Consider the following 144,179-nt stretch of genomic DNA (forward strand, 5'->3'; position numbering starts at 1 on the left):
ACACTGGACAGTCTGTAAACTCTGGACACAATGTAATTACTGGACAGAATGTACACACTGGGCAGAATGAATACACTGGACAGAATGTACACACTGTACAGAATGTACACACTGGACCCTCTGTAAACACACTGGACAGAATGTACACAATAGTCAGAATTTACACAGTGGAAAGACTATACAGAGTGTACAGTCTGTACACACACTGGACAGAATGTTCATAATGGAAGTCTGTACATACTGGACAGTCTGTACTAACGGACACAATGTACAAACTTGATACAATATACAAACTGGACAGAATGAACAAACTTGACAGGGTGTACACACTGTACAGAATGTACACACTGGACAGTCTGTGCACACACTGGACACAATGTACACACTTGACAGTCTGTATGACAATGGAAAGAATGTACACAAAGAACAGAATGTACACACTGAACAGTCTGTACACACTGGACACAATGTAACCACTGGACAGAATGTAAACACTGGAAGTCTGTACAAACATTGGACACTCTGGACTCACTGGAAACAATGTACACCTTGGAAATAATATACACACTGAAGAGAATGTACACATTGGACATTTGGTACACACACTGGATAGAATGTACACACTGGACAGTCTGTACAAAATGGACAGTCTGTACACACTGGACAGAATGTTCACACTGGACAGAATGTACACACTGAACAGTCTGTACACACTGGATTGTCTGTACACACTGGGAATTCTGAACACACTAGAGAGTCTGTACAAACTGGAGAGAATGTACACACTGGACAGAATGTACACACTGGACAGAAAGTATACACTGGGCAGTCTATACACACTGGACAGAATGTACACACTTGACAGTCTGTACACACACTGGACACTCTGTACTCACTGGACAGCATGTACACATTGGACAGTCTGTATACACTGGACAGTCTGTACACGCTGGATACAACTTACACACTGGAGAGGCTCTACACTGTGTACATTCTGTACAAACACTGGACAGTATGTACACAATGGACAGTCTGGTCACACACTGGAGAGAATGTAAACACTTGACAGAATGTACACACTGGACACTCTGTACACAATGGACGCAATGTACACACTGGAAGGTAGTACACAATGGGCAGTCTGTACACACTAGACAAAATGAACACAATGGACAGAATGTACACACTGGACAATCTGTACACACTAGACAGAATGTACACAATGGACAGAATTTACACAGTGGACAGTCTGTATACACTGGACAGTCTGTACCCACTGAACACAATGCACCCACTGGACAAAACATACACAGTGTAGAGAATGTACACAATTGACAGGATGTAAACACAAAGAGTCTTAAACACAATGGACAAAATGTACATACTGGAAAGAATGTACACACTGGACATTCTGTATACACTGGACAAAATGTACACACTGAACAGTCTGTACACACTGGACAGTGTACACACTGGAGAGATTGTACACACTGGACAGTCTGTACACACTGGACAGTCTGTACTCAAGGGACACAATGTACACACTGGACACAATATAAATACTATACAGAATGTACACACTGGACAGTCTGTACACACACTGGACATAATGTACACACAGGGCAGAATGTACACAGTGGATAATCTGTACTCACTGGTCACAATGTGCGAAACGGACACAATATATACAGTGGAAAGGATGTACACACTGACAGACAGTACACACTGCACAGAATGTACACACTGAGCAGTCTGTACACACTGGACAGTATGTATACACTGGACAGTCAGTAAACAATGGACAGAATGTACACACTGGAAAGAATGTACACACTGGACATTCTATATACACTGGACAAAATGTACAGACTGAACAGTCTGTACACACTGGACAGTCTGTACACACTGGAGAGAATGTACACACTGGACAGTCTGTACTCAAAGGACACAATGTACATACTGGACACAATATACACACTGTACAGAATGTACACACTTGACAGTCTGTACACACACTGGACATAATATACACAAAGGACAGAATGTACACAGTGAATAATCTGGACTCACTGGTCACAATGTGTGAACTGGACACATTATATACAGTGGAATGAATGTACACACTGACAGATAGTACACACTGCACAGAATGTACACACTGAGCAGTCTATAAACACTGGACAGTCTGTAAACTCTGGACAGTCTGTACCCACTGAACACATTGTAAACATTGGACAGAATGTACACACTGGAGAGTCTGTACACACTGAACAGTCCACACTGGTCACTCTGTATACACTGACAGTCTGTACACACTGGAGTGAAAGTACACAATGGACACTTTGTTTACATTGGAAAGAATCTTCATACTGGCACTCTGTGCACACTGGACAGTCTGTAAACTCTGGACACAATGTAATTACTGGACAGAATGTACACACTGGGCAGAATGAATACACTGGACAGAATGTACACACTGTACAGAATGTACACACTAGACCCTCTGTAAACACACTGGACAGAATGTGCACAATAGTCAGAGTGTACACACTGGAAAGACTGTACAGAGTGTACAGTCTGTACACACCCTGGACAAAATGTACACACTGGACCGTCTATACACACTGGACCGAATGTACACACTTTACAGAATGTACACTCTGGACACTCTGTACACATTGAACACAATGTACACACTGGGCAGTCTGTACACAATAGACAGTCTCTACTCACTGGACACAATGTACAAACTGGACAAAATATACACACTGTATATAATTTACACACTGGACAGGCTGTACACACTGGACACTCTGTACACACTGGACACTCTGTAAACACTGGACAGTATGTACACACTGGACAGAATGTACACACTTTAAAGAATGTACACACTGGACACTCTGCACAAACTGGACACAATGTACACACTGGACAATCTGTACACACTGGACAGAACGTACACACTGGACAGAATGTACACACTGGACCATCTGTACTCACACTAGACAGAATGTAAACACTTGACAGGATGTACACTGTGTACAGTCCGTACACACACTGGAGAGAATGTACACATTGCACAGAATGTACACACTGGACAGTCTACGCACACTGGACAAAACTTACATGCTGTACAGTCAGTACACAGTGTACATTCTGTACACACACTGGACAGAATGTTCAAAATGGAAGTCTGTACATACTGGACAGTCTGTACTAACGGACACAATGTACAACTTGATACAATATACAAACTGGACAGAATGAACAAACTTAACAGGGTGTGCACACTGTACAGAATGTACACACTGGACAGTCTGTGCACACACTGGACACAATGTACACACTTGACAGTCTGTATGACAATGGAAAGAATGTACACAAAGAACAGTATGTACACACTGAACAGTCTGTACACACTGGACACAATGTAACCACTGGACAGAATGTAAACACTGGAAGTCTGTACAAACATTGGACACTCTGGACTCACTGGAAACAAAGTACACCTTGGAAATAATATACACACTGAACAGAATGTACACATTGGACATTCGGTACACACACTGGATAGAATGTACACACTGGACAGTCTGTACACACTGGACAGTCTGTACACACTGGACAGAATGTTCACACTGGACAGAATGTACATATGGGACACAATGTACACACTGGACAGAATGTACACACTACACAGCCTGTATACAGTTGACAGTCTGTACACACTGGACAGTCTGTATACACTGGACCGTCTGTACACACTGGACCGAATGGACACACTCGAAAGAATGTACACACTGGACAGTTTGTACACCCTGGACAGTCTGTACAAACTGGACAATCTGTACACACTGGACAGAATGTACACACTGGACTGTCTCGACACACTGGACAGTCTGTACACGCTGGACAGGCTGTATACACTGGAGAGTCTGTACAAACCGGGCAGAGGTTACACACTGGACAGAATGCACACACTGGAAAATCAGTACACCCTGAACAGTCTGTAAACACTAAACAGTCTGCACCCACTGGACAGTTTGTACGCATTGGACAATCTATACACACTGGAGAGTCTGTACACACTGGACAGTCTGAATACACTGGACAGAATATACACAGTGGAGAGAATGTACACACTGGTCAGAATGTACGCACTGTACAGTATGTACACACTATACACTCTGTACACCTGAATAGTATGTACTCACTGGACAGTCTGTACTCACTGGACAGTCTGTACACACTTGACAGAATGTACACACTGGATAGTCTCTAAACACTGGGCAGAATATATACACTGGACAGAATATACACACTTGACAGTCTGTTCACACTTTGCAGTCTGTACATACTGGACAGAATGTACACACTGAAATGTCATTACACACTGGATAGTCTGTACACACTGGACAGAATGACACACTGGAAAATATGTACACACAGGACAGTCTGAAAACACTGAACAGTCTGTACACACTGGACATTCTGTACACACTGGGCAGTCTGTTCACACTAGACAGTCTGTACACACTGGATAGTTTGAACACACTGGACAGTCCGTACACACTAGATAGATTGTACACATGGGAGACAATGTACACACTGGAGAGAATGTACACACTGGACAGTCTGTATACCTTTGACAGTCTGTACTTCTGGAAAATCTGTATACAGTGGACAGGCTGTATACACTGGTCAGAATGTACACACTCAAAATTATATACACACTGGACACTCTGTATACACTGGACAGTCTGTAGAAACTGGACAATCTGTACACACTGGACAGAATGTACACACTGGACAGAATGTCCACACTGGAGAGTCTCTATGCACTGGACAGTCTGCATGCACTGGACAGTCTGTACACACTCGACAGTCTGTAGACAGTGGACATTCTGAACACACTGGACAGTCTCTACACACTGGAAAGAATGTACTACTGGACAGTCTGTACACACTGGAGAGTATGTACACATCGGACAGTGTGTATTCATTGGACAGTCTGTATACACTGGACAGTCTCTACACACTGGACAATCTGTACACACTGGACAGTCTGTACATGCTGGTCAGACTGTACAAACTGGACAGAATGTACATTCTGTACAGAATGTATACACTGGACAGTGTCTACATGCTGGACAGTCTGTACACACTAGACACAATGTACACACTGGACATTCTGTACACAATGGACAGTCTGTATGCACTGGACGGTCTCTACACACTGTACTGAATGTACACACTGGACTGAATGTACATTCTGCACAGAATGTGTACACTGGAGAGTGTCTACATACTGGACAGTCTTTACACACTGGACAGAATGTACACACTGGAGGTCTGTACAAACTGTACAGTCTGTACACACTGGACAGTCTGTACACACTGAACAGTCTGTTCACACTAGACAGTCTCTACCCACTGTATAGTCTGAACACAATGGACAGTCCGTACACATTGGACAGAATGTACACATGGAACAGAATGTACACACTGGACAGAATGTACACACTGGACAGACTGTATACCCTTGACAGTCTGAACATCTGGACAATCTGTATACACTGGAGAGGCTGTATACACTGGACAGAATGTACACACTCGAAAGAATATACACTCTGGACACTCTGTACACACTGGACAGTCTGTACAAACTGGACAATCTGTACACACTGGACAGAATGTACACACTGGACAGAATGTACACACTGGTCAGTCTTCAAGCACTGGACAGTCTGTACACACTCGACAGTCTGTATACACTGGACAATTGAACACACTGGACAGTCTCTACACACTGGACACTCTGTACTCACTGGACAGTCTGTACACACTGGAGATTATGTACCCACTGGAAAGTCTGTATTCACTGGACAGTCTGTACACACTGGACAGAATGGACACACTGGACAGCCTGTACACAGTGGACAGTCTGTACACACTGGACAGTCTGTACACACTGGATGGAATGTACACACTGGACAATCTGTATATGTTAGACCCCGCCTTCCTGTGGATACCCACACCCGATCCAGGCACGCGCCTTCCCGAACTCAGGCCCACGAGAATGGACGACTGTCCTGAGGGTTTAAAGCAGACATACACAAAAAAGAGACCTTTGCTCATTTACCAAGAGTAAATGACAACTTTATTAAACTCAAGTCGGGTATTTATAGAAGTGGGCAAGTGGGATCAGAAGGGCAAGGCCTCCTCCCAACAGAAGCAGGAAGGAGAATAAAGGCCCCGGCACCTCAGGGAGAATGAGCTGGGGGAGGCCAGGCTATGGGCCCACTGCTATAACCTTGAATACAGGTGGAATCACCATAACAAAGAGAGCCAGGTTCTTGCTAAGCTAACTCCTCAAGCCAGTGCTAGTGCAGAATCTCCAGGGAGCCGGAGGTCACACGGCCCTGTGAATCGCCAGGAGAAGGGAAAAAGACCTTGGTAGCTACAAGTCTCCCTTAAAATATATATAAAATATGATGGCAAAACCTGCCTTAGGCGTCACCAGGAAATTAGCCAGGACAAATCCGGATCTGCCTTCAGGATGACGCCTCAGGTTCAGACGCTCTCTGTCTTAGATTGGAAAAGCCTGCCCAGTGATCTAGACCTGTCTCTGGTTAATGCCATCCTCCAACATGTTCAGCCGGTTTTATGCTGAAAGATACTCCAAGGCGAATGCCTACTAGGGCCAGGCCCTGGCGGACCTGAAGCCACTGGCCAGGTGAAGACGCTCCAGTGTATGTTCACATAAGCATACTTGGAAGAGACAGTGCTTGCACAATATCTGAAACGTTGGCTCAGAATAGAACCCTTGAGTAGGGCTACAGCTCTGGCAAATGGGACCCCTGGTATGACTAGTCAAACTAAATTAAAGCCAATTAGCAATTTTGTATTCCAGGGTCCGAGAAACAGCAGCAAAATCTTAACCTGCGACCATCAGAGGTCAAAATCCACACCCAGTTGTAAGATTAACTACAGTGTCCAATTGTGAATTTAGATAATTTGAATAGTATGGTAATTCTGTGTATCTGGTAAGGTTTTAGCCTTGAGCACCCAACATTGCAAACAATGCATGGGAAGTAGCTGTTTTCCCCTCAGGGGGTCAAGCAGCCTTGGCTGAAATGGACAGATCAGGCAGAGCAAGACAGAAAGCTGGGAAAGGGGTAAAATCAGGCGCTGGATCATCTCTCAGGAATCTGCCAACTCCACTGCCACCTCCGCGGCCATGTCTGTGGGATCTCTTGATCTCGCCTCGTCCTCAGGTCTCTGAGTAGAGGAATCCATGGTCCGCACCAATTGCTTGGGGATGGGGTGCTTTGCATCCTGTGGAAACACACAAACCGCTCCTCTTCCCCAAATCAAAACCCAATCTGGACCATGTATATTAGTGCATGACCTGGACCATGCCAGACGCTAGCTGAGGCAAATCCTGCCTGCGTGCGCCATTGAAATTGGCTCCCCTCGTCAGTCTCTGGGAGCAATGTGCTTAGCTGTTTAGGATCTAAACTACAACCAAGCAAGTCTTGGACATATAGAGATCTGTAGGTCTCTGTCTCCAAGGAGTAAATTCTATTGGCCTGTGCCACTGCAACTGGCCTAAATATAGGGCAGAATTAGCCAACCTCAAAACATCATTTTTTATTGGCCCGCACCATCATAGCAGGTCTTGAACTGGGCTGAATGGTCAGCTCCAAAACATCTTTTAGAATCAGTTCCGAATGGAACTTTATCAGGGGCAGAAAATAATTATCTGATCCAGTACGTGAGCATTTACACAACTGGACAGAATTATAAAAATTGTTACCTTTATGGGGGCACATTTCCTCCCGCCAACATTAGAGAAATAATTAATAGGATCGACATATCTGGCTATAGATATGGAAATCTTGTCAGTCATCAATCCATATAAAAAATATAAGGACTCTATAAATTAGTCCTCCAAAGAACTTTTAATCAAATAAAAATATATGCAACAAATCTAAACTGAAAACTCTCAATAGACAAACTTAAAATGACTGAAAGACATTTTAAAAAATCCTCAATTATAACATCTTTAATCATAGGAGAAGTGTGAATCAAAATAACTCTTGACTCTATCTTATCCCTAAAACATGATCAAGATCAAACACTGCTCATAACTTTTACTTAAGAGAAACTCCTCCACCACTGGTGGAAATGCAAACTGGCATAGTTTGGATTTTTAGAAAATTAGGCAACAAACCATCCCAAGATTTAGGTAACCTCTTTTGGGTCTGTAAAACCTTTGAATCTATCACAGTCTCCACTTAAAACTGCTAAAGCTGCGCTGCACAGCGGGGGGCGGGACACAGACCTGCTCTGCTCCGCTCTGGATGCAAACTGTCACATGAGTTTAGGCGGGTGGATTGTAACTATTCTTTGTACCACAAAGTCCTGGCTATTGTCGCTTTTTGTGGGCTGCGTCTGTTGTCCAGGCAAGCCCTCTAAGCCAGCCCAAGTGCCAGAACAGCGCTGCGCCCTGTGTTGCCCTGCGCCTTCCTCCTGTAGCCCCCGCACATGAGGCGCTGGAGATCGCCAGGTGCCTAGCATGCCCGCCACATCCCTGTTGCAGTCAGTCGCTGCCATGGTCACCCTCTGTCAGGCATCGCCGCTTTTCCCGGCCGCCTAGCACTCTCTTTTTTATCTGTCTGCTCAGGCGCCGCCACAACCGGCATAGCGCCCTGCCCCAGGTTCCTGCGGCCTGCGGCTCACCGAGCCAGCATACATGCCACTGCCTTTTGCAACTGCCTTTCTGCATCTGGTCAGCACGGCCCTGCCTCCGAACGAGTTTGCACCCGAGGCTGAGTGTACTGGCACACCGCTGCGTTTTACCCTCCTTGGCCTGTCTGTAATGGCCCCGCCACTCACAAGCATGGCCTGGCGGGTGCCTGTGCTCCTCCCTGCGCCAACCAGCAGCCTGTTTCTCTGCTCCTAAGTGCACCTTGTAGAACCTGAGCCACAGTGAGTGACCAAGTGTGGTCCTGTGACCCGCATTCAAACATGCATGGGAGCTTTCTAGTCTCCCTGAAAGACAAGCTCTGTGAAGCTGTTCTTTTGTTACTCAAAAACTCTTAATAGAACTTACAAATATATTTTTAATCCACTCTCAGCCCGAGACCCTCACCTGTATGGGCCCTCGGCTATTTACTTTGCTAGTCGCCAGTTACATTGGCCCTGTTGCCTTGGGAACGGATTCCCACTGGGAGCTAACTGTGCCCAACCTGTGCTCTAGGCAAAAATTAAAGTTCCCTGCATGTGAGAGCCAGGGACTGAGTTTTAAATTTGTCTAAGCGGTCTTTAGTGCAGTGTCATCTAATCCTGGTGCCTAGTCTCTTTATGAAATTTAGCAGCTGATTTGCCCACTGGCCTTCAGCTCTGGATCAGACCTTTTGGCACCCATACTTCACACATCAAGCTATTCGCCCCCTATCACATGTGCACAATTGCACACTACAAAACTGGCCAGATTCCGGATCGTGGGGTGACCTCTATTGGGGTTCTCGTGGTGGATCCACTGACGGCAGGACGCAGTTCTTCAGTTCTTCAAAGCCGACCCGAGGGACACCATCTGTTAGACCCCGCCTTCCAGTGGATACCCACACCCGATCCAGGCACGCGCCTTCCCGAACTCGGGCTCATGAGAATGGATGATTGTCCTGAGGGTTTAAAGCAGACATACACAAAAAAGAGACCTTTGCTCATTTACCAAGAGTAAATGACAACTTTATTAAACTCAAGTCGGGTATTTATAGAAGTGGGCAAGTGGGATCAGAAGGGCAAGGCCTCCTCCCAACAGAAGCAGGAAGGAGAATAAAGGCCCCGGCACCTCAGGGAGAATGAGCTGGGGGAGGCCAGGCTATGGACAAACTGCTAGAACCTTGAATACAGGTGGAATCACCATAACAAAGAGAGCCAGGTTCTTGCTAAGCTAACGACTCAAGCCAGTGCTAGTGCAGAATCTCAAGGGAGCCGGAGATCACACGGCCCTGTGAATTGCCAGGAGAAAAGAAAAAGACCTTGGTAGCTACCTGTACACACTGGAAAGAATGTACAAACTGGACAAAATGTACATTCTGGACAGAATGTATACACTGGACAGTGTCTACATACTGGACAGTCTGTACACACAGGACACAATGTACACACTGGACATTCTGTACACAATGGACAGTCTGTACACACTGGACAGTCTTTACACACTGGACTGAATGTACACACTGGACAGAATGTACATTCTGGACAGAATGTATACACTAGACAGTGTATACATACTGGACAGTCTGTACACACTGGACAGTCTGTACACACTGGACAGTCTGTACACACTGGACAGAATGTACACACTGGACAGTCTGTACACACTGGACAGAATGTACACATGGGACAGAATGTACACACTGGACAGAATGTACACACTAGACAGTCTGTATACACTTGACAGTCTGTACACACTGGACAGTCTGTATACACTCGACAGTCTGTACACACTGGACCGAATGGACACACTCGAAAGTATGTACACACTGGACAGTTTGTACACACTGAACAGTCTGTACAAACTGGACAATCTGTACACACTATACAGAAAGTACACACTGGACAGTCTGTACACACTGGACAGAAAGTACACAGTGGACAGTATGTACACACTGTACAGTCTGTATACACGGGAAAGTCTGCATACACTGGAAAGAATGTACACCCTGGACAGAATGTACACACTGGACAATATCTACACACGGGACAGTCTGTACACACTGAACACTCTGTACACACAGGACAATTTGTACACTCGTGACGGAAGGTACACACTGACAGAAAGTACACAGTGGACAGTCTGTACACACTGGATAGTCTGAACACAATGGAGAGTCCACAGACACTGGGCAGATTGCAGACACTGGACAGTCTGTATAAACTGGACAGTCCGTACGCACTGCACAGTCTGTACACACTGGACAGAATGTACACACTGTACATAATGTACATACTGCACAGTATGTTCACATTGGACAGTCTGTACAAACTGAAAAGAAATTACCCATTGGCCAGCATGTACACACTGGACAGTCTGTACACACAATGGACACAATGTCCACACTAGACAGAATGTAGACACTAGTCATTCTGTACACACTGGACATTCTGAACATACTGGACAGAATGTCCTCACTGGAAAGTCCGTACACACTGGACACTCTGTACATCCTGGTCAGTCTGTACACACTGGACACAATGTACCCACTAGACAGTCTGTACACACAGGACACAATGTACACAGTTGCAACTCTTTATACACTGGACAGTCTGAACACACTGGAAAAATGTACACACTGTACAAAACATACACACTGGACAGAATGTACAACAGAATGTACACACTGGAGACAATATATACACTGGCCAGATTGTACACACTTGACAGTATGTACTCACTGGACAGTCTGTACTCACACTGGACAGTCTGGACACTCTGGAGAGAATGTAAATCCTGGACACTCTGTGCACACTGGAAAGTCTGTACACACTGCAGAGAATATACATTCTGGACACTCTGTACAAAAACTGGACACAATGTACACAATGGACAGAATGTACACTCTGGTCAATCTGTACACTCTGGTCACTCTGTACACACTGGACACAATATACACATTGGACAGAATGTACACACTGCACAGAAAAAACATACTGGACAGAATGTAAACACTGGACAGTCTGTACACACTGGACAAAATATACACACTACACAGTCTGTACAAACTGGAATCTCTGTACACCTTGCACAGAATGTACACACTGGCCAGTCTGTACACACAATGAACACAATGTCCACACTGGACACAATGTACACACTGATCATTGTGTACACACTGAATACTCTACATACAGAAAAGTCTGTACTCACTAGTCACAATGTCCACACTGGACAGTCTGTACACATTGGACACAATGTACGCACTGGCCACTCTGTATACACTGGACAGAATTTACACACTGGACAGAATGTACACACTGCACAGTCTGTACAAACTGGAAACTCTGTACACATTGGACAGAATGTACACACTATACAGTCTATACACAAGCACAGAATGTACTCACTGGACAGTCTGTAAACACACTGTACAGCATGTACACACTGGACAGAAGGTACACACGGGACAGACTGAACTCACTGGACAGTATGAACACACACTGGAAAGTCTGTACACTCTAGACATAATGTACACACAGGACAGTCTGTACACAGTGGACATTCTGTACATATTGAACAAAATGTACACACTAACTCTCTGTACACACTGAACAAAATGTACACACTGGATATTCTGTAAACATTGGACAGCATGTACACACTGGACAGTATGTACACACTGGACAATATGCACACACTAGACAATCTGTACACAAAGGACAGAATGTACACATTAGAGAGTTTGTACACACTGGACACTCTAAACACACTATACACTCTATACTCACTGGACACAATGTACACACTGACAAAATATACACACAGGACAGAATGTAAACAATGGACAGTATGAACACGCCTGACAGAATGGACACACTGGGCAGTTTGTACACAATGGACAGAATGTACACACTGGACAGTCAGTACACAGTGGACAGAACGTACACAATGGACAGTCTGTACACACTGGACACAATGTATACAGTAGGAAGAATGTACACACTTGATGATCTGTACACACACAAGACAGACTACACAAACTGGTGAGTCTGTACACACTGGAGACTCTGAACACACTGGACAGTCAGTACACACTCGACACAATGTACACACTGGACCGAATGTACACACTGGACAGTCTGTTCACACAATGGACACAATGTCCACACTGGACAGAATGTACACACTGTTCAGTCTGTATACACTGGAAAGACGGTACACGCTGGACAGCCTGTACACAATGGACAGTCTGTAAAGACTGAACACAGTGTACACACTGGACAGAATGTAAACATGGAAAATCTGTACACACACTGGACAGACTCTACACACTTGCAAATCTGTAAACACTGGACAATCTGTAAACACTGGACAGAATGTACACACTGGACAGAATGTACACACTGGACAGTTTGTACACAATGGACAGAATGTACACAATGGACAGTCTGTACACAAAATGGACACAATGTCCATACTGGACAGAATGTACACATGGACAAACTGTACGCAAACTGGACAGAGTCTACACACTGGCGAGTCTGTACACACTGCACACTCTGTACACACTGGACAGTCTGTACACACTGGACACAATGTCCACACTGGACAGAATGTACACATTGGTCAGTCTGTGCACACTAACACTATGTACACACTAGACAGTTTGTAAACACTGTACAGAATGTAAACACTGGATAGAATGTACACACTGGACAGTCTGTACACACTGGACAGAATGTACACACTGGACAGACTGTACACATTGGACACTGTACAGACTGAACAGTCTATACACAAGGACAGAATGTACTCACTGGATAATCAGTACACACACTGTGCAGAATGAACACACTGGACAGAATGTACACACTGGACATAATATACACATTGGACAGAATGTACACACTGGACACTCTGTTCACACTCGAAAGACTGTACACACTAGACCAAATATACATTCTGGACACTCTGGTCAGTCTGTACATACTGGTCACTCTGTACAAACTGGGCACAATATACACACTGGACAGAATGTACAGACAAGACACTATATACACAATGGACAGAATGTGGACACTGGACAGTCTGTACACACTGGACACAATGTACACACTGGACAAAATATACACACTGGTCAGTCTGTACACACTGGACACTCTGTACATATTGGACAGTCTGTACACACTGGACACAATGTACACACTGGACAGAATGTACACACTGGACAGTATGAACACAATGCACAGAATGTACATACTTTACAGTCTCTACAAACAATGGACAAAATGTCCACACTGGACAGAATGTACACACTGGTCAGTCTGTATACACTGGACACTCTCTACACACTGGACACTGAATAAACAATGTAAATAATGTACACATGCAATCAGGACAAATTATGTACACTGGACAGAATGTACACCCTAGACAGTCTGTAAAAACTGGACACAATATACGCATTGGACATAATGTACACTCTGGACAGAATTTAAACAGTGGACAGACTGAGCACACTGGACACTCTGTCCAAACTGTAAAGTCTGTAGTCAAGGACAGAATTTACATACTGACAGTCTGTACACATCGGACAGAATGTACACACTGCACAGTCTGTAAACTTCGGACAGAATGTTCACAGTGCACAGTCTATACAAATTGGAAACTCTGTACACACTGGACAGAATGTACACACTGGTCAGTCTGTACACACTGGACACTCTGTACATACTGAAAAGTCTGTACACACTAGACAAAATGTACACATGGACAGTCTTTACAAATTGGACACAATGTACACACTCTCCACTCTGTATACACTGGACAGTCTGTACACACACTGGACACTCTGCACACTGTGGAAACAATGTACATATTGGACACTCTGTACACACTTTAAGTCTGTACACACTGGACAGAATATACATTCTGGACAATCTGTACAGACACTGGACACAATGTACACACTGGTCAGAATGTATACACTGGACAGTCTATGCACACTGGACAGAATGTACACACAGGACAGTCTGTACACACAATGGACACAATGTCCACACTGGACAGAATGTACACACTGGAGAGAATGTACATACTTGACAGACTGTACACACTGGACAGAGTGTACACACTGAACAGAATGTACATACTGGACAGACTGTACAATCCGGACTGCATGTACACACTGGACATTCTGTATACACTAGAGAGTCTGGAGACACTGGAGAGAATGTACCCACTGGACAATCTGTCCACACAGGACAGTTGTACATACTGGACAGAATGTGCATACTGGACAGTCTCTACACACTGGACACTCTGTACACACTGGACAGTCTGTATACATTGGATAGAATGTTCACACTGTTCAGTCTGTCCACACTGGACCGCCTGTACACACTGGACCGTATGTACACACTGGAGATTCTGTACACAGAGGATAGTCTATATACACTGGACATTCTGTACACCCTGGACAGTCTATACACACAGGAAAGAGTGTACACACTGGATAGTTTGTACACACTGGACAGAGTGTACACACTGGACAGTCTGTACACACTGGACAGTCTATACACACTGGACAGTCTAGTCTGTACACTCTGGACAGTCTGTATACCCTGGACATTCTGTACACACTGGACAGTCTATACACACTGGATAGAGTGCACACACTGGATAGTCTGTACCCACTGGACAGAGTGTACACACTGGACAGTCTGTCCACACTGGACAGAGTGTACACACTGGATAATCTGTACACACTGGACAGTCTGTACACACTGGACAGAGTGTACACACTGGATAATCCGTACACAATGGACAGAATGTACACACTGGACAGAATGTACACACTGGACATTCTGTATACACTAGACATTCTGTACACTGAACAGTCTTTACACACTTTACAGTCTGTTCAAACTCAACAGAACATACACACTGGACAGTCTGTACACTCTGGACAGTTTGAACATTCTGGACAGTCTGTACACACTGGGCAGAATGTACACACTCGACAGTCTGTACACACAGTGGACAGTCCTTGACGAGTGGACAATCTCTACATACTTGACAGTCTATAAACAGGACAGTGTGTAAACACTGGACAGTATGTACACACTGGACTGTCTGTACACACTGGAGATTCTGCACACAATGGAGAGAATGTAGACACCAGACAGTCTGTACACAGTGGACAGTATGTACACCCTGGAACGTCTGTACACACTGGACACAATGGACAGAAATTACGCACATGACAGAATGTACATATTGGACAGTTTGTACAAATGGGTGTGTCTGTGCACAATGGAAAGAATATACACACTGGACAGTCTGTACACACAAGACATTTTGAACACACTGGACAGTCTGTAACACAGAAAAGAATGTACACACTGTACAGTCCTTACCCAGTGGACAGTCATTAACCAGTGGACAGTCCATACATACTAGACAGTCTATACACACTGGACAGTGTGTAGACACTGGACAGTATGTACACACTGAACAGAATGTGTACACTGGAAAAATGTACACACTGGACGTTTTTTACACACTGGATAAAATGTACACTGGACATTCTTTACACACTGGACATAATGTACACACTGGACAGTCTGTACACACTTTACAGAATGTACAGATCAGACATAATGTACACACTGAACCATCTGTACACACTGGACAGTCTGTATACAGTGGACATTTTGTATACACTGGACAGTCTATACACACTGGAGAGAATGTACACACTGGAAAGAATGTACACAATGGACAGTCTGTACAGACTTGACAGTCTGTACACACACGACAGTGTGTACATACTGGACAGAATGTACACACTGGATAGTCTCTACACATGGGACATTCTGTACACCCTGGAGAGGGTGACCACAATGGACAGAAAGTACACACCGGACAATCTGTACACACTGGACAGTGTGTACACATTGGATAGAATGTACACACTGGACATTCTTTACACACTGAACAGTCTATACACACAGGAAAGAGTGTACACACTGGACAGAATGTACACATCGAACAATCTGTACACACTGGACAGTCTATTCACCCTGGACAGTCTGTATAAATTGGACGTTCTGTACACACAGGACAGTCTGTATACACTGGACATTCCGGACACACTAGACAGTCTATACTCACTGGACAGAGTGTACACACTGAGCAGAATGTACATACTGGACAGTTTGCACAATTGGACAGTCTGTGCACACTGGAAAGAATGTACACACTGGACAGTCTCTACATATTGAAAAGTCTGTGCACACGGGACAATCTGTATACAATGGACAGAGTGTACACACTGGACAGAGTGTACTCACTGGACAGTCAGAACACCCTGGACAGTGTATACACTAGAGAGTCTGTACTCACTGGACAGAAGTTACACTCTGAACAGAATGTACACATTTGACAGAATGCACGCACATGACCGAATGTACACAATGGACAGTCTACACAAACTGGTCAGTGTCTAAACAATGAACAGAGTGTACACATTGGACAGTCTGTACACAATGGACAGAATGTACACACTGGACACTCCGTACACACTGGACAGTCTGTAAACATTGGACAGAATATTCACACTGTTCAATCAGTACACACTGGACTATCGGGACACACTGAACAGTCTGAACACACTGGAGAGTCTGTACACACTGGACATAATGTTCACATTGGACAGTCTGTACAGACTTTACAGAATGTACACACAGGAATGACTGTACACACTGGACAGAATGTACATACTGGACAGAATGTACTCACTGGACATTCTGAACACACTGGACAGTATGTATAAATTTGAGGTTCTGTATACACTGGACAGAAGGTACACAGAGGACATAATGTACACATTTGACATAAAGTACGCACATGACGGAATGAACACATCGAACAATATGTACACACTGGACAGTCTGTACACACTGGATAATCCATATACACTGGATATTCTGTATACAATGGACAGTCTATACACACTGGACTGTCTGTACACACTGGACATAATGTCCACACTGGACAAAATGTACTTATAGGACAGTCTGTATACACAAGTGAGTTTGAACACACTGGACAGAATTTACACACTGGACAGAATGTCCACACTGGACAGTCTGTTCAAACTGGTCTGTCTGTTCTCAATGGACAAAAGGTATACCCTGAATAGTCTGTAAATGCTGGACAGTCTGGTCCTACTGGACCGATTGTACACAATGGACAGTCTCTACACACTGGACATTCTGTACACAGTGGACAGTGTGTACACACTGGACAGAATGTACATACCTGACATTCTGTACACCCTACACAGTGTGTACACTCTGGACAGAATGTACACACAGAACAGAATTTACACACCGGACAGTCTGTACACAGTGGACAGTCTGCATACCCTTGACTTTCTCTACACACAGGATAGTCTGTATAAACTGGACATTCTGAACAAAAGGTCCACCCTGGACAGTCTGTGCACACTGGAAAGAATGTACACACTGGACAGTCTATACACACTGGACAGTCTGTATACACTGGACAGTTTGAACACATTGAACAGTCTGTACACAGTGTAAAGTCTGTACACACTGGATAGAATGTACACACTGGAGAGAATGTATACCCTGGACAGAATGCACACAATGGCTATACTGTACACACTGGACAGTCTGTACACAATGTACAGTCTGTAATCACTGGACAGTCTATACACACTGGAGAGAATATACATACTCGACAGACAGTACACACTGGAAAGTCTGTACACTTTGGACAGTCTTATACACTGGACAGAATGTACACACTGGTCAATCTCTACACACTGGATAGTCTGTACTCACTCTACAGTCTGTACACATTGGAGAGAATGTACAGACTGGATAGTCTAAACACACTGGACAGAATGTAATCACTGGACAGAAGGAAAAGACTGGACAGAATGTACACACTGGACAGTCTCTACACACTGGACAGAATTACACACTGGACAGTCTGTATTCACTGGACAGAATGTACATAATGGACAGAATATACACACTGAGAGTCTGTACATGTTGGACAGTCTGTCCATACTGGACAGTCTTACACTCTGGACAGAATTTACACACCGGAAATGATGTACATAGTGGATAATCTGTTAAAAATGGACAGTCTGTACATACGGGAAATTCTGGAAAACTGAACAGAATGTAAACACTGGACAGTCGCTACACACTTCACATTCTGTACAAACTGAACAGTGTGAACACACTGGAGAGAATGTACACACCGGACATTCTGTACACAATGGACAGTCTGTCCACACTGGACAGTCTATACACTGCATGTTCTGTACACACAGGACAGTCTGTATACACTGGACATTCTGTACACACTGGACAGTCTATACTCACTGTACAGAGAGTACACACTGAACAAAATGTACATACTGGACACTCTGTACAAACTGGAGAGTCTGTGCACACTGGAAAGAATGGACACCCTGGACAGTCTATACACACTTGACAGTATATACACACTGGACAGTCGTATACACTGGACAGTTAATACACACTGAACAGTTTATACACACTGGACAGTCTGTACACACTGGATAGAATGTACACACTGGAGAGAATGTAAACACTGGACAGTTTATACACACTGGACAGTCTGTATACAGTGGACATTCTGTATAAACTGGTCAGTCTATACACACTGGAGAGAATGTACACACTGGACAGTCTGTACACACTGGACAGTCTGTACACACTGGACAGAATGTATACATGAAAAAGTCGGTACACATTGGTCAGTCTGTACACACTGGACAGAATGTACACACTGGAAATCTGTACACACTGGACAGTCTTTAAACCCTGGACAGTCTGTACACACTGGACAGAATGTATAGACTCCATAGTCTAAACACACTTGACAGAATGTAATCACTGGACAGAAGGTACAGACTGGACAGAATGTACACACTGGACAGTCTCTATACACTGGACAGAATATACACAGTGGACAGTCTGTATTCACTGGACATAATATACATGCTGGACAGAATATGCACACTGGAGAGTCTGTACATATTGGACAGTCTGTACACACTGGACAGTCTTACACACTGGACAGAATGTACACACTGGAAAGAATATACACAGTGAACAGTCTGTTCACACTGGGGAGTTTTTACATATGGGACAGTCTGGACACACTGGACAGAATGTAAACAGTGGACAGTCTCTTCAAACTAATCAGATTGTACACAGTGGACAGTCGGTATACACTGGTTTGTCAGTACACACTTTACAGTCTCTATGCAATGGACAGTCTGCACACCCTGGACAGAATGTGCACAGTGGACAGATTGTACACCCTGGACAGTCTGTACACACTGGACAGAATGTACACACTGGAGAGTCTAAACACACTGGACAGAAGGTACTCACTGGACAGAATGTACAGACTGGACAGAATGTACAAACTAAAAAGTCTATACACACTGGACAAAATGTACACACTGGACAGTCTCTATTCACTATACAGAATGTACATACTGGACACAATATGCACACTGGAGACTCTGTACATATTGGACAGTCTGTAAACACTGGACAGTCTTAAACACTGGACAGCATGTACACAAAGGACAGTCTGTACACACTGGACAGAATGGACAAACTGGACAGTCTATACACAGTGGGCAGTCTGTAAACACTGGACAGCCTGTGCACACAGGGCAGTCTATACATAATGGACAGAATGTACACACTGGACAGTCTCTACACTCTGGACATTCTGTATACACTGGACTGTCTGTACACACTGGATAGAATATACACACTAGACAGTCTATACACACTGGACAGAATGTAAACACTTGACAGTCTGTACACACTGGAGAGAATGATCATTCTGGACAGAATGTACACACTGTACAGTCTTACTCACTGGACACTCTGTACACCCTGGACGATCTGGACACAAGGACAGAATGAACTCACTGGATAGTCCGTAAACACACTGGACAGAATTTAGACACACTGGACTGTCTGTACTCACTGGACACAATGTACACACTGTACAGTCTTTACACACTGCAAAGTGTGTACACATACTGGACAGAATGTACACACGGGACAGAATTTAGACACACTGAACAGTCAGTGCACACTGAACACAATGTACACACTGGAGAGAATGTTTACACTGGAGAGAATGTACACACTGGACAGAATGTACACACTGGAGAGATTATACACTGGACAGTCTATATAAACGGGACTGAATGTACACAGTGGACAGAATGTACACACAGGAGAGTCTGTATAGACTGGACAGAATGTACACACTTGACATAATGTACGCACTGGACAGTCTGTATACACACTGGACACTCTGTACTAAGTAAACACAATGCACACACTGGACACAATATACTCAGTGGACAGAATGTACACACAGGACAGAATATACACAGTGGACATTCTTTAAACACACTGTATGTTAGGACTTGACAGAATGTACACACTGGACAGAATGTAAACACTGGACCGAATGTGCACACACTGGAAACAATATACACACTGGACACTCTGTACACACACTTGACAGAATGTACACACTGGACAGAATGTACACACTGGACAGAATGTACACACCGGACAGTCTGTACACACTGGACTCAATGTCCACATTGGAGAGAATGTATACACTGGACAGAATGTACACATTGGACAGTCTTTACACACTGCAGAGAATGTACACTAAACAGACTGTACACACTGGAAAGAATGTACACACTGGACAATATGTACACACTAGACAGAATGTACACTGTACAGAATGTATATATTTGACAGAAAGTATGCACATGACAGCATGTACACTCTGGATAGTCTGTTCAAACTGGTCAATCTGTACACAATGGACAGAATGTAAAGACTGGACTGTCTGTACACACTAGAAAGTCTGTAAACACTGGACAGTGTGTAGACAATGGATAGAATGTGTACACTGGACAGAATGTACACATCGGACAATCTGTACATACTGGACTGTCTGTTCACACTGGACAGAATATACACAGTGGACAGTCTGTATTCACTGGACAGAATATACATACTGGATAGAATATACAAACTGGAGATTCTGTACATATTGGACAGTCTGTACACACTGGACAGTCTTACACACTGGACAGAATGTACACACTGGAAAGAATGTACACTGTGAACAGTCTGTACAAACTGGACAGTCTGTACACACTGGACAGTCTGTACATTCGAGACAGTCTGGACACACTGGACAGAATGTAAACCGTGGACCATCTCTGCACACTAATCAGATTGTACACACTGGACAGTCGGTATACACTGGCTAGTCTGTACACACTTTACAGTCTCTATGCAATCGAAAGTCTGTACATACTCTAATGAATGTAGACACTGGACAGAATGTACACCCTGAACAGTCTGTACACACTGGACAGTCTGTACACACAAAAGAGTTTGTACAAACTGGACAGAATGTACACACTGGACAGAATGCAAAACCCTGGACAGTCTGTACACACTTGACAGTGTGTACACCCTGGACAGAATATATGCACTGGATAGTCTGTACACATTGGACAGAATGTGCACACTGGAAAGAATGTACTCACTGGACAGTCTGGTCACACTGGTCTGTCTGTATACACTACAGAGTCTGTACACATTGGACAGAATGTACACACTGAACAGAATGTACAGACTGGGCACAATATACAAACTGGAAATTTTCTACACACTGGACATAATGTACACAGTGGACAGTCTGTACTCACTTTACATAAAGTACATACTGGACAGAATATACACACTGGAGACTCTGTACACATTGGACACTCTGTCCACACTGGACATTCTTAAACATTGGACAAAATGTACACACTGAACAGTCTGCACACACTGAACAGAATGGACAAACTCGACAGTCTATACACAGTGGGCAGTCTGTAAACACTGGACAGCCTGTGGACACAGGACAGTCTGTACATAATGGAAAGAATGTACACACTGGACAGTCTCTACACTCTGGACATTCTGTACACACCGGACTGTCTGTACATACTGGACATTCTGTACACACTGGACAGTCTGTACACAATGGACAGAATGTAAACACTAGACAGTCTGTACACACTGGACAGAATGAACATACTGTGCTATGGAGCGGCTCAAGGGAGCCACTCAGACCGTAAGGGAATCAGGGCGAAGGCACAGGAGAAATCAGGATACGGCGAGGAAAAGTGACACATAGACACTCTCAATGTTTTTGAGACATGCTGTTGCGATTTACTTACTTTAGTGTAGGATTATATATTATTACAAAACAAAGGACTTGGCAAAGGCATACATCATCAGATCATAAAATAGAAAAGAACGGCATAAAACAGTTTTACAAGGAGAATCTTTAAAGATGCTTTAGCATGAGTACAAGGACTTTTGTTTCCTTACATTTGTAAAGTTACTCCTTTTTTTGTTATTAGAGAGACCATTGTTCTTGAGTTAGCCCATCTTTATCAGCTTGTACCAGGTGGCTGACCGGGCTCAGCGAAGTGACCTTGTGTGTCTGGGTGAGAAAGAAGAAGGCTACTATCTTTTTGGAAAAACTTTTTGAGACTCATTTTGTACCATTAATCTTACCTTTTTTTTTCTTTTTGACTTTTAGGGTCAGATGCTATAATTAGCCTAGGTTTTTTGGCCATAAGGAAGGTTGTATAGGCCTCCTGTTAAGTTGTACATAAATGCCTAATGCTGTTTTTTTGTAGAAGGCTTTTAAGGTTTTTTTTGTTAAAATTAACTCTTTTTATTTCACATCATCAAGGAATTGTCCTAATGATGATTTTGGCAATTTTCAGAACTGGCTACTTTTTTAAGGCTTTAATTAATAGTGGAGCAGAATTTAAAAATGTCCTCAGTAGTTTGGTTTATATCCACAACTTCCTGGAATAGTCTGATCTGTTAGCCATATGTAAGGATCACAAAGAACACACATACAAGGGAAAAGACACACATATGGCTCCAAGGACAGCCAGGTCGAGTCAATACTAATGGCGACTCAGGTAGCATTACACCACAACTGGTTGCCAAGGGACCGCCTGGAACACACAGCTCCTAGAAGCACAAATCCCAATCCTGCCAGCAATATTTGCCCATTCAGTCAGCATTTCTGCTACACTGGCGAGACAGCCGTGGATGTAGCAGGTCCCCGTTTTTTTATTTTTAAAATGCAACTCAAACACATCCTGTTTCACTTGGGCCACTGAATTGAAAAGACATTTAAGGAGACAGGGAAACAGGAAAACCAGCAACAGTATTAATAAAATTATTATTTCAATGAGGACAAAATACTGTATCCAATTTAATGGATTTAAAGCCTTAATTTTTGACTCAATTTTATTAGCCAAATCTTGTAGACCTCCTAGTTGTAAATGAGCTTGGCTAATAGCAGAAATATCTTTTTGTAATGTAGTTAAATCATATGTGATGTTATTATCTCGCCAAACACCCTGTAAATGTGTTTTTACCTTGTCCCATGGCTCTGAGCAATTATAAGTCAGTGGTGTGACACAGATTGCTTTAAAGCTTTCATGACAATGTGTGGATAGGGTAGTTTTTAAATTGGCAATGTCCTGTCCAAGAGCAAGGACCACTTTTTCTAATATATTAATTTTTGCTTTTAATTCTTTGTCAATTGTTACCTGTTTCAGTAATGTAGATGTAATGTTTTTATTTAATGTATTTACATAATGAGCAATATGAATCTCTTGAATTAAAGCTGTTGTAGCTACAGCAAAAGTTATACCTAAAATAAGTGTAGCCACAAACCTCCTAGGTTACACCAGATAACAAAAGGTGGGCATCTAACAACAAGCAAAACATTTAAATCTTTTGGTTTAGCTGAAGTAATGCAATTAGTAAGTTTACCATAATGACAAACAACTTGATAGGACTTACTTTGGTAATATTAACAAAAGCAGGCTGAGCTAATAATAATGTATTAGGATAAGAAACACATGTCCTGAGTCCTATGGGCTCAGACATAATATGATTAGGTCTTTTGTCCAGAAACACATATATAGGTCAGAAAGTTTTCTAGTAACATTTTCTTCTTTAGCAAACCATGTAGGCTCCACAAAACCTGAAGAAAACCATCTTTGTAAGGGCTCTCCTACTCCTACGTATTTATAGTGATGAAATTTCTCCTGATGAGTGTTTATATGATTTTTATAAAAATACTGTTGACTTGAAGATATAGAATAATCCCAAATTTTATAAGAGGAATCTTTAGGCTGATATTTAGTGGCTGCATTTGGAAAGCCACAAGTTAGCCATGTAGGGAACTTATTAATAGCTGAATCCCAAAATCGATCCTTTTTTTGATATTTTTGAATATATGGTTTAATAGGCATAGATGAGACCTGCTCAAACCTTTTCTTATAATTGGATTTTTTTTAAGGTCTGTATCTGAATTTCCCAAATCCATCTCTTACCAACATTTTCCTTATCTGGGCTGTCAGTAAGAAAAGTTCCATAGCCTGAACTCAAGCAAATTTTTGGTACCTTTTCAGAGAGTGTAATGCAAATAGGCAAGGAATCAGAATATCCCTCAAAGGTTATTAACGAAGACGAACTAATTCTTGCGTCAGAGTCCTGAGCACCTCCCAGTCTCTTAGTATCATTGGTTAAAATCCTGATGGGCTCTTGGTCTAGCCAACCAACAGGTTGCAAAATCGGGGGATTAGGAACATAGGCCCAATAAGCCATTTCCTGTACTGTCGGGGGTGCAGACATCAAAGCTAAAAAAGCAAGAAAGTACAGGCTGGGTTTTAGGGGTTATCCCTGCTGAATAAGCAGACTTTCAGCTTCCTTGACAAGGCGTTTGATTTTCGTCCAGGTGATTTCCGGAGCCTGTGATGGAGTTGCTCTCATTTTCCTCATTTGACACGTCAGATATCTCGTCTGTCTCTGTAGCTTCCTCTTTTTTCACTGCCTCTCCTGGCATCGGCTGGACGAGTCCGTCTGGTATCCAGATTGGGGAGTTGGCATCCTGTGAAAATACATAAGCATACCCTCACCCCGATGTTATTAGAACGTCTGGTCCCTTCCATTGACCAGACAGCAGATCTTTCCGTAGAACTTTTGGCAGGACAGAGTTAAACTCACAGGTCCAATGCACCATTTCAGGTGTCAATCCTTTATCATTAGTATTTAAATGATTTAATACAAATAAGGTATGTGATAATAAATGATGAGGAGCAAAATATTTATGTGTTCTCTGAAAGTTTTTAATCTGTAATTTTAATGTTTGATGTGCTCTTTTAATAATTACCTGGCCCTGAGGGCTATATGGGATGCCTGTAGTATGTACAATGTGTCATTGTGCACAAAAAGTCTCAAAAGCTTTAGAAACATAAACAGGACTATTATCTGTATAGGTGGCTATAAAGAAGTTATTATTATAATTAGTTAATAATTGTTAACATTATTATGGAAAACATCCGGCTAAGAAATTTCTTCTGTCCCTTTGAGAATAAGGGGTGAGGGTCCTATATTTCCCCAATCCTCCTGGTCCTAAGGGTCAGCTCAATCATAAGCTAGCTTTGTTAACGTTGGGCAAATTGTTTCTTATAATTACAGATTTTTAACATATCTCTTTTGACTTAGCATTTTAACCAGGGATAATTGGGCGATGTATTCTTTTAACTGCTTCCAGCTGACTTTGGGGCAACGTTGTCGAGGGTTAACAAAGGTGAAATGCAAGTCAAAGAGAGAAAATTTTAGAAACATTTGGTTCGTGGACTGTATTGAAGAGCCAGGGGGCATTCACATCGGCTAGACTGGTCCACATCAGTTTTTAGCAAGTCCATGGTCCACAGTCATTTAGAGCAGGTTGTAGGCAGCAATTAATGCTTATTTGTGTCTGCCAACCAAGGAGAAACCTGTAGAGACAAATTTATACTAGGAACAGAAGTTAATACATTTAAAACTTTTAGGCCCATTATTTGTCTTTATCTGTAAAGGCATTCCCATGATTTGAAAACATAGAGTGAGATATTGAATAACATTCTTATAGCTTCTCCTGTGTGTGCTGAGGCAACTATGGAAAAGTATCAACAGTCATATGTATATAGCATAACCTTCCAAAGGAGAGTACATGTGTTACATCCATTTGTCAGATTTTTAGAGGGAGTAGACCCCGTGGATTTATTCCAGTGCTGGGTGGATGTTGATGAGTAAGATTACCTGTCGAGCAATCTGCTTGAGAGAGATGAAATTTTTGTTATAGTGCTTTAGCATTAACATGAAAAGCTTTATGAAAAGCTCTCGCCTTCTCCAAGGTAGAACTTATGAATATATATATTTCATTTTAGTCCATTGATCAACTATATCATTTCCTTCATTCAGGTCCTGGCAGAGCTGTATGAGCTCTCATATGTTGAACGTAAAAACAATTTTTTTCTGCCAAATTAAATGCTGCAATTGCTGAAATAAAAGGCACATTGGGCTGGAACTTTTAATAGGTCCAGCTACTTCTAAAAAATCTGAGGGTATTAACAACATATGCAGAATCTGATGTAAAAGGGCAAATTTTACATTTTGTAGTCTGTCTTAGATCTGTCTGTAAATACATTTGGGGCCATGGAAATAGGCTGTGATAATGTTATTTTAGGAGATATTACAGGATGCTCCTTAAAATATCCTAACAGTGGATGTCTGGGATAATGATTATCTATGTTGCCATCAAGACCATATTGCAAAATAGCCCAATCATTTATTGTAGCACAAAAGATCTTAACTTGATGGCTGGAATAAGGCACTATAATGGAGGTGGGGGCAGTTCCAAAATATCGTAAACACTGCTGAGTCCCTTTCAGGACTAAAGTTGCCATAGCAGTAGGATAATGCTCAAGAGCTTTGGCTGGAGATATTTTGAGATAAATTCAAAGCAATGGCCTGTTTTCCATAACAATTTTGTAGGTTGGTGATATGAAGGCAGAACGCATAAAACAATGTCTTGCCCTTCTTGAATCCTCTGCAGAAAGGCATCTTGTATTTTATTATCCATCTTTTTAATGCCTCTCGTGCTTTATTAGTCAGTTGCCTTGGAGAATTCAAAGCAGAATCTCCATTTAAAATATTATATAAGGGCTTTAATTCATAATTTGGCAGCTTTAATTAACATCTAAGCCAATTTATATCATTTAACAACTTTTGAAAATCATTTAAGATCTTTAAATTATTTTTTCTCAATTTTACCTTTTGTAGAATAATTTGCTTTTCACAAGTTCATGCTCCTACATAATTTGTGATTTTATCCTTTTTTGTACCTATTTTCTCAGTCTTGCCTTTTAAAATTTGCTTACAATTGCTTGCAGTTGCTTATCTGACTTTTTTAACTCAGAGAGGTCTGAGTATCTCTCTCCCCATTTCTGATGATTCCTTTTACTGCTTGTCTTTACTGACTTTTTTGATCTTTCCTCTTGCAACATTTTAAACGCTGTCTGTCCATTTTTTACTGCTTTACTGTAATGCAGATCCTCCAGACAGCTTCTAATTAACTTTCAAATTGGCTTGACTTCTCCCTTAAGGATCCAAACTGTCCTTGTCCTCGTTTATTTTTTAAAACTTTATTAGATAAATTAACATAAGACAGCAGTAATAGTTGAGCAATTCTTTGTCCCTTGTGGATCGTGGATCTAAATAGTTTTAGACAATGGTTTTTACCATGACCTTAATGTCATTTTCTATGTCTGCATCTATGACACCTGACACAACCTTAAAATTCTTTTGATAGTTGGAACTTCTTCCTATAATAAGTCCCACAGTTTGTGGCAACAATGTTCCTTTTACTGATGTGGGTACTAAGGCAATGCAATCCCATTTAGAAGGAATCATATCCTTTGAGCTAGCCAAATCAAGGCCAGCATTACCTGGTGTTGCTCTAGGCAACTCATGTATGATAAACTCTGGAGCCTCAGGATTTAAAATTCCTCGCTCTGATTTCTTGGCTGGTTTCTCCTTTTTTCTCCCATAATGACATCGAGAGACTCCCTGAAATGACGAGCCAGGGTGCAATGGCATCGCAGTTATTAAAGTTTAAGGTTTTTGTCTTATCTTTAAATTCTTTAAACATAGCAGCTCATTAGGAGCCTAAAAATTGAGTGCAATTGATTATCACCCATATTTAATTTATATTTCTTTTACTTTGGTTTCGTCGACTTGCGAAATTATTTACAGAATGAGCAATAAATCTCCTGCTTTGATAGCGGCTGCTCCCCCTTCATTTCCAAGGAAAAGTAATTAACCCCCACTTTGCCGCGGTTGCCTTCTCTCTATTTACAAAGAGAGCTATTAGTGAATCCTGCTTTAACAGCAGACACTTTTCTTTTATTTATAGGAAAAGCAATTAATCATTCCTACTTTAGTCGTAGGATTCCCATTTACCTGAGAACTATTTTCCCCTGCTTTGGTCACAGGATCCCCAGCTTACCTGAGGACTATTTCCCCCTGCTGCAGTCCATGGTCTGGACCAGGTCCTGACAGCAGGTGTTCTACTGGGGGTCATCTTACCCAGTGGTCAGCATCATTGTTGTCCAGGTGGAGACATCGTGTTGTCCCATAATCTTCTTTGGAGAACTTGGGTCACTGTTAGGATCACTGTTAGGTCACTGTTAGGATCACAGACTCTCCATCTAATCTAATATAATATAATATTATAATAAGTAATAAAGTATGTACACTGGACAGTATATGTAAACTGGACTGAATGTACACAGTGGACAGAATGTACACACTGGAGAGTCTGTACACACTGGACAGAATGTATACACTGGACAATCTGTACGCACTGGACAGACTGTACACATTGAACAATCTGTAAATACTGGACAGAATGTAAACACTGTATAGTTTGTACACCAACGATGGAATGTATATACTGGACAGAAAGTACACACTGGACAGTCTGTAAACACTGGACACTCTGTATACACTCGACACTCTGTACAAACTGGACAGAATGTACACACTGGACAGAATGTACACAATGGTAAATCTGTACACACTTGACAGTCTGTATACATTGGCAGTCTGTACACACTGGACAGAATGTACACACTTGACAGAATGTACACACTGGATAGTCTGTACACACTGGACAGTCTCTACACTCATGACAGAATGTACACACTGGATTGTCTCTACTCACTGGACAGTCTCTACAAACTAGACTGTTTGTATACACTGGACACTCTGTACACACTGGACACTTTCTACACACTGGATAGAATATACATACTGGACAGAATATAAACATTGAAAAGAATGTAAACACTGGACAGTTTCTGAACACTGGACAGTCTGTACACACTGTAGAGTCTGTAGACAATGGACTGTCTATATACACTAGAGACTCTGTACACACTGGACAGAATATACATATTGGACAACATGTACACATTTGATAGAATGCACACACTGGACAGTCTGTACACACTAAAAGCAATGTACTCACTAGAATGTATAGACACACTGGACAGTGTGAAAACACTGGACAGTCTGTATACACTGGACAGTCAGTAGAACTTGGACAGAATTTCAAAACTGTACAGTCTTTACACACTGGGCAGCCTGTACACACTGGGCAGAATGAACACACTGGACAGAATCTACACACCAGAATATCTGTAAACAATGGACATTCTGAACAGAGTTGACAGTCTGTACACACTGTACAGAAAGTACACAGTGGACTGTCAGTACATACTGGACAGAATGTACACACTGGACAGTCTCGACACACTGGACAGTCTGTACACACTTGACAGTCTGTATACACTGGACAGTCTGTACAAACTGGACAGAAGCTGCACACTGGACAGTCTCTACACTCATGCCAGAATGTACACAGTGGATTGTCTCTACTCACTGGACAGTCTCTACACACTAGACCGTTTGTATACACTGGACACTCTATACACACTGGACACTTTCTATATACTGGACAGAATGTACACACTGGACAGTATGTACACAATGGACACTCTGTACACACTGGACAGTCTGTACACACAGGACAGGCTGAACACACTGGACAGTTTGTACAACGTGGATGGAATGTACATACTGGACATAAAGGACACACTGGACAGACTGTACACAGTCTGTATACAGTGGACATTATGTACACACTGGACAGAATGTACACACTGTACATAAAGTACATACTTTACCGTATGTACACATTGGACAGTTTGTACACACGGGCAAGAATGTACTCTCTGGACAGTATGTACACACTGAACAGTCTGTACACACTGGACAATCTATATATATTGGAAAGAATGTAAACATTGGACAGAATTTGCACAGTGGACAGAATGTACACACTGAACAGAATGTACACACTGGACAGTTTGTACACACTGGACAGAATGTACACACTGGAAAGTCAGTAAATGCTGGACAGTCTGTATAGACTGGACAGTCTGTACACACTGGACAGTTTCTACACATGGAGAGTTTGTACACACTGGACAGTCTGCACACACTGTACAGTCTGTATACACTGGACAGTGTGTACACACTGGACAGAATGTACACACTGGACAGAATGTACACACTGGTAAATCTGTACACACTGGACAGTCTGCAAACACTGGGCAGTCTGAACACACTACACAGTGTGTACATACTGGACAGAATATACAGAGTGGACAGAATGTACACACTGGAGAGAATGTTTCTACTGAACAGTCTGTATGCACTGGACAGTCTGTACACACTGGAAAGAATGTACTCACTGGACAGTCTGTACACACTGGAAAGTCTGTACACACTGTGCAGTCTGTATATACTGGACAGTCTGTACACACTGGACATAATGTACACACAGGACAGAATTTATTCTCTGGAAAATCTTTATACACTGAACAGTCTGTAAACACTGAACAGTCTGTACACTCTGGACAGTCTGAATACACTGGACTTACAATATACACTGGAAAGTCTGTAGACACAGGACAGTTTGTTCACCCAGGACAGAATGTATATATTGTACAGAAATTACACACTGGACAGTCTGCATACATGGAACAGTCTGTACACAGTTCACAGAATGTACACACTAGACAGAATGAACACACTGGTAAATCAGTACACACTGGAAAGTCTGTAAATCCTGGACAGTCTGAACAATCTGGACAGTCTGTACACACTGAACAGAATGTACACAGTGGACAGAATGTAGACATTGGAAAGAATGTACATACTGGGTAGTCTGTACACACTGGAAAGAATGTACTCACTGGACTCTCTGTACACACTGGACTGAATGTACACACTTGATTGTCTGGGAACATTGAACAGTCTCTACACACTGAAGATTCTGTAACACTGTACAGTCTGTACACACTGTACAGTCTGTGCACACTCCAAAATTTGTACACCCAGGACAGAATTTGCATACTGGACAGAATGCACACAATGGACAGTCTGTACACACTGAATATTCTGTATACACTGGAATGTCTGTATGCACAGGACAGTCTGTACACACAGGACAAAATGTAAACACTGGACAGAATGTACACGCTTGACAATTTGTACACACTGGACAGTCTGTACATATTGGACAGTCTTTACACCCTGGACAGTTTGTATACACTGGACAGTCTGTACACCCTGAGCAATATGAACACACTGGACAGAATGTACACACTGGACAGTCTGTACACACTGGACAATCTGTACACACATAACAGTCTCTACACACTGGTCAGAATGTACACACACGACAGTCTCTACACACTGGACCGTCTGTCCACACTGGACAGTCTGCACACACTGGACTCTCTGTACACACTGGAAATTCTGTATACACTGGACAATTTGTTCACCAAGTACGTAATGTACATACTGGACAGAAAGTACCCACTAGACAGTTGGTACACACTAGAGAGTCTGTACATTGTGGAAACTGTACACTCCGGATGGATTGTACACACTGGACAGTCTGTACACACTGGACCATTTGTACACACTGGACAGTCAGCACACCCTGAAGAGTTGTACACACTGGACAGTTTCTAAAAACTGGACAGCCTGTACACACTGGAGAGTTTGTACACCCAGGATGGAATGTACATACTGGACAGAAAGAACACATTGGACAGTCTGTACACACTGGACAGTCTGTGTACACTAGACAGTCTCTATACACTGGACAGTCTATACACACTGGACAGTCTGTATACACTGGACAGTCTGTACACTGGACAATCTGTACATACTGGACAGAATATACATAATCGAGAGAATGTACACACTGGACAAAATGTACACACTTTAGAGTCTGTACACCCTGGAGAGTCTGTACACACTAAAAGAATTTCCTGACTGGACAGTTTATACACACTTGACAGTCTATACTTACTGGATAGTCTGTACACACAGGACAGTCTGAACACACTGGACAGTTTGTACACCCTGGATGGAATGTACATACTGGACATAAAGTGCACACTGGACAGTCTGTACGTACTGGACAGTCTGTATACAGTGGACAGTATGTACACACTGGACAGAACGTACACACTGTACCTAAAGTACATAATTTACAGTATGTACACATTGGACAGTCTGTACACACTGGCAAGAATGTATTCACTGGACAATCTGTACACACTGGACAGACTGTACACACTGAACAATCTGTACACACTGAACAATCTGTAAAAACTGGACAGTATGTACACACTGGACAGTCTGCATACACTGAACAGTCTGTACACACTGGACAGTCTGAACACACTGGACTTACTGTACACACTGGAAAGACTGTAGACACAGGACAGTTTTTTCACCCTGGAGAGAATGTACATACTGAACAGAAAGTACCGACTGGGCAGTCTGCATATACTGAACAGTCTGTAAACAGTGGAGAGAATGTACACACTGGACAGAATGTACACCCGGGTAAATCAGTACACACTTGAAAGTCTGTAAAACCTGGACAGTTTGAACAATATGGACAGTCTGTACACACTGGACATAATGTACACACTGGACAGTCTGTACACACTGGAAAGAATGTACTCACTGGACTTTCTGTACACACTGGACAGAATGTACACACTTGAACCTCTGGTAATATTGAACAGTCTGTACACACTGGAGAGTCTGTAACACTGGACACTCTGTTCACATGTACAGTCTGTACACACTCCAGAATTTGTACACCAAGGACGGAATGTACATACTGGAAAGATTGTAAATACTGGACAGTCTCTACACACTGGATATTTTGTATACACTGGACTGTCTCTATGCACAGGACAGTCTGTACACACAGGACAAAATGTAAACACTGGACAGAATGTACACCCTGGACAGTCTGTACACACTGGACAATCTGTACACACATGACAGTCTCTACACACTGGTCAGAATGTACACACTTGACAATCTCTACACAATGGACCGTCTGTCCACACTGGACAGTCTGCACACACTGGACTCTCTGTTCACACTGGAAATTCTGTACACACTGGACAATTTGTTCACAAAATACGCAATGTACATACTGGACAGAAACTACACACAAGACAGTTGGTACAACTGGAGAGTCTGTACACAGTGGAAACTCTGTATACACTTAATAGATTGTACACACTGGACAGTCTGTACACACTGGACCGTTTGTACACACTGGACAGTCAGCACACCCTGAACAGTCTGTACACACTGGACAGTTTCTAAAAACTGGACAGCCTGTACACACTGGACATTTTGTACACAAGGATGGAATGTATATACTGGACAGAAAGTAAACACTGGACAGCCTGTAAATACTGGATAGTCTGTTTACACTGGACAGTCTGTACACACTGAACAGTCTGTACACACTGGACAGAATATACATAACTGGCAGAATGTACACACTGGACAAAATGTACACCCTAGACAGTCTGTAAACACTAAAAGAATGTGCTCACTGAACAGCTTATACACACTTGACAGTCTGTACTTACTTGACAGTCTGTATACACTGGACAGTCTGTAAAAAATGGACAGAATATAAACACTGTACTGAATGTACACACTGAACAGTCTGTACACACTGAAAAGTCTGTACATACTGGACAGTCTGTACACACTGGACAGAATGTACACAATGTACAGTCTCTACACACTGGACAGTCTCTATGCAATGAACAGTCTATATACAAAGGACTGTCTGTACAAACTGGACAGTCTATATGCACTGGAATGTCTGTACAAACTGGACAGAATGTACACACTGGATAGAATGTACACACTGAAAAACCTGTACACACTGGACAGTGGGTATACACTGGTCAAACTGTACACACTGGACAGTCTGTACAGACTGGAAATTTTGTACACCCGAGACTTAATATACACACTGGACAGAAAGTAAACACCGGACAGTCCGTACACACTGGAGAGAATGTACACACTATACACTCCCTACACACTGGACAGTCTGTACACACTGGACAGCCTTTATACACTGGAGAGTCTGTACACACTGTACAGATAGTACACACTGGACTCTCTGTACACACTGGACACAATGTACACACGGGACAGTCTGTACACACTGGGCAGAATGTAGACAGTGGACAGTCTGTATACAATAGACAGTCTGTACACATTGGACAGGCTGTACACACTGGGCAGAATGTACACAGTGGACAGTCTGTACATACTCGACAGTGTATACACTGGACAGTGTGTACACACTGGACAGAAAATACATACTGGACAGAATGTACACACTGGACAAAATGCACACACATTACAGTCTGTACACAGTGAACAGTCTGTACAAACTGAAAAGAATGTACTCACTGGGGAGTTTATAAACACTGGAGAGTCTGTACACAATGGGCAGTCTGTATAAACTGGACAGTCTGTACACAAAGAACAAAATGTAAACACTGAACTGAATGAACACACTAGACAGTCTTTACACACTGGACATTCTGTACACATTGGACAGAATGTACACACAGGACAGTCGCTATACACTGGACAGTCTGTACACACTGCACAGTCTGTATAAAAGGGACAGTCTGTACGCACTGGAGAGTCTGTACACACTGGACAGTCTGTACAGACTGAACAGTCTGTACACAGTGGACAGTTTGGACACCCAGGACAGAATGAACATATTGGACAGAAAGTACACAATGGACAGTCTGTACATACTGGACAGTCTGCATAACTAGACAGTCTGTACACACTTTAGAGAATGTACACACTGGACTAAATATACATTTTACAGACACACTGTAAAATCTATAAACACTGGACAGTTGAACACATTGGACGGTCTGTAAACATTGGACAGAATGTTCACAGTGGACAGATTTTACACACTGGACTGAATGTGCATAATGGACCGTCTCCATACACTGGAGAGTCTGTAGAAAATGGACAGAATGTACACACTGGACAGAATGTACACACTTGTCCATCTGTCCAAACTGGACAGTCTGTATACACTGGGCAATCTGCACACCCTGGACAGAATGTACACACTTGACAGAATGTACACAATGGACAGTTTGTACACACTGGACAATCTGTACACAATGAACAGTCTCTACACTCAGGACAGAATATAAACACTCGACAGTCTATACTCACAGGTAGTCAGTACACACTGGACCGTATGTATACTCTGGATACTCTGTACACACTGGACAGTTTCTACACACTGGACTGGGTGTACACACTTGACAGTCTGTACACACTGAACATTTGTACACACTGGACAGAATATAATTACTGGACAGAATGTACACATTGGACAGAATGTACACACTGAACAGTTTCAGAACACTGGACAGTCTGTACACACTGGAGAGTCTGTACACAATGGACAGTCTGTATACACTGGACAGTCTGTACACACTGGACAGAATATACATACTGGACAGAATGTATATATTGGACACAATGTACACACTGGACTGTCTGTACACATTGGACAGTCTGAACACACTGAAAAGAATGTACTCACTGGTAAGTCTATACACACTGGACAGTGTGTAAACACTGGACAGTCTGTATAAACTGGACAGTCAGTAGACACTGGACAGAATTTAAACATTGGACAGAATGTACACACAGGACAGTCTGTACACACTGGACAGTCTGTACACACTGGACAGTCTGTACACACTGGACAGTCAACACAATGGACAAAAAGTCCACACTGGATAGTCTCTGCACACTGCACAGTCTGTACAGACTGCGCAGTCTGTATTCACTGCACAGTCTGTACACACTGGCAGGAATGTGAAAACAGGACAGAATGTACGCACTGGACAGTCTGTACACACTGGACAATCTGTACACACTGTACAGAATGTACACACCGGAAATTCAGTACACACTGGACAATCTGAACACACTGGACAGTCTGTAAACACTGGATAGTTTCTAGACACTGGAGAGTTTGTACAAACTGGACTGTCTGCACCCACTGGAGAGTCTGTATACACTGGACAGTCTGAGCACTCTGGATAGAATGTACACCCTGGACAGAATGTACACACTGGTAAATCTGTACACACTGGACAGTCTTTAAACACTGGACAGTCATAACACACTGTACAGTGTGTACACACTGGACAGAATGTACACTCTGGACCGAATGTACACACTTATCAGTTTGTACACACTGGACAGTCTTACACACTGGACAATCTGTACACCCTGGACAGAATGTATACATTTGACAGAATGTACACACTTATCAATCTGTACACACTGGACAGTCTGTATACACTGAACATTCTGTACACACTGTGCTGTGTGTACACACTGGACATATTGTATACAGTGGACAGAATGTACACACTGGAGGGAATGTTTATACTGGACAGTCTGTACGCACTGGACATCCTATACACACTGGACAGTCTTTACACCCTGGAGAGAATGTATGCACTCGAGAGTCTCTACACACTGGACAGGCTGTACACACTGGACAGTCTGTACACACAGGACAATCTCTACACACTGGAGAGAATGTATACACTCGACAGAAGCTAAACACTTTACTAAATGAACACACTTGACAGACTGTACATACTGGAAAGTCTCTACACACTGTACAGAAAGTACACAGTGGACAGTCTTTACACACTGGACAGAAAGTACACATAAGACAGTCTGAAAACACTGGACAGTGTGTACACCCTGTATGGAATGTACATACTGGAAATAAAGTGCACACTGGACAATCTGTACGTACTGGACAGTCTGTATACAGTGGACAGTATGTACACAGAGGACAGAGTGTACACACTGTACATAAAGTACATACTTGACAGTATGTACACATTGGACAGTCTGTACACACTGGCAAGAATGTACTCACTGAACAGTCTGTACACACTGGACAGTCTGTACACACTGGACAATCTGTAAATACTGGACAGAATGTAAAAACAGGACAGAATGTTCACAGTGGACAGAATGTACACACTGGACAGAATGTAATAAAGTATTTACAGAATGTAAATACTTGACATTCTATACTCATTGGACAGAATGTACAAACTGGAAAGTCAGTAAACACTGAAAAGTCATTAAATAATGGATAGTCTGTACACACTGAACAATTACTACACAGTGGACAGTTTCTGTACGCTGGACAATCTGCACCCATTGGACAGCCTGTATACACTGGACAGTCTGTACACTGGAGAGAATGGACACACTGGACAGAATGTACACACTGGTAAATCTGTACACACTGGACAGTCTAAAAACACTACAGTTTGTACACACTGGAAAGTCTGTACACAATGGAGAGAATGTTTATACAGGACAGTCTGGACACACTGGACAGATTGTACACACAGTACAGAATGTACACTTTGGAAAATCTTAACACACTGGACAGTCTGTAAACACTGAACAGTCTGTACACACTGGACAGTCTGTAACACCGGACAATCTGTGCACGCTCTACAGTCTGTACACACTGGACAGTCTGTACATACTGGACAGAATGTACACACTGGAAAATATGTACACAGTGGACAGTGTGTAAACAATGGACAGTCTGTATACACTAGACAGTCTGCACACACTAGACAGAATGTACAAAGTGGACAGTCTGTACACAATAAACTGTCTGTACACACTGGACAGTCTGTATACACTGGACAGTATCTACAAACTGGCCAGAATGTAAGGCTGGAAAATCTGTACACACGGGACCGTCTGTGAACATTGAACAGTCTGTACACACGAAAATTCTGTACACACTGGAAGTCTGTGCACACTGTACAGTCTGTACACACTCCAAAATTTGAACAACCAGGACGGAATGTACATACTGGACTGAATGTAAACACTGAACACTTTGTACACTCTGGATAGTCTATATACACTTTAGAGTCTGCATACACTGGACAATCTGTGCACACTGGACACGATGTACACACTGGTAAATCTTTACACACTGGACAGTCTGTAAACACGGGACAGTCTGATCACACTGGACAGTCTGTACACACTGGACAGAATGGACACAGTGGACAGAATGTACACTCTGGAAAGAATGTACATATTGGACAGTCTGTGCGCACTGGACAGTCTGAACACACTGGAAAGAATGCACTCACTCGACAGTCTGTACACATTAGACAGTCTTTACAACCTGAACAGTCTGTATTCACTGGACTGTCTGTACACATTGGATAGGATGTACACACTGGACAGAATGTACACACTGGAGAGTCTGTACACACTGGACAATCTGTACACACAGGAGAGTCTCTACACTCTGGACAGAATGTACACACAGAACAGTTTCTAAACATTGGACAGTCTGTACACACTGGATAGTTTATATACACTGTCTAGTTTGTACAAACTTTACATAATGTACACACAGGATAGAATATACTTTCGGAAAATCTGTACACACTGGACAATCTGGAAACCCTGACCAGTCTGTAAACACTGGACAGTCTGCACACACTGGACTCTCTGTACACATTGGAAAGTCTGTACACACTGGAGAGTTTGTTCACCAAGCTCGAATGCACATACTGGACAGAAAGGACACACTGGACAGTCGGTACACACTGGAGAACATGCATACACTGGACAGTCTATACACACTGGACAGAATATGCACACTGGACAGTCAGTACACATGGACAGTCTGTACACACTGGAAAGTCTGTACACAGTTGACAGATTGTACACAATGCACAGTCTGCACGCACTGGACAGTCTGAACACACTGGACAGAAAGTACACACTGGACACTCAGTACACACTGGACAGTCTGTACACACTGGAAAGTCTGGACACACTTGACAGATTGTACACACTGGACAGTCTGTATGTACTGGACAGTCTGAACACACTGGACAGTTTCTACACACTGGACAGTCTGTACAAACTGAACAGTTTATACGCAATGGACAGTCTGCACACCTTGAACAGTCTGTAAACACTGGACAGTTTCTAAAAACTGGAAAGACTGTACACACTGGAGAGTTTGTACACCCAGGATTGAATGTACACACTGGACAGAAAGTGCACACTGGACAGTCTGTACAAACAGTACGGTCTGTACACACTGGACAGAATATACATAATGGACAGAGTGTACACACTGGACAAAAGGTACACACATTACTGTCCGTACACACTGGACAGTCTGTAGAAACACAAAAGAATGTTCTCACTGGAAAATTCATACACACTGGACAGTCTGTACTTACTGGACATTCTGTATACACTGGAGAGTCTGTACACAAAGGACAGAATGTAAACACTGGACTGAATGTACACACTGGACAGTCTATACACACTGGACAGTCTGTACACACTGGACAGTCTGTATACACTGGACATTCTGTACAAACTGAACAGAATGTACACACTGGACAGAATTTACACACTGGACAGAATGTACACAATGGAGATTCTTTACAAACTGGACAGCCTATAAACACTGGACAGTCTGTACACACTGGAGTGAATGTACACACTGGATAATCTCTACACACAGGAGGGTCAGTACACACTGGGCAGTCTGTATACACTGGACATTCTGTACACAGTATACTGTCTCTACACACTGGACAGTCTGTACACACTGGACAGAAAGTGCACACTGGTCAGTATGTACACGCTGTACAGTCTGTATACACTGGACTGTCTGCACACACTGGTCAGAATGCACACCCTGGACAGAATGCACACACTGGACAATTTCTACAAACTGGACTTTCTGTACACATTGAACAGTCTGTACACACTGGACAATTTGTACACTCGGGACGGAATGTACACACGGGAAAAAAGTACACAGTGACAGTATGTACACACTGAAGAGTCTGAACACACTGGACAGTCCCCATACACTGGACAGTTTGTAGACACTGGACAGTCTGTATACACTGGACATTCTGTACACATTGGAAAATAACTACACACTGGACAGTCTCTAAATATTGAACAGTCTGAATACACTAGACAGTTGTTCACATTGGACAGAATGTACACTGTGGACAGAATGTACACAATGGACAGAATGTACACACTGTACATAATGTACATATTGTACAGTTTGTACACATTGGACAGTCTGTACAAACTGGAAGGAAAGTACTCACTGGAAAGCATGTACACACTGGACAGTCTGTACACACTGGACAGTCTGCACAACCTGTACAGTCTGTGCACACTGGACAGTCTGTGAAAACTGATAAATCGGTAGACACAGGACAGTCTGTAAACATTTCATAGTCTGAACACACTGGAAAGAATGTACTCAATGGACAGTCTGTACACACTGAAAATTAAGCATACATTGGACAGTCTGTGCACACTGGACAGAATGTACACACTGGACAGAAGGTAAACACTGGACAGTCTGAACAACCTGGACAGTCTGAAAACACTGGACTATCTGTACAAACTCCAAAGAATGCACACAGTGGTCAGTCTGTGCACACTAGACAAAATGTACAGACAGAACAGTCTGTATGCACTGGAAAGTCTGTACACAAATGACAGTCTGTACACACTGGAGAGAATGTACACACCGGAAAATCTGTACACACTGGACAGTCTGTATACACAGGGCAGTCAGTACACACTGGAAAGAATGCACACACTAGAGAATGTACACATTTGACAGTCTGTACACACTGGAAAGTCTGTACACACTGGATTGGAAGTCCACACTGGACAGTCTGTGCACACTGGACAGAATGTAGACACTGTACAGAATGTACACATTGGACAGTGTTTACAAACCGGACAGTCTGTAAACACTGGACAGTTTGTACACACTGGAGAGAATGTAAACACTGGATATTCTCTACACACTGGACAGTCTGTATAAACTGTACATTCTGTGCACACTGGACAGTCTGTAAACATTGCACAGTCTGAACACACTGGTAAGAATGTACTCAATGGACAATCTGTACACACTGAAAAGTATGCATACACCGGACAGTCTGTGCAAACTGGACAGAATGTACACACTGGACTGAAGGTAAACACTGGACAGTCTGAACAACCTGGACAGTCTGAAAACACTGGACGACCTGTACAAACTCCAAAGAATGCACACATTGAACAGTCTGTGCACACTGGAGAGAATGTACACAAAACAGAATGTACATATTTGACAGTCTGTACCCACTGGACAGGCTGTACCCACTGGATAGTCTGTCCACACTGGACAGTCTGTGCACACTGGACAGAATGTACAGACTGAACAGAATGTACACAATGGACAGTATGTACAACCTGGACAGTCTGTAAACACTGGACAGTTTGTACACACTGGAGATAATGTACACACTGGACAGTCTGTACACACTGCGCAGTCTGTATACACTGAACATTCTCTACAAACTGGACAGAATGTATACACTGGAAAGAATGTAAACACTGGAAAACCTGTACACACTGGAGAGTCTATAAACATTGAACAGTCTGTACACACTGGACAGTCTATACAGACTGGACAGTCTGTACACACTGGACAGTCTGCAAAACTGGACAGTTGGTACACACTGGACAGAATTTGCACACTGGACAGAATGTACATACTGGACAGTCTGTACAACAAGACAGTCTGTATACACTGGACAGGATATACACACTGGACACAATGTTCTAACTGGTAAATCAGGACACCCAGGACAGAATGTACATACTGAACAGTCTGTACATACTTGAGAGTCTGTACACACTGGAAAGTATGTACTCAACGGACAGTCTGTACACACTAGACAGTCTGTACACACTGGACAGTCTGTACACACTGGACAGAATGAACACACTGGGCACTCTGTATACACTGGACAGTCTGCACACACAGGACAGTCTGTACACACTGGACAGAATGTACACTCGGGAAAGTCTGTACACACTGGAGAGTTTTTATTCACTAGAAATTCTGTACTAAATGGACAGAATGTACACACTGGACAGTGTGTACACCCAGGACGGAATGTACACACTGTGCAGAAAATACACACTGGGAAATCTGTACACACTGGACAATCTGTACACACTGGACAGAATGTACACACTGGACAGTCCATACACACTGGACAGTCTGCATACACTGGACAGAATGCACACACTGGACAGTCCCTATTTACTGGACAGTCTATACACACTGGACAGTCTGTATACACAGGACAGAATATACACACTGGACAGAATGTACAAACTAGTAAATCACTACACACTGGACAGAATATACAAACTGGAGAGTCAGGATACAATGGACAGTCTGTACACACTGGACAGAATGTACACATTGGAAAGTCTGTACACACTGGATAGTCTGTACACACTGGACAGTCTGTATACAGTGGACAGCATGTACAAAGAGGTAAATCAGTACACCCTGGACAAAAGGTAAATACTGGACTGTCTGTACATACATGACAGTCTGTTCACACTGGAAAGAATGTTCTCAGTGGACAGTCTGTACACACAAGACTGTTTGTACACACTGGACAGTCTGTACACCCTGGAGAGAACGTACATTATGGACAGTCTGTACAACTGGATAGTCGGTACATACTGGACAGAATGTACACACTGGACAGTCTGCATACACTCGACAATCTTTACATACTGGACAGAATGTATACACTGGACAGAATGTACACACTGGACAGTTTCTATTCACTAGACATTCTGTACACACTGGACAGAATATACACACTGGACAGTCTGCATATACTCCACAGTCTTTCAAAACTGGACAGAATGTACACACTTGACAGAATGTACAAACTGGACAGTTTGTACACCCACACGGAGTGTACACACTGGACAGAATGTACACACTGAATAGAATATGCACACTGGACAGAATGTACACACTGGACAGTCTGTACACACTGGACAGAATCGACACAATGGACAGTTCTACACACTGGACAGTCTGTACACACTCGACAGAAAGTGCATACTGGTCAGTATGTACACGCTGTACAGTCTGTATACACTGGACTGTCTGCACACATTGGACAGAATGTACACCCTGGACAGAATGTACACACTGGACAATTTCTACAAACTGGGCAGCCTGTACACACTGAACAGTCTATACACACTGGACAATTTGTACACTCGGGATGGAATGTACGCACGGGGAATAATTACACAGTGACTGTCTGTACACACTGGAGAGTCTGAACACACTGGACAGTCCGCACACACTGGACAGTTTGTAGACACTGGACAGTCTGTATACACTGAACAGTCTGTACACATTGGAAAATAACTACACACTGGACAGTCTCTAAATATTGAACAGTCTGAATACACTAGACAGTTGTTCACATTGGACAGAATGTACACTGTGGACAGAATGTACACAATGGACAGAATGTACACACTGTACATAATGTACATATTGTACAGTTTGTACACATTGGACAGTCTGTACAAACTGGAAGGAAAGTACTCACTGGAAAGCATGTACACACTGGACAGTCTGTACACACTGGACAGTCTGCACAACCTGTACAGTCTGTGCACACTGGACAGTCTGTGAAAACTGATAAATCGGTAGACACAGGACAGTCTGTAAACATTTCATAGTCTGAACACACTGGAAAGAATGTACTCAATGGACAGTCTGTACACACTGAAAATTAAGCATACATTGGACAGTCTGTGCACACTGGACAGAATGTACACACTGGACAGAAGGTAAACACTGGACAGTCTGAACAACCTGGACAGTCTGAAAACACTGGACTATCTGTACAAACTCCAAAGAATGCACACAGTGGTCAGTCTGTGCACACTAGACAAAATGTACAGACAGAACAGTCTGTATGCACTGGAAAGTCTGTACACAAATGACAGTCTGTACACACTGGAGAGAATGTACACACCGGAAAATCTGTACACACTGGACAGTCTGTATACACAGGGCAGTCAGTACACACTGGAAAGAATGCACACACTAGAGAATGTACACATTTGACAGTCTGTACACACTGGAAAGTCTGTACACACTGGATTGGAAGTCCACACTGGACAGTCTGTGCACACTGGACAGAATGTAGACATTGTACAGAATGTACACATTGGACAGTGTTTACAAACCGGACAGTCTGTAAACACTGGACAGTTTGTACACACTGGAGAGAATGTAAACACTGGATATTCTCTACACACTGGACAGTCTGTACAAACTGTACATTCTGTGCACACTGGACAGTCTGTAAACATTGCACAGTCTGAACACACTGGTAAGAATGTACTCAATGGACAATCTGTACACACTGAAAAGTATGCATACACCGGACAGTCTGTGCAAACTGGACAGAATGTACACACTGGACTGAAGGTAAACACTGGACAGTCTGAACAACCTGGACAGTCTGAAAACACTGGACGACCTGTACAAACTCCAAAGAATGCACACATTGAACAGTCTGTGCACACTGGAGAGAATGTACACAAAACAGAATGTACATATTTGACAGTCTGTACCCACTGGACAGGCTGTACCCACTGGATAGTCTGTCCACACTGGACAGTCTGTGCACACTGGACAGAATGTACAGACTGAACAGAATGTACACAATGGACAGTATGTACAACCTGGACAGTCTGTAAACACTGGACAGTTTGTACACACTGGAGATAATGTACACACTGGACAGTCTGTACACACTGCGCAGTCTGTATACACTGAACATTCTCTACAAACTGGACAGAATGTATACACTGGAAAGAATGTAAACACTGGAAAACCTGTACACACTGGAGAGTCTATAAACATTGAACAGTCTGTACACACTGGACAGTCTATACAGACTGGACAGTCTGTACACACTGGACAGTCTGCAAAACTGGACAGTTGGTACACACTGGACAGAATTTGCACACTGGACAGAATGTACATACTGGACAGTCTGTACAACAAGACAGTCTGTATACACTGGACAGGATATACACACTGGACACAATGTTCTAACTGGTAAATCAGGACACCCAGGACAGAATGTACATACTGAACAGTCTGTACATACTTGAGAGTCTGTACACACTGGAAAGTATGTACTCAACGGACAGTCTGTACACACTAGACAGTCTGTACACACTGGACAGTCTGTACACACTGGACAGAATGAACACACTGGGCACTCTGTATACACTGGACAGTCTGCACACACAGGACAGTCTGTACACACTGGACAGAATGTACACTCGGGAAAGTCTGTACACACTGGAGAGTTTTTATTCACTAGAAATTCTGTACTAAATGGACAGAATGTACACACTGGACAGTGTGTACACCCAGGACGGAATGTACACACTGTGCAGAAAATACACACTGGGAAATCTGTACACACTGGACAATCTGTACACACTGGACAGAATGTACACACTGGACAGTCCATACACACTGGACAGTCTGCATACACTGGACAGAATGCACACACTGGACAGTCCCTATTTACTGGACAGTCTATACACACTGGACAGTCTGTATACACAGGACAGAATATACACACTGGACAGAATGTACAAACTAGTAAATCACTACACACTGGACAGAATATACAAACTGGAGAGTCAGGATACAATGGACAGTCTGTACACACTGGACAGAATGTACACATTGGAAAGTCTGTACACACTGGATAGTCTGTACACACTGGACAGTCTGTATACAGTGGACAGCATGTACAAAGAGGTAAATCAGTACACCCTGGACAAAAGGTAAATACTGGACTGTCTGTACATACATGACAGTCTGTTCACACTGGAAAGAATGTTCTCAGTGGACAGTCTGTACACACAAGACTGTTTGTACACACTGGACAGTCTGTACACCCTGGAGAGAACGTACATTATGGACAGTCTGTACAACTGGATAGTCGGTACATACTGGACAGAATGTACACACTGGACAGTCTGCATACACTCGACAATCTTTACATACTGGACAGAATGTATACACTGGACAGAATGTACACACTGGACAGTTTCTATTCACTAGACATTCTGTACACACTGGACAGAATATACACACTGGACCGTCTGCATATACTCCACAGTCTTTCAAAACTGGACAGAATGTACACACTTGACAGAATGTACAAACTGGACAGTTTGTACACCCACACGGAGTGTACACACTGGACAGAATGTACACACTGAATAGAATATGCACACTGGACAGAATGTACACACTGGACAGTCTGTACACACTGGACAGAATCGACACAATGGACAGTTCTACACACTGGACAGTCTGTACACACTCGACAGAAAGTGCATACTGGTCAGTATGTACACGCTGTACAGTCTGTATACACTGGACTGTCTGCACACATTGGACAGAATGTACACCCTGGACAGAATGTACACACTGGACAATTTCTACAAACTGGGCAGCCTGTACACACTGAACAGTCTATACACACTGGACAATTTGTACACTCGGGATGGAATGTACGCACGGGGAATAATTACACAGTGACTGTCTGTACACACTGGAGAGTCTGAACACACTGGACAGTCCGCACACACTGGACAGTTTGTAGACACTGGACAGTCTGTATACACTGAACAGTCTGTACACATTGGAAAATAACTACACACTGGACAGTCTCTAAATATTGAACAGTCTGAATACACTAGACAGTTGTTCACATTGGACAGAATGTACACTGTGGACAGAATGTACACAATGGACAGAATGTACACACTGTACATAATGTACATATTGTACAGTTTGTACACATTGGACAGTCTGTACAAACTGGAAGGAAAGTACTCACTGGAAAGCATGTACACACTGGACAGTCTGTACACACTGGACAGTCTGCACAACCTGTACAGTCTGTGCACACTGGACAGTCTGTGAAAACTGATAAATCGGTAGACACAGGACAGTCTGTAAACATTTCATAGTCTGAACACACTGGAAAGAATGTACTCAATGGACAGTCTGTACACACTGAAAATTAAGCATACATTGGACAGTCTGTGCACACTGGACAGAATGTACACACTGGACAGAAGGTAAACACTGGACAGTCTGAACAACCTGGACAGTCTGAAAACACTGGACTATCTGTACAAACTCCAAAGAATGCACACAGTGGTCAGTCTGTGCACACTAGACAAAATGTACAGACAGAACAGTCTGTATGCACTGGAAAGTCTGTACACAAATGACAGTCTGTACACACTGGAGAGAATGTACACACCGGAAAATCTGTACACACTGGACAGTCTGTATACACAGGGCAGTCAGTACACACTGGAAAGAATGCACACACTAGAGAATGTACACATTTGACAGTCTGTACACACTGGAAAGTCTGTACACACTGGATTGGAAGTCCACACTGGACAGTCTGTGCACACTGGACAGAATGTAGACATTGTACAGAATGTACACATTGGACAGTGTTTACAAACCGGACAGTCTGTAAACACTGGACAGTTTGTACACACTGGAGAGAATGTAAACACTGGATATTCTCTACACACTGGACAGTCTGTACAAACTGTACATTCTGTGCACACTGGACAGTCTGTAAACATTGCACAGTCTGAACACACTGGTAAGAATGTACTCAATGGACAATCTGTACACACTGAAAAGTATGCATACACCGGACAGTCTGTGCAAACTGGACAGAATGTACACACTGGACTGAAGGTAAACACTGGACAGTCTGAACAACCTGGACAGTCTGAAAACACTGGACGACCTGTACAAACTCCAAAGAATGCACACATTGAACAGTCTGTGCACACTGGAGAGAATGTACACAAAACAGAATGTACATATTTGACAGTCTGTACCCACTGGACAGGCTGTACCCACTGGATAGTCTGTCCACACTGGACAGTCTGTGCACACTGGACAGAATGTACAGACTGAACAGAATGTACACAATGGACAGTATGTACAACCTGGACAGTCTGTAAACACTGGACAGTTTGTACACACTGGAGATAATGTACACACTGGACAGTCTGTACACACTGCGCAGTCTGTATACACTGAACATTCTCTACAAACTGGACAGAATGTATACACTGGAAAGAATGTAAACACTGGAAAACCTGTACACACTGGAGAGTCTATAAACATTGAACAGTCTGTACACACTGGACAGTCTATACAGACTGGACAGTCTGTACACACTGGACAGTCTGCAAAACTGGACAGTTGGTACACACTGGACAGAATTTGCACACTGGACAGAATGTACATACTGGACAGTCTGTACAACAAGACAGTCTGTATACACTGGACAGGATATACACACTGGACACAATGTTCTAACTGGTAAATCAGGACACCCAGGACAGAATGTACATACTGAACAGTCTGTACATACTTGAGAGTCTGTACACACTGGAAAGTATGTACTCAACGGACAGTCTGTACACACTAGACAGTCTGTACACACTGGACAGTCTGTACACACTGGACAGAATGAACACACTGGGCACTCTGTATACACTGGACAGTCTGCACACACAGGACAGTCTGTACACACTGGACAGAATGTACACTCGGGAAAGTCTGTACACACTGGAGAGTTTTTATTCACTAGAAATTCTGTACTAAATGGACAGAATGTACACACTGGACAGTGTGTACACCCAGGACGGAATGTACACACTGTGCAGAAAATACACACTGGGAAATCTGTACACACTGGACAATCTGTACACACTGGACAGAATGTACACACTGGACAGTCCATACACACTGGACAGTCTGCATACACTGGACAGAATGCACACACTGGACAGTCCCTATTTACTGGACAGTCTATACACACTGGACAGTCTGTATACACAGGACAGAATATACACACTGGACAGAATGTACAAACTAGTAAATCACTACACACTGGACAGAATATACAAACTGGAGAGTCAGGATACAATGGACAGTCTGTACACACTGGACAGAATGTACACATTGGAAAGTCTGTACACACTGGATAGTCTGTACACACTGGACAGTCTGTATACAGTGGACAGCATGTACAAAGAGGTAAATCAGTACACCCTGGACAAAAGGTAAATACTGGACTGTCTGTACATACATGACAGTCTGTTCACACTGGAAAGAATGTTCTCAGTGGACAGTCTGTACACACAAGACTGTTTGTACACACTGGACAGTCTGTACACCCTGGAGAGAACGTACATTATGGACAGTCTGTACAACTGGATAGTCGGTACATACTGGACAGAATGTACACACTGGACAGTCTGCATACACTCGACAATCTTTACATACTGGACAGAATGTATACACTGGACAGAATGTACACACTGGACAGTTTCTATTCACTAGACATTCTGTACACACTGGACAGAATATACACACTGGACAGTCTGCATATACTCCACAGTCTTTCAAAACTGGACAGAATGTACACACTTGACAGAATGTACAAACTGGACAGTTTGTACACCCACACGGAGTGTACACACTGGACAGAATGTACACACTGAATAGAATATGCACACTGGACAGAATGTACACACTGGACAGTCTGTACACACTGGACAGAATCGACACAATGGACAGTTCTACACACTGGACAGTCTGTACACACTCGACAGAAAGTGCATACTGGTCAGTATGTACACGCTGTACAGTCTGTATACACTGGACTGTCTGCACACATTGGACAGAATGTACACCCTGGACAGAATGTACACACTGGACAATTTCTACAAACTGGGCAGCCTGTACACACTGAACAGTCTATACACACTGGACAATTTGTACACTCGGGATGGAATGTACGCACGGGGAATAATTACACAGTGACTGTCTGTACACACTGGAGAGTCTGAACACACTGGACAGTCCGCACACACTGGACAGTTTGTAGACACTGGACAGTCTGTATACACTGAACAGTCTGTACACATTGGAAAATAACTACACACTGGACAGTCTCTAAATATTGAACAGTCTGAATACACTAGACAGTTGTTCACATTGGACAGAATGTACACTGTGGACAGAATGTACACAATGGACAGAATGTACACACTGTACATAATGTACATATTGTACAGTTTGTACACATTGGACAGTCTGTACAAACTGGAAGGAAAGTACTCACTGGAAAGCATGTACACACTGGACAGTCTGTACACACTGGACAGTCTGCACAACCTGTACAGTCTGTGCACACTGGACAGTCTGTGAAAACTGATAAATCGGTAGACACAGGACAGTCTGTAAACATTTCATAGTCTGAACACACTGGAAAGAATGTACTCAATGGACAGTCTGTACACACTGAAAATTAAGCATACATTGGACAGTCTGTGCACACTGGACAGAATGTACACACTGGACAGAAGGTAAACACTGGACAGTCTGAACAACCTGGACAGTCTGAAAACACTGGACTATCTGTACAAACTCCAAAGAATGCACACAGTGGTCAGTCTGTGCACACTAGACAAAATGTACAGACAGAACAGTCTGTATGCACTGGAAAGTCTGTACACAAATGACAGTCTGTACACACTGGAGAGAATGTACACACCGGAAAATCTGTACACACTGGACAGTCTGTATACACAGGGCAGTCAGTACACACTGGAAAGAATGCACACACTAGAGAATGTACACATTTGACAGTCTGTACACACTGGAAAGTCTGTACACACTGGATTGGAAGTCCACACTGGACAGTCTGTGCACACTGGACAGAATGTAGACACTGTACAGAATGTACACATTGGACAGTGTTTACAAACCGGACAGTCTGTAAACACTGGACAGTTTGTACACACTGGAGAGAATGTAAACACTGGATATTCTCTACACACTGGACAGTCTGTACAAACTGTACATTCTGTGCACACTGGACAGTCTGTAAACATTGCACAGTCTGAACACACTGGTAAGAATGTACTCAATGGACAATCTGTACACACTGAAAAGTATGCATACACCGGACAGTCTGTGCAAACTGGACAGAATGTACACACTGGACTGAAGGTAAACACTGGACAGTCTGAACAACCTGGACAGTCTGAAAACACTGGACGACCTGTACAAACTCCAAAGAATGCACACATTGAACAGTCTGTGCACACTGGAGAGAATGTACACAAAACAGAATGTACATATTTGACAGTCTGTACCCACTGGACAGGCTGTACCCACTGGATAGTCTGTCCACACTGGACAGTCTGTGCACACTGGACAGAATGTACAGACTGAACAGAATGTACACAATGGACAGTATGTACAACCTGGACAGTCTGTAAACACTGGACAGTTTGTACACACTGGAGATAATGTACACACTGGACAGTCTGTACACACTGCGCAGTCTGTATACACTGAACATTCTCTACAAACTGGACAGAATGTATACACTGGAAAGAATGTAAACACTGGAAAACCTGTACACACTGGAGAGTCTATAAACATTGAACAGTCTGTACACACTGGACAGTCTATACAGACTGGACAGTCTGTACACACTGGACAGTCTGCAAAACTGGACAGTTGGTACACACTGGACAGAATTTGCACACTGGACAGAATGTACATACTGGACAGTCTGTACAACAAGACAGTCTGTATACACTGGACAGGATATACACACTGGACACAATGTTCTAACTGGTAAATCAGGACACCCAGGACAGAATGTACATACTGAACAGTCTGTACATACTTGAGAGTCTGTACACACTGGAAAGTATGTACTCAACGGACAGTCTGTACACACTAGACAGTCTGTACACACTGGACAGTCTGTACACACTGGACAGAATGAACACACTGGGCACTCTGTATACACTGGACAGTCTGCACACACAGGACAGTCTGTACACACTGGACAGAATGTACACTCGGGAAAGTCTGTACACACTGGAGAGTTTTTATTCACTAGAAATTCTGTACTAAATGGACAGAATGTACACACTGGACAGTGTGTACACCCAGGACGGAATGTACACACTGTGCAGAAAATACACACTGGGAAATCTGTACACACTGGACAATCTGTACACACTGGACAGAATGTACACACTGGACAGTCCATACACACTGGACAGTCTGCATACACTGGACAGAATGCACACACTGGACAGTCCCTATTTACTGGACAGTCTATACACACTGGACAGTCTGTATACACAGGACAGAATATACACACTGGACAGAATGTACAAACTAGTAAATCACTACACACTGGACAGAATATACAAACTGGAGAGTCAGGATACAATGGACAGTCTGTACACACTGGACAGAATGTACACATTGGAAAGTCTGTACACACTGGATAGTCTGTACACACTGGACAGTCTGTATACAGTGGACAGCATGTACAAAGAGGTAAATCAGTACACCCTGGACAAAAGGTAAATACTGGACTGTCTGTACATACATGACAGTCTGTTCACACTGGAAAGAATGTTCTCAGTGGACAGTCTGTACACACAAGACTGTTTGTACACACTGGACAGTCTGTACACCCTGGAGAGAACGTACATTATGGACAGTCTGTACAACTGGATAGTCGGTACATACTGGACAGAATGTACACACTGGACAGTCTGCATACACTCGACAATCTTTACATACTGGACAGAATGTATACACTGGACAGAATGTACACACTGGACAGTTTCTATTCACTAGACATTCTGTACACACTGGACAGAATATACACACTGGACAGTCTGCATATACTCCACAGTCTTTCAAAACTGGACAGAATGTACACACTTGACAGAATGTACAAACTGGACAGTTTGTACACCCACACGGAGTGTACACACTGGACAGAATGTACACACTGAATAGAATATGCACACTGGACAGAATGTACACACTGGACAGTCTGTACACACTGGACAGAATCGACACAATGGACAGTTCTACACACTGGACAGTCTGTACACACTCGACAGAAAGTGCATACTGGTCAGTATGTACACGCTGTACAGTCTGTATACACTGGACTGTCTGCACACATTGGACAGAATGTACACCCTGGACAGAATGTACACACTGGACAATTTCTACAAACTGGGCAGCCTGTACACACTGAACAGTCTATACACACTGGACAATTTGTACACTCGGGATGGAATGTACGCACGGGGAATAATTACACAGTGACTGTCTGTACACACTGGAGAGTCTGAACACACTGGACAGTCCGCACACACTGGACAGTTTGTAGACACTGGACAGTCTGTATACACTGAACAGTCTGTACACATTGGAAAATAACTACACACTGGACAGTCTCTAAATATTGAACAGTCTGAATACACTAGACAGTTGTTCACATTGGACAGAATGTACACTGTGGACAGAATGTACACAATGGACAGAATGTACACACTGTACATAATGTACATATTGTACAGTTTGTACACATTGGACAGTCTGTACAAACTGGAAGGAAAGTACTCACTGGAAAGCATGTACACACTGGACAGTCTGTACACACTGGACAGTCTGCACAACCTGTACAGTCTGTGCACACTGGACAGTCTGTGAAAACTGATAAATCGGTAGACACAGGACAGTCTGTAAACATTTCATAGTCTGAACACACTGGAAAGAATGTACTCAATGGACAGTCTGTACACACTGAAAATTAAGCATACATTGGACAGTCTGTGCACACTGGACAGAATGTACACACTGGACAGAAGGTAAACACTGGACAGTCTGAACAACCTGGACAGTCTGAAAACACTGGACTATCTGTACAAACTCCAAAGAATGCACACAGTGGTCAGTCTGTGCACACTAGACAAAATGTACAGACAGAACAGTCTGTATGCACTGGAAAGTCTGTACACAAATGACAGTCTGTACACACTGGAGAGAATGTACACACCGGAAAATCTGTACACACTGGACAGTCTGTATACACAGGGCAGTCAGTACACACTGGAAAGAATGCACACACTAGAGAATGTACACATTTGACAGTCTGTACACACTGGAAAGTCTGTACACACTGGATTGGAAGTCCACACTGGACAGTCTGTGCACACTGGACAGAATGTAGACACTGTACAGAATGTACACATTGGACAGTGTTTACAAACCGGACAGTCTGTAAACACTGGACAGTTTGTACACACTGGAGAGAATGTAAACACTGGATATTCTCTACACACTGGACAGTCTGTACAAACTGTACATTCTGTGCACACTGGACAGTCTGTAAACATTGCACAGTCTGAACACACTGGTAAGAATGTACTCAATGGACAATCTGTACACACTGAAAAGTATGCATACACCGGACAGTCTGTGCAAACTGGACAGAATGTACACACTGGACTGAAGGTAAACACTGGACAGTCTGAACAACCTGGACAGTCTGAAAACACTGGACGACCTGTACAAACTCCAAAGAATGCACACATTGAACAGTCTGTGCACACTGGAGAGAATGTACACAAAACAGAATGTACATATTTGACAGTCTGTACCCACTGGACAGGCTGTACCCACTGGATAGTCTGTCCACACTGGACAGTCTGTGCACACTGGACAGAATGTACAGACTGAACAGAATGTACACAATGGACAGTATGTACAACCTGGACAGTCTGTAAACACTGGACAGTTTGTACACACTGGAGATAATGTACACACTGGACAGTCTGTACACACTGCGCAGTCTGTATACACTGAACATTCTCTACAAACTGGACAGAATGTATACACTGGAAAGAATGTAAACACTGGAAAACCTGTACACACTGGAGAGTCTATAAACATTGAACAGTCTGTACACACTGGACAGTCTATACAGACTGGACAGTCTGTACACACTGGACAGTCTGCAAAACTGGACAGTTGGTACACACTGGACAGAATTTGCACACTGGACAGAATGTACATACTGGACAGTCTGTACAACAAGACAGTCTGTATACACTGGACAGGATATACACACTGGACACAATGTTCTAACTGGTAAATCAGGACACCCAGGACAGAATGTACATACTGAACAGTCTGTACATACTTGAGAGTCTGTACACACTGGAAAGTATGTACTCAACGGACAGTCTGTACACACTAGACAGTCTGTACACACTGGACAGTCTGTACACACTGGACAGAATGAACACACTGGGCACTCTGTATACACTGGACAGTCTGCACACACAGGACAGTCTGTACACACTGGACAGAATGTACACTCGGGAAAGTCTGTACACACTGGAGAGTTTTTATTCACTAGAAATTCTGTACTAAATGGACAGAATGTACACACTGGACAGTGTGTACACCCAGGACGGAATGTACACACTGTGCAGAAAATACACACTGGGAAATCTGTACACACTGGACAATCTGTACACACTGGACAGAATGTACACACTGGACAGTCCATACACACTGGACAGTCTGCATACACTGGACAGAATGCACACACTGGACAGTCCCTATTTACTGGACAGTCTATACACACTGGACAGTCTGTATACACAGGACAGAATATACACACTGGACAGAATGTACAAACTAGTAAATCACTACACACTGGACAGAATATACAAACTGGAGAGTCAGGATACAATGGACAGTCTGTACACACTGGACAGAATGTACACATTGGAAAGTCTGTACACACTGGATAGTCTGTACACACTGGACAGTCTGTATACAGTGGACAGCATGTACAAAGAGGTAAATCAGTACACCCTGGACAAAAGGTAAATACTGGACTGTCTGTACATACATGACAGTCTGTTCACACTGGAAAGAATGTTCTCAGTGGACAGTCTGTACACACAAGACTGTTTGTACACACTGGACAGTCTGTACACCCTGGAGAGAACGTACATTATGGACAGTCTGTACAACTGGATAGTCGGTACATACTGGACAGAATGTACACACTGGACAGTCTGCATACACTCGACAATCTTTACATACTGGACAGAATGTATACACTGGACAGAATGTACACACTGGACAGTTTCTATTCACTAGACATTCTGTACACACTGGACAGAATATACACACTGGACAGTCTGCATATACTCCACAGTCTTTCAAAACTGGACAGAATGTACACACTTGACAGAATGTACAAACTGGACAGTTTGTACACCCACACGGAGTGTACACACTGGACAGAATGTACACACTGAATAGAATATGCACACTGGACAGAATGTACACACTGGACAGTCTGTACACACTGGACAGAATCGACACAATGGACAGTTCTACACACTGGACAGTCTGTACACACTCGACAGAAAGTGCATACTGGTCAGTATGTACACGCTGTACAGTCTGTATACACTGGACTGTCTGCACACATTGGACAGAATGTACACCCTGGACAGAATGTACACACTGGACAATTTCTACAAACTGGGCAGCCTGTACACACTGAACAGTCTATACACACTGGACAATTTGTACACTCGGGATGGAATGTACGCACGGGGAATAATTACACAGTGACTGTCTGTACACACTGGAGAGTCTGAACACACTGGACAGTCCGCACACACTGGACAGTTTGTAGACACTGGACAGTCTGTATACACTGAACAGTCTGTACACATTGGAAAATAACTACACACTGGACAGTCTCTAAATATTGAACAGTCTGAATACACTAGACAGTTGTTCACATTGGACAGAATGTACACTGTGGACAGAATGTACACAATGGACAGAATGTACACACTGTACATAATGTACATATTGTACAGTTTGTACACATTGGACAGTCTGTACAAACTGGAAGGAAAGTACTCACTGGAAAGCATGTACACACTGGACAGTCTGTACACACTGGACAGTCTGCACAACCTGTACAGTCTGTGCACACTGGACAGTCTGTGAAAACTGATAAATCGGTAGACACAGGACAGTCTGTAAACATTTCATAGTCTGAACACACTGGAAAGAATGTACTCAATGGACAGTCTGTACACACTGAAAATTAAGCATACATTGGACAGTCTGTGCACACTGGACAGAATGTACACACTGGACAGAAGGTAAACACTGGACAGTCTGAACAACCTGGACAGTCTGAAAACACTGGACTATCTGTACAAACTCCAAAGAATGCACACAGTGGTCAGTCTGTGCACACTAGACAAAATGTACAGACAGAACAGTCTGTATGCACTGGAAAGTCTGTACACAAATGACAGTCTGTACACACTGGAGAGAATGTACACACCGGAAAATCTGTACACACTGGACAGTCTGTATACACAGGGCAGTCAGTACACACTGGAAAGAATGCACACACTAGAGAATGTACACATTTGACAGTCTGTACACACTGGAAAGTCTGTACACACTGGATTGGAAGTCCACACTGGACAGTCTGTGCACACTGGACAGAATGTAGACACTGTACAGAATGTACACATTGGACAGTGTTTACAAACCGGACAGTCTGTAAACACTGGACAGTTTGTACACACTGGAGAGAATGTAAACACTGGATATTCTCTACACACTGGACAGTCTGTACAAACTGTACATTCTGTGCACACTGGACAGTCTGTAAACATTGCACAGTCTGAACACACTGGTAAGAATGTACTCAATGGACAATCTGTACACACTGAAAAGTATGCATACACCGGACAGTCTGTGCAAACTGGACAGAATGTACACACTGGACTGAAGGTAAACACTGGACAGTCTGAACAACCTGGACAGTCTGAAAACACTGGACGACCTGTACAAACTCCAAAGAATGCACACATTGAACAGTCTGTGCACACTGGAGAGAATGTACACAAAACAGAATGTACATATTTGACAGTCTGTACCCACTGGACAGGCTGTACCCACTGGATAGTCTGTCCACACTGGACAGTCTGTGCACACTGGACAGAATGTACAGACTGAACAGAATGTACACAATGGACAGTATGTACAACCTGGACAGTCTGTAAACACTGGACAGTTTGTACACACTGGAGATAATGTACACACTGGACAGTCTGTACACACTGCGCAGTCTGTATACACTGAACATTCTCTACAAACTGGACAGAATGTATACACTGGAAAGAATGTAAACACTGGAAAACCTGTACACACTGGAGAGTCTATAAACATTGAACAGTCTGTACACACTGGACAGTCTATACAGACTGGACAGTCTGTACACACTGGACAGTCTGCAAAACTGGACAGTTGGTACACACTGGACAGAATTTGCACACTGGACAGAATGTACATACTGGACAGTCTGTACAACAAGACAGTCTGTATACACTGGACAGGATATACACACTGGACACAATGTTCTAACTGGTAAATCAGGACACCCAGGACAGAATGTACATACTGAACAGTCTGTACATACTTGAGAGTCTGTACACACTGGAAAGTATGTACTCAACGGACAGTCTGTACACACTAGACAGTCTGTACACACTGGACAGTCTGTACACACTGGACAGAATGAACACACTGGGCACTCTGTATACACTGGACAGTCTGCACACACAGGACAGTCTGTACACACTGGACAGAATGTACACTCGGGAAAGTCTGTACACACTGGAGAGTTTTTATTCACTAGAAATTCTGTACTAAATGGACAGAATGTACACACTGGACAGTGTGTACACCCAGGACGGAATGTACACACTGTGCAGAAAATACACACTGGGAAATCTGTACACACTGGACAATCTGTACACACTGGACAGAATGTACACACTGGACAGTCCATACACACTGGACAGTCTGCATACACTGGACAGAATGCACACACTGGACAGTCCCTATTTACTGGACAGTCTATACACACTGGACAGTCTGTATACACAGGACAGAATATACACACTGGACAGAATGTACAAACTAGTAAATCACTACACACTGGACAGAATATACAAACTGGAGAGTCAGGATACAATGGACAGTCTGTACACACTGGACAGAATGTACACATTGGAAAGTCTGTACACACTGGATAGTCTGTACACACTGGACAGTCTGTATACAGTGGACAGCATGTACAAAGAGGTAAATCAGTACACCCTGGACAAAAGGTAAATACTGGACTGTCTGTACATACATGACAGTCTGTTCACACTGGAAAGAATGTTCTCAGTGGACAGTCTGTACACACAAGACTGTTTGTACACACTGGACAGTCTGTACACCCTGGAGAGAACGTACATTATGGACAGTCTGTACAACTGGATAGTCGGTACATACTGGACAGAATGTACACACTGGACAGTCTGCATACACTCGACAATCTTTACATACTGGACAGAATGTATACACTGGACAGAATGTACACACTGGACAGTTTCTATTCACTAGACATTCTGTACACACTGGACAGAATATACACACTGGACCGTCTGCATATACTCCACAGTCTTTCAAAACTGGACAGAATGTACACACTTGACAGAATGTACAAACTGGACAGTTTGTACACCCACACGGAGTGTACACACTGGACAGAATGTACACACTGAATAGAATATGCACACTGGACAGAATGTACACACTGGACAGTCTGTACACACTGGACAGAATCGACACAATGGACAGTTCTACACACTGGACAGTCTGTACACACTCGACAGAAAGTGCATACTGGTCAGTATGTACACGCTGTACAGTCTGTATACACTGGACTGTCTGCACACATTGGACAGAATGTACACCCTGGACAGAATGTACACACTGGACAATTTCTACAAACTGGGCAGCCTGTACACACTGAACAGTCTATACACACTGGACAATTTGTACACTCGGGATGGAATGTACGCACGGGGAATAATTACACAGTGACTGTCTGTACACACTGGAGAGTCTGAACACACTGGACAGTCCGCACACACTGGACAGTTTGTAGACACTGGACAGTCTGTATACACTGAACAGTCTGTACACATTGGAAAATAACTACACACTGGACAGTCTCTAAATATTGAACAGTCTGAATACACTAGACAGTTGTTCACATTGGACAGAATGTACACTGTGGACAGAATGTACACAATGGACAGAATGTACACACTGTACATAATGTACATATTGTACAGTTTGTACACATTGGACAGTCTGTACAAACTGGAAGGAAAGTACTCACTGGAAAGCATGTACACACTGGACAGTCTGTACACACTGGACAGTCTGCACAACCTGTACAGTCTGTGCACACTGGACAGTCTGTGAAAACTGATAAATCGGTAGACACAGGACAGTCTGTAAACATTTCATAGTCTGAACACACTGGAAAGAATGTACTCAATGGACAGTCTGTACACACTGAAAATTAAGCATACATTGGACAGTCTGTGCACACTGGACAGAATGTACACACTGGACAGAAGGTAAACACTGGACAGTCTGAACAACCTGGACAGTCTGAAAACACTGGACTATCTGTACAAACTCCAAAGAATGCACACAGTGGTCAGTCTGTGCACACTAGACAAAATGTACAGACAGAACAGTCTGTATGCACTGGAAAGTCTGTACACAAATGACAGTCTGTACACACTGGAGAGAATGTACACACCGGAAAATCTGTACACACTGGACAGTCTGTATACACAGGGCAGTCAGTACACACTGGAAAGAATGCACACACTAGAGAATGTACACATTTGACAGTCTGTACACACTGGAAAGTCTGTACACACTGGATTGGAAGTCCACACTGGACAGTCTGTGCACACTGGACAGAATGTAGACATTGTACAGAATGTACACATTGGACAGTGTTTACAAACCGGACAGTCTGTAAACACTGGACAGTTTGTACACACTGGAGAGAATGTAAACACTGGATATTCTCTACACACTGGACAGTCTGTACAAACTGTACATTCTGTGCACACTGGACAGTCTGTAAACATTGCACAGTCTGAACACACTGGTAAGAATGTACTCAATGGACAATCTGTACACACTGAAAAGTATGCATACACCGGACAGTCTGTGCAAACTGGACAGAATGTACACACTGGACTGAAGGTAAACACTGGACAGTCTGAACAACCTGGACAGTCTGAAAACACTGGACGACCTGTACAAACTCCAAAGAATGCACACATTGAACAGTCTGTGCACACTGGAGAGAATGTACACAAAACAGAATGTACATATTTGACAGTCTGTACCCACTGGACAGGCTGTACCCACTGGATAGTCTGTCCACACTGGACAGTCTGTGCACACTGGACAGAATGTACAGACTGAACAGAATGTACACAATGGACAGTATGTACAACCTGGACAGTCTGTAAACACTGGACAGTTTGTACACACTGGAGATAATGTACACACTGGACAGTCTGTACACACTGCGCAGTCTGTATACACTGAACATTCTCTACAAACTGGACAGAATGTATACACTGGAAAGAATGTAAACACTGGAAAACCTGTACACACTGGAGAGTCTATAAACATTGAACAGTCTGTACACACTGGACAGTCTATACAGACTGGACAGTCTGTACACACTGGACAGTCTGCAAAACTGGACAGTTGGTACACACTGGACAGAATTTGCACACTGGACAGAATGTACATACTGGACAGTCTGTACAACAAGACAGTCTGTATACACTGGACAGGATATACACACTGGACACAATGTTCTAACTGGTAAATCAGGACACCCAGGACAGAATGTACATACTGAACAGTCTGTACATACTTGAGAGTCTGTACACACTGGAAAGTATGTACTCAACGGACAGTCTGTACACACTAGACAGTCTGTACACACTGGACAGTCTGTACACACTGGACAGAATGAACACACTGGGCACTCTGTATACACTGGACAGTCTGCACACACAGGACAGTCTGTACACACTGGACAGAATGTACACTCGGGAAAGTCTGTACACACTGGAGAGTTTTTATTCACTAGAAATTCTGTACTAAATGGACAGAATGTACACACTGGACAGTGTGTACACCCAGGACGGAATGTACACACTGTGCAGAAAATACACACTGGGAAATCTGTACACACTGGACAATCTGTACACACTGGACAGAATGTACACACTGGACAGTCCATACACACTGGACAGTCTGCATACACTGGACAGAATGCACACACTGGACAGTCCCTATTTACTGGACAGTCTATACACACTGGACAGTCTGTATACACAGGACAGAATATACACACTGGACAGAATGTACAAACTAGTAAATCACTACACACTGGACAGAATATACAAACTGGAGAGTCAGGATACAATGGACAGTCTGTACACACTGGACAGAATGTACACATTGGAAAGTCTGTACACACTGGATAGTCTGTACACACTGGACAGTCTGTATACAGTGGACAGCATGTACAAAGAGGTAAATCAGTACACCCTGGACAAAAGGTAAATACTGGACTGTCTGTACATACATGACAGTCTGTTCACACTGGAAAGAATGTTCTCAGTGGACAGTCTGTACACACAAGACTGTTTGTACACACTGGACAGTCTGTACACCCTGGAGAGAACGTACATTATGGACAGTCTGTACAACTGGATAGTCGGTACATACTGGACAGAATGTACACACTGGACAGTCTGCATACACTCGACAATCTTTACATACTGGACAGAATGTATACACTGGACAGAATGTACACACTGGACAGTTTCTATTCACTAGACATTCTGTACACACTGGACAGAATATACACACTGGACAGTCTGCATATACTCCACAGTCTTTCAAAACTGGACAGAATGTACACACTTGACAGAATGTACAAACTGGACAGTTTGTACACCCACACGGAGTGTACACACTGGACAGAATGTACACACTGAATAGAATATGCACACTGGACAGAATGTACACACTGGACAGTCTGTACACACTGGACAGAATCGACACAATGGACAGTTCTACACACTGGACAGTCTGTACACACTCGACAGAAAGTGCATACTGGTCAGTATGTACACGCTGTACAGTCTGTATACACTGGACTGTCTGCACACATTGGACAGAATGTACACCCTGGACAGAATGTACACACTGGACAATTTCTACAAACTGGGCAGCCTGTACACACTGAACAGTCTATACACACTGGACAATTTGTACACTCGGGATGGAATGTACGCACGGGGAATAATTACACAGTGACTGTCTGTACACACTGGAGAGTCTGAACACACTGGACAGTCCGCACACACTGGACAGTTTGTAGACACTGGACAGTCTGTATACACTGAACAGTCTGTACACATTGGAAAATAACTACACACTGGACAGTCTCTAAATATTGAACAGTCTGAATACACTAGACAGTTGTTCACATTGGACAGAATGTACACTGTGGACAGAATGTACACAATGGACAGAATGTACACACTGTACATAATGTACATATTGTACAGTTTGTACACATTGGACAGTCTGTACAAACTGGAAGGAAAGTACTCACTGGAAAGCATGTACACACTGGACAGTCTGTACACACTGGACAGTCTGCACAACCTGTACAGTCTGTGCACACTGGACAGTCTGTGAAAACTGATAAATCGGTAGACACAGGACAGTCTGTAAACATTTCATAGTCTGAACACACTGGAAAGAATGTACTCAATGGACAGTCTGTACACACTGAAAATTAAGCATACATTGGACAGTCTGTGCACACTGGACAGAATGTACACACTGGACAGAAGGTAAACACTGGACAGTCTGAACAACCTGGACAGTCTGAAAACACTGGACTATCTGTACAAACTCCAAAGAATGCACACAGTGGTCAGTCTGTGCACACTAGACAAAATGTACAGACAGAACAGTCTGTATGCACTGGAAAGTCTGTACACAAATGACAGTCTGTACACACTGGAGAGAATGTACACACCGGAAAATCTGTACACACTGGACAGTCTGTATACACAGGGCAGTCAGTACACACTGGAAAGAATGCACACACTAGAGAATGTACACATTTGACAGTCTGTACACACTGGAAAGTCTGTACACACTGGATTGGAAGTCCACACTGGACAGTCTGTGCACACTGGACAGAATGTAGACACTGTACAGAATGTACACATTGGACAGTGTTTACAAACCGGACAGTCTGTAAACACTGGACAGTTTGTACACACTGGAGAGAATGTAAACACTGGATATTCTCTACACACTGGACAGTCTGTACAAACTGTACATTCTGTGCACACTGGACAGTCTGTAAACATTGCACAGTCTGAACACACTGGTAAGAATGTACTCAATGGACAATCTGTACACACTGAAAAGTATGCATACACCGGACAGTCTGTGCAAACTGGACAGAATGTACACACTGGACTGAAGGTAAACACTGGACAGTCTGAACAACCTGGACAGTCTGAAAACACTGGACGACCTGTACAAACTCCAAAGAATGCACACATTGAACAGTCTGTGCACACTGGAGAGAATGTACACAAAACAGAATGTACATATTTGACAGTCTGTACCCACTGGACAGGCTGTACCCACTGGATAGTCTGTCCACACTGGACAGTCTGTGCACACTGGACAGAATGTACAGACTGAACAGAATGTACACAATGGACAGTATGTACAACCTGGACAGTCTGTAAACACTGGACAGTTTGTACACACTGGAGATAATGTACACACTGGACAGTCTGTACACACTGCGCAGTCTGTATACACTGAACATTCTCTACAAACTGGACAGAATGTATACACTGGAAAGAATGTAAACACTGGAAAACCTGTACACACTGGAGAGTCTATAAACATTGAACAGTCTGTACACACTGGACAGTCTATACAGACTGGACAGTCTGTACACACTGGACAGTCTGCAAAACTGGACAGTTGGTACACACTGGACAGAATTTGCACACTGGACAGAATGTACATACTGGACAGTCTGTACAACAAGACAGTCTGTATACACTGGACAGGATATACACACTGGACACAATGTTCTAACTGGTAAATCAGGACACCCAGGACAGAATGTACATACTGAACAGTCTGTACATACTTGAGAGTCTGTACACACTGGAAAGTATGTACTCAACGGACAGTCTGTACACACTAGACAGTCTGTACACACTGGACAGTCTGTACACACTGGACAGAATGAACACACTGGGCACTCTGTATACACTGGACAGTCTGCACACACAGGACAGTCTGTACACACTGGACAGAATGTACACTCGGGAAAGTCTGTACACACTGGAGAGTTTTTATTCACTAGAAATTCTGTACTAAATGGACAGAATGTACACACTGGACAGTGTGTACACCCAGGACGGAATGTACACACTGTGCAGAAAATACACACTGGGAAATCTGTACACACTGGACAATCTGTACACACTGGACAGAATGTACACACTGGACAGTCCATACACACTGGACAGTCTGCATACACTGGACAGAATGCACACACTGGACAGTCCCTATTTACTGGACAGTCTATACACACTGGACAGTCTGTATACACAGGACAGAATATACACACTGGACAGAATGTACAAACTAGTAAATCACTACACACTGGACAGAATATACAAACTGGAGAGTCAGGATACAATGGACAGTCTGTACACACTGGACAGAATGTACACATTGGAAAGTCTGTACACACTGGATAGTCTGTACACACTGGACAGTCTGTATACAGTGGACAGCATGTACAAAGAGGTAAATCAGTACACCCTGGACAAAAGGTAAATACTGGACTGTCTGTACATACATGACAGTCTGTTCACACTGGAAAGAATGTTCTCAGTGGACAGTCTGTACACACAAGACTGTTTGTACACACTGGACAGTCTGTACACCCTGGAGAGAACGTACATTATGGACAGTCTGTACAACTGGATAGTCGGTACATACTGGACAGAATGTACACACTGGACAGTCTGCATACACTCGACAATCTTTACATACTGGACAGAATGTATACACTGGACAGAATGTACACACTGGACAGTTTCTATTCACTAGACATTCTGTACACACTGGACAGAATATACACACTGGACAGTCTGCATATACTCCACAGTCTTTCAAAACTGGACAGAATGTACACACTTGACAGAATGTACAAACTGGACAGTTTGTACACCCACACGGAGTGTACACACTGGACAGAATGTACACACTGAATAGAATATGCACACTGGACAGAATGTACACACTGGACAGTCTGTACACACTGGACAGAATCGACACAATGGACAGTTCTACACACTGGACAGTCTGTACACACTCGACAGAAAGTGCATACTGGTCAGTATGTACACGCTGTACAGTCTGTATACACTGGACTGTCTGCACACATTGGACAGAATGTACACCCTGGACAGAATGTACACACTGGACAATTTCTACAAACTGGGCAGCCTGTACACACTGAACAGTCTATACACACTGGACAATTTGTACACTCGGGATGGAATGTACGCACGGGGAATAATTACACAGTGACTGTCTGTACACACTGGAGAGTCTGAACACACTGGACAGTCCGCACACACTGGACAGTTTGTAGACACTGGACAGTCTGTATACACTGAACAGTCTGTACACACTGGAAAATAAGTACACACTTGACAACCTCTAAACATTGGACAATCTGAATACACAAGACAGTCGTACATACTGGACAGAATGTACACAGCGGACAGAATGTACACTTTGGACAGACTGTACATACTGGACCATCCGTAGGCACTGGACAGTGTGGACACATGGGACAAAATGTACACACTGTACATAACGTACATATTGTACACTTTTTACACATTGGACAGTCTGTAAAAACTGGAAAGAAAGTACTCACTGGAAATCATGTACCAACTGGACAGTCTGTACACACTGGACAGTCTGTACAAACTGTACATTCTGTGCACACTGGATAGTCTGTGAAAACTGATAAATCAGTACACACTAGACAGTCTGTAAACATTGTACAGTCTGAACACACTGGAAAGAATGTACACACTGGACAATCTGTACACAGTGAAAAGTTTGCATACACTGGACAGTCTGTGCACACTGGACAGAATGTAAACACTGGACAGAAGGAAAACACTGGACAGTCTGAACAACCTGGACAGTCTGAAAACACTGGACTATCTGTACAAACTCCAAAGAATGCACAAGAGGACAGACTGTGCACACTGGACAAAAGGTACACACTGGACAGTCTGTACACACTGGAGAGAATGTATACACCGGAAAACCTGTACACACTTGACAGTCTGTATACACAGGACAGTCTGTACACACTGGAAAGAATGTACACACTAGACAGAATATACACATTTGACAGTCTGTACACACTGGACAGTCTGTACCCACTGGACAGTCTGTCCACACGGGACAGTCTGTGCACACTGGACAGAATGTACACACTGAACAGAATGTACACAATGGACAGTGTGTACAACCTGGACAGTCTGTAAACACTGGACAGTTTGTACACACTGGAGATAATGTACACACTGGACATTCTCTACACACCGGACAGTCTGTACACACTACGCAGTCTGTATACACTGGACATTCTGTACAAACTGGACAGAATGTATACACTGGAAACAATGTAAATACTGGAAAATCTGTACACACTGGAGAGTCTATAAACATTGAACACTCTGAACACACTGGACAGTCTATACAGACTGGACTGTCTGTACACACTGGACAGTCTGCCAAACTGGACACTCTGTACACACTGGACAGAATGTGCACACTGGACAGAATGTACATACTGGACAGTCTGTACAACTAGACAGTCTGTATACACTGGACAGAATATACACACTGGACACAATGTACAAATTGGTAAATCAGAACACCCTGGACAGAATGTATATACTGGACAGTCTGTACACACTAGAAAGCATGTACTCAACGGACAGTTTGTACACACTGGACAGTCTGTACACACTGGATAGAATGTAGACACTGGACAGTCTGTATACACTGGACAGTCTGCACACACAGGACAGGATGTACACACTGGACAGAATGTACACTCTGTAAAGTCAGTACACACTGGACAGTTTCTATTCACTAGACATTCTGTACACAATGGACAGAATGTACACACTGGACAGTTTGTACACCCAGGACGGAATGTACACACTGGACAGAAAGTACACACTGGGCAACTTGTGCATCCTGGCCAATCTGTACACAATGGACAGAATGTACACACTGGACAGTCCGTACACACTGGACAGTCTGTACACAAAGAGCAGTCTGCACACAATGGACAGAATGCACACACTGGACAGTCCCTGCATACTGGACAATCTATACACACTGGACAGTCTGTATACACAAGACAGAATATACACACTGGACAGAATATATAAACTAGTAAATCACTACACACTGGACAGAATGTACAGACTGGAGATTCAGTATGCAATGGACAGTCTGTACACACTGTAGAGAATATACACACTGGGCAGTTTGTGTAAACTTAACAGTCTGTACACACTGCACAGTATGTACACACTGGACAGAGTATACATACTGGACAGTCTGCACATCTGGACAGTTTGCATAACTGGACAGAATATACACACTGAACAGAATGTACAAACTGGTAAATCAGTACACCCTTTACAGAATGTACATACTGGACAAACTATACATACTTGACAGTCTGTACCCACTGGACAGAATGTACTCAATGGACAGTCTGTACACACTAGAGAGTCTGTACACACTGGACAGTCTGTATAAACTGGACAGAATGTACACTTGGACAGTCTGTATAAACTGGACAGTCTGTACACACTGGAGAAAATGTACACACTGGACAGTCTGTGTACACGTGACAGTCTTTAAAAACTGGACAGAAAGTACACATTGGACAGAATTTACACATGGACAGTTTGTACATCCAGACAGAATGTACACACTGGACAGAATATACACACTGGAAAGAATGTGCACACTGGACAGAATGTACACACTGCACAGTCTTTACACACTGGACAGAATGTACACACTGGAGAGTCTGTATACCCTGGACAAAATGGACACACTGGACAGTTCTACACACTGGACAGTCTGTACACACTTGACAGTCTGTACACACTGGACAGAAAGTGCACACTGGACAGTTTGTACACAGTGTACAGTCTGTATACACTGGTCAGTTTTCACACATGGGACAGAATGTAAACACTGGACAGAAAGTACACAGTAGGCAATTTCTACATGCTGGACAGTCTGTACACACTGAAGTCTGTACACTCTGGACAATTTGTACACTCGGGACCTAATGTACACTCGGGACAGAAAGTACACAGTGGACAGTCTGTACACACTGAAGATTCTGAACACTCTGAACAGTCCCCACACACTGGACAGTTTGTAGTCACTGGACAGTCTGTATACACTGGACAGTCTCTACACACTCATAAATCGCTACACACAGGACAGTCTCTAAATACTGCAGAGTGTGAATACACTAGACAATCGTACACACTGGGCAGAATGTACACAGTGGACAGAGTGTACACTTTGGACAGAATGTATATACTGGACAGTCTGTCCACACTGGACAGTCCATAGTCACTGGACAGTCTGTACACTCTGGACAGAATGTACACACTGTATATAATGTACATATTGTTCAGTGTGTACACATTGCACAGTCTGTAAAATCTGGAAAGAAAGTACTCAGTGGACAGCATGTACACACTGGACAGTCTGTACACACTGGACAGTCTGTGCACACTGGACAGTCTGAACACACTGGACAGTTTGCACAAACTGGACAGAATGTACACAGTGGACAGAATGTATACATTTGACAGAATGAACATACTGGACAGTCTGTATACACTGGACATTCTGTACACACTGGAAAAAATGTACACACTAGACAGAATGTACACACTTGACAGTCTGTACACACTGGACATGTCTGCATACAGTGGACAGCCTGCATACATTGGACAGAATGTACACACTGTACAGAATGTACACATTGGAAAGAACTTACACACTGTACATAATGTACATACTATACTGTATGTACACATTGGACAGTCTGTACACACTGGACAGTCTGTACATACTGGATAGTCTGTATACACTGGACAGTCTGTACACAATGTACAGTCTGTATACACTGGACAGTCTTTACAAACTGGACAGAATGTACACCGGAGAGTATTTAACACAGAAGGAAATGCACATACTGGAGAGAATGTACACACTGGAGAATCTGTACACACAGGACAGTCTGTTTACACTGTACAGTCTGCACACACTGGAAAGAATGCACACACTGGACAGTATGTACAAACTGTACAGTCTGTACAACTGGACAGTTGGTACACACTGGACAGAATGTACACACTGGACAGTCTTCACATACTGGACAGTCTGTACACAGCAGACAATCTGTACACACTGGACAGAATGTATAAAATGGACAGTCCATACACACTGGACAGTCTGTACACACTGGACAGTCAGTACACACTGGTCAGCATGTACACACTGGACAGTCTGTATACACTAGACAGTCTGCACACACAGGACAGAGTGTATACACTTGAGAGAATGTACACACTGGACAATCTGTACACACTGGACTGTATGTATACATTTGACAGTCTGTACACACTAGACAGAATGTACAAACCAGAAAATCTGTACACACTTTACAGATTGTACACACAGGACATAATGTATATACTGAACAGTCAGTACTCACTAGACACTTTCTACACAATGGACAGTCAGTACACACTGGACAGTCTGTACACACTGGACCGTCTGTACACACTGGATATTCTGTACACACTGAACAGTTTCTACAGACTGGAAAGTCAGTTAACACTGAACAGTTTGTACATACTGGACAGGTTGTACACCCAGGACGGAATGAACACACTTTACAGAAAGTAAACACTGGACCGTCTGTACACACTGGACAGTCTCTACACACTTGACAGAATGTACACATTGGACAGTCCCTATATACTGTACAGTCTATACACACTGGACAGTCTGTATACGCAGGACAGAATAAACACACTCAAAAGAATGTACAAACTGGTAAATCAGTACACACTGGACAGAATGTACAGATGGGCAGTCAGTATACACTGGACAGTCTGTACACACTGGACAGAATGTACACACTGGACAGTCTGTAAAACTGGACAGTCTGTACACACTGGAGAGAATGTACACACTGGACAGAATGTACCTACTGAACAATCTGTACAACTAGACAGTCTGTATACACTGGACAGAATATACACACTGGACAGAATGTAGAAACTGGTAAATCAGTACAGCCTGGACAGAATGTACATACAGGACTGTCTGTACATACTTGACAGTCTGTACACTCTGGAAAGAATGCACTCAATGGACAGTCTGTACACACCAGACATTCAGTATACACATGACAGTCTGTACACACTGTACAGAATGTACAAACTGGACAGTCTGTAAAATCTGGACAGTCTGTACACACTGGACAGAATGTACACTGGACAGAATTTACATACTAAACAGTCTGTACAACTAGACAGTCTGTATACACTGGACAGTCTGTACACAGTGGACAGAATGTACACTCTGGAAAGTCTGTACACACTGGACAGTTTCTATTCACTAGACACTCTGAACAACCTGGACAAAATGTACACACTGGAGAGTCGATATACACTGGGCAGCCTGTGCACACTGGACAGAATGTACACACTGAACAGAATGTACACAATGGACAGTCTGTACAACCTGGAGAGTCTGGAAACACTGGACAGTCTGTACAAACTGGAGAGAATGTACACCCTGGCATTCTCTACACACTGGACAGTCTGTACACACTGCGCAGTCTGTATACTCTGGACATTCTGTTCATACTGGACAGAATGTATACACTGGAAAGAGTGTACACACTGGAAAATCTGTACACACTGGAGAGTCTATAAACATTGAACCGTCTGTACATACTGGACAGTATGTACACACTGGACTGTCTGTACACCCTGGACAGTTTTTAACCCTGGACGGAATAGATATACTGGACAGAATGTACACACTGGAGAGTAAGTATACAAGGGACAGTCTGGACACACTGAACAGAGTGTACACACTGGACAGAATGTACACACTAGACTATCTGTACACACTGAACTGTATGAACACATTTGACAGTCTGTAACACTAGACAGAATGTACAAACCGGAAAATCTGTACACACTTAACAGAATGTACACATTGGACATAATGTACATACTGGACAGTCTGTACACACTGGACACTTTCTACACACTGGACAGTCAGTACACACTGGACAGTCTGTACACACTGGACTGTCTGTATGCACTGGACATTCTGTACACACTGGACAATTTCTACACACTGGACAGTCTGTTCACACTGAAAAGTCTGTACACAATGGATTGAATGTGTACACTGGACAGAATTTACACATTGGACAGAACATGAACTGTGTACAGTCCGTATACACTGGAGAGTCTGTATTTACTGGACACTGTACACACTGGACACTATGTACACAGTGGACAGTCTAGTATGTACACACTGGACAGTCTGTACACATTGGACAGTCTGTACACACAGTACAGAATGTACACTCTAGACAGAATGTACGCACTGGAGAGTCTGTACATACAGGAGACTCTGTTTACATTGGACAGATGTACAAACTGGACAGAATGTACACAGTGGACAGATTGTACACACTGGACAGTCTGTACACACTGGACAGTCTGTACACACATGACAGAATATACATACTGGAGAGAATGTACACAAAGGACAGTCTGTACACACTGGACAGTCTGAACATACTGGACAGTCTGTACACACTGAACGTAATGTACACATTGGATGGAATTACACACTGGACAGAATGTACACATTTGATATAATGTACACACTGGACAGTCTGTACACACTGGACAATTTGTACACACTCTGCATTATGTACACAATGAACAGAATGTACACACTGGAAAGTCTGTACACACTGGACAGTCCGTACACACATGACAGAATATACATACTGGAGAGAATGTACACCCTGGACAGTCTGAACCCATTGGACAGTCTGTCCACTCTGGACAGGCTGCATCAACTGGACAGTCTGCATACACTGGACAGAATGTACACAATAGACAGAATGTACACACTGGACAGAACCTACAAACTGTACATAATGTACATACTAGACAGTATGGACACATTGGACAGTCTGTATACACTGGACAGAATGTACACACAGGGAAGAATTTACTCTCTGTAAAATCTGTACACACTGGACAGTTTCTAAAACAAATTTTTTTTTTTGTAAAATAATCTGAACACACTGGACTAACTGTACACACTTGAAAGTCCATAGACACTGTACAGCTTTTTCACCCAGGATGGAATGTACATTTTGGAGAGAAAGTACACACTGGAGAGTCTGTACACACTGGACATCCTGTGGAACTGTACAGTCAGTACACAATGGACAGAATGTACACACTGGATATTCTGTATACACTGGACTGAATATACACACTGGACAGTTTCTACATACCTGACAGTCTGTAAACACTGGACAGTTTGTACACACTGGAGAGTCTGAAAACACTGTACAGTCTGTACGCACTGGACAGAATGTACACAGTGGACAGAATGTACACACTGGAGAGAATGTTTATACTGGATAGTCTGTACACACTGTATAGTCTCTACACACTGGAAAGAATGAACTCACTGGACAGTCTGTACACACTGTACAGTTTTTACACGGTGGACAGTCTGTATACACTATACAGTCTGTAAACACTGAACATGATGTGCACACTGGACAGAATGTACACACTGGTTAGTCTGTACACACAGGACAGTCTCTATACACTGGACAGAATGTACACTCGACAGTCTCTAAACACTGGCCAGTCTTTACCCACTGGACAGTCTGTAAACACTGGACAGTCTGTACAAACTGGACAGAATGTACACACAGGGCAGAATGTCCTCTCTGGAAATTCTGTACTCTGGACAGTCTGTAAACACTGAACAGTCTGTACACACTGGACAGTCTGCACACACTGAACAAACTGTACACAATGGAAAGTCTGTAGACACTGGACAGTTTGTTCACACAGGACGAAATGTACATATTGGACAAACAATACACACTGGAAAGTCTGTACACGCTGGACAGACCATATGCGCTGGACAGTCTGTACACACTGCACAGAACGTACACACTGGACAGAATGTAGACACTGTACATAAAGTATATACTGTACAGTATGTACACATTGAACAGTCTGTACAAACTGGAAAGAAAGTACTCACTGGACAGCTTGTACACACTGAACAGTCTATATACTCTGGACAGTCTGTACAAACTGGTCAGTCTATACACACTGGACAGTCTGTATACACTGCACAGTCTGTACACACTGGTATATCAGTACACACTGGACAGTCTGTAAAAATTGTACAGTCTGAAAACACTGAACAGTTTGCACACACTGGAAAGTCTGTGCACACTGGACAGAAAGTACACATTGGACAGAATGTAAACACTGGACAGTCTGAACAACCTGGACAGTCTGAAAACACTGGACAATCTGTACACACTTGCCAGAATGCACACATTGGATAGTCTGTACACACTAGGCAGAAGGTACTCACTGGACAGTCTGTACACACTTGACCATCTGTACACCCTGGACAGAATGTACACACTGGAAAATCTGTATACACTGGACAGTCTGCTTACACTGGACCGTCTTACACACTGGAAAGAATGCACACACTAGAGAATGTACACATTTGACAGTCTGTACACATTGGACAGTAAGTCCACACTGGAAAGTCTGTGCACACTGGACAGAATGTACACACTGAACAGAATGTACACATTGGACGATGTGTACAACCTGGACAGTCTCTACCCACTGGACCGTCTGTCCACACTGGACAGTCTGCATACACTGGACAGAATGTACACACTGGACAAAATGTACACATTGGACAGTGTAGAGGGCCGCAACCACACTCTCCACCATAGATGGCGCTGCACCGCCAGGTGAGCTAGAAAGCTCACATGTGTTGGTATTTTCCACTACTCCCAAGGTTTCACCTGGGACTGGGAGCAGTTGACTAATCCAGGAAAGACACGTCCAGAGCAGGGTCTGTTTCCTTTATAAGGGATGGGTTCCATCTTATCTGGGTCTCCGCCATGTGGCTTATGCTCTAGCTCCCAAGAGACATAAAGCTTTTCTGCAGAAGGATCCTATGTGTACCGCGTGGTTCTTGCTGGCGAGACGGTAGCGCGGGACATCTGGTGCTGATACCCGGGAAAAAGAAGAACTTTGCACCACCGGAGACCCCTTGGACACAAGGAGGATTCAGAACTGCAGGCATGCGTGCTCAGAGAGGTACGTTCTAAAGTCCAGAGAGCATATCAGAAACTGAGCAGCAGTGGGAGGTTGTGCGCGCACCCAGATAAGTTAAAAAGGACCCTCCGGTAAAGAATGGGGGAGACAGAAAAGAAAATAAGTTAAAAAGGACCCCCCAGTGATTTTAAAAGAGAGTGAGGATGGGGGAGAGGGCTGATTTGCAGGGTCAAAAGCTTTATGTTGTGTTGTTCATGTTGTCTTTTGTGTACTGGATGGGAGAGGGATATTTGAACTTGGAGACTGCTGAGGATGTGGTGTTTTGGGAGGGAGGTTCTGTTTTCGTCTCCACGGAGGGGGAGAGCCTAAGGGTGTACTTGGGATTTACGTGGTTTGAATCACCGAGACCTCCTGAAATGTTGTAATGTATACCCCTAAAATTCAGCGGCCCAATAACAGCAGGAAGCAGCCAAAGAGACTAAACGACGCCCAAATTCCCTTAAAGATTAAATGAGGTCCTTTCAAGCCTGCTTCTCTGAGTTCAGCTTTGCTCCGTGCACCGGTTTGGGCTCGGAGTGGGTGCAGCTGGGGCTGGAGGGCGGCTGGAGCGGAGCTTTGCTCTGTGGCTATGGTGGGAGGCATATTGCGCAGGCTCAGTTGGTGCCTGGCCTGGAGGGTATCACAGCAGTACCGAGAATGAGAACGGTGCCACAAGCTGCCAGGCCAGAAGGCTTGCAATGTGCCTGAAACTGTGAGGGGCTCTGAGGCTGGAGTGGCTTCTGTTCTGCTTGGCTGAGCTGAGCTGTGCTGATCCTAGGTAACAAAGGCGGACCAATGGCCTGGGGCAACGGGCGGGGCGAACGATGCTGGCTACTAGCCCGAGAGATTTTCCATCTGAATAAGGAACTGAAGAGATAGCATAGGGGTTAAGAATGCTGCCTGCTCTTCCAAGGGTCGTGAGTTCAATTCCCCAGTGACCACATGGCAGCTTACAACTATTTGGTTTTAAATCTAATGTTTCAGGATCCACAGGGAGGTAGATGCAAAAAGCCCTTAGATTTTTAAAGTGATTGGGTCGTTGGCTGGGTCTGTGAGAGTTTGTTTACAGCTGCTTTTGCTGTGGCACAGGTGTTGAGAGTTTGCTAGTAGGGAAGCGGCCCTGTTCGCCGCCTCTCCCATTGGCCCCTTGAGCCGCAGCAGCTCTGGCGCGGACCTTGAGATGTTGCGGCCTGTGCCGCCTCGGTCTGAGTGTCGGCTCCCGCCACACTCCGCCACCAACACAGCCTCAGAGAACTATGCTAGCCCCGCGGGGAAGGCAGGGGCACCTGGGGGTGGAGCCGCCACTTCCTGGCCTGGAACAGGCGGAGCCGCACAACGGGACACGGGGAGCCGCGCAGCGAGCAGGTCCAGGGCCGCACACAGCCCTTGGATGGCGGGCGGGCTCTGGAACCCGAGGCCACCGTACTGGCAAGGAATACAGGAGCCAATAAATCTTAAATCTAATATCAACAAACAGGGCCTGGGTTTTTCCTAGGCGCCACTGGGGCAACACGGCCCATACCGTAAAAAACAGAGATCCCCATATGGGTTCCCTAATGGCCACTTCATCTTAGGACTCCAGGCTGGAAACAGGAAAACGGTTTTCTCATATTTTTAAAACAATAATCTCATCTGTGCCAGATTTAAAATGGTTTAATTCTAAGGCCTACTATAATGACACAGACAAACAAGATTGCTCTTTAGAAAAGAGACCTATAGGTCTCTAAGTTCAAGACCAGCCTACTTCCAGTACTGACTGTGCTAAATTTTTACACTGAGTTTTTTAATACTCTTAAATGTTATTTTGGGAGAAGAGTTTGTTTATGTTTTTTTCTAGAAATGCTACTATTCGTGCTGTGGATTCATCTGTCCAGAGGCCTGAGGACAAAGCCTCTGCTATGGAGCTGTCTGACCTGATTGCTGCGGAGCTGGCGGGTTCCTGAGGGATGGTCCAGCTCCTGCCCTTGGATCAAGAAAGCCCATTCTGGCTGCCAGAGCGATTGACCCGAACAGTGAAGAGTGATCCACAACACACGGATTCGCCTGAGGACCTGGCTGCTGTTCCTCCTGCCATTTTGCGGATGGATGACAGAACACCGTTGGAGGACACTCTCAGCCTTCCTGAAGCTGTTACCAGTCAACCATAGGATGGCGGTGTCTCCCCGATTTTTTACAACCAATAAGACTCTGGGCCCCCTCCCTACCGTCCTAGAGATGATTTATAAGCTTGGCCGTAGGACTCCAGTCCTGGGCCGTGTCTCTCATTCCCCTACTTCAAAGAATGGGTGGGGGTGGAAATGTTTTGGAACAGTCCTATGCTATGGATTAGTGTTTCTCCTCTGGATGGTCTGCTGACTCAAATCCCAAAATCGTAGGGACAAAGTGGTTTTTGCACAGCGCTGGCTGCCCTGGAACAGGGGGCCTCTACTGATGTGTGGTTATCTATGTTAAAGCAGTAAGGTTTAAGCCAACCAGCTCCTGCACCCCTAGGACTGTGGTCCATTGCACAGGGTGGAGTGCTTGGCTTAGCTAGCCCTGAAGGTTGTCGAGCTGAAAAGCATCGCACAGAGAATGGCCCTCTCTGAGAGATAAGTCGCTCTGCTTAAGGGTTTTCTGCTGTATATTCCCTTTCCCAGAAAAATGGCAGAGGGCAGGCCGGATAGGTTCCAGGTGTCATGAGCCTAGGGACAGATTCCGTGTAAGCCCATTTTAATGTTTTCATTTTGGGAAGTGCGACCTCTATCTTTACCTTCCTAGGGAGTTGCCTTTCTGCAAAGAAGTAAAATTAGGGGGAGATGTAGAGGGCCGCAACCACACTCTCCACCATAGATGGCGCTGCACCGCCAGGTGAGCTAGAAAGCTCACATGTGTTGGTATTTTCCACTACTCCCAAGGTTTCACCTGGGACTGGGAGCAGTTGACCAATCCAGGAAAGACACGTCCAGAGCAGGGTCTGTTTCCTTTATAAGGGATGGGTTCCATCTTATCTGGGTCTCCGCCATGTGGCTTATGCTCTAGCTCCCAAGAGACATAAAGCTTTTCTGCAGAAGGATCCTATGTGTACCGCGTGGTTCTTGCTGGCGAGACGGTAGCGCGGGACAGGACAGAACTTACACACTGTACATAATGTGCCTACTAGACAGTATGTACACATTGGACAGTCTCTACACACTGGACAGTCTCTACACACTTGACAGTCTGTACACACTGGATAGTCTGTACACACTGGAGAGTCTGTACACACTGGTTAGTATCTACACACTGGAGAGAATGTACACACTGGACAGTCTGTACACACTGGACAGTCTGTATACACTGGACAGTCTTTAGAAACTGGACAGAATGTACACTGGAGATTTTTTAACCCAGGAGGAAATGTACATACTGGAGAGAATGTACACACTGGAGAGTCTGTACACACTGGACAGTCTGTTTACACTGTACAGTCTGCACACACTGGAAAGAATGTACACACTAGACAGTCTGCAAACACTGGACAGTCTGTACACACCGGACAATTGTACACACTCGACAGAATGTGCACAATGGATAGTCCATACACACTGGACAGTCTGTACACACTGGACAGTCTGTACACTCTGGACAGAATGTACACACTGGAGAGTCTGTATACACTGGACAGTCTGCACACAGTGGACAGAGTGTACACACTGGACAGAATGTACACACTGGACAATCTGTACACACTGGACTGTATGTACACATTTGACAGTTTGTACACACTAGACCGAATGTACAAACCTGAAAATCTGTACACACTTTACAGAATGTACACACTGGATAATGTACATACTGGAGAGTCTGTAAACACTGGGCACTTTCTACACACTGGATAGTCAGTACACACTGGACAGTCTGCATACACTGGACAGTCTGTACACACTGGATATTCTGTACACACCGGACAGTTTCTACACACTGGACAGTCTGCTCATACTGAACAGTCTGTACATACTGTACAGGTGGTACACCCAGGACAGAATGTATCCACTTTACAGAAAGTAAACACTGGACAGTCTGTACACACTGGACAATCTGTACACACTGGACAGAATGTACACACTGGACAGTCCCTACATAATGGACAGTCTATTCACACTGAACAGTCTGTATACACAGGACTTAATATGCACTCTGGACAGAATGTACAAACTGGTAAATCAGTACACACTGGACAGAATGTACAGACGGGAGAGTCAGTATACACTGGACAGTCTGTACACACTGGACAGAATGTACACACTGGACAGTCTGTAAAACTGGGCAGTCTGTACACACTGGACAGAATGTACCTACTGGAAAGTCTGTACAACTAGACAGTCTGTATACACTGGGCAGAATATACACACTGGACAGAATGTACAAACTGGTAAATCAGTACTACCTGGACAGAATGTACATACTGGACTGTCTCTAAAACCTGAACAATCTGTACACACTGGACAGTTTCTACACACTTGACAGTCTGTTCACACTGAAAATCTGTACAAAAAGGACGGAATTTACACATTGGACATTATGTACACAGTGGACATTCTCTATACACTGGACAGTCTGTATTTACTGGACACTGTACACACTGGACACTATGTACACAGTGGACAGTCTAGTATGTACACACTGGACAGTCTGCACATATTGGACAGTCTGGACACACAGTAGAGAATGTACACACTGTACAGAATGTACACACTGGACAGTCTGTACATACTGGAGACTCTGTTCACATTGGACAGATGTACAAACTGAACAGAATGTACACAGTGGACAGATTGTACACTCTGGACAGTCTGTACACACTGGACAGTCCGTACACACATGACAGAATATACATACTGGAAAGAATGTACACAAAGGACAGTCTGTACACACTGGACAATCTGAACACACTGGACAGTTTGTACACACTGAACGGAATGTACACAATGGATGTAATTACACACTGGACAGAATGTACACACTTGATATAATGTACACACTGGACAGTGTGTACACACTGGACAGTCGGTACACACTGGACAGTCTGTACACACTCTGCATTATGTACACATTGAACAGAATGTACAAACTGGAAAGTCTGTACACGCTGGACAGAATGTACACACTGGAAAGTCAGTACCAACTGGAGAGAATGTATACACTGGGCAGAGTGTACACACTGGACAGTCTGAACACACTGGACAGTCTCTACACATTGGAGAGTCTATACACACTGAACAGTGTGAACACACTGGAGAGTCTATACACACTTGAAAGAATGTACACCCTGGACAGTCAGTACACACTCTGCATTCTATACACACTGGACTGAATGTACACACTGGACAGTCTGTAGACACTGGACAGTCTGCACACACTGGATAGTCTGTACACACTGAACAGTTTGTACACACTGGACAGTCTGTACACACTTGACAGAATTTACATACTGGAGACAATGTACACACTGGACAGTGTGCACCCACTGGACTGTCTGTACACTGTGGACACTGTAAACACTGGACACTCTGTACACAGTGGACAGTCTAGTCTGTTAACACTGGAACGTCTGTACACATTGGAGAGTCTAGTCTGTACACACTGGACAGACTGTACACAATGGACGGAATGTGCACACTAGACAGAATGTACACACTGGACAGAATGTACATACAGGACAGTCTGAACACACTGGACAGTCTGTGCACTCTCTGCATTCTGTACACATTGGGCAGAATATACAAACTGCAAAGTCTGTACACACTGGACAGAATGTATACACTGGGAATAATTTACACAATGGATGGAATGTACACATTGGACAGAGTGTACACACTGGAGAGCCTATACACACTGTACAGTCTGTACACACTGTACAGTCTGTACACACTGGAAGATTGTACACAGTGGACAGAATGTACACAATAGACATTCTGGACACACTGGACTGTCTTTACAAATTGGACAGTATGTACACATGGGACAGTCTGTACACTCTGGTCATCTGTACACACTGAACAGAATGTATACAATGGACACTCTGTAGACAATGGACATTCTGTACACACTGGACAGTCTGTACACACTGGACAGTCTGTACCCAGTGGACACTGTAATCACTGGACACTCTGTAAACAGTGGACAGTCTAATCTGTAAACACTGGACAGTCTGTACACACATTGCGGTCTGTACACACTTGACAGTCTGTACGTACTGGACAATCTGTATACACTGGAAACTGTACACACTGGACACTCTTTATATAGTGGACACTCTAGTCTGTACACAGTGGCCAGTCTGTACACACTGGACAGATTGTACACACTGGACAGTCTGTACACAATGAACCAAATGTACACCTTGGACAGTTTGTATACACTGGACAATCTCTACAAACAGGACAGAATATACACACTGAACGGTCTATACACACTCTGCATTCTGTACACACTGGACAGAATGTACACATTCAACAGTTTGTGCGCACTGAACAGAATTTATATATTTTACACTCTCTACACACTTGATTGTCTGTACACACTGGATGGTCTCTAAACAGTGGACATCTCTACACACTGGACAGTCTGTACACACTGAACAATCTCTACACAATACACAGAGTGTACACACTGGACAGTCTGTACACACTGGACAATCTCTACACACAGGACAGAATGTACACAGAGAACAGTCTGTACACACCCTGCATTCTGTACAAACTGGAGAGAATGTGCACATTCGACAGTCTGTATGCACTGGACAGAATGTACACATTTTACATTCTGTGCACACTTGACAGTCTGTACACACTTGAAAGTCTGTACACACTGGACAGTCTGTAAACAATGGACAGTCTGTACACACTGGACAGTCTGTATACACTGAACAATCTGCACACACTGGAGAGAATGTACACACTGTACAGTCTTTACACAGTGGACAGTTTATTCACACTGGACACTCTGTACACAGTGGACAGTCTAGTCTGTATGCACTGGACAGTCTTAACACACTGGAAATTCTGTAAACACTGTACAGAATTTACGCACTAAATAGTCTGTACATACTCGATGGCCTGTACACACTGGACAGAATGTACACCCTGAACTGTCAGTATACACTTTGCATTCAGTACACACTGGACTGAATGTACATACTGGACAGCCTGTACACACTGGACGGAAAGTACACATATTACAGTCTGTACAAAATGGAAAATCTGTACAAACTGGACAGTCTGCACAAACTGCATAGTCAATAAACACTGGACAGTCTGTACACAGTGGACATAAAGTCCACACTGGACAGTCTGTACACCCTCGACAGTCTGTACACACTTGACACTCTGTACACATTGGATGGAATGTGCACACTGGAAGGAAAGTACACATTGGACAGAATGTACACACTGGAAAGTCTGTACCCACTGGACAGTCTGTACACACTGAATGGAATGTACAAAATGGATGGAATTACACACTGGACAGAATGTACACCCTGAACTGTCAGTATACACTCTGCATTCAGTTCACACTGGAAAGTCTGTACCCACTGGACAGTCTGTACACATTGAACAGAATGTACACACTGGAAAATCTGTACACACTGGACACAATGTACACACTGGACAGAATGTACACACTGGAAAGTCAGTACCCACTGGACAGATTGTATACACTGGGCAGAATGTACACACTGGACAGTCTGTACACACTGCACAGAAAGTACACATTGGAGAGTCTGTACACACTGGACAGTGTGAACACACTGGACAGTCTGCAAACACTGGACTGTCTTTACCAAATTTACAGTATGTACATCGGGACAGTCTGTACACACTGGACAGTCTGTACACACTGGACACTGTACACACTGGACACACTGTATATAGTGGACACTCTAGTCTGTACACACTGGCCAGTCTTTACTCACTGGAAAGAATGTACACATTGGACAGTCTGTACACACTGGACAGTGTGAACGCACTGATCAATCTGTACACGCTGGACACTGTACACACTGGACACTCTGTAAACAGTGGACACTCTAGTCTGTACACACTGTCCAGTCTGTACACACTGAACAGAATGTACACACTGGACAGTCTAAACACATTTTACTGTCTTTACAAAAGGACAGTATGTACACACGGGACAGTCTGTAAATGTATACACTCTGTACATATTGGACAGTCTGTACACACTGAACAATCTGTACACATCGGACAGTCTGTACACACAGAACAGTCTTTACAAACTGTCCATTCTTTATAATCAGATTATCCGTTGTGTACATTCTGTCTATTGTGTACATGCTATTGTGTACAGACTGTCCATTCTGAACAGACTGTCGAATGTGTACAGACTCTCCATTGAGTACATTCTCTCCATTATGTACAGACTGTCCATTGTGTACAGACTGTCCATTGTGTACATACTGTCCTCTGTGTACAGACTGTCCGTTGTGTACAGACTGTCCATTGTGTACAGACTCTCCATTGTGTGCAGACTGTCCATTGTGTACAGACTCTCCATTGTATTCCTCCTGTCCATTGTGTACAGACTGTACATTGAGTAATACTGTCCATTGAGTACAGAGTGTCCGGTTTATACCAGCTGTCCATAGTGTACAGACTCTCCATTATGTACATTCTTTCCATTGTATACAGACTCTCCATTGTGTACAGTCTGTTCATTGTTTACAGACTGTTCATTATGTACTACTGTCCATTGTGTAGAGACTGTCCATTGTGTATAGACTGTCCATTGTGAACTGAATTCCTTTGTGTAAATACTGTCCATTGTATACAGACTGTCCATTGTGTATAGACTGTCCATTTTGTACAGACAGTCCGTGTTGTATAAACTCTCCATTTTGTACAGTCTTTCCATTGTGTACAGACTATCCATTGTTTACAGACTGTCCATTGTGTTCATTCTATCCATTGAGTACTTTCTGTCCATTGTGTACAGACTGTCCATTGGGTATAGACTGTACATTGTGTACTACAGTCCAGTGTGTACTGATGTCATTTGTGTTCAGACTGTCCTTTATGTACAGACTGTCCATTGTGTACAGATTCTTCATTGTGTACAGACTGTCCATTATATACAGGCTCTCAACTGTGTACAGACTCTCCATTGTTTACAGAGTGTGCACTGTGTACAGACTGTTCATTGTTTATTGACTGTCCATTGTGTACAGACTATCCATACTTGTGTGTACTGACTATCCATAGTATACAGACTGTCCATTAAGTACATTCTGTCCACTGTGTACAGTCTGTCCATTGTGTTCAGACTGTCTATTGTGTACAAACTGTCCATTGTTTACACTCAGAATATCTGTTGTGTACATTCTTTCTACTGTGTTCATGCTATTGTGTAGAGACTGTCCACTGTTTATTGACTGTCCATTGGATTCAGACTCTCCATTGTGTAAAGACTGTCCATTGTGTGCAGACTGTCCATTGTGTACTAATGTCCATTGTGTACACTCTCTGTGTAGTGTACAAACAGTCCGTTGTGTGCAGACTCTCAATTGTCTATATATGGTATATTATGTACAGACTGTCCATTGTGTACAGCGTATACTTTATGTAAAGATCTTCCAATGTGAACATTCTGACCATTGTGCACAGAGTGGGCTTTGTGTGCATACTGTCCATTGTGTACAGACTGTTCATTGTTTACTGACTGTTCATTGTGTACTTTCTGTCTCTTGTGCACAGACTGTGCATTGCGTTGGGACTGTCTATTTTGCACAGACTGTCCGTTGTGTACAGACTCTCCAATGTGTACATACTTTCAATTGTGTACAGACTGTTCATTGTGTACTATTGTACATTGTGTACAAACTGTCCATTGTGCAGAGACTGTCCATTGTTTGCACACTGTCCATTGTGTACATTCTGTCCATTGTGTACATTCTGTCCATTTTGTGCAGGCTGTCAATTGTGTACAGACTGTACATTGTGTACATACTATCTATTGTGTGCAGAGTGTCCATTGTGTACACACTGTCCATTATTTACGCACCGTCCATTGTGCACAGACTGTCCATTATGTACATTCTGTCCATGGGGAACATTCTTTCTGTTTTATACAGGCTGTCCATTGTGCACAGACTGTCCATTGTGTACAGACTGTCCAATGTGTACATACTTTCAATTGTGTACAGACTGTCCATTGTGTAGAGACTGTTCATTGTCTGCAGACTGTCCGTTGTGTGCAGACTCTCTAATATGTACATACTTTCCATTGTGTATAGACTGTCCATTGTGTACAGACTGTCAATTGTGTACAGACTTTCCAATGTATAGAGACTGTTCATTGAGTACAGACTGTCCATTGTGTATATTCTGTCCATTGTGTACAGACTGTCCATTGTGTTGAGACTGTCCACTGTGTACAGACTGTCTGTTTTTACATGCTGCCCGTTGTGTACGTACTCTCCATTGTGTACATTCTTTCCATTATGTACAGACTTTCCATTGTGTAGAGACTGTGCCTTGTGTACAGACTGTCCATTGTGCACAGACTGTCCATTTTGTACACACTGTCAATTTTGTACACACTGTCCATTGTGTACAGACTGTTCATTGTGTACACACTGTCCAATGTGTACAAACTGTCCATTGTGTACATTCTGTCCATTGTGTACAGACTGTTCATTGTGTACAGACTGTCTATTGTGTACAGACTGTCCATTGTTTACAGACTGTCCATTGTGTACATTCTGTTCATTGTTTGCAGACTGTCCATTGTGTACAGACTGTCCATTTTGTACAGATTGTCCATTGTGTACAGACTGTCCATTGTGCACAGACTGTCCACTGTGTACAGACTGTACATTGTGAATAGACAATCTATTGTGTACAGAGTGTCCATTTTGTATAGACAGTCCATTGTGTACATTTTGTCCATTGTGTACAGACTGTCCATTGTATACATACTGTCCATTTTGTACATACTATTTTGTTCATATTTTCCATTGTGTACAGACTGCCCATTTTTTACATACTGTCTATGGTGTACATTCTGACTATTGTGTACAGACTGTCCATTGTATACATACTGTCCATTTTGTACATACTATTTTGTTCATACTGTCCATTGTCTACAGACTTTCCATTGTGTACAGATTGTACTTGTGTATATACTGTCTATTTTGTACATACAACCTGTCTACTGTGTTCATACATACTGTCTATTGTGTACAAACAGTCTGTTGTGTATTTACTTTCCATCGTGTACATATACTGTCCTTTGTGTGCATACTGTCAATTGTCTACATACTGTCTATTGTGTACATATATTGTCCATTGTGTACAGACTGTCCATTGTGTACAGACTGTACATTGTTTATAGACTGTCCATTGTGTACAGACCGTCCATTGTGAACAGACTGTCTTTTGTGTACATACTGTTTTGTTCATACTGTACATTGTGTATATACTGTCCATTTAATACATACTGTCTATGGTGCTCATACTGTACATAGTGAACATACTGTCCATGGTGTACATACTGTTTATGGTGTACATACTATCCATGGTATACATCCTGTCCATTGTGTACATATTGTATATTGTATACATACTATTTTGTTCATACTGTCCATTGTGTACAGACTGTCCATTGTGTACACACTGTCTGTTGCATGCAGACTGTACTTTGTATGCAAACTGTCCATTGTATACAGAGTGTCCATTGTGAGCAGACTGTCCATTGTGTACACACTGTCCATTGTGAACACTGTCCATTGTGTACAGACTGTCCATTGTGTACAGAGACTGTCCATTATGTACAGACGGTCCATTGTGTATATTCTGTCCATTGTGTACATTCTGTCTACTGTATACAGACTGTCAATTGTGTACAGACTGTCCATTGTGTACAGATTATCCATTGTGTACAGACTGTCCAATGTGTACAGACTGTCCATTGTGTACATTCTGTCCTTGTGTACAGACTGTCCATTGTGTACAGACTGTCCATTTTGTACACACTGTCCATTTTGTACACACTGTCCATTGTGTACAGACTGTTCATTGTGTACAAACTGTCCATTGTGTACAGACTGTCCATTGTGTACATACTGTTCATTGTGTACATGCTATATATTGTGTACATAGTGTCCATTGTGTACAGACTGTCCATTGTGTACAGATTGTCCATTGTGTATAGACTGTCCACTGTGTACAGACTGTCGATTGTGAATAGACACTCTATTGTTAACAGACTGTCCATTGTTTATAGACTGTTCATTGTGTGCATTTTCTCCATTTTGTACAGACTCTCCATTAAATACAGACTGTTCGTTTTGTACAAACTATTTTGTTCACATTGTCCATTGTGTACAGACTGCCCATTGTACATACTGTCTATGGTATACATACTATCAATGGTTTACATCCTGTCGTGGTGTCCATACTATATATTATGTACATACAGTCTATTGTGTATTTACTTATCATTGTGTACATATACTGTCCATTGTGTACAGACTGTCCATAGTGTACAGATTGTCCGTTGTGTACAGACTGTCCGTAGTGTGCAGACAGTCCATTGTGTGAACACTGTCCTTTGTGTACACACAGTCCATTGTATACAGACTGTCCACTGTGTGCAGACTGTCCATTGTGTGCACACTGTTCATTGTGTACACACTGTCCATTGTGTATAGACTATCCATTGTGTACAGACTGTCGATTATGTACAGACTGTCCATTGTGCACATTCTGTCCATTGTGTAGAGATTGTCCTTTGTGTACAGAGCCTGTCCATTGTGAATAGACTGTCCAATGTGTACAGACTGTCCATTGTTTACAGAATGTCCATTGTGTACAGACTGTCCTTTGTGTACATTCTGTCCTTTGTGTACATTCTGTCAATTGTGTACATTCTGTCCATTGTGTACAGACTGTCCATTGTGTACATTCTGGTCATTGTGTACAGACTGTCCATTCTGTACTGCCTCTCCATTGTGTACATTTTCTCCATTGTGTACAGACAGTCCATTGTGTACAGACAGTCCATTGTGTACAGACTGTCTATTGTGTACATACTGTTAATTGTGTACATTTTATCCTATGTGTACATTCTGTCAATGTGTACAAACTGTACATTGTTTACAGACTGTCCATTGTGTACAGACCTTCCATTTTGTACAGACTGTCCATTTTGTACACACTCTCCATTGTATACACACTGTTCATTGTGTTCAGAGACTTTCCTTTGTGTATAGACCATCCATTTTGTACAGACTTTCCGTTGTGTACAGAATGTTCATTGTTAGAGACTGTCCATTGTGTACAGATTCTCCATTGTGTACATTCTGTCCATTGAATAAAGAATGTCCATTGTGTACAGACTCTCCATTGTGTACATGCTGTCCATTGAATACAGACTGTCCATTGTCTATGGACTGTCCATCGTGTACATATTGTCCATAGTGTAGATACTGTCCATGGTGTACATACTGTTCATGGTTTACACACTGTATATTGTATACATAAAATTAGTTCATTCAGTTCATTGTGTACATACTGTCCGTTGTGTACAGACTGTCCATTGTGTTCAGACTCTCCACTGTTTACAGACTGTCTATTGTGTACAGACTGTCCAATGTGTTCAGACTGTCCACATTTTACAGGCTGTCCATTGTGTACAGATGGTCCATTATGTACAAACTGTCTATTGTGTACAGACTGTCCATTGCGTACAAACTGCCCATTTTGAACAGACTGTCCATTGTGTACATATAGTTTCCATTGTGTCCATACTGTCCATTGGGTACATACTGTCCATTGTGTACAGACTGTCCATTGTGTACAAACTGTCCATTTTATACAGACTGTCCATTGTGTACATATACTGTTCATTGCATAAATACTGTCCATTGGGTACATACTGTCGTTTGTGTACATAATGTCCATTGTATACATACTATCCACTGTGAACATTCTGGCAATTGTGTACATACTGTCTATTCTGTTGTGCACATAATGTCTATTGTATTCATGCTGTCTATTTTGTACAGACTGTCCTTGTGTAAATTATGTCCATTGTGTAGAGACTGTCCATTGTGTAAAGACAGTCCCTTGTGTACATTCTGTCCATTTTGTACAGACTGTCCATTATGTGCAGACTATTCATTGTGTCCATACTGTCTATTGTGTACATACTATTCTGTTCATACTGTCCATTGTGTACATACTATCCATTGCTTACATAATGTCTATTGTATACATACTCTTTTGTTCCTACTGTTCATTATGTACAGACTGTCCCTTTTGTACAGACTGTCCATTGTGTACAAATGGACCATTGTGTACAGAATGTCCATTGTTTAGACTCTCCATTGTGTACAGACTGTCCATTTTGTACAGATTCTCCATTGTGTACACACAGTCCATTGTGTTCGGAGACTGTCCATTATGTGCAGACGTGACATTGTATACACAGTGTCCATTGTGGACAGACTGTCCATTGTGGACAGACTGTGAATTGTATAAAGGCTCTTTATTGTGTACAGAGACTGTCCCTTGTGTCGAGACAGTCCATTGTATACAGATTGTCCATTGTGTACAGACTGTCTATTGTATACAGATTTTCCATTGTGTATAGACTGTCCATTGTGTACATTATGTTTATTGTGTACATTCTGTCCATTGTGTTCTGTCTTTCCATGTTGTACAGACTGTCCATTGTGTAAAGAATGTCCTTGTGTACAGACTGTCCATTATGTACATTCTGTCCATTGTGTATAAACTGTCCATTGCACAGACTGTCAATTTTCTACAAACTGTCCATTGTGTACAGACTCTCCATTGTGTACCTTCTATTCATTGTGTACAAACTTCCCATTGTGTCCATACTGTCCATTTTTACAGACTGTCCATTGTGTACATTCTGTCCATTGTGTAGAGCCTGTCCATTGTGTACAGACCCTCCATTGTGTACATTCTGTCAATTGTGTCCAGACTGTCCATTGTGTACAGAACTGTTTTTTGTGTACAGACAAGATTGTGTACAGACTTTCCATTGTTTAAAGACTGTCTATTGTGTACAGACACTCCATTGTGCACATTCTGTCCATTGTGTCCAGACTGTGCATTGTGTACAGACTGTCCATTGTGTACAGACTCTCCATTGTGTACATTCTGCCCATTGTGTATAGAGTGTCCATTGTGTACAGACTGTCAATTTTGTACAGATTGTCCATTGTTTACAGACTGTCCATTGTGAACAGACTCTCCATTGTGTACATTCTGTCCATTGTGCACAGGCTGTCCATTTCATACAGAATGTCCATTGTGTACAAACTGTCCATTGAGTACTTACTGTCCATTGTGTAAATACTGTCTACATTGTACATACTATTTTGTTCATACTGTCCATTGCATACATACTGTACCTTGTATACATACTGTCCACTGTATACAGACTATCCATTGTGTACAAACTGTCCATTTTTTACTTCTTTCTATTGTGTACATACAGTCCATTGTGCATTCTGTCTATTGTGTACATACTATTTTTCTTACTGTCCATTGTATACGTACTGTCCATTTTGTATATTATGTCCATTGTCTACAGACTGACCTTTGTGTCCAGACTGTCTTTTTTGTACAGACTGTCCATTGTGTACAGAATTTCCATTGGGTACAGACAGTCCATTTTGTACATTCTGTCCATTGTGTACAGACTGTCCTCTGTGTACATTCTGTCCATTGTGTACAGACTGTCTATTGTGTAGAGACTCTCAAATGTGTACATTGTATCAATTGTGTACATTCTGTCCATTGTGTACAGACTCTCCATTGTGTACATTCTGTCCATTGTGTACAGACTTTCCATTTTGTACAGAGACTGTCCATTGTTTAAAGACTGTCTATTGTGTAAAGACTCTCCATTGTGTACATTCTGTCCATTGTATACAGTCTGTCCATTGTGTACGTATACAGTCCATTGCGTACATACTGTCCATTGTGTACATACTGTCCATTGTGTACATAATGTCCATTGTGTACATAATGTCCATTGTGTGAATACTATCCACTGTGAGCATACTGTCCATTTTGTACATACTATCTGCTTTGTTGTGCACATACTGTCCATTGTATACATAGTGTCCGTTGTGTACAGACTGTCCTTGTTTACATTCTATCCATTGTGTACAGACTGTCCATTTTGTACAACTGTCCATTGTGTACAGACTGTCTATTATTTACATACAATTTTGTTCATATTCTTCATTGTGTAAAAACTGTCCATTGTGTACTTACTGTCCACTGTGTACATACAGTACATTATGTACATACTGTCTATAGTGTACAAAGTATTTTGTTCATCCTGTCCATTATGTACATACTCTCCATTGTGTATATATTCTCCATTGTGTACATACCATTTCGCACATATTGTCCATTATGTACATACTGTCCCTTGTGTACATACTGTCCACTGTGTACAGACTGTCCATTATGAACAGACTGTTCATTGTGTACATTCTGTCCATTGTGAGCACACTCTCCATTATGTACATACTGTTGTCTGAGTACAGACTATCCATTGTGTACAGATCCCCCATTGTGTACAGTTTGTCCATTGTGTACATTCTGTCCATTATGTCCACCTTCTCCATTGTATACAGACTGTCCATTGTGTACTGTCTGTCCATTGTGTACATTCTTTCCATTGTGTAATCACTGTCCATTGTGTAGTACTGTTCGTTGTGTACAGACTGTCCATTTTGTACAGTCTGTCCATTATGTACATTCTGTCCATTATGTCCACATTCTCCATTGTGTACAGACTGTCCATTGTGTACTGTCTGTCCATTGTGTACATTTTGTCCATTGTGTAATCACTGTCCATTGTGTACAGGCTTTCCGTTGTGTACAGACTGTCCATTGTGTACAGACTGTCCCTTTTATAAATACAGTCCACTGTGTACAGAATGTCCATTGTGTACAGACCGTACATTGTGCACCTTCTGTCCATTGTGTGCACTCTGTCCATTGTGTTCATAATCTCCACTGTGAACAGACTGTCCATTATGTACAGACTATTCATTGTATACAGACGGTCCATTGTGTACATTCATTCCTTGTCTATATTCTGTGCATTATGTACACACCCTCAATTGTGTACAGACTGTACATTGTGTACACACTGTCCTTGTGTGTGTCCTTGTGTGCAAATTGTCCATTGTTTATAGATTGTCCATTCTGTACAGACTGTCCATTGTCTACCGACTGTCCATTGTTTGCATTCTGTCCATCGTGTACAGCCTGGCCCTTGTGTACATACTGTCCACTGTGTACAGACTGTCCATTGTGTAAAGTCTCACCATTGTGTATTTTCTGTCAATTATGTGCACACTGTCCATTTAGAACATACTGTCCATGGTGTACAGACCGTCCATTGTGTATATACTATCCACTGTGTACAGACTGTCCAATGTGCATATTCTGTCCATTGTGTACAGACTGTCAATAGTGTATATTCTGTCTATTGTGTACAGACAGTCCATTGTGTAAAGACTGTCCATTGTGTACAGACTGTCCATTGTGTACATTCTGTTTATTGTGTACAGGCTGTCCTTTTTTAAAAACTCTCCATAGTGTATATTCTCTCTATTGTGTACATACTATACATTGTGTACATTCTGTCTACTGATTATATACTGTCCATTGTGTACATAATGCCTATTGTGTACATATTATTGTGTTCATGCTTCCAATAGTGTACATACTCTCCATTTTGTACATACTGTCCATTGTGTAAAGACTGTCCATTGTGTACATTCTGTTCATTGTGCACTGACTGTCAATTGTTTAAAGAGTGTCCATTGTGTACAGAATGTCCACTGTGAACAGAAAGTCCATTGTGTATCATCTGTCCATTGTGTACAGACTGTCCATTGTGTACATTTGTCCTTTTTTTACAGACTTTTTATTTTGTACAGATTTTCCATTGTGTACATGCCGTCTATTGTGTACATTCTATTTTGTTCATTCTGTCCATTGTGTACATACTGTCCATTGCATACAACCTGTCTATTGTATACATACTATTTTGTTCATACTGTCCATTGTGTAGAGACTGTCCATTGTGTACTTATGTCTAATGTGTACCTACTTTTCATTGTGTTCATTCTGTCTATTGTGTCCATACTATTTTGTTCATACTGTTCATTATCTACATACTGCAAATGTGTACATACTGTCCATTGTGTATATACAGTCCATTGTGTACATACTGTCTAGTGTATTGTGCACATACTGTCCATTGTATACATACTGTCCATTGTGTCCAGACTGTCCTTGTGTACATTATGGCCATTGTGTACAGTCAGTTCATTGTGAACAGACTGTCTATTGTGTACACACTATTTTGTTCATAAAGTTCTTTGTGTACAAACTGTCCATTGTGTACTTATTATCCATTGTGTACATACTGTCCATTGTGTACATACTGCAAATTGTGTTAATACTGTCCATTGTGTATATACTGTCTAATGTATACATATGTTCCATTGTGTAAAGACTGTCCTTGTGTATTTTTGTCCACTGTGTATATTCTATCCACTGTGTACTGACTGTCCATTGTGTACAGACTGTCCATTGTGTACATTATGTCAATTGTGTGGACACTGTCCATTGTGTACATACTGTCCCCAGTCTGTAGACTGTTCATTGTGTAATTCTGTCCATTGTGTACATTCTGACCATTATGTACACACCCTCCATTGTGTACAGAATTTCCTTTGTGTACAGACTGTCCATTGTGTACAGATTGCCCACTGTGTACACAATGTCCATTGTGTATATTCTGTTCAATGTGTATTTCTGTCGATTATGTACACACCCTCCATTTTGTAGAGACTGTACATTGTATACACACTGTTCATTGTGTGCAGACTGTCCATTGTGTACACACTGTCCACTGTGCACAGACTATCCATTGTGTGCATTCAGTACATTAAGTACAGAATGTCACTAGTGTATATACTGTCCACTGTGTAAAGTGACATGGAATGTCATGGAATGTCATTGAATGTGACATGGATTGTGACAGTGAATGGAGTGTTGCTTCAATTTCCAAATGCTGTACTTTCAGAGAAAATCACTTTTCTTTGAAAGTGCCTTAAGCCAAGTAATATACTCATGAGAAACTCACATGCCTTTCTCTGAAGAGAAGCAGTCGGTTCCAACACTTCAATTTAGTGTGCAAAGGGAATGGAGTGTTGCTTCATTTTCTAAATGCTCTAGTTTCAGAGAAAATCACTGTCTTTTGAAAGTGCCTTAAGCTACTTACAAAAATTCACAGGAAACTCACATGCGTTTCTCTGAAAGAGAAGCAGTCTGTTCCAACACTTCATTTGACTGCGAAGTGAATGGAGTGTTGCTTCACTTTCTAAATGCTGTAGTTTCAGAGAATATCACTTTCTTTTGAACGTGCTTTAAGCGACTAAGAAGAATTCACAGGAAACTTAAGTGCGTTTCTCTGAAAGAGAAGCAGTCTGTTCCAACATTTCCATTCACTATGCGGAGTGAAAGGAGTGTTGCTTCACTTTCGAAATGCTCTAGTTACAGAGAAAATCACTTTCTTTTGAAAGTGCCTTAGGCTACTTACAAGCATTCACAAGAAGATCACATGCATTTCTCTGAAAGAGAAGCAGTCTGTTCCAACACTTCAATTCACTGTGTGAAGTCAATGGAGTGCTGCTTTATTTTCTAAATGCTGTACTTGGAGAGAAAATCAATTTTATGTGAAAGTACCTTAGCTATCTACAAGCATTCACAAGAAACTCCCATGCGTTTCTCTGAAAAAGAAGCAGTCTGTTCCAACACTTCAATTCACTGTGCGAAGTGAATGGAGTGCTGCTTCACTTTGTAAATTCTGTAGCTTCAGAGAAAATCACTTTCTTTTGAAAGTGCCTTAAGCTACTCACAAGCATTCACCAGAAACTCACAAGCATTTCTCTGAAAGAGAAGCAGTCTGTTCCAACACTTCAATTCACTGTGTGAAGGCAATTGAGTGCTGCTTCATTTTCTAAATGCTGTACTTTGAGAGAAAATCACTTTCTTTTGAAAGTGCCTTAAGCTACTTAAAAGCATTCACCAGCAACTCACATGCATTTCTCTGAAAGAGAAGGAGTCTATTCCACACTCCAATTCACTGTGCGAAGTGAATGGAGTGTTGCTTCACTTTCTAAATGCTGTAGATTCAGAGAAAATCACTTTCTTTTAAAAGTACCTTAAGCTACTTACAAGCATTCACCAGCAACTCACATGCCTTTCTCTCAAAGAGAAGCAGTCTGTTCCAACACTTCAATTCACTGTGCGAAGTGAATGGAGTGCTTCTTCACTTTGTAAATACTGTAGCTTCAGAGAAAATCACTTTCTTTTGAAAGTGCCTTAAGCTACTTAAAAGCATTCACCAGAAACTCACAAGCATTTCTATGAAAGAGAAGCAGTCTGTTCCAACACTTCAATTCACTGTGTGAAGTCAATGGAGTGCTGCTTTATTTTCTAAATGCTGTACTTGGAGAGAAAATCACTTTTATGTGAAAGTACCTTAGCTATCTACAAGCATTCACAAGAAACTCCCATGCGTTTCTCTGAAAAAGAAGCAGTCTGTTCCAACACTTCAATTCACTGTGCGAAGTGAATGGAGTGCTGCTTCACTTTGTAAATTCTGTAGCTTCAGAGAAAATCACTTTCTTTTGAAAGTGCCTTAAGCTACTCACAAGCATTCACCAGAAACTCACAAGCATTTCTCTGAAAGAGAAGCAGTCTGTTCCAACACTTCAATTCACTATGTGAAGGCAATGGAGTGCTGCTTCATTTTCTAAATGCTGTACTTTGAGAGAAAATCACTTTCATTTCAAAGTGCCTTAAGCTACTTACAAGCATTCACAAGAAACTCACCTGCATTTCTCTGAAAGAGAAGCAGTCTGTTCCAACATCAATTCACTGTACGAAGTGAATGGAGTGTTGCTTCACTTTCTAAATTCTGTAGTATCAGAGAAAATCATTTTCTTTTGAAAATTTCCTTAAGCTCCTTATAAGCATTCACCAGAAACTCACATACGCTTCTCTGAAAGAGAAGCAGTATCTTCCAACACTTCAATTCACTGTGCGAAGTGAATGGAGTGTTGCCTCACTTTCTAAGTGCTGTAGTTTCAGACAAAATCACTTTCTTTTAAAAGTGCCTTAAGCTACTTACAAGCATTCAATAGCATCTCACATGCAATTCTCTGAAAGAGAATCAGTCTGTTCCAACACTTCAATTCACTCTGCGAAGTGAATGGAGCATTGCTTCACTTTCTAAATGCTGTAATTACAGTGATAATCACTTTCTTTTGAAACTGCCTTAAGCTACTTGCAAGCATTCACCTGCAAATCACATGCGTTTTTCTGAAAGAGAAGCAGTCTGTTCCAACACTTCAATTCACTGTGCGAAGTGAATGGAGTGTTGTTTCGCTTTCTAAATGCTGTAGTTACAGAGATAATCACTATCCTTTGTAAGTGAATTAAGCTAATTACAAGCATTCACAAGAAAATCGCATACATTTCTTTGAAAGAGAAGCAGTCTGTTCCAACACTTCAATTCACTGTGTGAAGTGAATGGAGTGTTGCTTCACTTTCTAAATGCTGTAGTTTCAGAGAAAATCACTTTCCTTTGAATGTGCCTTAAGCTACTTACAAGCACTCATCAGTAAATCACATGCGTTTCTCTAAAGAGAAGCAGTCTGTTAAAACACTTCAATTCACTCTGCGAAGTGAATGGAGTGTTGCTTCACTTTCTACATGCTGTCCTTTCAGAGAAAATCACTTTCCTTTGAAACTGCCTTAAGCTACTTACAAGCATTCACCAGCAACTCACAGGAGTTTCTCTGAAAGAGAAGCAGTCTGTTCCAATACTTCAATTCACTGTGCGAAGTGAATGGAATCTTGCTTCACTTTCTAAATGCTGTACTTTTAGAGAAAATCACTTTCCTTGAAAGTGACTTAAGGCACTTACAAGCATTCACCAGCAAATCATATGCATTTCTCTGAAAGAGAAGCAGTCTGTTCCAACACTTCAATTCACTGTGTGAAGGCAATGGAGTGCTGCTTCATTTTCTAAATGCTGTACTTTGAGAGAAAATCACTTTCATTTCAAAGTGCCTTAAGCTACTTACAAGCATTCACAAGAAACTCACCTGCATTTCTCTGAAAGAGAAGCAGTCTGTTCCAACATCAATTCACTGTACGAAGTGAATGGAGTGTTGCTTCACTTTCTAAATTCTGTAGTATCAGAGAAAATCATTTTCTTTTGAAAATTTCCTTAAGCTCCTTATAAGCATTCACCAGAAACTCACATACGCTTCTCTGAAAGAGAAGCAGTATCTTCCAACACTTCAATTCACTGTGCGAAGTGAATGGAGTGTTGCTTCACTTTCTAAGTGCTGTAGTTTCAGACAAAATCACTTTCTTTTAAAAGTGCCTTAAGCTACTTACAAGCATTCAATAGCATCTCACATGCAATTCTCTGAAAGAGAATCAGTCTGTTCCAACACTTCAATTCACTGTGCGAAGTGAATGGAGCATTGCTTCACTTTCAAAATGCTGTAATTACAGTGATAATCACTTTGTTTTGAAACTGCCTTAAGCTACTTGCAAGCATTCACCTGCAAATCACATGCGTTTTTCTGAAAGAGAAGCAGTCTGTTCCAACACTTCAATTCACTGTGCGAAGTGAATGGAGTGTTGTTTCGCTTTCTAAATGCTGTAGTTACAGAGATAATCACTATCCTTTGTAAGTGAATTAAGCTAATTACAAGCATTCACAAGAAAATCGCATACATTTCTTTGAAAGAGAAGCAGTCTGTTCCAACACTTCAACTCACTGTGTGAAGTGATTGGAGTGTTGCTTCACTTTCTAAATGCTGTAGTTTCAGAGAAAATCACTTTCCTTTGAATGTGCCTTAAGCTACTTACAAGCACTCATCAGTAAATCACATGCGTTTCTCTAAAGAGAAGCAGTCTGTTAAAACACTTCAATTCACTCTGCGAAGTGAATGGAGTGTTGCTTCACTTTCTACATGCTGTACTTTCAGAGAAAATCACTTTCCTTTGAAACTGCCTTAAGCTACTTACAAGCATTCACCAGCAACTCACAGGAGTTTCTCTGAAAGAGAAGCAGTCTGTTCCAACACTTCAATTCACTGTGCGAAGTGAATGGAATCTTGCTTCACTTTCTAAATGCTGTACTTTTAGAGAAAATCACTTTCCTTGAAAGTGACTTAAGGCACTTACAAGCATTCACCAGCAAATCATATGCATTTCTCTGAAAGAGAAGCAGTCTGTTCCAACACTTCAATTCACTGTGTGAAGGCAATGGAGTGCTGCTTCATTTTCTAAATGCTGTACTTTGAGAGAAAATCACTTTCATTTCAAAGTGCCTTAAGCTACTTACAAGCATTCACAAGAAACTCACCTGCATTTCTCTGAAAGAGAAGCAGTCTGTTCCAACATCAATTCACTGTACGAAGTGAATGGAGTGTTGCTTCACTTTCTAAATTCTGTAGTATCAGAGAAAATCATTTTCTTTTGAAAATTTCCTTAAGCTCCTTATAAGCATTCACCAGAAACTCACATACGCTTCTCTGAAAGAGAAGCAGTATCTTCCAACACTTCAATTCACTGTGCGAAGTGAATGGAGTGTTGCTTCACTTTCTAAGTGCTGTAGTTTCAGACAAAATCACTTTCTTTTAAAAGTGCCTTAAGCTACTTACAAGCATTCAATAGCATCTCACATGCAATTCTCTGAAAGAGAATCAGTCTGTTCCAACACTTCAATTCACTCTGCGAAGTGAATGGAGTGTTGCTTCACTTTCTACATGCTGTACTTTCAGAGAAAATCACTTTCCTTTGAAACTGCCTTAAGCTACTTACAAGCATTCACCAGCAACTCACAGGAGTTTCTCTGAAAGAGAAGCAGTCTGTTCCAACACTTCAATTCACTGTGCGAAGTGAATGGAATCTTGCTTCATTTTCTAAATGCTGTACTTTTAGAGAAAATCACTTTCCTTGAAAGTGACTTAAGGCACTCACAAGCATTCACCAGCAAATCATATGCATTTCTCTGAAAGAGAAGCAGTCTGCTCCAACACTTCAATTCACTGTGCGAAGTGAATGGAGTGTTGCTTCACTTTCTAAATGCTGTAGTTACAGAGATAATCACTTTCTTTTGAACCTGCCTTAAGCTACTTTCAAGAATTCACCTGCAAATCACATGCATTTATCTGTAAGAGAAGCAGTCTGTTCCAACACTTCAATTCAGTGTGCGAAATGAATGGAGTGTTGCTTCACTTTCGAAATGCTGTACTTTCAGAGAAAATCACTTTCTTTTGAACGTGCTTTAAGCGACTTAGAAGAATTCACAGGAGACTTACGTGCGTTTCTCTGAAAGAGAAGCAGTCTGTTCCACCATTTCCATTCACTATGCGGAGTGAAAGGAGTGTTGCTTCACATTCTAAATGCTCTAGTTACAGAGAAAATCACTTTCTTTTGAAAGTGCCTTAGGCTCCTTACAAGCATTCACAAGACGATCACATGCATTTCTCTGAAAGAGAAGCAGTCTGTTCCAACACTTCAATTGACTGTGCAAAGTGAATGGAGTGTTGCTTCACTTTCTAAATGCTGTTGTTTCAGAGAAAATCACTTTCTTTAAAAGTGCCTTAAGCTACTGACAAGCATTCACAAGAAGATCACATGCATTTCTCTGAAAGAGAAGCAGTCTGTTCCAACACTTCAATTGACTGTGCGAAGTGAATGGAGTGTTCCTTCATTTTCTAAATGATGTAGTTTCAGAGAAAATCACTTCCTTTTAAAAGTGCCTGAAGATACTTACAAGCATTCACCAGAAACTCACATGCATTAATCTGTAAGAGAAGCAGTCCCTTCCAACACTTCACTACACTGTGCGAAGTGAATGGAGTGTTGCTTCACTTTCTAAATGCCCTAGTTAAAGAGAAAATCACTTTCTTTTGAAAGTGCCTTAAGGTACTTACAAGTATTCACAAGAATATCACATACGTTTCTCTGAGGGAGAAGCAGCCTGTTTCAACAGGTCAATTCACTGTGCGAAGTGAATGGAGTGTTGCTTCACTTTCTAAATGCTGTACTTTCAGAGAAAATCACTTTCCTTTAAAAGTGCCTTAAACTACTTACAAGCATTCACAAGAAACTCACACGCATTTCACTGAAAGAGAAGCAGTCTGTTCCAACATCAATTCACTGTGCGAAGTGAATGGAGTGTTGCTTCACTTTCTTAGTGTTGTAGTTTCAGACAAAATCACTGTCTTTTAAAAGTGCCTTAAGCTACTTACAAGAATTCAATAGCATCTCACATGCAATTCTCTGAAAGAGGAGCAGTCTGTTCCAACACTTCAATTCACTGTGCGAATGAATGGAGTATTGATTCACTTTCTAAATGCTGTACTTTCAGAGAAAAGCACTTTCTTTTGAAAGTGCCTTAAGCTAATTACAAGCATTCACCAGCAACTCACGTGAATTTCTCTGAAAGAGAAGCAGTCTGTTCCACACTCAATTCACTGTGCGAAGTGAATGGAGCATTGCTTCACTTTCTAAATGATGTAATTACAGTGATCATCACTTTCTTTTGAAACTGCCTTAAGCTACCTGTAAGCATTCACCTGCAAATCACATGCGTTTTTCTGAAAGAGAAGCAGTCTGTTCCAACACCTCAATTCACTGTGCGAAGTGAATGGAGTGTTGTTTCGCTTTCTAAATGCTGTAGTTACAGAGATAATCACTTTCCTTTGTAAGTGAATTAAGCTAATTACAAGCATTCACAAGAAAATCGCATACATTTCCTTGAAAGATAAGCAGTCTGTTCCAACACTTCAATTCACTGTGTGAAGTGAATGGAGTGTTGCTTCACTTTCTAAATGCTGTAGTTTCAGAGAAAATCACTTTCCTTTGAATGTGCCTTAAGCTACTTACAAGCACTCATCAGTAAATCACATGCGTTTCTCTAAAGAGAAGCAGTCTGTTAAAACACTTCAATTCACTCTGCGAAGTGAATGGAGTGTTGCTTCACTTTCTACATGCTGTACTTTCAGAGAAAATCACTTTCCTTTGAAACTGTCTTAAGCTACTTACAAGCATTCACCAGCAACTCATAGGAGTTTCTCTGAAATAGAAGCAGTCTGTTCCAACACTTCAATTCACTGTGCGAAGTTAATGGAATCTTGCTTCACTTTCTAAATGCTGTACTTTTAGAGAAAATCACTTTTCTTTGAAAGTGACTTTAGGCACTTACAAGCATTCACCAGCAAATCATATGCGTTTCTCTGAAAGAGAAGCAGTCTGTTACAACACTTCAGTTCACTGTGCGAAGTGAATGGAGTGTTGCTTCACTTTCTAAATGCTGTACTTTCAGAGAAAATCACTTTCCTTTGAAAGTGCCTAAAGCTGCGTACAAGCATTCATCAGCAACTCACATGACTTCTCTGATAGAGAAGCAGTCTGTTCCAACGCTTCAGTTCACTGTGCGGAGTGAATGGAGTGTTGCTTCACTTTCTAAATCCTGTACTTTCAGAGAAAATCACTTTCCTTTGAAACTGCCTTAAGCTACTTACAAGCATTCACCAGCAACTCACATGCATTTCCCTGAAAGAGAAGCAGTCTGTTCCAATGCTTCAGTTCACTGTGCAGTGTGAATGGAGTGTTGCCTCTCTTTCTAAATGCTGTACTTTCAGAGAAAATCACTTTCCTTTGAGTCAATTCACTAGCCGAAGTTAATGGAGTGTTGCTTCACTTTCTAAATGCTGTAGTTAGAGAGAAAATCACTTTCTGTTGAAAGTGCCTTAAGCTACTTTCAAGCATTCACCAGCAACTCACATGCATTTCTCTAAAAGAAGCAGTCTGTTCCAGCACTTCAATTCACTGTGCGAAGTGAATGGAGTGTTACTTCACTTTCTAAATGCTGTACTTTCAGAGAAAATCACTTTCCTTGAAAGTGCCTTAAGCTTCTAACAAGCATTCACCAGCAAATCACATGCGTTTCCCTGAGAGAGAAGCAGTCTGTTCCAACACTTCAATTCACTGTGCGAAGTGAATGGAGTGTTGCTTCACTTTCTAAATGCTCTCCTTTCAGAGAAAATCACTCTCTTTTGAAACTGCCTTAATCTACTTATAAGCATTCACAGGAATCTCACATCTGTTTCTTTGAAAGAGAAGGAGTCTGTTCCAACACTTCAGTTCACTGTGGGAAGTGAATGGAGTGTTGCTTCACTTTCTAAATGCTGTCCTTTCAGAGAAAATCACTTTCCTTTGAAAGTGCCTTATGCTACTTACAAGCATTCACCAGAGACTCACATGAGTTTCTCTGAAAGAGAAGCAGTCTGTTCCAACACTTCAATTCACTGTGCGAAGTGAATGGAGTGTTGCTTCACTTTCTAAATGCTCTCCTTTCAGAGAAAATCACTCTCTTTTGAAACTGCCTTAATCTACTTACAAGCATTCACAAGAAACTCACATCTGTTTCTCTGAAAGAGAAGGAGTCTGTTCCAACACTTCAATTCACTGTGCGAAGTGAATGGAGTGTTGCTTCACTTTCTAAATACTGTCCTTTCAGAGAAAATCACTTTCCTTTGAAAGTGCCTTATGCTACTTACAAGCAGTCAGAAGAAAGTCACATGCGCTTCTCTGAAAGAGAAGCTGTCTGTTCCAACACTTCAATTCACTGTGCGAAGTGAATGGAGTGTTGCTTCACTTTCTAAATACTGTCCTTTCAGAGAAAATCACTTTCCTTTGAAAGTGCCTTAAGCTACTTACAAGCATTCAACAGAAACTCACATGAGTTTCTCTGAAAGAGAAGCAATCTGTTCCATCACTTCAATTCACTGTACGAAGTGAATGGTGTGTTGCTTCACTTTCTAAATGCTCTCCATTCAGAGAAAATCACTTTCGTTTGAAAGTTCCTTCAGCTACTTTCAAGCATTCACTTGAAACACACATGAGTTTCTCTGAAAGAGAAGCAGTCTGTTCCAACACTTCAATTCACTGTGCCAAGTGAATGGAGTGTTTCTTCACTTTCTGAATGCTGTCCTTTCAGAGAAAATCACTTTCCTTTGAAAGTGCCTTAATCTACTTATAAGCATACACCAGAGACTCACATGAGTTTCTCTGAAAGAGAAGCAGTCTGTTCCAACACTTCAATTCACTGTGCGAAGTGAATGGAGTGTTGCTTCACTTTCTAAATACTGTCCTTTCAGAGAAAATCACTTTCCTTTTAAAGTGCTTCAGCTACATACAAGCAGTCAGAAGAAAGTCACATGCATTTCTCTGAAAGAGAAGCAGTCTGTTCCAACACTTCAATTCATTTTTCGAAGTGAATGGAGTGTTGCTTCACTTTCTAAATGCTGTCCTTTCAGAGAAAATCACTTTCCTTTGAAAGTGTCTTATGCTACTTACAAGCATTCACCAGAGACTCACATGAGTTTCTCTGAAAGAGAAGCAGTCTGTTCCAACACTTCAATTCACTGTGCGAAGTGAATGGAGTGTTGCTTCACTTTCTAAATACTCTCCTTTCAGAGAAAATCACTCTCTTTTGAAACTGCCTTAATCTACTTACAAGCATTCACAAGAAACTCACATCTGTTTCTCTGAAAGAGAAGGAGTCTGTTCCAACACTTCAATTCACTGTGCGAAGTGAATGGAGTGTTGCTTCACTTTCTAAATGCTGTCCTTTCAGAGAAAATCACTTTCCTTTGAAAGTTCCTTAATCTACTTACAAGCATTCACCATCAAATCACATGAGTTTCTCTGAAAGGGAAGCAGTCTGTTGCAACGCTTCAGTTCACTGTGCGGAGTGAATGGAGTGTTGCTTCACTTTCTAAATGCCGTACTTTCAGAGATAATCACTTTCCTTTGAAAGTGGCTAAGCCTCTTACAAGCATTCAACCGAAACTCCAATGCATTTCTCCTAGAGAGAAGCAGTCTTTTCCAACACTTCAATTCACTAGCCGAAGTGAATGGAGTGTTGCTTCACTTTCTAAATGCTGTACTTAGAGAGAAAATCACTTTCTTTTGAAAGTGCCTTAAGCTACTTACAAGCATTCACCAGCAACTCACATGCATTTCTCTGAAAGAGAAGCAGTCTGGTCCAACACTTCAATTCACTAGCCGAAGTGAATGGAGTGTTGCTTCGCTTTCTAAATTCTGTAGTTTCAGAGAAAATTACTTTGCTTTGAAATTGCCTTAAGCTACTTACAAGCATTCAACAGTAACTCACATGCATTTCTCTTAAAGAGAAGCAGTCTGTTCCCACCCTTCAATTCACTCTCTGAAGTGAATGGAGTGTTGTTTCACTTTCTACATGCTGTAGTTACAGAGAAAATTTCTTTCCTTTGAAAGTGCCTTAAGCTACTTACAAGCATTCACCAGCAAACCACATGCGTTTCTCTAAAAGAAGTAGTCTGTTCCAGCTCTTCAATTCACTCTGTGAAGTGAATGGAGTGTTGCGTCACTTTCTAAATGCTGTACTTTCAGAGAAAATCACTTTGCTTTGAATGTGTCTTACGCTACTTACAAGCATTCACCAGCAAATCACATGCGTTTCTCTGAGAGAGAAGCAGTCTGTTCCAACACTTCAATTCACTGTGCGAAGTGAAAGGAGTGTTGCTTCACTTTCTAAATGCTGTACTTTCAGAGAAAATCACTTTCCTTTGAAATTGCCTTAAGCTACTTACAAGCATTCAACAGTAAATCACATGAATTTCTCCTAAAGAGAAGCAGTCTGCTGCAACCCTTCAATTCACTCTCCGAAGTGAATGGAGTGTTGCTTCACATTCTAAATGCTGTAGTTTCCGCGAAAATCACTTTCCTTTGAAACTGCCTTAAGGTACTTACAAGCATTCACCAGCAACTCACCTGTATTTCTGTGAAAGAGAAGCAGTATGTTCCAACACTTCATTTCACTGTGCGAAGTGAATGGAGTGTTGCTTCACTTTCTAAATGCTGTAGTTTCCGAGAAAATCACTTTCCTTAGAAAGTGCCTTAAGCTACTTACAAGCATTCACCAGCAAATCACATGCATTTCTCTAAAAGAAGCAGTCTGTTCCAGCACTTCAGTTCACTGTGCGAAGTGAATGGAGTGTTGCTTCACTTTCTAAATGCTGTAGTTTCAGAAAAAATCACTTTCTATTGAAAGTGCCTTATGCTACTAACAAGCATTCACCAGCAACTCACATGCATTTCTCTGAGAGACAAGCAGTCTGTTCCAACCCTTCTACTCACTCTCTGAAGTGAATGGAGTGTTGCTTCACTTTCTAAATGCCGTAATTTCAGAGAAAATCACTTTCCTTTGAAACTGCCTTAAGCTACTTACAAGCATTCATCAACAACTCTCATGAGTTTCTCTGAAAGAGAAGCAGTCTGTTCCAACACTTCATTTCACTGTGCGAAGTGAATGGAGTGTTGCTTCAATTTCTAAATGCCATACTTTCAGAGAAAATGACTTTCCTTTGAAAGTGGCTTAAGCCTCTTACAAGCATTCAACAGAAACTCAAATGCATTTCTCCTAAAGAAAAGCTGTCTTTTCCAACACTTCAATTCACTGTGCGAAGTGAATGGAGTGGTGCTTCACTTTCTAAATGTTGTCCTTTCAGAGACAATCCCTTTCCTTTGAAATGGCCTTAAGCTACTTACAAGCAGTCACCAGCAAATCACATGCATTTCTCTGAGAGAAGCAGTCTGTTCCAACACTTCATTTCACTGTGCAAAGTGAATGGAGTGTAGCTTCACTTGCTAAATGCTGTACTATCAAAGAAAATCACTTTTCTTTGAAAGTGCCTTAAGCTAATTACAAGCATTCAACACCAAAACACATGCGTTTCTCTGAGAGAGAAGAAGTCTGTTCCAACACTTCAATTCACTGTGCGAAGTTAAATGAGGGCTGCTTCACTTTCTAAAAGCTGTACTTTCAGAGAAAATCACTTTCCTTTGAAAGTGCCTTAAGCTACTTACAAGCATTCACCAGCTACTCTCATGCGTTTCTCTGAAAGAGAAGCAGTCTTTTCCAACACTTCAATTCACTGTGCAAAGTGAATGGAGTGTTGCTTCACTTTCTAAATGCTGTACTTTCAGAGAAAATCACTTTCCTTTGAACGTGCCTTAAGCTACTTACAAGCATTCACCAGCAACTCACATGAGTTTCTCTGAAAGAGAAGCAGTATGTTCAAACACATTAATTCACTGTGCGAAATGAATGGAGTGTTATTTCACTTTCTAAATGCTGTAGTTACAGAGAAAATTACTTTCCTTTGAAAGTGCCTAAAGCTACTTATAAGCATTCAAAAGCAAAACACATGCACATCTCTAAAAGACGCAGTCTGTTCCAGCACTTCAATTCACTGTGCAAAGTGAATGGAGTGTTGCTTCACTTTCTAAATGCGGTACTTTCAGAGAAAATCACTTTCCTTTGAAACTGCTTTAAGCTACTTACAAGCATTCTCCAGAAACTCACATGCATTTCTCTAAAAGAGAATCAGTCTGTTCCAATCCTTCAATTTACTATTGAAGTGAATGGTGTGTTGGTTCATTTTCTAAATGCTGTACTTTCAGAGAAAATCACTTTCCTTTGAAAGTGCCTTAAGCTACTTACAAGCATTACCAGCACTTCACATGCATTTCTCTGAAAGAATAGTAGTCTGTTCCAACACTTCATTTCACTGAGTGAAGTGAATGGTGTGTTGCTTCACTAAATGCTCTCCTTTTAGAGAAAATCACTCTCTTTTGAAAATGCCTTACGCTACTTACAAGCATTCACAAGAAACTCACATCAGTTTCTCTGAAAGAGACGCAGTCTGTTCCAACACTTCAATTCACTGTGCGAAGTGAATGGAGTGTTCCTTCACATTCTAAATGCTGTAGTTTTTGAGAAAATCACTGTCCTTTGAAAGTGCCTTAAGCTACTTACAAGCATTCACAGAAAACTCAAATGCGTTTCTATGAAAGAGAAGCTGTCTGCTCCAAAACTTCAATTCACTGTGCGAAGTGAATGGTGTGTTGCTTCACTTTTTAAATGCTGTAGTTTCAGAGAAAATCACTTTCCTTTGAAAGTGCCTTAAGCTACTTACAAGCATTCGCACGAAACACAAATGCGTTTCTATGAAAGAGACGCTGTCTGTTCCAACATATCAATTCACTGTGCAAAGTGATTGGAGAGTTGGTTCACTTTCTAAATGTTGTCCTTTCAGAGAAAATCACTTTCCTTTGAAAGTGCCTTAAGCTACTTACATGCATTCAACAGCAATTCACATACATTTCTCTGAAAGAGAAGCAGTCTTTTTCAACACTTCAATTCAATGTGTGAAGTGAATGGAGTGTTGCTTCACTTTCTAAATGCTGTAGTTTCAGAGAAAATCACTTTCCTTTGAAACTGCCTTAAGCTACTTACAAGCATTCACCAGCAACTCACATGCATTTCTCTGAAAGAGAAGAAGTATGTTCCAACACTTCATTTAACTGTGCAAAGTGAATGGAGTGTTGCTTCACTTTCTAAATGGTGTACTTTCAAAGAAAATCACTTTCCTTTGACAGTGCCTTAAGCTAATTACAAGCATTCACAAGGAAATCACATGCATTTCACTGAAAGAGAAGCAGTCTGTTCCAACACATCAATTCACTGTGCGAAGTGAATGGAGTGTTGTTTCACTTTCTAAATGCTGTAGTTACAATAAAATTACTTTTCTTTGAAAGTGCCTTGAGCTACTTAGAAACATTCACCAGCAAATCACATGCATTTCTCTAAAAGAAGCAGTCTGTTCCACCACTTAAATTCACTGTGCGAAGTGAATGGAGTGTTGCTTCACTTTCTAAATGCTGTAGTTTCCGAGAAAATCACTTTCCTTAGAAAGTGCCTTAAGCTACTTACAAGCATTCACCAGCAAATCGCATGCATTTCTCTAAAAGAAGCAGTCTGTTCCAGCACTTCAGTTCACTGTGCGAAGTGAATGGAGTGTTGCTTCACTTTCTAAATGCTGTACTTTCAGAAAAAATCACTTTCTTTTGAAAGTGCCTTAAGCTACTAACAAGCATTCACCAGCAACTCACATGCGTTTCTCTGAGTGAGAAGCAGTCTGTTCCAACCCTTCAACTCACTCTCTGAAGTGAATGGAGTGTTACTTCACTTTCTAAAAGCCGTACTTTCAGAGAAAATCACTTTCCTTTGAAACTGCCTTAAGCTACTTACAAGCATTCTCCAGCAACTCACATGCATTTCTCTGAAAGAGAAGAAGTATGCTCCAACACTTCATTTAACTGTGCGACGTGAATGGAGTGTTACTTCACTTTATAAATGCTGTACTTTCAAAGAAAATCACTTTCCTTTGACAGTGCCTTAAGCTAATTACAAGCATTCACAAGAAAATCACATGCATTTCTCTGAAAGAGAAGCAGTCTGTTCCAACACTTCAATTCACTGTGCGAAGTGAATGGAGTGTTGCTTCACTTTCTCAATGCTGTACTTTCAGAGAAAATCACTTTCCTTTGAAAGTGCCATAAGCTACTTACAAGCATTCACCAGCAAATCACATGCGTTTCTCAGAGAGAGAAGCAGTCTGTTCCAACACTTCAATTTACTGTGCGAAGTGAATGGAGTGTTGCTTCACTTTCTAAATGCTGTACTTTCAGAGAAAATCACTTTCCTTTGAAAGTGCCTTAAGCTACTTGCAAGCATTCAGCAGTAAATCACATGCATTTCTCTGAAAGGGAAGCAGTGTGTTCCAACCCTTCTATTCACTCTCCAAAGTGAATGGAGTGTTGCTTCATATTCTAAATGCTGTACTTTCAGAGAAAATCATTTTCCTTTGAAAGTGCCTTAAGCTACTTACAAGCATTCACCAGAAACTCACATGCATTTCTCTAAATGAAGCAGTCTTAACCAGCACTTCAATTCACTATGCGAATTGAATGGAGTGTTGCTTCACTTTCTAAATGTTGTCCTTTCAGAGAAAATCCCTTTCCTTTGAAATGGGCTTAAGCTACTTACAAGCATTCAACAGTAACTCACATGCATTTCTCTGAATGAGAAGTAGTCTGTTGCAACCCTTCAATTCAATATCTGAAGTGAATGGATTATTGCTTCACTTTCTAAATGCTGTACTTTCAGAGAAAATCACTTTCCTGTGAAAGTACCTTAAGCAACTTACAAGCATTCACCAGCAATTCACATACATTTCTCTGAGAGAGAAGCAGTCTGTTCCAACACTTCAATTCACTGTGCGAAGTGAATGGAGTGTTGCTTCACTTTCTAAATTCTGTTCTTTCAGAGAAAATCACTTTCCTTTGAAAGTGCCTTAAGCTACATACAAGCATTCCCCACCAAAACACATGCGTTTCTCTGAGAGAGAAGCAGTCTGTTTCAACACTTCTATTTACTGTGCGAAGTGAATGGAGTGTTGCTTCACTTTCTATATGCTGTACTTTCAGAGAAAGTCACTTTCCTTTGAAAGTGCCTCAAGTTACTTACAAGCATTCACCAGCAACTCATATGAGTTTCTCTGAAAGAGAAGCAGTCTGTTCCAATGCTTCAGTTCACTGTGCAGTGTGAATGGAGTGTTGCCTCTCTTTCTTAATGCTGTACTTTCAAAGAAAATCACTTTCCTTTGAATCTGCATTAAGCTACTTACAAGCATTCACCAGCAACTCACATGCATTTCTCTGAATGTGAAGCTGTCTGTTCCAAGACTTCAATTCACTGTGCGAAGTGATTGGAGTGTTTCTTCACTTTCCAAATGCTGTACTTTCTGAGAAAATCACTTTCCTTTGAAAGTCCCTTAAACTATTTACAATCATTCACCACCAAATCACATGCGTTTCTCTGAGAGAGAAGCAGTCTGTTCCAACACTTCAATTCACTGTGCGAAGTTGATGGAGTGTTGCTTCACTTTCTAAATGCTGTAGTTACAGAGAAAATCACTTTCTTTTGAAAGAGCCTTACGCTAATTACAAGCATTCACCAGCAACTCACATGCGTTTCTCTGAAAGCGAAGCAGTCTGTTCCAACTCTTCAATTCACTCTCTTTAGTGAATGGAGTGTTGCTTCACTTTCTAAATGCTGTACTTTCAGAGAAAATCACTTTCCTTTGAAAGTGCCTTAAGCTACCTACAAGCATTCACCAGCAAATCACATGCGTTTCTCTGAGAGAGAAGCAGTCTGTTCCAACACTTCAATTCACTGTGCGAAGTGAATGGAGTGTTGCTTCACTTTCTAAATGCTGTAGTTTCAGAGAAAATCACTTTCCTTTGAAACTGCCTTAAGCTACTTACAAGCATTCACCAGCAACTCACATGCATTTCTCTGAAAGAGAAGAAGTATGTTCCAACACTTCATTTAACTGTGCAAAGTGAATGGAGTGTTGCTTCACTTTCTAAATGGTGTACTTTCAAAGAAAATCACTTTCCTTTGACAGTGCCTTAAGCTAATTACAAGCATTCACAAGAAAATCACATGCATTTCACTGAAAGAGAAGCAGTCTGTTCCAACACATCAATTCACTGTGCGAAGTGAATGGAGTGTTGCTTCACTTTCTAAATGCTGTAGTTACAAGAAAATTACTTTTCTTTGAAAGTGCCTCGAGCCACTTAGAAGCATTCACCAGCAAATCACATGCATTTCTCTAAAAGAAGCAGTCTGTTCCACCACTTAAATTCACTGTGCGAAGTGAATGGAGTGTTGCTTCACTTTCTAAATGCTGTAGTTTCAGAGAAAATCACTTTCCTTTGAAAGTGCCTTAAGCTACTTACAAGCGTTCACCAGCAAATCACATGCATTTCTCTAAAAGAAGCGTTCTGTTCCAGCACTTCAGTTCACTGTGCGAAGTGAATGGAGTGTTGCTTCACTTTCTAAATGCTGTAGTTTCAGAGAAAATCACTTTCTTTTTAAAGTGCCTTAAGCTACTAACAAGCATTCACCAGCAACTCACATGCGTTTCTCTGAGAGAGAAGCAGTCTGTTCCAACCCTTCAATTCACTCTCTGAGTGAAGGGAGTGTTGTTTCATTTTCTAAATGCCGTACTTTCAGAGAAAATCACTTTCAATTGAAACTGCTTTTAGCTACTTACAAGCATTCACCAACAACTCTCATGAGTTTCTCTGAAAGAGAAGCAGTCTGTTCCAAAATTTCATTTCACTGTGCAAAGTGAATGGAGTGTTGCTTCACTTTCTAAATGCCATATTTTCAGAGAAAATCACTTTCCTTTGAAAGTGGCTTAAGCCTCTTACAAGCATTCAACAGAAACTCACATGCATTTCTCCTAAAGAGAAGCAGTCTTTTCCAACACTTCATTTCACTAGCCGAAGTAAATGGAGTGTTGCTTCACTTTCTAAATGCTGTAGTTAGAGAGAAAATCACTTTCTTTTGAAAGTGCCTTAAGCTACTTTCAAGCATTCACCAGCAACTCACATGCATTTCTCTAAAAGAAGCAGTCAGTTCCAGCACTTCAATTCACTGTGCGAAGTGAATGGCGTGTTGCTTCACTTTCTAAATGCTGTCCTTTCAGAGAAAATCACTTTCCTTTGAAAGTGCCTTAAGCTTCTTACAGCATTCACCAGCATTCACATGCGTTTCTCTGAGAGAGAAGCAGTCTGTTCCAACACTTCAATTTACTGTGCGAAGTGATGGAGTGTTGCTTCACTTTCTAAATGCTGTACTTTCAGATAAAATCACTTTCCTTTGAAAGTGTCTTAAGCTACTTACAAGCATTCACCAGCAACTCACATGCATTTCTCTGAGAGAGAAGCAGTCTGTTCCCACACTTCAATCCACTGTGTGAAGTAAATGGAGTATTGCTTCCCTTTCTATATGCTGCAGTTACAGAGAAAATCACTTTATTTTGAAAGTGCCTTAAGCTAATTACAAGCATTTACCAGCAACTCACATGCGTTTCTCTGAAAAAGAAGCAGTCTGTTCCAACACTTCAATTCACTAGCCGAAGTGAATGGTGTGTTGCTTCACTTTCTAAATGCTGTAGTTTCAGAGAAAATCACTTTCCTTTGAAATTGCCTTAAGCTACTTACAAGCATTCAACAGTAAATCACATGAATTTCTCTGAAAGAGAAGCAGTCTGCTGCAACCCTTCAATTCACTCTCCAAAGTGAATGGAGTGTTGCTTCACATTCTAAATGCTGTAGTTTCTGAGAAAATCACTTTCCTTTGAAACTGCCTTAAGGTACTTACAAGCATTCACCAGCAACTCACATGCATTTCTCTGAAAGAGAAGCAGTATGTTCCAACACTTCATTTAACTGTGCGAAGTGAATGGAGTGTTGCTTCACTTTCTAAATGCTGTAGTTTCAGAGAAAATCACTTTCCTTTGAAAGTGCCTTAAGCTACTTACAAGCATTCACCAGCAAATCACATGCATTTCTCTAAAAGAAGCAGTCTGTTCCAGGACTACAGTTCACTGTGCGAAGTGAATGGAGTGTTGCTTCACTTTTTAAATGCTGTAGTTTCAGAAAAAATTACTTTCTTTTGAAAGTGCCTTAAGCTACTAACAAGCATCCACCAGCAACTCACATGCGTTTCTCTGAGAGAGAAGCAGTCTGTTCCAACACTTCAATTCACTCTCTGAAGTGAATGGAGTGTTGCTTCACTTTCTAAATCCCGTAGTTTCAGAGAAAATGACTTTCCTTTGAAAGTGGCTTAAGCCTCTTACAAGCATTCAACAGAAACTCACATGCATTTCTCCTAAAGAAAAGCTGTCTTTTCCAACACTTCAATTCACTGTGTGAAGTGAATGGAGTATTGCTTCCCTTTCTATATGCTGTAGTTACAGAGAAAATCACTTTATTTTGAAAGTGCCTTAAGCTAATTACAAGCATTCACCCGCAACTCACATGTGTTTCTCTGAAAGAGAAGCAGTCTGTTCCAACATTTCTATTCACTAGCCGAAGTGAATGGAGTGTTTCTTCACTTTCTAAATGCTGTACTTTCAGAGAAAATCACTTTCCTTTGAAAGTGCCTTAAGCTACTTACAAGCATTCACCAGCAAATCACATGCGTTTCTCTGAGAGAGAAGCAGTCTGTTCCAACACTTCAATTTACTGTGCGAAGTGAATGGAGTGTTGCTTCACTTTCTAAATGCTGTACTTTCAGAGAAAATCACTCTCCTTTGAAAGTGCCTTAAGCTACTTACAAGCATTCACCAGAAACTCACATGCATTTCTCTAAATGAAGCAGTCTGTACCAGCACTTCAGTTCACTGTGCGAAGTGAATGGAGTTTGCTTCACTTTCTAAATGTTGTCCTTTCAGAGAAAATCCCTTTCCTTTGAAATGGCCTTAAGCTACTTACAAGCAGTCACCAGCAAATCACATGCATTTCTCTGAGAGAAGCAGTCTGTTCCAACACTTCACTTCACTGTGCGAAGTGAATGGAGTGTAGCTTCACTTGCTAAATGCTGTACTATCAAAGAAAATCACTTTTCTTTGAAAGTGCCTTAAGCTAATTACAAGCATTCAACACCAAAACACATGCGTTTCTCTGAGAGAGAAGAAGTCTGTTCCAACACTTCAATTCACTGTGCGAAGTTAAATGAGGGCTGCTTCACTTTCTAAAAGCTGTACTTTCAGAGAAAATCACTTTCTTTTGAAAGTGCCTTAAGCTACTTAGAAGCATTCACCAGCTACTCTCATGCGTTTCTCTGAAAGAGAAGCAGTCTTTTCCAACACTTCAATTCACTGTGCAAAGTGAATGGAGTGTTGCTTCACTTTCTAAATGCTGTACTTTCAGAGAAAATCACTTTCCTTTGAACGTGCCTTAAGCTACTTACAAGCATTCACCAGCAACTCACATGAGTTTCTCTGAAAGAGAAGCATTATGTTCAAACACATTAATTCACTGTGCGAAATGAATGGAGTGTTATTTCACTTTCTAAATGCTGTAGTTACAGAGAAAATTACTTTCCTTTGAAAGTGCCTAAAGCTACTTATAAGCATTCAAAAGCAAAACACATGCACATCTCTAAAAGACGCAGTCTGTTCCAGCACTTCAATTCACTGTGCAAAGTGAATGGAGTGTTTCTTCACTTTCTAAATTCGGTACTTTCAGAGAAAATCACTTTCCTTTGAAACTGCTTTAAGCTACTTACAAGCATTCGCCAGAAACTCACATGCATTTCTCTAAAAGAGAATCAGTCTGTTCCAATCCTTCAATTCACTACTGAAGTGAATGGTGTGTTGGTTCACTTTCTAAATGCTGTACTTTCAGAGAAAATCACTTTCCTTTGAAAGTGCCTTAAGGTACTTACAAGCATTACCAGCACTTCACATGCATTTCTCTGAAAGAACAGTAGTCTGTTCCAACACTTCATTTCACTGAGTGAAGTGAATGGTGTGTTGCTTCACTAAATGCTCTCCTTTTAGAGAAAATCACTCTCTTTTGAAAATGCCTTACGCTACTTACAAGCATTCACAAGAAACTCACATCAGTTTCTCTGAAAGAGACGCAGTCTGTTCCAACACTTCAATTCACTGTGCGAAGTGAATGGAGTGTTCCTTCACATTCTAAATGCTGTAGTTTCAGAGAAAATCACTGTCCTTTGAAAGTGCCTTAAGCTACTTACAAGCATTCACAGAAAACTCAAATGCGTTTCTATGAAAGAGAAGCTGTCTGTTCCAACACTTCAATTCACTGTGCGAAGTGAATGGTGTGTTGCTTCACTTTTTAAATGCTGTAGTTTCAGAGAAAATCACTTTCCTTTGAAAGTGCCTTAAGCTACTTACAAGCATTCGCACGAAACACAAATGCGTTTCTATGAAAGAGACGCTGTCTGTTCCAACATATCAATTCACTGTGCAAAGTGATTGGAGTGTTGCTTCACTTTCTAAATGCTGTCCTTTCAGAGAAAATCACTTTCCTTTGAAAGTGCCTTAAGCTACTTACATGCATTCACCAGCAATTCACATACATTTCTCTGAAAGAGAAGCAGTCTTTTCAACACTTCAATTCAATGTGTGAAGTGAATGGAGTGTTGCTTCACTTTCTAAATGCTGTACTTTCAATGAAAATCACTTTCCATTGAAAGTGCCTTAAGCTACTTACAAGAATTCAGCAGAAACTCACATGCATTTCTCTTAAAGAGCAGCAGTCTGTTCCAACACTTCAATTCACTGTGCGAAGTGAATGGAGTGTTGCTTCACTTTCTAAATGCTCTCCTTTCAGAGAAAATCACTCTCTTTTGAAACTGCCTTAATCTACTTATAAGCATTCACAAGAAACTCACATCTGTTTCTCTGAAAGAGAAGGTGTCTGTTCCAACATTTCAATTCATTCTGCGAAGTGAATGGAGTGTTGCTTCACTTTCTAAATGCTGTCCTTTCAGAGAAAATCACTTTCCTTTGAAAGTGCCTTAAGCTACTTACAAGCGTTCAACAGAAACTCACATGCATTTCTCTGAAAGAGAAGCAGTCTGTTCCAACACTTCAATTCATTGTGTTAAGTGAATAGAGTGTTGCATCACTTTCTAAATGCTGTCCTTTCATAGAAAATCACTTTCCTTTGAAAGTGCCTTAAGCTACTTACAAGAATTCAGAAGAAACTCATATGCGCTCCTCTGAAGGAGAAGCAGTCTGTTCCAACACTACAATTCACAGTGCGAAGTGAATGGAGTGTTGCTTCACTTTCTAAATGCTCTCCTTTCAGAGAAAATCATTTTCCTTTGAAAGTGCCTCAAGCTACTTACAAGAATTCAGAAGAAACTCACATATGTTTCTCTTAAAGAGAAGCAGTCTGTTCCAACACTTCCATTCACTGTGCGAAGTGAATGGAGTGTTGCTTCACTTTCTAAATGCTGTCCTTTCAGAGAAAATCATTTTCCTTTGAAAGTGCCTTCAGCTATTTCTAGCATTCACAAGAAACACACATGCGTTTCTCTGAAAGAAAAGCAATCAGTTCCAACACTTCAATTCACTGTGCGAAGTGAATGGAGTGTTTCTTCACTTTCTAAATGCTGTCCTTCCAGAGAAAATCACTTTCCTTTGAAAGTGCCTTAATCTACTTATAAGCATACACCAGAGACTCACATGAGTTTCTCTGAAAGAGAAGCAGTCTCTTCCAATACTTCAATTCACTGTGCGAAGTGAATGGAGTGTTGCTTCACTTTCTAAATGCTGTCCTTCAGAGAAAACCACTTTCCATTGAAAGTGCCTTAAGCTACTTACAAGCAGTCAGAAGAAAGTCACATGCATTTCTCTGAAAGAAAAGCAGTCTGTTCCAACATTTCAATTCATTGTGCGAAGTGAATAGAGTGTTGCTTCACTTCCTAAATACTGTCCTTTCAGAGAAAATCACTTTCCTTTGAAAGTTCCTTATGCTACTTACAAGCATTCACCAGAGACTCACATGAGTTTCTCTGAAAGAGAAGCAGTCTGTTCCAACACTTTAATTCACTGTGCGAAGTGAATGGAGTGTTGCTTCACTTTCTAAATGCTGTCCTTTCAGAGAAAATCACTTTCCTTTGAAAGTGCCTTAAGCTACTTACAAGAATTCACAAGAAACTCACATGCGTTTCTCTTTCAGAGAAGCAGTCTGTTCCAACACTTCAATTCACTGTGCGAAGTGAATGGAGTGTTGCTTCACTTTCTAAATGCTCTCCTTTCAGAGAAAATCACTCTCTTTTGAAACTTTCTAAATCTACTTACAAGCATTCACAAGAACCTCACATCTGTTTCTCTGCAAGAGAAGGAGTCTGTTCCAACACTTCAATTCACTGTGCGAAGTGAATGGAATGTTGCTTCACTTTCTAAATGCTCTCCTTTCAGAGAAAATCACTTTCCTTTGAAAGTGCCTTCAGCTACTTCAAGCATTCACAAGAAACACACATGCGTTTCTCTGAAAGAAAAGCAATCAGTTCCAACACTTCAATTCACTGTGCGAAATGAATGGAGTGTTTATTCTCTTTCTAAATGCTGTCCTGTAACATGTGAGCTGGCTTGTTGGGGTTTCTGTCCCTCCCAGTACCCCAACAGCCAGCAAGCAACAAAGAAAATCACACACAAGACTAAAAAAGGTTATAAACTGATTGGTCCATTAGGTCAGGCTTCTTGTTAACTCTTATAACTTATATTAACCCATTATTCTCATCTATGTTAGCCATAATGGCTCAATACCTTTTCCAGCGGGGGCAGCTTACATGTTGCTTCTTCAGTGATCTGCGCAGGAGTGCCGGAGGGACCTTCCTCCTCCATAACCTTATTCTATTCTCTTTGCCCCGCCTCTACTTCCTGTCTGGTTGATCCGCCTATACTGCCTGCCTGGCCAATCAGCGTTTTATTAAAATACATGATTGACAGAATACAGATAATTATCCCGCACCACTGTCCTTTCAGAGAAAATCACTTTCCTTTGAAAGTGACTTAATCTACTTATAAGCATACACCAGAGACTCACATGAGTTTCTCTGAAAGAGAAGCAGTTGTTCCAACACTTCAATTCACTGTGCGAAGTGAATGGAGTGTTGCTTCACTTTCTAAATGCTGTCCTTTCTGAGAATATCACTTTCCTTTGAAAGTGTCTTAAGCTACTTACAAGAATTCAGAAGAAACTCACATGCACTTCTCTGAAAGAGAAGCAGTCTGTACCAACACTTCAATTCACTGTGCGAAGTGAATGGAGTGCTGCTTCACTTTCTAAATGCTCTCTTTTCAGAGAAAATCATTGTCTTTTGAAACAGCCTTAATCTACTAACAAGCATTCACAAGAAACTCACATCTGTTTCTCTGCAAGAGAAGGAGTCTGTTCCAACACTTCAATTCACTGTGCGAAGTGAATGGAATGTTGCTTCACTTTCGAAATGCTGTCCTTTCAGAGAAAATCACTTTCCTTTGAAAGTGCCTTAAATTACTTTCAAGCAATCACAAAAAACTCACATGCGTTTCTCTGAAAGAGAAGCAGTCTGTTCCAACACTTCAATTCACTGTGCGAAGTGAATGGAGTGTTGCTTCACTTTCTAAATGCTGTCCTTTCAGAGAAAATCACTTTCCTTTAAAAGTGCCTTAAGCTACTTACAAGCATTCAACAGAGACTCACATGCATTTCTCTGAAAGAGAAGCAGTCTGTTCCAACACTTCAATTCACTGTGCGAAGTGAATGGAGTGTTGCTTCACTTTCTAAATGCTCTCCTTTCAGAGAAAACCACTCTCTTTTGAAACTTCCTAAATCTACTTACAAGCATTCACAAGAAACTCACATCTGTTTCTCTGAAAGAGAAGGAGTCTGTTCCAACACTTCAATTCACTGTGCGGAGTGAATGGAGTGTTGCTTCACATTCTAAATGCTGTCCTTTCAGAAAATAACTTTCGTTTGAAAGTGCCTTACGCTACTTACAAGCATTCAACAGAAACTCACCTGTATTTCTCTCAAAGAGAAGCAGTCTTTTCCAACACTTCAATTCACTGTGCGAAATGAATGGAGTGTTTCTTCACTTTCTAAATGCTGTCCTTTCTGAGAAAATCACTTTCCTGTGAAAGTGCCTTAAGCTACTTACAAACATTCACCAGAGACTCACATGAGTTTCTCTGAAAGAGAAGCAGTCTGTTCCAACACTTCATTTCACTGTGCAAAGTGAATGGAGTGTAGCTTCACTTTCTAAATACTGTCCTTTCAGAGAAAATCACTTTCCTTTGAACGTTCCTTAAGCTACTTACAAGCAGTCAGAAGAAACTCACATACATTTCTCTGAAAGAGAAGCAGTCTGTTCCAACACTTCATTTCATTGTGCGAAGTGAATAGAGTGTTGCTTCACTTTCTAAATGCTGTCCTTTCAGAGAAAATCACTTTCCTTTGAAAGTGCCTTATGCTACTTACAAGCATTCACCAGAGACTCAAATGATTTTCTCTGAAAGTGAAGCAGTCTGTTCCAACACTTCAATTCACTGTGCGAAGTGAATGGAGTGTTGCTTCACTTTCTATATGCTGTCCTTTATGAGAATATCACTTTCCTTTGAAAGTGTCTTAAGCTACTTACAAGAATTCAGAAGAAACTCACATGAACTTCTCTGAAAGAGAAGCAGTCTCTACCAACACTTCAATTCACTGTGCGGAGTGAATGGAGTGTTGCTTCACATTCTAAATGCTGTCCTTTCAGAAAATCACTTTCGTTTGAAAGTGCCTTTCGCTACTTACAAGCATTCAACAGAAACTCACATACATTTCTCTGAAAGAGAAGCAGTCTGTTCCAACACTTCAATTCACTGTGCGAAGTGAATGGAGTGCTGCTTCACTTTCTAAATGCTCTCCTTTCAGAGAAAATCATTCTCTTTTGAAACAGCCTTAATCTACTTACAAGCATTCACAAGAAACTCACATCTGTTTCTCTGCAAGAGAAGGAGTCTGTTCCAACATTTCAATTCACTGTGCGAAATGAATGGAATGTTGCTTCACTTTCTAAATGCTGTCCTTTATGAGAAAATCACTTTCCTTTGAAAGTGCCTTAAATTACTTTCAAGCAATCACAAAAAACTCACATGCATTTCTCTGAAAGAGAAGCAGTCTGTTCCAACACTTCAATTCACTGTGCGAAGTGAATGGAGTGTTGCTTCACTTTCTAAATGCTGTCCTTTCAGAGAAAATCACTTTCCTTTGAAAGTGCCTTAAGCTACTTACAAGCATTCAACAGAGACTCACATGCATTTCTCTGAAAGAGAAGCAGTCTGTTCCAACACTTCAATTCACTGTGCGAAGTGAATGGAGTGTTGCTTCACTTTCTAAATGCTGTCTTTTCTGAGAAAAACATTTTCCTTTGAAAGTGCCTTAAGCTACTTACAAGAATTCAGAAGAAACTCACATCTGTTTCTCTGAAAGAGAAGGAGTCTGTTCCAACACTTCAATTCACTGTGAGAAGTGAATGGAGTGTTGCTTCACTTTCTAAATGCTCTCCTTTCAGAGAAAATCACTCTCTTTTGAAACTGCCTTAATCTACTTATAAGCATTCACAAGAAAATCACATCTGTTTCTCTGAAAGAGAAGGAGTCTGTTCCAACACTTCAATTCACTGTGCGAAGTGAATGGAGTGTTGCTTCACTTTCTAAATGCTCTCCTTTCAGAGAAAATCACTTTCCTTTGAAAGTGCCTTAAGCTAATTACAAGCATTCAACAGAAACTCACATGCATTTCTCTGAAAGATAAGCAGTCTGTTCCAACATTTCAATTCCTTGTGCTAAGTGAATAGAGTGTTGCTTCACTTTCTAAATGCTGTCCTTTCATAGAAAATCACTTTCCTTTGAAAGTGCCTTAAGCTACTTACAAGAATTCAGAAGAAACTCACATGTGCTTCTCTGAAAGAGAAGCAGTCTGTTCCAACACTTCAATTCATTGTGCGAAGTGAATGGAGTGTTGCTTCACTTTCTAAATGCTGTCCTTTCAGAGAAAATCACTTTCCTTTGAAAGTGCCTTAAGCCACTTACAAGAATTCAGAAGAAACTCACATGCGCTTCACTGAAAGAGAAGCAGTCTGTTCCAACACTTCAATTCACTGTGCGAAGTGAATGGAGTGTTGCTTCAATTTCTAAATGCTCTCCTTTCAGAGAAAATCATTCTCTTGTGAAACAGCCTTAATCTACTTACAAGCATTCACCAGAAACTCACATCTGTTTCTCTGAAAGAGATGGAGTCTGTTCCAACATTTCAATTCACTGTGCGAAGGGAATGGAGTGTTGCTTCACTTTCTAAATGCTGTCCTTTCAGAGAAAATCACTTTCCTTTGAAGTGCTTTAAGCTATTTACAAGCATTCACCAGAGACTCACATGAGTTTCTCTGAAAGAGAAGCAGTCTGTTCCAACACTTCAATTCACTGTGCGAAGTGAATGGAGTGTTGCTTCACTTTCTAAATGCTGTCCTTTCAGAGAAAATCATTTTCCTTTGAAAGTGCCTTAAGCTACTTACAAGAATTCAGAAGAAACTCACATATGTTTCTCGTAAAGAGAAGCAGTCTGTTCCAACACTTCAATTCACTGTGCGAAGTGAATGGAGTGTTGCTTCACTTTCTAAATGCTCTCCTTTCAGAGAAAATCACTCTCTTTTGAAACTTCCTAAATCTACTTACAAGCATTCACAAGAAACTCACATCTGTTTCTCTGAAAGAGAAGAAGTCTGTTCCAACACTTCAATTCACTGTGCGGAGTGAATGGAGTGTTGCTTCACATTCTAAATGCTGTCCTTTCAGAAAATCACTTTCGTTTGAAAGTGCCTTACGCTACTTACAAGCATTCAACAGAAACTCACATGTATTTCTCTCAAAGAGAAGCAGTCTTTTCCAACACTTCAATTCACTGTGTGAAGTGAATGGAGTGTTGCTTCACTTTCTAAATGCTGTCCTTTTTGAGAAAATCACTTTCCTTTGAAAGTGCCTTCAGCTACTTACAAACATTCACCAGAGACTCACATGAGTTTCTCTGAAAGAGAAGCAGTCTGTTCCAACACTTCATTTCACTGTGCAAAGTGAATGGAGTGTTGCTTCACTTTCTAAATACTGTCCTTTCAGAGAAAATCACTTTCTTTGAACGTTCCTTGAGCTACTTACAAGCAGTCAGAAGAAACTCACATACATTTCTCTGAAAGAGAAGCAGTCTGTTCCAACACTTCATTTCATTGTGCGAAGTGAATAGAGTGTTGCTTCACTTTCTCAATGCTGTCCTTTCAGAGAAAATCACTTTCCTTTGAAAGTGCCTCATGCTACTTACAAGTATTCACCAGAGACTCACAAGAGTTTCTCTGAAAGTGAAGCAGTCTGTTCCAACACTTCTATTCACTGTGCGAAGTGAATGGAGTGTTGCTTCACTTTCTAATTGCTGTCCTTTCTGAGAAAATCACTTTCCTTTGAATATGCCTTAAGCTACTTACAAGAATTCAGAAGAAACTCAAATGCACTTCTCTGAAAGAGAAGCAGTCTGTACCAACACTTCAATTCACTGTGCGAAGTGAATGGAGTGTTGCTTCACTTTCTAAATGCTCTCCTTTCAGAGAAAGTCATTCTCTTTTGAAACAGCCTTAATCTACTTACAAGCATTCACAAGAAACTCACATCTGTTTCTCTGCAAGAGAAGGAGTCTGTTCCAACACTTCAATTCACTGTGAGAAGTGAATGGAATGTTGCTTCACTTTCTAAATACTGTCCTTTATGAGAAAATCACTTTCCTTTGAAAGTGCCTTAAATTACTTTCAAGCAATCACAAAAAACTCACATGCATTTCTCTGAAAGAGAAGCAGTCTGTTCCAACACTTCAATTCACTGTGCGAAGTGAATGGAGTGTTGCTTCACTTTCTAAATGCTGTCCTTTCAGAGAAAATCACTTTCCTTTGAAAGTGCCTTAAGCTACTTACAAGCATTCAACAGAGACTCACATGCATTTCTCTGAAAGAGAAGCAGTCTGTTCCAACACTTCAATTCACTGTGCGAAGTGAATGGAGTGTTGCTTCACTTTCTAAATGCTCTCCTTTCAGAGAAAATCATTCTCTTGTGAAACAGCCTTAATCTAATTACAAGCATTCACTAGAAACTCACATCTGTTTCTCTGAAAGAGAAGGAGTCTGTTCCAACACTTCAATTCACTGTGCGAAGGGAATGGAGTGTTGTTTCACTTTCTAAATGCTGTCCTTTATGAGAAAATCACTTTCCTTTGAAGTGCTTTAAGCTATTTACAAGCATTCACCAGAGACTCACATGAGTTTCTCTTTCAGAGAAGCAGTCTGTTCCAACACTTCAATTCACTGTGCGAAGTGAATGGAGTGTTGCTTCACTTTCTAAATGCTGTCCTTTCAGAGAAAACCATTTTCCTTTGAAAGTGCCTTAAGCTACTTACAAGAATTCAGAAGAAACTCACATATGTTTCTCGTAAAGAGAAGCAGTCTGTTCCAACACTTCAATTCACTGTGCGAAGTGAATGGAGTGTTGCTTCACTTTCTAAATGCTCTCCTTTCAGAGAAAATCACTCTCTTTTGAAACTTCCTAAATCTACTTACAAGCATTCACAAGAAACTCACATCTGTTTCTCTGAAAGAGAAGAATTCTGTTCCAACACTTCAATTCACTGTGCGGAGTGAATGGAGTGTTGCTTCACATTCTAAATGCTGTCCTTTCAGAAAATCACTTTCGTTTGAAAGTGCCTTACGCTACTTACAAGCATTCAACAGAAACTCACATGTATTTCTCTCAAAGAGAAGCAGTCTTTTCCAACACTTCAATTCACTGTGCGAAGTGAATGGAGTGTTGCTTCACTTTCTAAATGCTGTCCTTTCTGAGAAAATCACTTTCCTTTGAAAGTGCCTTAAGCTACTTACAAACATTCACCAGAGACTCACATGAGTTTCTCTGAAAGAGAAGCAGTCTGTTCCAACACTTCATTTCACTGTGCAAAGTGAATGGAGTGTTGCTTCACTTTCTAAATACTGTCCTTTTAGAGAAAATCACTTTCTTTGAACGTTCCTTAAGCTACTTACAAGCAGTCAGAAGAAACTCACATACATTTCTCTGAAAGAGAAGCAGTCTGTTCCAACACTTCATTTCATTGTGCGAAGTGAATAGAGTGTTGCTTCACTTTCTAAATGCTCTTCTTTCAGAGAAAATCACTTTCCTTTGAAAGTGCCTCATGCTACTTACAAGCATTCATCAGAGACTCACATGAGTTTCTCTGAAAGTGTAGCAGTCTGTTACAACACTTCAATTCACTGTGCGAAGTGAATGGAGTGTTGCTTCACTTTCTAAATGCTGTCCTTTCTGAGAAAATCACTTTCCTTTGAATGTGCCTTAAGCTACTTACAAGAATTCAGAAGAAACTCAAATGCACTTCTCTGAAAGAGAAGCAGTCTGTACCAACACTTCAATTCACTGTGCGAAGTGAATGGAGTGTAGCTTCACTTTCTAAATGCTCTCCTTTCAGAGAAAGTCATTCTCTTTTGAAACAGCCTTAATCTACTTACAAGCATTCACAAGAAACTCACATCTGTTTCTCTGCAAGAGAAGGAGTCTGTTCCAACACATCAATTCACTGTGCGAAGTGAATGGAATGTTGCTTCACTTTCTAAATGCTGTCCTTTCTGAGAAAATCACTTTCCTTTGAAAGTGCCTTAAATTACTTTCAAGCAATCACAAAAAACTCACATGCATTTCTCTGAAAGAGAAGCAGTCTGTTCCAACACTTCAATTCACTGTGCGAAGTGAATGGAGTGTTGCTTCACTTTCTAAATGCTGTCCTTTCAGAGAAAATCACTTTCCTTTGAAAGTGCTTTAAGCTACTTACAAGCATTCAACAGAGACTCACATGCATTTCTCTGAAAGAGAAGCAGTCTGTTCCAACACTTCAATTCACTGTGCGAAGTGAATGGAGTGTTGCTTCACTTTTTAAATGCTGTCTTTTCTGAGAAAATCATTTTCCTTTGAAAGTGCCTTAAGATACTTACAAGAATTCAGAAGAAACTCACATATGTTTCTCTTAAAGAGAAGCAGTCTGTTCCAACACTTCAATTCACTGTGCGAAGTGAATGGAGTGTTGCTTCACTTTCTAAATGCTCTCCTTTCAGAGAAAATCACTCTCTTTTGAAACTGCCTTAATCTACTTATAAGCATTCACAAGAAACTCACATCCGTTTCTCTGAAAGAGAAGGAGTCTGTTCCAACACTTCAATTCACTGTGCGAAGTGAATGGAGTGTTGCTTCACTTTCTAAATGCTCTCCTTTCAGAGAAAATTACTTTCCTTTGAAAGTGCCTTAAGCTACTTACAAGCATTCAACAGAAACTCACATGCATTTCTCTGAAAGATAAGCAGTCTGTTCCAACACTTCAATTCCTTGTGCTAAGTGAATAGAGTGTTGCTTCACTTTCTAAATGCTGTCCTTTCAGAGAAAATCACTTTCCTTTGAAGTGCTTTAAGCTATTTACAAGCATTCACCAGAGACTCACATGAGTTTCTCTGAAAGAGAAGCAGTCTGTTCCAACACTTCAATTCACTGTGCAAAGTGAATGGAGTGTTGCTTCACTTTCTAAATGCTGTCCTTTCTGAGAAAATCACGTTCCTTTGAAAGTGCCTTAAGCTACTTACAAGAATTCAGAAGAAACTCACATGCGCTTCTCTGAAAGAGAAGCAATCTGTTCCAACACTTCAATTCACTGTGCGAAGTGAATGGAGTGTTGCTTCACTTTCTAAATGCTCTCCTTTCAGAGAAAATCATTCTCTTTTGAAACAGCCTTAATCTACTTACAAGCATTCACAAGAACCGCACATCTGTTTCTCTGAAAGTGAAGGAGTCTGTTCCAAGACTTCAATTCACTGTGCGAAGTGAATGGAGTGTTTCTTCACTTACTAAATGCTGTCCTTTCAGAGAAAATCACTTTCCTTTGAAAGTGCCTTTAGCTACTTATAAGCATTCACAAGAAACTCACATCTGTTTCTCTGAAAGAGAAGGTGTCTGTACCAACACTTCAATTCACTGTGCGAAGTGAATGGAGTGTTGCTTCACTTTCTAAATGCTGTCCTTTCAGAGAAAATCACTTTCCTTTGAAAGTTCCTCAAGCTACTTATAAGCATTCAACAGAAACTCACATGCATTTCTCTGAAAGAGAAGCAGTCTGTTCCAACACTTCAATTCATTGTGCTAAGTGAATAGAGTGTTGCTTCACTTTCTAAATGCTGTCTTTTCTGAGAAAATCACTTTCCTTTGAAAGTGCCTTAAGCTACTTACAAGAATTCAGAAGAAACTCACATGTGCTTCTCTGAAAGAGAAGCAGTCTGTTCCAACACTTCAATTCACTGTGCGAAGTGAATGGAGTGTCGCTTCACTTTCTAAATGCTGTCTTTTCTGAGAAAATCACTTTCCTTTGAAAGTGCCTTAAGCTACTTACAAGCATTCAACAGAAACTCACATGCATTTCTCTGAAAAAGAAGCAATCTGTTCCAACTCTTCAATTCACTGTGTAAGTGAATGGAGTGTTGCTTCACTTTCTAAATGCTCTCCTTTCAGAGAAAATCATTCTCTTTTGAAACATCCTTAATCTACTTACAAGCATTCACAAGAAACGCACATCTGTTTCTCTGAAAGAGAAGGAGTCTGTTCCAACAATTCAATTCACTGTGCGAAGTGAATGGAGTGTTGCATCACTTTCTAAATGCTGTCCTTTCAGATAAAATCACTTTACTTTGAAAGTGCCTTAAGCTACTTACAAGCATTCACCAGAGACTCACATGAGTTTCTATGAAACAGAAGCAGTCTGTTCCAACACTTCAATTGACTGTGCGAAGTGAATGGAGTGTTGCTTCACTTTCTAAATGCTGTCCTTTCTGAGAAAATCACTTTCCTTTGAAAGTGCCTTAAGCTACTTAAAAGCATTCAACCGAAACTCCAATGCATTTCTCCTAGAGAGAAGCAATCTTTCCCAACACTTCAATTCACTAGCCGAAGTGAATGGAGTGTTGCTTCACTTTCTAAATGCTGTACTTAGAGAGAAAATCACTTTCTTTTGAAAGTGCCTTAAGCTACTTACAAGCATTCACCAGCAACTCACATGCATTTCTCTGAAAGAGAAGCAGTCTGGTCCAACACTTCAATTCACTAGCCGAAGTGAATGGAGTGTTGCTTCGCTTTCTAAATTCTGTAGTTTCAGAGAAAATTACTTTGCTTTGAAATTGCCTTAAGCTGCTTACAAGCATTCAACAGTAACTCACATGCATTTCTCTGAAAGAGAAGCAGTCTGTTCCCACCCTTCAATTCACTCTCTGAAGTGAATGGAGTGTTGTTTCACTTTCTACATGCTGTAGTTACAGAGAAAATTTCTTTCCTTTGAAAGTGCCTTAAGCTACTTACAAGCATTCACCAGCAAACCACATGCGTTTCTCTAAAAGAAGTAGTCTGTTCCAGCACTTCAATTCACTCTGTGAAGTGAATGGAGTGTTGCGTCACTTTCTAAATGCTGTACTTTCAGAGAAAATCATTCTCTTGTGAAACAGCCTTAATCTACTTACAAGCATTCACTAGAAACTCACATCTGTTTCTCTGAAAGAGAAGGAGTCTGTTCCAACACTTCAATTCACTGTGCGAAGTGAATGGAGTGTTGCTTCACTTTCTAAATGCTGTCCTTTCAGAGAAAATCACTTTCCTTTGAAGTGCTTTAAGCTATTTACAAGCATTCACCAGAGACTCACATGAGTTTCTCTGAAAGAGAAGCAGTCTGTTCCAACACTTCAATTCACTGTGCGAAGTGAATGGAGTGTTGCTTCACTTTCTAAATGCTGTCCTTTCTGAGAAAATCACGTTCCTTTGAAAGTGCCTTAAGCTACTTACAAGAATTCAGAAGAAACTCACATGCGCTTCTCTGAAAGAGAAGAAATCTGTTCCAACACTTCAATTCACTGTGCGAAGTGAATGGAGTGTTGCTTCACTTTCTAAATGCTCTCATTTCAGAGAAAATCACTCTCTTTTGAAACTGCCTTAATCTACTTATAAGCATTAACAAGAAACTCACATCTGTTTCTCTGAAAGAGAAGGAGTCTGTTCCAACACTTCAATTCACTGTGCGAAGTGAATGGAGTGTTTCTTCACTTTATAAATGCTGTCCTTTCAGAGAAAATCACTTTCCTTTGAAAGTGCCTTAAGCTACTTATAAGCATTCACAAGAAACTCACATCTGTTTCTCTGAAAGAGAAGGTGTCTGTTCCAACACTTCAATTCACTGTGCGAAGTGAATGGAGTGTTTCTTCACTTTATAAATGCTGTCCTTTCAGAGAAAATCACTTTCCTTTGAAAGTGCCTTAAGCTACTTACAAGCATTCAACAGAAACTCACATGCATTTCAATGAACGAGAAGCAGTCTGTTCCAACACTTCAATTCATTGTGCTAAGTGAATAGAGTGTTGCTTCAATTCTAAATGCTGTCTTTTCTGAGAAAATCACTTTCCTTTGAAAGTGCCTTAAGCTACTTGCAAGCATTACAAGAAACACTAATGCGTTTCTCTGAAAGAGAAGCAGTCTGTTCCAACACTTCAATTCATTGTGCTAAGTGAATAGAGTGTTGCTTCACTTTCTAAATGCTGTCTTTTCTGAGAAAATCACTTTCCTTTGAAAGTGCCTTAAGCTACTTACAAGAATTCAGAAGAAACTCACATGTGCTTCTCTGAAAGAGAAGCAGTCTGTTCCAACACTTCAATTCACTGTGCGAAGTGAATGGAGTGTCGCTTCACTTTCTAAATGCTGTCTTTTCTGAGAAAATCACTTTCCTTTGAAAGTGCCTTAAGCTACTTACAAGCATTCAACAGAAACTCACATGCATTTCTCTGAAACAGAAGCAATCTGTTCCAACTCTTCAATTCACTGTGTAAGTGAATGGAGTGTTGCTTCACTTTCTAAATGCTCTCCTTTCAGAGAAAATCATTCTCTTTTGAAACATCCTTAATCTACTTACAAGCATTCACAAGAAACGCACATCTGTTTCTCTGAAAGAGAAGGAGTCTGTTCCAACAATTCAATTCACTGTGCGAAGTGAATGGAGTGTTGCATCACTTTCTAAATGCTGTCCTTTCAGATAAAATCACTTTACTTTGAAAGTGCCTTAAGCTACTTACAAGCATTCACCAGAGACTCACATGAGTTTCTATGAAACAGAAGCAGTCTGTTCCAACACTTCAATTGACTGTGCGAAGTGAATGGAGTGTTGCTTCACTTTCTAAATGCTGTCCTTTCTGAGAAAATCACTTTCCTTTGAAAGTGCCTTAAGCTACTTAAAAGCATTCAACCGAAACTCCAATGCATTTCTCCTAGAGAGAATCAATCTTTCCCAACACTTCAATTCACTAGCCGAAGTGAATGGAGTGTTGCTTCACTTTCTAAATGCTGTACATAGAGAGAAAATCACTTTCTTTTGAAAGTGCCTTAAGCTACTTACAAGCATTCACCAGCAACTCACATGCATTTCTCTGAAAGAGAAGCAGTCTGGTCCAACACTTCAATTCACTAGCCGAAGTGAATGGAGTGTTGCTTCGCTTTCTAAATTCTGTAGTTTCAGAGAAAATTACTTTGCTTTGAAATTGCCTTAAGCTGCTTACAAGCATTCAACAGTAACTCACATGCATTTCTCTGAAAGAGAAGCAGTCTGTTCCCACCCTTCAATTCACTCTCTGAAGTGAATGGAGTGTTGTTTCACTTTCTACATGCTGTAGTTACAGAGAAAATTTCTTTCCTTTGAAAGTGCCTTAAGCTACTTACAAGCATTCACCAGCAAACCACATGCGTTTCTCTAAAAGAAGTAGTCTGTTCCAGCACTTCAATTCACTCTGTGAAGTGAATGGAGTGTTGCGTCACTTTCTAAATGCTGTACTTTCAGAGAAAATCATTCTCTTGTGAAACAGCCTTAATCTACTTACAAGCATTCACTAGAAACTCACATATGTTTCTCTGAAAGAGAAGGAGTCTGTTCCAACACTTCAATTCACTGTCCGAAGTGAATGGAGTGTTGCTTCACTTTCTAAATGCTGTCCTTTCAGAGAAAATCACTTTCCTTTGAAGTGCTTTAAGCTATTTACAAGCATTCACCAGAGACTCACATGAGTTTCTCTGAAAGAGAAGCAGTCTGTTCCAACACTTCAATTCACTGTGCGAAGTGAATGGAGTGTTGCTTCACTTTCTAAATGCTGTCCTTTCTGAGAAAATCACGTTCCTTTGAAAGTGCCTTAAGCTACTTACAAGAATTCAGAAGAAACTCACATGCGCTTCTCTGAAAGAGAAGAAATCTGTTCCAACACTTCAATTCACTGTGCGAAGTGAATGGAGTGTTGCTTCACTTTCTAAATGCTCTCATTTCAGAGAAAATCACTCTCTTTTGAAACTGCCTTAATCTACTTATAAGCATTAACAAGAAACTCACATCTGTTTCTCTGAAAGAGAAGGAGTCTGTTCCAACACTTCAATTCACTGTGCGAAGTGAATGGAGTGTTTCTTCACTTTATAAATGCTGTCCTTTCAGAGAAAATCACTTTCCTTTGAAAGTGCCTTAAGCTACTTATAAGCATTCACAAGAAACTCACATCTGTTTCTCTGAAAGAGAAGGTGTCTGTTCCAACACTTCAATTCACTGTGCGAAGTGAATGGAGTGTTGCTTCACTTTCTAAATGCTGTCCTTTCAGAGAAAATCACTTTCCTTTGAAAGTGCCTTAAGCTACTTACAAGCATTCAACAGAAACTCACATGCATTTCAATGAACGAGAAGCAGTCTGTTCCAACACTTCAATTCATTGTGCTAAGTGAATAGAGTGTTGCTTCACTTTCTAAATGCTGTCTTTTCTGAGAAAATCACTTTCCTTTGAAAGTGCCTTAAGCTACTTACAAGAATTCAGAAGAAACTCACATGTGCTTCTCTGAAAGAGAAGCAGTCTGTTCCAACACTTCAATTCACTGTGCGAAGTGAATGGAGTGTCGCTTCACTTTCTAAATGCTGTCTTTTCTGAGAAAATCACTTTCCTTTGAAAGTGCCTTAAGCTACTTACAAGAATTCAGAAGAAACTCACATGTGCTTCTCTGAAAAAGAAGCAATCTGTTCCAACTCTACAATTCACTGTGTAAGTGAATGGAGTGTTGCTTCACTTTCTAAATGCTCTCCTTTCAGAGAAAATCATTCTCTTTTGAAACAGCCTTAATCTACTTACAAGCATTCACAATAAACGCACATCTGTTTCTCTGAAAGAGAAGGAGTCTGTTCCAACACTTCAATTCACTGTGCGAAGTGAATGGAGTGTTGCATCACTTTCTAAATGCTGTCCATTCAGATAAAATCACTTTACTTTGAAAGTGCCTTAAGCTACTTACAAGCATTCACCAGAGACTCACTTGAGTTTCTTTGAAACAGAAGCAGTCTGTTCCAACACTTCAATTGACTGTGCGAAGTGAATGGAGTGTTGCTTCACTTTCTAAATGCTGTCCTTTCAGAGAAAATCACTTTCCTTTGAAAGTGCCTTAAGCTACTTACAAGCATTCAACAGAAACTCACGTGAGTTTCTCTGAAAGAGAAGCAATCTGTTCCAACATTTCAATTCACTGTGCGAAGTGAATGGAGTGTTGCTTCACTTTCTAAATGCTGTCCTTTCAGAGAAAATCACTTTCCTTTGAACGTGCCTTAAGCTACTTAAAAGCATAAACCAGAAACTCTCATGCATTTCTCTGAAAGAGAAGCAGTCTGTTCAAACACTTCAATTCATTGTGCGAAGTGAATAGAGTGTTGCTTCACTTTCTAAATGCTGTCCTTTCAGGGAAAATCACTTTCCTTTGAAAGTGCCTTAAGCAACTTACAAGCAATCACCAGAGACTCACATGAGTTTCTCTGAAATCGAAGCAGTCTGTTCCAACACTCAATTCACTGTGCGAAGTGAATGGAGTGTTGCTTCACTTTCTAAATGCTGTCCTTTCTGAGAAAATCACTTTCCTTTGAAAGTGCCTTAAGCTACTTACAAACATTCAACAGAAATTCACGTGAGTTTCTCTGAAAGAGAAGCAATCTGATCCAACACTTCAATTCACTGTGCGAAGTGAATGGAGTGTTGCTTCACGTTCTAAATGCTGTCCTTTCAGAGAAAATCACTTTCGTTTGAAAGTGCCTTAAGCTACTTACAAGAATTCATAAGAAACTCACATGGGCTTCTCTGAAAGTGAAGAAGTCTGTTCCAACACTTCATTTCACTGTGCGAAGTGAATGGAGTGTTGCTTCACCTTCTAAATGCTGTTCTTTCAGAGAAAATCACTTTCCTTTGAAAGGGCCTTAAGCTACTTACAAGCATTCAACAGAAACTCACATGCATTTCTCTGAAAGAGAAGCAGTCTGTTCCAACACTTCAATTCACTGTGCGAAGTGAATGGAGTGTTGCTTCACTTTCTAAATACTGTCCTTTCAGAGAAAATCACTTTCATTTGAAAGTTCCTTATGCTACTTACAAGCAGTCAGAAGAAACTCAACTGCATTTCTCTGAAAGAGAAGCAGTCTGTTCCAACACTTCAATTCTCTGTGAAAAGTAAATGGGGTATTGCTTCACTTTCTAAATGCTGTCCTTTCAGAGAAAAGCACTTTCCGTTGAAAGTGCCTTAAGCTACTTACAAGCATTCAACAGAAACTCACATGTGTTTCTCTGAAATTGAAGCAATCTGTTCCAACACTTCAATTCACTGTGCGAAGTGAATGGAGTGTTGCTTCACTTTTTAAATGCTCTCCTTTCAGAGAAAATCATTCTCTTTTGAAACAGCCTTAATCTACTTACAAGCATTCACAAGAAACTCACATCTGTTTCTCTGAAAGAGAAGGAGTCTGTTCCAACCCTTCAATTCACTGTGCGAAGTGAATGGAGTGTTGCTTCACTTTCTAAATGCTCTCCTTTCAGAGTAAATCACTCTCTTTTGAAACTGCCTTAAGCTACTTACAATCATTCAACAGAAAGTCACATGCATTTCTCTGAAAGAGAAGCAGCCTGTTACAACACTTCAATTCACTGTGCGAAGTGAATGAAGTGTTACTTCACTTTCTAAATGCTCTCCTTTCAGAGAAAATCACTTTCGTTTGAAAGTTCCTTCAGCTAATTTCAAGCATTCACAAGAAACACACATGCGTATCTCTGAAAGAAAAGCAATCTGTTCCAAGTTTCAATTCACTGTGCGAAGTGAATGGAGTGTTTCTTCACTTTCTAAATGCTGTCCTTTCAGAGAAAATCACTTTCCTTTGAAAGTGCCTTAAGCTAGTTATAAGCATTCACAAGAAACTCACATCTGTTTCTCTGAAAAAGAAGGTGTCTGTTCCAACACTTCAATTCACTGTGCGAAGTGAATGGAGTATTGCTTCACCTTCTAAATGCTGTTCTTTCAGAGAAAATCACTTTCCTTTGAAAGTGCCTTAAGGTACTTACAAGCAGTCAGAAGAAACTCACATGCATTTCTCTGAAAGAGAAGCAGTCTGTTCCAACACTTCAATTCACTGTGCGAAGTGAATGGAGTGTTGCTTCACTTTCTAAATACTGTCCTTTCAGAGAAAATCACTTTCCTTTGAAAGTTCCTTATGCTACTTACAAGTAGTCAGAAGAAACTCACATGCATTTCTCAGAAAGGGAAGCAGTCTGTTCCAACACTTCAATTCACTGTGCGAAGTGAATGGAGTGTTGCTTCACTTTCTAAATGCTGTCCTTTCTGAGAAAATCACTTTCCTTTTAAAGTGCCTTAAGCTACTTACAAGCATTCAACAGAAACTCACGTGAGTTTCTCTGAAAGAGAAGCAGTCTGTTCCAACACTTCAATTCATTGTGCTAAGTGAATAGAGTGTTGCTTCACTTTCTAAATGCTGTCTTTTCTGAGAAAATCACTTTCCTTTGAAAGTGCCTTAAGCTACTTACAAGAATTCAGAAGAAACTCACATGTGCTTCTCTGAAAGAGAAGCAGTCTGTTCCAACACTTCAATTCACTGTGCGAAGTGAATGGAGTGTCGCTTCACTTTCTAAATGCTGTCTTTTCTGAGAAAATCACTTTCCTTTGAAAGTGCCTTAAGCTACTTACAAGCATTCAACAGAAACTCACATGCATTTCTCTGAAACAGAAGCAATCTGTTCCAACTCTTCAATTCACTGTGTAAGTGAATGGAGTGTTGCTTCACTTTCTAAATCCTCTCCTTTCAGAGAAAATCATTCTCTTTTGAAACATCCTTAATCTACTTACAAGCATTCACAAGAAACGCACATCTGTTTCTCTGAAAGAGAAGGAGTCTGTTCCAACAATTCAATTCACTGTGCGAAGTGAATGGAGTGTTGCATCACTTTCTAAATGCTGTCCTTTCAGATAAAATCACTTTACTTTGAAAGTGCCTTAAGCTACTTACAAGCATTCACCAGAGACTCACATGAGTTTCTATGAAACAGAAGCAGTCTGTTCCAACACTTCAATTGACTGTGCGAAGTGAATGGAGTGTTGCTTCACTTTCTAAATGCTGTCCTTTCTGAGAAAATCACTTTCCTTTGAAAGTGCCTTAAGCTACTTAAAAGCATTCAACCGAAACTCCAATGCATTTCTCCTAGAGAGAATCAATCTTTCCCAACACTTCAATTCACTAGCCGAAGTGAATGGAGTGTTGCTTCACTTTCTAAATGCTGTACATAGAGAGAAAATCACTTTCTTTTGAAAGTGCCTTAAGCTACTTACAAGCATTCACCAGCAACTCACATGCATTTCTCTGAAAGAGAAGCAGTCTGGTCCAACACTTCAATTCACTAGCCGAAGTGAATGGAGTGTTGCTTCGCTTTCTAAATTCTGTAGTTTCAGAGAAAATTACTTTGCTTTGAAATTGCCTTAAGCTGCTTACAAGCATTCAACAGTAACTCACATGCATTTCTCTGAAAGAGAAGCAGTCTGTTCCCACCCTTCAATTCACTCTCTGAAGTGAATGGAGTGTTGTTTCACTTTCTACATGCTGTAGTTACAGAGAAAATTTCTTTCCTTTGAAAGTGCCTTAAGCTACTTACAAGCATTCACCAGCAAACCACATGCGTTTCTCTAAAAGAAGTAGTCTGTTCCAGCACTTCAATTCACTCTGTGAAGTGAATGGAGTGTTGCGTCACTTTCTAAATGCTGTACTTTCAGAGAAAATCATTCTCTTGTGAAACAGCCTTAATCTACTTACAAGCATTCACTAGAAACTCACATATGTTTCTCTGAAAGAGAAGGAGTCTGTTCCAACACTTCAATTCACTGTCCGAAGTGAATGGAGTGTTGCTTCACTTTCTAAATGCTGTCCTTTCAGAGAAAATCACTTTCCTTTGAAGTGCTTTAAGCTATTTACAAGCATTCACCAGAGACTCACATGAGTTTCTCTGAAAGAGAAGCAGTCTGTTCCAACACTTCAATTCACTGTGCGAAGTGAATGGAGTGTTGCTTCACTTTCTAAATGCTGTCCTTTCTGAGAAAATCACGTTCCTTTGAAAGTGCCTTAAGCTACTTACAAGAATTCAGAAGAAACTCACATGCGCTTCTCTGAAAGAGAAGAAATCTGTTCCAACACTTCAATTCACTGTGCGAAGTGAATGGAGTGTTGCTTCACTTTCTAAATGCTCTCATTTCAGAGAAAATCACTCTCTTTTGAAACTGCCTTAATCTACTTATAAGCATTAACAAGAAACTCACATCTGTTTCTCTGAAAGAGAAGGAGTCTGTTCCAACACTTCAATTCACTGTGCGAAGTGAATGGAGTGTTTCTTCACTTTATAAATGCTGTCCTTTCAGAGAAAATCACTTTCCTTTGAAAGTGCCTTAAGCTACTTATAAGCATTCACAAGAAACTCACATCTGTTTCTCTGAAAGAGAAGGTGTCTGTTCCAACACTTCAATTCACTGTGCGAAGTGAATGGAGTGTTGCTTCACTTTCTAAATGCTGTCCTTTCAGAGAAAATCACTTTCCTTTGAAAGTGCCTTAAGCTACTTACAAGCATTCAACAGAAACTCACATGCATTTCAATGAACGAGAAGCAGTCTGTTCCAACACTTCAATTCATTGTGCTAAGTGAATAGAGTGTTGCTTCACTTTCTAAATGCTGTCTTTTCTGAGAAAATCACTTTCCTTTGAAAGTGCCTTAAGCTACTTACAAGAATTCAGAAGAAACTCACATGTGCTTCTCTGAAAGAGAAGCAGTCTGTTCCAACACTTCAATTCACTGTGCGAAGTGAATGGAGTGTCGCTTCACTTTCTAAATGCTGTCTTTTCTGAGAAAATCACTTTCCTTTGAAAGTGCCTTAAGCTACTTACAAGAATTCAGAAGAAACTCACATGTGCTTCTCTGAAAAAGAAGCAATCTGTTCCAACTCTACAATTCACTGTGTAAGTGAATGGAGTGTTGCTTCACTTTCTAAATGCTCTCCTTTCAGAGAAAATCATTCTCTTTTGAAACAGCCTTAATCTACTTACAAGCATTCACAATAAACGCACATCTGTTTCTCTGAAAGAGAAGGAGTCTGTTCCAACACTTCAATTCACTGTGCGAAGTGAATGGAGTGTTGCATCACTTTCTAAATGCTGTCCATTCAGATAAAATCACTTTACTTTGAAAGTGCCTTAAGCTACTTACAAGCATTCACCAGAGACTCACTTGAGTTTCTTTGAAACAGAAGCAGTCTGTTCCAACACTTCAATTGACTGTGCGAAGTGAATGGAGTGTTGCTTCACTTTCTAAATGCTGTCCTTTCAGAGAAAATCACTTTCCTTTGAAAGTGCCTTAAGCTACTTACAAGCATTCAACAGAAACTCACGTGAGTTTCTCTGAAAGAGAAGCAATCTGTTCCAACATTTCAATTCACTGTGCGAAGTGAATGGAGTGTTGCTTCACTTTCTAAATGCTGTCCTTTCAGAGAAAATCACTTTCCTTTGAACGTGCCTTAAGCTACTTAAAAGCATAAACCAGAAACTCTCATGCATTTCTCTGAAAGAGAAGCAGTCTGTTCAAACACTTCAATTCATTGTGCGAAGTGAATAGAGTGTTGCTTCACTTTCTAAATGCTGTCCTTTCAGGGAAAATCACTTTCCTTTGAAAGTGCCTTAAGCAACTTACAAGCAATCACCAGAGACTCACATGAGTTTCTCTGAAATCGAAGCAGTCTGTTCCAACACTCAATTCACTGTGCGAAGTGAATGGAGTGTTGCTTCACTTTCTAAATGCTGTCCTTTCTGAGAAAATCACTTTCCTTTGAAAGTGCCTTAAGCTACTTACAAACATTCAACAGAAATTCACGTGAGTTTCTCTGAAAGAGAAGCAATCTGATCCAACACTTCAATTCACTGTGCGAAGTGAATGGAGTGTTGCTTCACGTTCTAAATGCTGTCCTTTCAGAGAAAATCACTTTCGTTTGAAAGTGCCTTAAGCTACTTACAAGAATTCATAAGAAACTCACATGGGCTTCTCTGAAAGTGAAGAAGTCTGTTCCAACACTTCATTTCACTGTGCGAAGTGAATGGAGTGTTGCTTCACCTTCTAAATGCTGTTCTTTCAGAGAAAATCACTTTCCTTTGAAAGGGCCTTAAGCTACTTACAAGCATTCAACAGAAACTCACATGCATTTCTCTGAAAGAGAAGCAGTCTGTTCCAACACTTCAATTCACTGTGCGAAGTGAATGGAGTGTTGCTTCACTTTCTAAATACTGTCCTTTCAGAGAAAATCACTTTCATTTGAAAGTTCCTTATGCTACTTACAAGCAGTCAGAAGAAACTCAACTGCATTTCTCTGAAAGAGAAGCAGTCTGTTCCAACACTTCAATTCTCTGTGAAAAGTAAATGGGGTATTGCTTCACTTTCTAAATGCTGTCCTTTCAGAGAAAAGCACTTTCCGTTGAAAGTGCCTTAAGCTACTTACAAGCATTCAACAGAAACTCACATGTGTTTCTCTGAAATTGAAGCAATCTGTTCCAACACTTCAATTCACTGTGCGAAGTGAATGGAGTGTTGCTTCACTTTTTAAATGCTCTCCTTTCAGAGAAAATCATTCTCTTTTGAAACAGCCTTAATCTACTTACAAGCATTCACAAGAAACTCACATCTGTTTCTCTGAAAGAGAAGGAGTCTGTTCCAACCCTTCAATTCACTGTGCGAAGTGAATGGAGTGTTGCTTCACTTTCTAAATGCTCTCCTTTCAGAGTAAATCACTCTCTTTTGAAACTGCCTTAAGCTACTTACAATCATTCAACAGAAAGTCACATGCATTTCTCTGAAAGAGAAGCAGCCTGTTACAACACTTCAATTCACTGTGCGAAGTGAATGAAGTGTTACTTCACTTTCTAAATGCTCTCCTTTCAGAGAAAATCACTTTCGTTTGAAAGTTCCTTCAGCTAATTTCAAGCATTCACAAGAAACACACATGCGTATCTCTGAAAGAAAAGCAATCTGTTCCAAGTTTCAATTCACTGTGCGAAGTGAATGGAGTGTTTCTTCACTTTCTAAATGCTGTCCTTTCAGAGAAAATCACTTTCCTTTGAAAGTGCCTTAAGCTAGTTATAAGCATTCACAAGAAACTCACATCTGTTTCTCTGAAAAAGAAGGTGTCTGTTCCAACACTTCAATTCACTGTGCGAAGTGAATGGAGTGTTGCTTCACCTTCTAAATGCTGTTCTTTCAGAGAAAATCACTTTCCTTTGAAAGTGCCTTAAGGTACTTACAAGCAGTCAGAAGAAACTCACATGCATTTCTCTGAAAGAGAAGCAGTCTGTTCCAACACTTCAATTCACTGTGCGAAGTGAATGGAGTGTTGCTTCACTTTCTAAATACTGTCCTTTCAGAGAAAATCACTTTCCTTTGAAAGTTCCTTATGCTACTTACAAGTAGTCAGAAGAAACTCACATGCATTTCTCAGAAAGGGAAGCAGTCTGTTCCAACACTTCAATTCACTGTGCGAAGTGAATGGAGTGTTGCTTCACTTTCTAAATGCTGTCCTTTCTGAGAAAATCACTTTCCTTTTAAAGTGCCTTAAGCTACTTACAAGCATTCAACAGAAACTCACGTGAGTTTCTCTGAAAGAGAAGCAATCTGTTCCAACACTTCAATTCACTGTGCGAAGTGAATGGAGTGTTTCTTCACTTTCTAAATGCTGTCCTTTCAGAGAAAATCACTTTCCTTTGAAAGTGCCTTAAGCTACTTATAAGCATTCACAAGAAACTCACATCTGTTTCTCTGAAATAGAAGGTGTCTGTTCCAACACTTCAATTCACTATGCGAAGTGAATGGAGTGTTGCTTCACCTTCTAAATGCTGTTCATTCAGAGAAAATCACTTTCCTTTGAAAGTGCCTTAAACTACTTACAAGCATTCAACAGAAACTCACATGCATTTCTCTGAAAGAGAAGCAGTCTGTTCCAACACTTCAATTCACTGTGCGAAGTGAATGCAGTGTTGCTTCACTTTCTAAATACTGTCCTTTCAGAGAAAATCACTTTCATTTGAAAGTTCCTTATGCTACTTAAAAGCAGTCAGAAGAAACTCAAATGCATTTCTCTGAAAGAGAAGCAGTTTGTTCCAACACTTCAATTCACTGTGCGAAGTGAATGGAGTGTTGCTTCACTTTCTAAATGCTGTCCTTTCTGAGAAAATCACTTTCCTTTGAAAGTGCCTTAAGCTGCTTACAAAAATACACAAGAAACTCACATGCGCTTCTCTGAAAGAGAAGCAGTCTTTTCCAACACTTCAATTCACTGTGCGAAGTGAATGGAGTGTTGCTTCACTTTCTAAATGCTCTCCTTTCAGAGAAAATCATTCTCTTTTGTAACAGCCATAATCTACTTACAAGCATTCACAAGAAACTCACATCTGTTTCTCTGAAAGAGAAGGAGTCTGTTCCAACACTTCAATTCACTGTGAGAAGTGAATGGAGTGTTGCTTCACTTTCTAAATGCTGTCCTTTCAGAGAAAATCACTTTCCTTTGAAAGTGCCTTAAATTACTTTCAAGCATTCAAAAAAACTCACATGCGTTTCTCTGAAAGAGAAGCAGTCTGTTCCAACACTTCAATTCACTGTGCAAAGTAAATGGGGTATTGCTTCACTTTCTAAATGCTGTCCTTTAGAGAAAAGCACTTTCCGTTGAAAGTGCCTTAAGCTACTTACAAGCATTCAACAGAAACTCACGTGAGTTTCTCTGAAATTAACCAATCTGTTCCAACACTTCAATTCACTGTGCGAAGTGAATGGAGTGTTGCTTCACTTTCTAAATGCTGTCCTTTCAGAGAAAATCACTTTCCTTTGAAGTGCTTTAATCTATTTACAAGCATTCACCAGAGACTCACATGAGTTTCTCTGATAGAGGAGCAGTCTCTTCCAACACTTCAATTCACTGTGCGAAGTGAATGGAGTGTTGCTTCACTTTCTAAATGCTGTCCTTTCAGAGAAAATCATTTTCCTTTGAAAGTGCCTTAAGCTACTTACAAGAATTCAGAAGAAACTCACATACGTTTCTCTTAAAGAGAAGCAGTCTGTTCCAACACTTCATTTCACTGTGCAATGTGAATGGAGTGTTGCTTCACTTTCTAAATACTGTCCTTTTAGAGAAAATCACTTTCTTTGAACGTTCCTTAAGCTACTTACAAGCAGTCAGAAGAAACTCACATACATTTCTCTGAAAGAGAAGCAGTCTGTTCCAACACTTCATTTCATTGTGCGAAGTGAATAGAGTGTTGCTTCACTTTCTAAATGCTCTTCTTTCAGAGAAAATCACTTTCCTTTGAAAGTGCCTCATGCTACTTACAAGCATTCACCAGAGACTCACATGAGTTTCTCTGAAAGTGAAGCAGTCTGTTCCAACACTTCAATTCACTGTGCGAAGTGAATGGAGTGTTGCTTCACTTTCTAAATGCTGTCCTTTCTGAGAAAATCACTTTCCTTTGAATGTGCCTTAAGCTACTTACAAGAATTCAGAAGAAACTCAAATGCACTTCTCTGAAAGAGAAGCAGTCTGTACCAACACTTCAATTCACTGTGCGAAGTGAATGGAGTGTAGCTTCACTTTCTAAATGCTCTCCTTTCAGAGAAAGTCATTCTCTTTTGAAACAGCCTTAATCTACTTACAAGCATTCACAAGAAACTCACATCTGTTTCTCTGCAAGAGAAGGAGTCTGTTCCAACACATCAATTCACTGTGCGAAGTGAATGGAATGTTGCTTCACTTTTTAAATGCTGTCTTTTCTGAGAAAATCATTTTCCTTTGAACGTGCCTTAAGATACTTACAAGAATTCAGAAGAAACTCACATATGTTTCTCTTAAAGAGAAGCAGTCTGTTCAACACTTCAATTCACTGTGCGAAGTGAATGGAGTGTTGCTTCACTTTCTAAATACTGTCCTTTCAGAGAAAATCACTTTCCTTTGAAAGTTCCTTATGCTACTTACAAGCAGTCAGAAGAAACTCACATGCATTTCTCTGAAAGAGAAGCAGTCTGTTCCAACACTTCAATTCACTGTGCGAAGTGAATGGAGTGTTGCTTCACTTTCTAAATGCTGTCCTTTCTGAGAAAATCAATTTTTTTTGAAAGTGCCTTAATCTACTTACAAGAATTCAAAAGAAATTCACATGCGATTCTCTGAAAGAGAAGGAGTCTGTTCCAACCCTTCAATTCACTGTGCGAAGTGATTGGAGTGTTGCTTCACTTTCTAAATGCTGTCCTTTCAGAGTAAATCACTCTCTTTTGAAACTGGCTTAAGCTACTTACAAGCATTCAACAGAAAGTCACATGCATTTCTCTGAAAGAGAAGCAGTCTGTTAAAACACTTCAATTCACTGTGCGAAGTGAATGAAGTGTTACTTCACTTTCTAAGTGCTCTCCTTTCAAATAAAATCACTTTCGTTTGAAAGTTCCTTCAGCTAATTTCAAGCATTCACAAGAAACACACATGCGTTTCTCTGAAAGAAAAGCAATCTGTTCCAACACTTCAATTCACTGTGCGAAGTGAATGGAGTCTTTCTTCACTTTCAAAATGCTGTCCTTTCAGAGAAAATCACTTTCCTTTGAAAGTGCCTTAATCTACTTATAAGCATTCACAAGAAACTCACATCTGTTTCTCTGAAAGAGAAGGTGTCTGTTCCAATACTTCAATTCACTGTGCGAAGTGAATAGAGTGTTGCTTCACCTTCTAAATGCTGTTCTTTCCGAGAAAATCACTTTCCTTTGAAAGTGCCTTAAGCTACTTACAAGCAGTCAGAAGAAACTCACATGCACTTCTGTGAAAGAGAAGCAGTCTGTTCCAACACTTCAATTAACTGTGCGAAGTGAATGGAGTGTTGCTTCACTTTCTAAATGCTGTCCTTTCAGAGAAAAGCACTGTCCGTTGAAAGTGCCTTAAGCTACTTACAAGCATTCAACAGAAACTAACGTGAGATTCTCTGAAATAGAAGCAATCTGTTCCAACACTTCAATTCACTGTGCGAAGTGAATGGAGTGTTGCTTCACTTCCTAAATACTGCCCTTTCAGAGAAAATCACTTTCCTTTGAAGTGCTTTAAGCTATTTACAAGCATTCACCAGAGACTCACATGAGTTTCTCTGAAAGAGAAGCAGTCTGTTCCAACACTTCAATTCACTGTGCGAAGTGAATGGAGTGTTGCTTCACTTTCTAAATGCTGTCCTTTCAGAGAAAATCATTTTCCTTTGAAAGTGCCTTAAGCTACTTACAAGAATTCAGAAGAAACTCACATATTATTCTCTTAAAGAGAAGCAGTCTGTTCCAACACTTCAATTCACTGTGCGAAGTGAATGGAGTGTTGCTTCACTTTCTAAATACTGTCCTTTCAG

The sequence above is a fragment of the Myodes glareolus genome, chromosome 17, assembly GCF_982192425.1.
Source record: "Myodes glareolus chromosome 17, mMyoGla1.1, whole genome shotgun sequence".
Classification (NCBI taxonomy): domain Eukaryota; kingdom Metazoa; phylum Chordata; class Mammalia; order Rodentia; family Cricetidae; genus Myodes; species Myodes glareolus.